The sequence below is a fragment of the Emys orbicularis genome, chromosome 11, assembly GCF_028017835.1.
Source record: "Emys orbicularis isolate rEmyOrb1 chromosome 11, rEmyOrb1.hap1, whole genome shotgun sequence".
In the NCBI taxonomy this organism is placed as follows: domain Eukaryota; kingdom Metazoa; phylum Chordata; order Testudines; family Emydidae; genus Emys; species Emys orbicularis.
In genome coordinates this window covers 81,030,794-81,174,283 of record NC_088693.1, presented here as the reverse complement: position 1 = coordinate 81,174,283, position 143,490 = coordinate 81,030,794, and the positions used below count along the sequence as shown (strand labels likewise).

The 143,490-nt window shown below is 50.0% G+C and overlaps 1 protein-coding gene across 4 annotated transcripts; it reads left to right on the top strand.

Moving 5' to 3' along the window:
- Window positions 1–67,571: 67,571 nt before the first annotated feature.
- LOC135885404 (butyrophilin subfamily 2 member A1-like) lies at window positions 67,572–110,842 on the top strand. 4 transcript variants are annotated; one of them, XM_065413088.1, is made up of 13 exons: window positions 67,572–67,700; window positions 83,019–83,262; window positions 86,012–86,079; window positions 87,002–87,158; window positions 94,773–95,035; window positions 95,708–95,989; window positions 97,671–97,787; window positions 98,910–98,942; window positions 107,420–107,452; window positions 107,550–107,582; window positions 107,908–107,928; window positions 108,028–108,054; window positions 109,555–110,842. In XM_065413088.1, the coding sequence occupies exons 4-13, from the start codon at window positions 87,034–87,036 to the stop codon at window positions 110,055–110,057; spliced, it is 1,437 nt and encodes a 478-aa protein (XP_065269160.1). In that variant the 5' UTR covers window positions 67,572–67,700; window positions 83,019–83,262; window positions 86,012–86,079; window positions 87,002–87,033; the 3' UTR covers window positions 110,058–110,842. The 4 variants fall into 4 exon arrangements, with proteins under 4 accessions (XP_065269160.1, XP_065269158.1, XP_065269159.1 ...); XM_065413086.1 differs by having other exon boundaries at window positions 94,688–95,035; XM_065413087.1 differs by lacking the exon at window positions 86,012–86,079.
- The last annotated feature ends 32,648 nt before the right edge of the window (window positions 110,843–143,490 follow it).

Sequence of the window (143,490 nt, the reverse complement as noted above, 5' to 3'; positions counted from 1 at the left end):
TCTGTCCTGCAACAATACCCACTCCCACCTGCTCCCACATTGTTTCTTGCATTTTTATCCAGCTCCCACCCGCAAAACCCTTAGATCCTGCAAATCCAGCAAGAGAGAGACATTCCCTGTGCTACTAAAAAAAACCAACCCAAAATGGGTCAGTTAATATATTATGTAACCCTTCTGCCCGTCTGAGTTGGCAGCAACAAGAGCCGGGTTCAGTATCTAGGGGTTCCATTTCAATAACACAATGCAAAACCGGCTCGAGCCCCCACCCAGTGACCTGGGACAATTACATACCACCCCCCGGGCGCCTCTGCAAGGCCATACTTCCCCTCTCGCAAGCACGGAATCTGAGTGTAGGAGGGAGGGAAACAATGCGGCATTATGTTGGGGAAACACCAGAAGCAGAATTCATAACACAAACCATGAGCAAAAGACCCACCCCTGAGTAAATTTGGCAGTGTCCTTTTCCCCTCAGGGTCTTAAGTCCAGCAACCCAAAAATCATCCCAAAGTCCAACAACCCAAAAGTCTCTGTCCCTGGTCAGTGCAGCCCCAGAGTTCAAAAGTTTATCTGCAGAGTTTTACCTCCCAGCCTGGGTGGCAATGGGGGAGGGGGCACGGGGGTGTTAAGGGGCACCTTACATGGCCCAATGCCGATTGCCCCACCTCTCCATGGGGTTCTGCTGCAGCCTTCACCACAAGCCACTCCGCCAGCCGCTCTGTTCCACACAGCCATCCCGTGAGTGGCTCCAGCCATTCTGTGAACTGCTCTGCTCTGCCAGCCGTCCCAGAAGCCATTCCAGCCATCCCACAAACTGCTCTGCAAGCCACTCACAATATATCTGCAGCCCCCCCCCCCACTACTTAACACAGCACTCAGTGAGCTCAGCTTATAGTAAGGGAGCCTCAGTGCCAGTACACCATTGGCCTAAAGTGAATTCAGCTCAGCAGCCTGTAACTAGACTCATAATAGAACCAAAATTAGCTCTGATATTCCACAGTGGATGGGGGTGTGTGTGTGCAATTTGTGTTTCTGGGGCTCAAAGGGGGCCCATACCATCAGATACCCATTCCTGTCTCCTCACACTCTCTCTCTACTCACTGGGTTTTGGAACCCATGTCCCTTGTCTAGCGAGGGCTACTTAGTTGATGGCGAGTCCCTCTGTCATAAAACAGTTCCACTGTCCTTGATTCACATAATCAGGGTAACAACACTTTATTCTTCCTGCCCCAATAACAGAGAAACTGGGGATCCCACAGCAGCAAAAGTGACCATTTGGGCTGCTGTGGGCTCATGCTAGGCGGGGTGGGTGTGCCTATGCAAACAAGATCAGCCCCTGAAGTTCTTTTCACAACTTGCCACAATTCACCACCAGATGTCAGGGTAGAGCTCATCCTGACTCTGCTTACATTATATATATATAAACAGAATTCAGAATTCAGTTTTTTCCTTTTTTAATCTTTAATTAAAGGACTGTTTAATGGTGTGTTTCACACTGTTTGCCATGATACTAAGAAGGATGAAGTCTTTGTAAACCAAACCTTGACCCTTATTTAAAACTCTTTAATGTTGGACAGTTACAGGGTCATGTTAGCACCCTTAACTCTTTGGGCCTATATATTCTATTTCAATTAATACATGCCCTGGGTCCAGCACTAATCAACATTGTCATTAGTGACATGTATGATGGAATGGAGAGTATGTATATAAACTTTGCGTAGGGTGACCAGATGTCCCGATTTTATAGGGACAGTCCCAATATTTGGGGCTTTGTCTTATATAGGGTTCTATCCCCCCGCCCCCATCCCAATTTTTCACACTTGCTGTTTGATCATCCTAACTTTGCGGATGACTTCAAGCTGAGAGGCATTGCAAGCACTTTGAAGGACAAATTTGAATTCAGAACAACCCTGACAAAATAGAAAACTGAAATCAACAAGATGAAGTTCAGTAAGGAACGGTGCAAAATACTTCTCTTAGGAAGGAAAAATCCAATGCACAGCTGCAAAATGGGGAATAACTGGCTAGACAGTAATAGTTCTGGAGCTGTAAGGACCAGCAGGTGGCCATCAGCCAGGCTGCTGGGGAAGCACTACTGCCCCCACCCCAGCCACTCCCCACCCCTCTGTATGTCTAATCACAGCCATGCCTCTGGCACTGAGCAGCTTGGGGCTGCTCCTGCCAGCACGGCTAATACTCTTGGGGCTTTGGCCCCCATTGGCCCTGCTGCCTGGGCATCCTGCTGACCATGCCCTGGCTACTTCTGCCACCCTGGACTCACACTGCAACCACTGTTCAACAGTGAGGAGCTCATCTGGAAAAGAATGAGCTGGTGTGGGGGGGTTCTGGTGGCCAGGCAGGGGGTGCAGGCTAGGATGGGCAGCAGTGTAGAGTTCAGTGGGTCAGGTGGTGGGGGGTGAGCCAGGATGGGATGAGGGGCAGAGTGCAGGAGATCGGGGGTGAGCTGGGATGAGCTGAGGGGCAGAGTACAGGGGCCAAGGTGTGTATAAAATGTTTCTCTAAAATCTTTAATGAGCTATATTCGGCACTAGGATCCTTCTTGTCAGTGGTGTGGGGTGGTCAGTGGCCAGTTTCTCTGCATTTGAGAGGTGACAGTTCTAGAGGATAGTCATGGAGGACAAGGGAGGCAAGAATTCAAGAAGAAGCTCATGGTCAATGGTGTTAAAAGCAGTTGACAGGTGAAGAAGGATGAGGATGAAGTGCTGGAGTGAAGGTTTGGCTAGGAAGAGGTCATTAGAGACTTTGGCGAGATCGGTTTCAGAAGAGTGTAAGGGGTGGAAGCCAGATTGGAGAGGGTTAGGGTGGAATCGGAGGAGAGAAACTCCAGACAGCAACCGTAAACAGCACCTGCAGTGAGCTTAGAGCTGAAAGGGAGATGGGATCTAGTTTGAAGGGGGAGGGGGCGGTATAGAGTGAGAGAGGAGGGAGGCAAAGGAGAGTGAGATGAGAAGAAGAGTAAGGGAAGCGTGGGAGTGGGTGTGAGGGAGATCCAGTGGTGATGTTGCTGAGAGAGGGAATTGTAGCTGGGTACGGGGGAAGGGAAGGCTCATAGGGGGAGTGGGAGCTAATATTGTATTTTGTTAATTTTCTGTCAGTGAGCTATTATGCAGAAAGAGAAATGGGTCAGGAGGGAGAGAGGGTTTGAGGAGGAAGCCAAATGTGGTGAAGAGGCAGCTGGGCATAGGATTCCATCAGGGTGGACAAGGAGTTGAGCTAGGAAGATGGCGGAAGGGAAAGAAGTGAGAACAAATTTATAGAGGAGGATCCTGCCAGAGAAGCCCTGCAGTGCAAGAGCAAGGGCAGAGGAAATGATTGTTGAGGGAAAGCAAGGCTGGGGGTTGGCAGAGCTAATCTGGCCATGGGAGCGAGGAGCACAGCAATCAAGGGAAGAGGAGGGTGAAGCATTAAGTGAATCAGCAACAGTGTCAATAGGAGAAAAGGAGAAGCGAGCAGAAGGAAGTCCGCTACCCTGATGTGAAAAATCATGCATTTTACTCATTCAGTGTTTTTGTTTTCCTTCCTCCCAATTCTGGACCAAGGAAGATGAAAGGCTGTTCTATCTCCTTGAGGTCAGTTAAGTTGCTACTGCTTTGTTATATCATTTTCTTCTCTACCCTACATATTGACCAGTTGGAATCAGGTAAAATTTCTTACAGTTTTAGCACTCAGGCTGCCGCTTCCCCTACCCTAATTAACCTCCCCACATGGCCAGCTTCTATTTTCGCTATTCCCCAATTCCCCCACCTGCTGTTCTGATCTGCCATCCGGTCCCTAATCATCCCCCAGAATCCACCCCGCTTCCTGCCCCATGGCTCCTTACATGTTTAATCCCACACCCAACAGCACTTTTCTTCCACCCCTCAGATGCTGTGACCTGGCCTTAGCTAACATAAATGCAGACCAGCCACAATGAATTCAAACCCACCATACAAACAATTCTCCCCCTCACGAGAGTATGAGAGAACAAATAGCACCTGACAGATACTAGTCACATTGCTCAATGCCCTACAGGGAGGCGCTCAGATACTATGTTGATGAGGGTTGTGGAATAACCTGAATAAAATAGAACAGCTGATTAGAATTGGGTCTCTGCTAATGAAAATCTTGAGCTGTCCAGGCCACTAGCAATGCTGCTAGGTGGTCCAGGATGACTGGACAGCTCTGTCTCTATAAGGCAGATTCAGTGCGACCAGCATGGTGGGATTTCCGGGTGTTTCTCCTCTAGGGTGACCATATGTCCCGATTTTATAGGAACAGGCCTGATTTTGGGGTCTTTTTCTTCTATAGTCTCCTTTTACCCCGCACCCCTGTCCTGATTTTTCACAGTTGCTGTCTGGTCACCCTATTCTCCTCTCAGGGACTCCAGAGGAAATCAGCTCATTGTAGAAGAAATTTCTTGTTCTTGTTTTATTTTCTGACCACCAGCGTCACAAAGTCCTCCGGGGGTTTGAAAGGCAAACTGTGTTCTTCCCTTTGTATGCATAATCCCCAGTAATGAAAATTCGACAATTGCAACATCATGAACCCTTTTTGGGTCACACTCTGTACTTGGGTTACATTTAAAAGGTTAATACACAATAAATGATTAATTGATTGCTATATAGACCAAGAGAAAAAGAGGGGGGAAAAAGGATAGGTCAGTGATTGGGGGACTTACATTCAATCCCCTCTCCTGCCACGGACTCCCTGTGTGAGCTGGGAAAGTAATTTAGTCTACATGGACCCCAGTTTCCCCCTCTGTAAAAAGGGGATAATAGCACTTCCCTGCCTCACAGGGGAGTTGTGAGCATAAATATATTAAAGATTGGGAAGAGGTCAGATAAGTACCTAAGACAGAAAAGAGAGGCTTCTTGTAACCATGGCTTATAACTAGAGCCTGTCAAAAATTGTCAAAAATAGAAAAAAAATTCTGTCAGAAAATGACATTTCACCAAAATTTAAACATTTCACAGGAACATGTCAATTCTGATTCAATTAATTTTGGGGGGGAAATTCAGCAAGACCAAATTGTTCTGTTTTGACCTTTTTTGGAAAAAGAATGCTTTGTTATTATTTTTCATTTTATATGTAGTATATGTTTTTAAAAGACAAAATATTTAATTTTTATTGAAACAGAATGTTCTGAATGAAACAAAATGACATTTTTCAAAATTACATTTAGGAGGAAATTTCCAAAAAAAAATTATTTTCGTCAAAACTGTGGAATGTGCCACAAAATGGAAAATTATTTTCCCCAACAACTCTATTTGCAACACAGATAGGACAAAATGTTGCTTATAGCCATGGATTAAACCATCTATAATACTGTCGACTGATGTGCTTATAACATCTAGTAAACGATGAATAACGCTTTATGAGCCATATATAAATGGAACATGAATAGAAGATGTGCCCCTTATGTTGATTGTGCACAGACTAGACTAGGCTCCAGCACCATCACCTGCTCTACCAGTGATGTCTCTGCTGGGCTAACAGGAGTAACAAGCAGAACACGCTGTTCATGGCTGTAGCTGTTTTCTATGCTTTTTTAAGACTAAGTTTGGCAATGTGAGTCTATACGTGTAGTTTCCAACTCTGCCCATTTTGGCCTGAGCAGAGGCTCAGCCCAAATGCTGATCTGAGACCTGCCAGAGGATAATTCGGCTCCTGACTGCGGGGCTATTAGATAACAAATGTTTCCTGGGACAAGCAGCATCCCATAATACTGCCTGAGGGAACAGGTGCTAGACTAGTTGCCTGCTGAAGAGGAAAGGGACTTTCTAAAACACAAGAGGGTCCCCTCTGCTGCCCCCAAGGCCTGGGGCTTTCTTAAAGACTTGTTTCATAGTGACCAGCTACATCCATGTCATCTTTGGTGCCTATCATCCCTTGTATTGTTTCCCCCTGTACTTTCTCTGCTGAGCCTTTCTTGTTCCCAGGGCATTTCTCTAAGGCCTTGGCTACACTTGGCAATTCACAGCGCTGCCACGGCAGCGCTGTGAAGCGCAAGTGTAGTCGCGCTGCCAGCGCTGCGAGAGCTCTCTCACAGCGCTGTAAGTACTCCACCTCTCCGAGGGGAGTAGCTTGCAGCGCTGCGAGCAAGCGTGCAGCGCTGCAGGCGCTGATTACACTGGCGCTTTATAGCGCTGCACTCGGGGGGTGGGCGTTTTCACACCCCTGAGAGCAGCAAGTTGCAGCGCTGTACAGCGCCAGTGTAGCCAAGGCCTAAGACACCTTGATCTGCAGATGTAGACAGTTATATTGGGTCAGTCACTGTTGGGCTATCTAAGAGAGAGGGAGCTTGAACTCTGACCTAGAGGGTGAATCTGGAGTGAGGTGACTCTTAAGGAATTAGCGAAAGGCAAAGGGAATAGTTCTACCCTGCCCCAAATGGAGCTCAGCATGGGCACTGGGAGAGGTGGATAACTGGAGGATACCAGGCAAAATTACACAGATACAATATTATCAGGTGCTAATGAACCCAGGTAATAACTAAACTAGATGCACTGGTGAAGAGGCAGGAACCATTTTCCCTTCCCTGTGTTTTGTGTGGAGCCAGCCCCCATGGCCTGCCCCCATGGTATCTCTAGCAGAGAAGCACTCACCTTTTTAAGTCCAGAGTCAGCTGCTCGATTCAGAGACATGTGACCTTTGAAACTGAACAAAAGAGTTACTCTCATCATTCCTGCACTTTCAACATCGATACAACAAACACCATGCAGAAGAGAAGGCTGACAGAATACAGGTTAAATGTTTGATAGGAGAGGGGAGAGAGGCAGGAGCAGGGGGATCTCCTCAAATAGCAGAGACTTTCCAAATAACTTTTCCTTCTCATTCTCTCCCATGAATCATCCACCCCTCCAGGGAATTAAATGACTTTAGTAAGAAGTTAAACATCACCAGGGCTATATGGACAGAGGGACAGTGCCTGGGTCTTGCCAGGACATATTTTCAAGTTACAATTATGTTGCTGAACACTTCATAGCGCAGTCAATGGAAACTCACAAACTAAGGATCTTTGCCTAAGATCCGCTACATGCGCCTAGAAGGGAAAAAGAAAGACAGCAAACATCAGATAATTTGTTGCTAAGGCTTTCTCTGTTTTCTAAGTGGAGCCCAGTTAACCTGATATCAGTTAGTAAAACTGGTACCAGTTACTGTGGACATTCTTTATGTGGTTTAAACTTCCTTTATAGAGATCAAATATGAATTGATGTGAGTGTAACCTCCTTTGACGCTTGCTAGCTCCTGCAACACTGAACTGGACCTCTAGGGATCCTACTCTCTGGACCACAGCGGCAATGGCTCTAGCCCACCTCCAAACACAATATCCCAGCCTGCGTAGGGTCCCAGCCAGGGACAGAATAGACAGGAAACTCCTACCAATGCCAATGGGGAGTTTAGGAGGGAGTAATTCATACGGACAATTTGCTGGGACAGTGAGATGCCAGGACTGCTCCGTCCGTCATTGGCAGGGGACAGGCTGCCTCAGAGGCAAAGGGATTGTTTTGGTTTCACTTTGAGGCTGTTTGAGTTTGGAGCTGGCTGGGACAGGAGCAGCACAACCTGGGGAGTCTCTAATCAGCTGCCCCTCCACACAGAGGGGGACTTTGAACTATCATGGGATTCATTGTGTGATCTGGGAGCACCAGCCCTGTGGAGACCAGTGATCAGAGTGGCAGAGCCAGCCAACACAAGGGAGCCAGGAAGGAGCCCTTCCCTACGCAGGGATGAAGACACCATAAGAGAGCCCCTTTCTTTTTGTGTAACCTAGCTGACTTTCACAGCTCCACAGCCTTTGTTTCAGGGCTTATCCTCAGTATCCCATCCTTCTAAGCCGGTGCCAGGGAGGGAGCTGGGGGTTGTGCATTGGGGAATGCAGAGAGGTGGGGAAATTTTTATATTGTTGATGTTTTAGTATTTTAGTTACATTAAAACTTTCCTTCCCTGGAGCCTTTAGTTCCTGTTCCCACTAGGCCCCCACCCCCCATTTTTTGTTATATTGTTCTCTTTCAGAGAGTCCTGTGGCACCTTTAAGACTAACAGATGTATTGGAGCATAAGCTTTCGTGGGTGAATGAAGTGGGCATTCACCAACGAAAGCTTATGCTCCAATACATCTGTTAGTCTTAAAGGTGCCACAGGACTCTCTGTTGCTTTTTACAGATCCAGACTAACACGGCTACCCCTCTGATACTTGTTCTCTTTCAGTGTGGCATTTCATTGGTTGGGACTTGTATGAGTGGACTTTCTTGTTTGTGTGCTGGGTTATATTTCTTGCGAACAGAGTAGCAACATTAGTTATGTTCCCAAAGGACAGAGCCCCTGGGACCCAGGCACAGAGAGCAGTGACCTTGGGTGGTGGCACCAGATGCTGAAATAAGAAACTCAGGAGCCATGCCATGTGAAGAGGGGGGAGAAGCCCCTCTGTTTAGCAAGCACCAGGGAAGAGGATTCAGCCAGGCCTTGGGAGAGAGGCTCCATGAACTTGTCTCCAATTGAATTCCAGCCACTTCTGTGTTTTGTGAGAGTGACAATAAATATTCCTTTCCCATTTCAAAAGTTCCAGGAAACCAGTTTTACAAGGGACAGGAGAGGAATTACAAGAATGCTGAAACTTGTCCCAGACAGAACGGTAATGAGGACTGGGGCTTTTGGCTGGTTTAGACAACAATGGGGTTAGATCTAACCTGTGCACATTGTAACAGAGAAAACATGAACATCGGTGTGCTCCCTAAGTGCATAAGCAAGTGCACAGCAGGGGACCTGCCTTCTTCCTCACTAACTCCAGGGCATTGGGCCAAGCCATCTGACTTTATGTCACTGGGCTTCCGCACAGTAGTTTGAATATTTATGCTATATAACTAGTCCCTACCTGGCTGCCCTCATCTTCCTCCACCGTTGGACTTGCAGTGGGAGGTGTCATGTCCTGGGACGTTTTGTTGATACCATGTTTGGGCGTTTGCGTCTCTTCACCAACATGACTTGAAGCCCCGTTCTGCTTCTCAGACACATTCTCTCCAGCACTTTCTCTCTCTAGGGGTAAAATGATTTCTGGTGTTATTTCCTCCATCCTCCTCTCCTCTGAGGAATTCTCTCTTTGCTGCCAGCCCCTTTCCCTGCTGCCAGATGGTACCAGCCTCTTTCAATACATGCCATTAACAGTCACTGCTGCCAAACTCACCTCTCCACCGAATTACTGAGCCCATGAGTCACATTTACCTTTTGTGGCTTCCCTAGGCCTAGTTTGACTGCCACCAAGAGCCAGTGATTTATGGATTCCAAGGTCAGAAGTGATCATCTAATCTGACCTCCTGTGATGCACAGGCTAGAGACCTTCCCCAGAATAATTCCTTTTGAATTAGAGCAGATTTTGGCGGGGGGGGGGGGGAAGTTACATCAAATCTTGTTTTGAGGACTGTGAGAATCCACCTCGAACTGTGCTAATTTGTTCCAGTGATTAGTTACCTCCCCATTAAAAATGTACACCTTATTTCCAGTTTAAATACATCTCATGTCAGCCTCTAGGATCTTCTTGTAGCTTTATCTGCTAGACTGAACTTGTCCAGGGTAAAGCAATGCCCTTCCCATAATTATCCTCTTAGCATCATCACAAGGCTCCACATTCCCCCTAATTACCCCACAGTCCTACCTCAGACAGAGATAATACAAGGCTGCCTGCTGGAGGAAAGAGCTATTTCTATGTTGTGTCCATCTGTTGCCCCAAATGGAGACATTGTGGGCATTGGCAGAGGTCGGTGACTGAACAGATAAAAGGTGTAGTTGCACAGATACATTGTTTTCATCCTCTCTAAAATCCAGATTATAAGTGAAGTACTCTCGGAGGCACAGGCAGAGGCAGGATTCCCTTTACTCACTTCTCTTTTCCTTGGAGCTGACCCGCACAATCCGTGTCTGGCCAGCATGGGATACATGCTTCCCGCTTCTCAGTCCAGAGTCAAGTGATTCTTTTGGAGACATGGAAACTTCAAATCTAAACATAACATTTACTCCCATCATCCCATGCCATGGGAGAGATGCTACATGAACTTGTCTGTAACAGAATTCCAGCCATTTCTGTGTTTTGAGAGAGTGACAAAAAATATTCCTCTCCCATTTAAAAGTTGTAGCATCTTAGTTTTTTTTATATGAGATGGAAGGTCAATTACTGGTATGCTGAAGCTTGTCCCAGGCAGGACATGATGTGATAGCTGGGGCCTTTGATTCGGTTGGAGAACAATGTCGTTAGACCTTACTTGTTAATATTGTAACAGGGAAAACATGTACATTTGAGTTCTCCCTACGTGTATAACAAGGTGCAGACCATGGGACCGGATACAGTGTCCAGACTTCCTACTGACTGACCCCAGGGCATTGCATCAAGCCATTTGACTTTATGCCAGTGGATTTCCTCATAGTAGTTTGAATATTTACACTATATAACCAGTACCTACCTGGTTGTCCTCAGCTTCTTCCACTGCTGGATTCACAGTAGGAGGTGTCAGGTCCTGGGATGTTTCGCTGATACCACATTTGTAAGTTTGCGTCTCTTCAAGAACATGACTTGAAGCCCGTTCTACTTCTCAGACACATTCTCTCCACCACTTTCTCTCTCTAGGAGCAAAATAATTTCTGGTGTTACTTACTCGATCCTACTCTCCTCTGAGGAATCCTCTCTCTCTGCTGCCAGCCCCTTTCCCTGCTGCCAAATGGTAACAGCATCTCTCAATACATGCCACCAACAGTCACTGCTGCCAAACTCACCACTCCACCAAATTACTGAGCCCACAGGTCATTTTTATTTTGATAGCTTCCCTAGGCCTAGTTTGATGGCTACCAAGAGCCAATGATTACAGATTTCAAACCCAGAAAGGATCACTGTGATCATAGAATATCAGGGTTGGAAGGGACCTCAGGAGGTATCTAGTCCAACCCCCTGCTCAAAGCAGGACCAATTCCCAACTAAATCATCCCAGCCAGGGCTTTGTCAAGCCTGACTTTAAAAACCTCTAAGGAAGGAGATTCCACCACCTCCCTAGGTAACCCATTCCAGTGCTTCACCACCCTCCTAGTGAAAAAGTTTTTCCTAATATCATCTAGCCTGACCTCCTGTGTAACACATGCCAGAGGAATTTCCCAGAATAATTTATTTGGAGTTAGAATAGATCTTTTTGATTTTTTAAAGGTATACCTTGTTTTGTAGGCTGTGAGAATCCACCTCAACCCTTGTCAATTTGTTCCAATGGTTAGTTACCATCCCCTTTAAAAATGTGTGCCTTATTTACAGTTTAAATATATCTTGCTTCAGCCTCTAGGATCTTATTGTGGCTTCATCTCTCAGACTGAACGTGTCCAGGACATGCTAAAGCAAGGCCCTTCCCATAATTATCCTTTTAGGGTCACCACGAGGCTCCACATTCCGAGAAGCGACCCCTAATTATCCCAGAGTCCTTCCTCGGAAAGAGGTGACACACAGGCTGCCTGCTAGAGAAAAGCGCATTTGCTATGTTGTGTCAGTCTGTTGTCCCTCCTGCCCAGCTCAGACCCTGTCAATAATTTGGGTCCTGATTGGAGGTCCTTCCCAAAGTGAGAAGCTAAGTTAGTGCCATTTTCTCATGCTCCCTTTCATTTTGACTTTTCACTCTGGACATTCTTTGTTAAGGAAACGTGGCTTTTACTGAAGACCCTTGCGAATCCCCACATTGGCAGTGGAGATATCTAAGCTGAGGCCAGCATTTCACATCTGCTTCTAGGGGAGAAAGAGCCCCTAAACTCTGACCAAAGATCAGGAGTCTGGAACAGGAGTTAGGGTTAGGCTCTTTTTAGCACCCAATGAATGGAAGGGGAAAGCCTCCCCCCCAAATGGAGAACATTGTGGGCACTGGCAGAGGTCGGTGACTGAATGGATAACAGGTGTAGTTACACAGATACATTGTTTTCGTCCGCTCTAAAATCCAGATTATAAGTGAAGTACTCCCGGAGGCACAGGCAGAGGCAGGATTCCCTTTACTCACTTCTCTTTTCCTTGGAGCTGACTTGCACAATCCATGTCTGGTCAGAAGAGGTTAAATGCATCCCACTTCCTAGTCCAGAGTCAAGTGATTCTTTTGAAGACATGGAAACTTCAAATCTAAACATAACATTTACTCCCATGATTCCTGCACTGTGGCATCATGAAACCAAGTCCCCAGGGAGAAAGAGCCTTTAGCGTGTAGCTCAGAATTTTAACTGGGAAGGGGAAGTAGGACCTCTCCAAATGGCAGAGGGAATTCCTAAAATGATTTTCCTTTTCATTCCCTAGCATGAATGATCCACCCCTCCTGAGGAATTAAATCACTTTAGTAAGAAGTGAAACATCCCCACGGCTATGGGGACAGAGTCTGTGACTGGCCTGGCCTTATTTTCAAGTTGCAAATATGTTGTTTGGGAGCTTGACATAGTGCAATGAAAAGCAACTCACAAACTCACCTTTGCCTAAGGCCTGCAACTTGTTGCAAAGCCTCTCTCTGTTTTCTAAGTGGAGCCCATTTAACTTAAAATCAATTAGCAAAACTGGTGCCCAACACTGTGGACGTTCTCCATTTGATTTAAAACTTCCTTTTCCATGATAAAACTTGAACTGATGTCAGTGAACCCCCCGCCCCCCCCCGTGGAGTTTGGTAGCTCCTGCAGCACTGAACTGAGTTTCCTTGGGGTCCTACTTTCTGGACTACAGCAACACTGGCTCCAGGGCCTCTGGACACCATTTCCCAGCCTACTTAGGGTCCTGGACAGAACAGACTGAAAACTAATACAAAAGCCATTGGGTTGTTTTGGAGGGCTTGATTCCTATGGACAGTTTGCTGGACCAGTAAGGTACCAGTGTGACAGATTTTCATTACCAATCTGCCTGGGGCCACAGTTGATCAGGCTGGGGCCACAGGATTTTTTTGGGGGGAGGAGATGACAAGGCACACACCAAGTGTCTAAATATTAAAGCTTTATTGATAAAATAATAAAACAGCAAAGAGTGCTGGGAATGCTCCCACGTCACTCAGGGGAAGAAAGAAAGTGTTAATGCCCCAAGCCCTAACCCACTTTCATACTCACACACGCACGACCCAGACTGGCCAAGTCTGGGTGTAACGTCAGAAGAAGGGTGTGGGGGGGAGGGAAGGTGGACGGGAGTGCTGTCCTGGACCCAGGCCGTCCAAGTATCTGCTGTGCTCTCCGAGTTTCTTCAGCTCTCAGGAGGGTTTTAAGTCCTGGGTTCCTTGGGGGGGGGGGGAGGGGTCAAGGACCTCTGCTCCTGGTGCTCTTTGTGTCAGTCCAAACCAGCTTTCTGTGGTCTCTTCAACTTTCCCCAAAACACACTGGTTTCAGGGCCATGAGACAGTTCTGTTTGTTCCTGGCTGGCCTTGCTGTCTCGCTCCTTTTCCTGGCCCCTGCATTTTGTTCAACAACTTTCCTTTCTCACAGCTGCGCGTGGGGGAGGGGGGTTGGACTTCCCCCTTTCTGTCTTGGCAGGTAGCAGCTGGCCTTGGGCTGGAGTCCGCTTCTTATCTTTGGACTGAGCTTGCTAGCTGCAGTGTTGAGTTAACCCGTTCTCTGCTTTCTTCTTTCTCCCCTCCCCCCCCCCTCGGCCTGACGTACGCCTGCAAAGGAATCTTCCACTCTCCACTCACACACCTTTAACCCTCCCCAAAATGCTTTGCAATGCTTGCAACAGTGTTAGCAATATACAATGCTGATCTACCTTCCCAGGGGACTCCCTAAGGGGAGGGGGCCATTGGGTTGTGACATTCCCCCCCTTGACCTCGAATCAACATTTTGTTGAGAGGGGTCACCACTTAGGTTTCCATCCTCTCCCTGGTATAGTGGCAAGGGTTACTATTGGCCTTCTACATAAACAACAATATACCATACATAAAATTATTAGAACAGCAACAATTGCATACTTTAGCTTCATTAGTCACATAGCATAACATCCCCCCGCTGGCATAGATGCCCCACTCGAATGGTGGTGGCAAATGCAGCTTTCTCCAAGTTAAATGTGGGTTTTAACACCATGGAGGAGGAGGCGGCATCTGTCTGGAATATGGAAAGCTGCTCTCGGGTGTGCGCCAACGGGAGAAACACATTGGGCGTTATCCATGAAAAATTAAACACAACATAGTTAGAAACATTAACAGTCTGTTGCAAACGATGGGCCAATGCACTGAAAAAATGTTGTTTGTGATCTTAACTGCAAGTAGAGAAGCACCCTGGGGTAGGTGGTCCTCCAAACACATGCAGAGATATTGGTAAACACATGAGCCTTAGTGGGGGCACATCCTGATGCCTCCCCTTCCCAGCAGATGTGTTGACCCACCTCATAAAAGCGGCCTGGTACTGCCTTTTCTTTACACATCATTTGAGGGGGCTTTATAGGCCACAGCTGCCAAGTGTTGCCCTCTGCAATCCATACGTGCTGATAGAGGATGTAGTCAGCACATACCGCTGAGCCATGTCATTGGCTGCTTTCTCTGCTTTCTTCTCCCCTCCCCCCCCCCCCGGCCTCTCGTACGCCTGCAAAAGAATCTTCCACTCTCCACTCACACACCTTTAACCCTCCCCAAAATGCTTTGCGATGCTTACAACAGCGTTAGCAATATACAATGCTGATCTACCTTCCCAGGGGACTCCCTAAGAGGAGGGGGCCATTGGGTTGTGACACTAGGACTGCTTTGTCCCTCAGTGGGAGGGGACAGGCTGCCACAGAGGCAAAGGGATTGTTTTGTTTCCACTTTTGGGCTGATTAAGTTTATAGCTGGGGTGCCTCCACTCTTCCCCCTGTCCCTGCTCCCCTTGCACCAGGGGCCATCAGGGAGGAGCAGCGCAGGCAAGGTTCCTGCCTCAGCTCTGCTGCACCACCAAACGGGAGCTGCCCCAGGTAAGCACCCCGCACCCCAACCCCCTGCCCCAGTCCCCTCCCTCACCCTAACTCCCACCCACACCAGCACCCTAACTCCCTCCCAGGCCACCTCCCACACGTCGCGATGGACCACCCAATCCCAGATAATATGTGATGTCACCTTCCTAGGATGCTAAGCCACCATTTCCCTCCCCCCGCCCCGCCAATGGATAATTGACCTTTTCTTTTACCAGGGCCAATTTTGGATACTGGTAAAATTAACAAAGGAGGCCAAAAACAATGGAGACTCGAGGATTCCCATAGAGATGTGTCATCATACATACATTGTTTTGCCTTGACAAATTTTGCAGGCCTGAAGCAGCAAGAGCAGTCTCACCACTCCTCTTTGGGGTGTTCCTGGGCTCTTGCTATTATTGCCTTATCCTGTTAACAAAGCAAGAGGGAAATAAAAACGAACAACATAAATGCACCTAATGTGGAAACTGAGGCATGGATGAAAAACTCCCTAAATCATTAGTCATCCCGTTACAGCCCTGGCTTTCGTCATGGATGTTGTTTCCCTGGTTTAGGAGGTTACAACAACAATATTATGCCCCGAGATCAGTAATTGCTATTGCTTGCCAAAGGGCTTCCCATTCCACTTCCACTCCAGGCCCCCACAGGAGGAACAGGGTTTGTCCCAATGGGATCCATGGGAGGCTTGGGGCCACCCACCAGGTATTTTGCTGTGGCCCTGCTGTATCTATCCGGACTATGCATGGTCTCCAAGGCACCTCCCCTCCAGCCTTCCACCACACGATGGCCCGAGCCCTATCAGCAGCTCGAGCCAGGGAGAGCCTTTGGAGGTATTCTTCCTTTTTAAAATTATAATTATCCAGATAATCCCATGGATAGTGTGACAAAGTTCCTCCTCTATCTTGGTGGGTCCTGCACTTATTGGCGGATTTTCTTGCCTCAGAGATTCACCATGTGGGTTGGGGAACAGCCCAGAGACCTTCCCCTCTGGAAGAACCCACAGTCCAGGTCAATTGGGAGGTTTGGGGGGAACCCGGGCCCGCCCTCTACTCCGGGTTCCAGCCCAGGGCCCTGTGGACTGCAGCTGTCTATAGTGCTTCCTGTAACAGTTGCATGACAGCTACAACTCCCTGGGCTACTTCCCCGTGGCCTCCTCCAAACACCTTCCTTAGTCTCACCACAGGACCTTCCTCCTGGTGTCTGATAACGCTTGTGCTCCTCAGTCCTCCAGCAGCACACCCTCTCACTCTCAGCTCCTTGCACCTCTTGCTCCCAGCTCCTCACACTCACACCACAAGCTGAAGTGAGCTCCTTTTTAAAGCCCAGGTGCCCTGATTAGCCTGCCTTAATTGATTCTAGCAGTTTCTTCTTAATTGGCTCCAGGTGTCCTAATTAGCCTGCCTGCCTTAACTGGTTCTAGCAGGTTCCTGATTAGTCTAGTGCAGCCCCTGCTCTGGTCACTCAGGGAACAGAAAACTACTCATCCAGTGACCAGTATATTTGCCCTCTACCAGACTCCTGTACCCCACTGGTCTGGGTCTGTCACAATAGCTAGAAACCCGGATGGTCAGGCAGGTGGCTGGTCCACAACCGAGGTCCGCGATGCCATGACCAGAAACCTAGGAAGAAACCTATGTTTTGAATTGATTGGCATATGCTCATTTTAGTTTGCCTGGTAGCTGAAGCTGGTACAATGTCGGGGGGGTGGGGGGGGAGCTGATGCGATTCACAATGGAGTACGGACCCACCCACTTAACGTCCAGGGTGTGGGCTACTTTCCCCAGTTTTTGCAACATTACCTTGTCTTCAATTTGCCATCCCCGGATGTCTTTAACGACGATCCCCTTACACTTGGCCTTTTCCTTATCTAAAGCGACCTCTACAGCTTCATGGGTTTCACATAGCTCCTTCCTCAGCTGGGCAAAGCTGAGACTTTTTGATTGTGGGAAACAATAAATGTGATTATTGGTAAACACAGTACTTGCATTACATTTACATTTGTCTACTAGTGGGTTGCTAACATTTCCATCCTCCCAAAACACCTTTTCCCAGGAATTAACACATACACATTGCCCATTATACAGTAATTAGATCTCATTATTCAATTCATCCCACATACAGGATCCTAGTGAAATGTTTTATTACAGGGCTTTGGAGCAACAGGCAAGGACAAGCACACCCACTTTTGAGGAGTCCACTCAGTACCACCTCTGGTGTCCAATCGCTTCCCTCCCTCCCCAGCCCACTGGCTCGAGGTCCGGGGTAACCAGAAGGATCCCATGTGCAATATGGGGAGTGGGCTAACTTTCCATATCTTTGCTTCCAAAGCCTATTGATGTGTGATTTTAACAACAATTTCCCCCAATTAAAAGGTCTGGCCTTACTATGCTAGAAACATACTGCATGCATTCGTACTGATAAGTATCAATCAGTGATCTTTTTCTTTGCTTTAGCAAGTGTATTAAAACCTTAGTGTTTTCTGGTATTACCCAAAACGTTTTGTGTGTTTCAAGGTGGACAAAGCAAGTATCTGCATTTCAGTACATCCCATAGCTATAGCAGTATGGTCTTTCAGTTCTATTTATTTCTGTATTAGGCTGTCCTGTAGCTGGGACAGAGAGCTTAATTTATTCTTAATTACAGTATGTATAATCTACAGTATATATAATCCCTGCTCCAAAACCAATTTCTCCCAATATGTGGTCTGCTGCCTGAGGATGTTTCCCTGCAGCATTCACTACACAACAGTGCTAGCAACAAGACAAAATTCACAAGACACAACATAGAACACAAAACACAATTTATATTGTGACAGTAGATTCATGGTATTTTGGGTTGCTTTTCAGCTGGTATCAGCTTTTCCTGTTTTTCTGAAAGACAAAAGGAACATGTTTCTACCCTTTGAGGGTGGCAGATTATTGCTTAAAATATTCCTTTCTTTACAAATACCCTTGCTGATTGCAGGCAAAACAGAGGAATTACCCCCATATTTTCCAGGGTTTGTTCTATAGGCAGGCCAGGTTTCAATGGTTTTACCTTTATCAGTTAGGTAACTTGCATTAACACAGAAGCTTTCTAGCTTGCGTTTGGATTCAAAGCTATCAGCAGCTCAGAGACTCTGTCTTACAAGGGACACAATCAACTTTTAACTCCTGCTTTCAAAACACACAGTGATTTGAAAAAGAAAACACAACCTATTGAGTTTGGCAAAGTGACAGTTTGATTACACAGAGCCGCCTTAAGGCTCAGTGTGGGGCATGGTCTTTCTCTCTTTTACTACAGCTCTTATCTGCTATTTTGTTACCAAAAACAGATTTAAAATCTTTTCCCATTCTCCTGGCTTTGACTGCCCTGCTGCAGCCACGACTTTGGTCTTTATTTAAAACAGTTTACATTTTGTAAAGCATTGAGTTACCTTAAGGGTTAAATGTGAAATACCAAAGTTAAACAACACTAGTTACCTGTGTCTGGCAAAAGTGTTTCTTGGTTTTGCAACTTTGAATGGAAGATTCAAATGGATTTTAGTGGTATTATTTAAAATAACAGCAATTCATCTTAAATCTACAAAACGCCAGGAGTGTTCTTTTAGCAAATTTGACTTACTTGTTCATAGTCAAATTATTTCACTTAGATAACCTCTTTGCCTGGATTATTTACAGACATTTCTTTGGAAGAGGGCCCATTTTTCCTTCAGAATGGCTGCAAAGAAACCAAGAATTTTCTTTTCATAACACCTTTCCTTTTTAATGTTTTTACAAAGTTTCACTGCTTAATTCCCTCCAGCCTCTTCAGAGTTAACTTCTCACTCTCTCTTTTCCAATTTCTTAAACTGTTGCCTGCCTGCTTGTCTGGGCCCGATCCTGTTTTTCTCGTTGAACCGTTTCTTTCCATGGGCACAGGCTTTGTTCCACTACCAATTCAGCAAGGAGGGTGGGCTCCTTAATTAGTTCCCACCCCTCCTGGTCCCTTTCCTTTTCATAATTACCCCACAGGGTACTCTCCTCGTAGTTGGGGGTGCCGTACATACGACCTTCTCCCCCTTCACCCGCTGGACCTCTCCTCAGTCTTAATGAGGGCCGCTATAGGGGTGCAACAAGGTTCTGCCCAAAATTGAGGATCTTCACAAAGGGAGAGATCAAAGCCCTCACGAGGGTCACCCGATTCATCCCCCATGAGGCTTGACACCTGGACCGAATGCATGGTCAACTGACGTTTTAACTGCTCAATTTCCTTTTCTTGGCAAGCACACTACCGTTGTGGCATATGCTAAGCACGGATGGTCAAGTCTTTGACAAGTCCCTGAAGGACCGGTACTTGCTTAGCCAGTGCTTCCAGGTGGGTGAGTTCTGCCTTTTCCGCCTGGAAGTCCTGTCTCAAGGCTTGCAACCTGTCCTGGGCATAGGCCTGGGTTGCTGCCTGGTTAGTGATCTGTGCTTTCAGTTGCTCAATTTCCACCAGCTGTCTGGTACACACCTCTTCCCTTCTCCCCAACTCCTCTTTCTGTCCCGACAACATCTGATACCACATGGCTGCTGCAGTCCAGATTAATCCCACAGCTGCCCCTAGGTTTTTACCCTTCTGCTTTTCATACTCAGTATATAGATCCAACAAATCCTGCCAAGAATGCACCCTTTTCTGAAGCTCCATCACAGAACCCCAGGGATTGTATCCCACCTTGGCGAGAGCCCTCTCCAGCTGGGAGAGGTCCTCACCCCTCTTTGAAAGAGGCAGCAGGGTCCTGTCCCTCTTTGCTGCCTCTCCCATGGCTCGGTCATCGGGTTCACCTGCCTCCCGTGACGCCAGCTGACTGGGCAGTCGGACTACCGTGTCTGCGCTCCCTAATGCCCGTACGTCCAGGCTTGAACCCATCGCTGATGCCATCGCCCACGACTGCGGGACTCCCGAGTCCGCAGCTATACCCTTCTGTTTCCTGAACATGTTGTCACAATCCGTTAGTACAACTCTTAAGATCTCTCAATCACTTGAGATTTCACATTGCTCACAACGACCAGCACCGGGGCTTACAAAGTTCACCCCCACTGGGCCGGAGGGAGAGACGCTAAGTCTCCCTCCATTTTACTTGGTCCAATATCATGAGGGTCCATACACCAAAACCCTTCCCGGGCACAGCGAGACACCTTACTTTCTCCTCTTATGCCCAGTCCTACTATGACTGGGGGTGTATGCACCGAAGATTATATGCGTGGAGCGAGACTCCCTGATTCCTCCCCTCCTATTACCCAGACTTCTACAACCAGGAGTATACCCACCTGCACCCTATCTCCACCAACCAGGGTGGAGAGAGGAATGCTAAACCTCTCTCCGGTTCTCAGACCTACTACGGCTGAGAATGGGCACACCTTTAATCATAAAATCCTCAACATGTAAAACCAACAGTGCCGGACAAAGCAAACAAACATGAAATACCAAAACAGTTGGTGCGCTCCACAGGGCTCCCCCACTCCGCAATTCTCCACCAAAACTGTGACAGATTTTCATTACCAATCTGCCTGGGGCCACAATTGATCAGGCTGGGGCCACAGGATCTTTTTTGGGGGGAAGGAGATGACGAGGCACACTGTCTAAATTTTAAAGTTTTATTAATAAAATAATAAAATAACAGCAGAGAGTGCTGGAAACGCTCCCACGTCACTCAGGGGAAGAAAGAAACCATTAATGCCCCAAGCCCTAACCCACTTTCATATTCACACATGCACGACCCAGACTGGCCAAGTCTGGGTGTAATGTCAGAAGGGGGGGGGGGGAGGTGGACGGGAGTGCTGTCCTGAGCCCAGGCCGGCCAAGGATCCGCTGTGCTCTCCGGGTTGCTTCAGCTCGCAGGAGCATTTTAAGTCCTGGGCTCCTTGGAGGGGAGGGTTCATTCAGGGAACTCTGCTCCTGGTGCTCTTTGTGCCAGTCCAAACCGGCTTTCTGTGGTCTCTTCAACTTTCCCCAAAACACACTGGTTTCAGGGCCATGAGATAGTTTTGTTTGTTCCTGGCTGGCCTTGCTGTCTCGCTCCTTTTCCTGGCCCCTGCATTTTGTTCAACAACTTTCCTTTCTCACAGCTGCGCGGGGGGAGGTTGGACTTCCCCCTTTCTGTCTTGGCAGGTATCAGCTGGCTTTGGGCTGGAGTCAGCTTCTTATCTTCGTACTGAGCTTGCTAGCTGCAGTGTTGAGTTAACCCATTCTCTGCTTTCTTCTCCCCCCCCTCTCGTACGCCTGCAAAAGAATCTTCCACTCTCCACTCACACACCTTTAACCCTCCCCAAAATGCTTTGCGATGCTTACAACAGCGTTAGCAATATACAATGCTGATCTACCTTCCCAGGGGACTCCCTAAGAGGAGGGGGCCATTGGGTTGTGACACTAGGACTGCTTTGTCCCTCAGTGGGAGGGGACAGGCTCCCACAGAGGCAAAGGGATTGTTTTGTTTCCACTTTTGGGCTGATTAAGTTTATAGCTGGGGTGCCTCCACTCTTCCCCCTGTCCCTGCCCCCCTTGCACCAGGGGCCATCAGGGAGGAGCAGCGCAGGCAAGGTTCCTGCCTCAGCTCTGCTGCACCACCAAACGGGAGCTGCCCCAGGTAAGCACCCCGCACCCCAACCCCCTGCCCCAGCCCCCTCCCTCACCCTAACTCCCACCCACACCAGCACCCTAACTCCCTCCCAGGCCCTGCACCTCAACCCCCTGCCCCAGCCCTGAGCCTCCTCACGCACTCGAAACCCCTTGGCCCCAGCCTGGATCCCCTTCCTGCACCCCAAACCCTCATCCCCAGCCCCTCCCCAGAGCCCGCACCCCCAGTCCGAGGCCTCATCCCCTCCTGCACCCAACCCCCTGCCTCAACCCGCAGCCCCCTCCCACACTCTGAACCCTGCATTTTTGGCCCCACAAAATCTAATAGCCCCAGGCCCCCAGAAGAGTTAATCTGGGTCTGCCGGTGGCCGTCCACACAATAGTGTGAACATTTATGAGATATAATCAGAGGCAGATTTACAGTAAAACACAGGGTGCCCTGGCACGGGGCTCCCCCAAGGACAGCGGGGCCCAGAGCCGGGCAGCTGCGAGGGCAAACGCTTGGTCCTGCTGGCTCCTGGGGCTCCTGCTGCAGGCTCTGCCCCCACCAGCAGCCAAGCTCCCCCCTCCCCCACCTCTTCTCCCGGGTGTGCTGCGTTCCCGCCCCTTCCCCTCCCCCTCCCCGCACTGTCCCTACTGTCGAACAGCTGTTTGCCGGTGCTCAGGTCGCTCCGGGAGGGAAGGGGAGGCGCAGGACCGTAGCACGCTTGGGGGGGAGGAGGCAGGGCAGGGACTGGGGAGAGGTGGAATGGGGGCGGGGCAGAGTTGGAGCAGGGGTGGGGAAGGGGCCTTGGGAAAGGGGGTGGAATCAGGGGGTGGAGCAGAGGCTGGGCCCCACAGTCCCCCTACACATACCCCCCTCCCAGCCTCCTGCCCTGAGCCGCTCAGGACACGGGGCTGGTGGGGGGGGCAGGGGGCTGGGAGCACCCTCAGCCCCCTGCCCTGACTTCTGCACCCCCCCTCACATATCCAGCCCTCCCACACCCCATGCCCTGACTCCTGCACTCCCTCACATTTCCACCTCCCACCCTGAGCACCAAACGGGAGCTCCTGCACCCCCCATTCCCACGTGCACCAAATGGGAGCTGCCCCAGGTAAGCGCTCCACACCCCACACCCTTACCCCAGCCCTGAGCCCCTCCCACATCCTAACTCCTGGCCAGACCCTGCACCCCAAACCCCAGCCCACTCCTGCACCTTAACTCCCTCCCAGACCCTGCATCCCCAGCCCTAACTTCTGCACCCCACACACACTCCCAGCCCTGACTCCTGCACCCCCCCACATCCCCACCTGCACCCTCTACACCAAACGGGAGCTGCCCCAGGTAAATGCTCCACACCCCAACCCCCTGCCCCAGCCCTGAGCCCCCTCCCATCCTAACTCCTGGCCAGACCCTGCACCCCAATGTTTTTTTTACATTTTTTTTATAGAGCGCTCTTATCCAAAGCGCTTTACAGTAGTTAGCTAACAGTACAAACAATATTTGGAAAGATCATTTCGTGGTTCGTCGAGACCCTCAACAATTTTCAAGTGGCTGTGTAAAAATAAGTTAGATTACAAAAAAACAAAACAAGCTACCTCACTTTATTTTCATTTACTTCCTATTACTTATAGGAGGAGCATGAAGAAATGGAGGGGGGGTGGGGATAAGAGAGAATGTTTTTTCTTGGCTGGGTCCCAAGGGGGGCCCCCCCAAAAAATTAAGCTGAGCATAGGGCCCCACTAACTCTAAATCCGCCACTGAACTAAGCATAAAATGTACTGGCCAGGTTCCATCCCAATACATAGAACAACTTATGCAGGGATGCAGGGTTTGTCAGGAACATAGGTGAGTAACCAAAAAGAACCACTATGGTCTTATGAGATTTCTGATCTACCAAGGCAAAAGATACCTGCGAACATTTTTTACTTTGGCAGACACTCATATCTACTCCTAGAGGGCTACTTTTTCAAATCTCTAGAAGTTGTGCATTGGTCAGACAAATCAGCACATTCTGTTATTGCTAAACTGAGAGCTCTGTTTGCAAGACATGGAATCCAAAAAGAGTTAGCGATTGACCAAATTCTGTTTTCAAGCATAGAAATGAGTAACTTGGCGAGATCTTGGGGTGTGAAACACACTCATTCAGTCCTGGATAGCCACAATCTAATGGAATGGCTGAGAACCATTCAGATGATAAAATCAGTGTTTCACAAAATGGGTGCTTCGGGTAGAGATTCCTACTTAGCTTTTCTGAAGTGTGAAACACCCCATTGAGAGGTATGAAGTACTGTCTCACTGAAGGGAAGTTGCTGAAGGGAATGACGTTAAAAACAACTTTTCCATCCTCACGTACATTGCTACAACTCAAAATACATCACACCAGATTAAAACAGCTACAGGACTCTCAGAAGAAATACTATGGGTATGTCTACACTACGAAATTAGGTTGAATTTATAGAAGTCGATTTTTTAGGAAGCGATTTTATACAGTCGATTGTGTGTGTCCCCACTAAGCGCATTAAGTCGGTGGAGTGCGTCCACAGTACCGAGGCTAGCGTCGACTTTCGGAGCGTTGCACTGTGGGTAGCTATCCCACAGTTCCTGCAGTCTCCGCTGCACATTGGAATTCTGGGTTGAGCTCCCAATGCCTGATGGGGCAAAAACATTGTTGCGGGTGGTTTGGGTACATGTCGTCAGTCACCCCTCCCTCTGTGGAAGCAACGGCAGGCAATCATTTCGTGCCTTTTTTTCCGTGTGGGCGCCATACTGCTTTCAGCAGCTGGTGCAGTAGGACTGCTAACCGTCATCATGGAATGACCGCTTCCACTGCCACTCTGATCTCCTGCTCTGGCCGCAGACAGTGCAATAGGTCAGAAAAACTGGCATTCTGACCACCGCTTCTGCTGCCACTCTGCTCTCCTGCTCTGCTTGTGGTCTCGCAGGTCCTCTATATGATCGTCGTCATCTGCCGCTTCCGCTGCAACTCTGCTCGCCTGCTCTTGTCTCGCCATACCACGGCAACCGTGCAGCCCGCTCAGCTGTTGTGTTCTGGCAGCAGACGGTGCAGTAGGTCTGCAAAACTGGTCATCCAACCACGGCTTCCCCTGCATCTCTGCTCTCCTGCAGACGCCATACCACGGCAAGCATGGAGCCTGCTCAGATCACCGTGGGAGTTATGAGCATTGTAAACACCTCGCGCATTATCATGCAGAACCAGAACCTGCAAAAGCAGGCGAGGAGGCACCAGCAGCGCGGTGATGAGAGTGATGAGGACATAGACACAGACTTCTCTCAAAGCACGGCCTCTGGCAATTTGGACATCATGGTGGTAATGGGGAAGGTTCATGCCGTGGAACATTGACTCTGGGCCCAGGAAACAAGCACAGACTGGTGGGGCCGCATAGTCTGCAGGTCTGGGATGATTCCCAGTGGCTGCGAAACTTTTGCATGTGTAAGGGAACTTTCATGGAACTTTGTGACTTGCTTTCCCCTGCCCTGAAGTGCAAGAATAACAAGATGAGAGCAGCCCTCACAGCTGAGAAGCGAGTGGCGATAGCCAGTGGTGAGCTGGAGCCGGTTTGCACCGGTTCACAGGAACCGGTTGTTAAATTTAGAAGCCCTTTTAGAACCGGTTGTCCCAGTTCTAAAAGGGCTTTTAAATTTAACAAAAGCTCCAGCAGCTCCCTGCCCTGCCCCCTGCCCCAGCTCACCTGGCTCCGGCTCCGCCTCTGCCTCCTCCCCTGAAGGCTCCCCTCCCGGCTTCCCGCGAATCAGCTGTTGGTGCAGGAAGCCCGAGAGGGCTGAGAAGGAAGCAGCAGCTTCCTGCCCTGACTCCGGCCAGCCGGGCAGTGCTACTCCGGGCCAGCCCCTGGCCCCAACTCTGGCCCGGGCCCCAACTTCGGGCCAGCCGTGGCTCCGGCCCGGCCCCTGACTCCGGCCCGGCCTGGCCCGTGGCTCCGGCCCAGCCCGTGGCTCCAGCCTGGCCCCCGGCCCTGACTCCGGCCCGGCCTGCGGCTCCGGCCCGGCCCCGACTACGGGCCGGCTCCAGCCTGGCCCCCGGCTCCTGACTCAGGCCCGGCCCCTGACTCCGGCCCCTGGCTCTGGGCTGGCCCCCGACTCCGGGCCAGTGCCCACGGCTCTCGGCCCCCAGCTCCTGACCCCGACTCCGGGCGGCATGGCCCCCACCTCCTGGCAGCGCGGTAAGGGGGGCGGAGGGTGGATTAGGGTCAGGACTCGGGGCAGTCAGAGGGCAAGGAAAAGGGGAATTGAATGGGGCAAGGGTCCTGGGGGGGCAGTCAGGAAGGAGCAGGGGTTGGATGGGGCGGTGGGGGACAGTCAGGGGCAGGGGTTCTGGGGCAGTCGGGACAGAGAGAAGGGGTGGTTGGATGGGGCAGGGGTCCCGGGGGGCCATCAGGAATGAGAGGAGGGGTTGGATGGGGCAGCAGGGGGCAGTTAGGGGACAGGGAAGGCGGGTGGATGGGGCACGGGTCCCGGGGGTGGGGTGTCAAGGAACGTGGGGGGTTGGATGGGGCAGGAGTCACGGGGGGGCATGACCCCCTCGTGGGGTGAGGAGGAGGGAACCGGTTGTTAATATTTTGGCAGCTCATCACTGGCGATAGCCCTCTGGAAGCTTGCAACGCCAGACAGCTACCGGTCAGTCGAGAATCAATTTGGAGTGGGCAAATCTACTGTGGGGGCTGCTGTAATCCAAGTAGCCAACACAATCACTGAGCTGCTGCTATCAAGGGTAGTGACTCTGGGAAATGTGCAGGTCATAGTGGATGGCTTTGCTGCAATGGGATTCCCGAACTGTGGTGGGGCGATAGACTAAACGCATATCCCTATCTTGGGACCGGACCACCAAGGCAGCCAGTACATAAACCGAAAGGGTTACTTTTCAATGGTGCTGCAAGGACTGGTAGATAACAAGGGACATTTCACCAACATCAACGTGGGATGGCCAGGAAAGGTACATGACGCTCGCATCTTCAGGAACTCTGGTCTGTCTGAACAGCTGCAGCAAGGGACTTACTTTCCAGACCAGAAAATAACTGTTGGGGATGTTGAAATGCCTATAGTTATCCTTGGGGACCCAGCCTACCCCTTAATGCCATGGCTCATGAAGCCGTACACAGGCACCCTGGACAGTAGTCAGGAGCTGTTCAACTATAGGCTGAGCAAGTGCAGAATGGTGGTAGAATGTGCATTTGGACGTTTAAAAGCTCGCTGGCACAGTTTACTGACTCGGTTAGACCTCAGCGAAACCAATATTCCCATCGTTATTAATGCTTGCTCTGTGCTCCACAATATCTGTGAGAGTAAGGGGGAGACATTTATGGTGGGGTGGGAGGTTGAGGCGAATCGCCTGGCCGCTGATTACGTGCAGCCAGACACCAGGGCGGTTAGAATAGCACAGCAGGGCGTGCTGCGCATCAGAGAAGCTTTGAAAACCAGTTTCATGACTGGCCAGGCTACGGTGTGACAGTTCTGTTTGTTTCTCCTCGATGAAAACCTGCCCCCTTGGTTCACTCTACTTCCTGTAAGCCAACTGCCCTCCCCTCCCCCTTTGATCATTGCTTGCAGAGGCAATAAAGTCATTATTGTTTCAAATTCATGCATTCTTTATTAATTCATCACACAAATAGGGGGATAATTGCCAAGGTAGCCCAGGAGGGGTGGGGGAGGAGGGAAGTACCAGGTGGGGTGGTGGAGGAGGGGAAGAGGGAAGGAGAAGGCCACACTGCACTTCAAAGCTTATTGAATGCCAGCCTTCTGTTGCTTGGGCAGTCCTCCGGGATGGAGTGGTTGGGTGCCTGGAGCACCTCCCCCCCCCCACGTTCTTGGGCATCTGGGTAAGGAGGCTATGGAACTTGGGGAGGAGGGCGGTTGGTTACGCAGGGGCTGCAGCAGCGGTCTGTGCTCCTGCTGCCTTTCCTGTACCTCAACCAGACGCCGGAGCATATCAGTTTGATCCTCCAGTAGCCTCAGCATTGCATCCTGCCTCCTCTCATCATGCTGCCACCACCTAGCCTCTTGCTCCAGCCATCTATCCTCTCATGCATCCCTCCTGTCCTCGCGTTCATTTTGTGCTTTCCTAGACTCTGACATTGTCTGCCTCCACGCATTCTGCTGGGTTCTTTCAGTGTGGGAGGACTGCATAAGCTCAGAGAGTATTTCATCGCGAGTGCGGTTTTTTTGCCTTCTTATCTGTGCTAGCCTTTGGGATGGAGATGACAGGGGGAGCGTTGAAACATTTGCAGCTGCGGGAGGAAAAAAAGGGATATTAGTATTTAAAACGACACATTTTAGAGAACAATGGGTAGACTCTTTGATGGTGAACCAAGCGGTTAACATTACATAGCACATGTGCTTTCTTTACAAGGTCGCATTTTGCCTCTTATATTGAGGGCCTGCCGGTTTGGTGTGAGAGATCACACACGCAGAGCCAGGCAACAGAATTTGGCTTGCAGGCAGCCATGGTAAGCCACAGTCTTTTGGCTTCTTTAACCTTCATAACTTGTGGGAATGGTTTCAAACAGCAGTGCCCTCATTTCCCATACCAAGCACCCGTTGGGTTGGCCATTTAAAAGGAGGGGCTGCAGTTTTCGGGTTAACGTGCAGCACAAACCCAACTAAACCCCCTCCACACCCAATTCTCTGGGATGATCGCTTCACCCCTGCCCCACCGCGTGGCTAACAGCGGGGATGATTTCTTTTCAGCCACAGGCAAACAGCCGAGCAGGAATGGCCACCTCAATAAAATTCCCCTTTTTCAACCAGGTGACCATGAATGATATCACTCTCCTGAGCATAACACAGAGAGATAAAGAACAGATGTTGCTTGAATGCCAGCAAACACCGGGACCATATACTGCCATGCTTTCTTATGCAATGATTCCAGACTACGTGCTACTGGCCTGGTGTGGTAAAGTGTCCTATGGTAAAGTGTCCTACCATGGAGGACGCAATAAGGCTGCCCTCCCCAGAAACCTTTTGCAAAGACTTTGGGAGTACCTCCAGGAAAGCTTCATTGAGATGTCCCTGGAGGATTTCCGTTCCAACCCCTGACATGTTAACAGACTTTTCCAGTAGCTGTACTTGCCACGAATGCATCCCAACTCTTCAGGGCAAATTAATCATTAAACACACTTGCTTTTAAACCATGTATTATATTTACAAAGGTACACTCACCAGGGGTGCCTTCTCCGCCTTCAAGGTCCGGGAGCCTGGATTGGGCGGGTACTGTCTCCAGGGTGATAAACAGTTCCTGGCTGTCTGGGAGAACTGTTTCTCTGCTTGTCTGGTGTGTGCTACCCTCCTCCTCCTCATCTTCCTCGTCCCCAAAATCCTCATCCCTGTTGCGTGAGACTCCCTTGCAGGAGTCCACGTACAGGGGTGGGGTAGTTGTAGGGGCACCCTCTAGAATTGCATGCAGCTCATGATAGAAGCGGCATGTCTGGGGGTCTGACCCGGAGCAGCCGTTTGCCTCTTTGGTTTTTTGGTAGGCTTGCCTGAGCTCCTTAAGTTTCACGCGGCATTGCTGCGGGTCCCTGTTATAGCCTCTGTCCTTCATGCCCTTAGAGATTTTTTCAAATATTTTGGCATTTCGTCTTTTGGAACGGAGTTCTGATAGCATGGATTCGTCTCCCCATACAGCGATCAGATCCAGTACCTCCCGTTCGGTCCATGCTGGAACTCTTTTGCGATTCTGGGACTCCATTGTCACCTGTGCTGATGAGCTCTGCATGGTCACCTGTGCTGATCAGCTCACCACGCTGGCCAAACAGCTCTGTGGGGCTCTTCCTGTCTACCTGGCCAGTGCATCTGAGTTGAGAGCGCTGTCCAGAGCGGTCACAATGGAGCACTCTGGGATAGCTCCTGGAGGCCAATACTGTCGAATTGCATCCACACTACCCCAAATTCGACCCAGCGATGTCGATTTCAGCGCTAATCCCCTCGTCGGGGAGGAGTACAGAAATCAATTTTAAGAGCCCTTTAAGTCGACAAAAATGGCTTCGTCGTGTGGACGAGTGCAGGGTTAAATTGATCTAACGCTGCTAAATTCGACCTAAACTCGTAGTGTAGACCAGGGCTACAACTGGACAGCTAAGCCACTATTTGTGCTCTACCAGTGAGCTCCACATGCATGGAAACAACACAAGGTTAGCAACCAGCATGGAAGATAACTACAGGAGCCACAGTCATATCACACTGAAACACCTACAGGAGAAAGGGACAGATGTAATAGAAGGCACCTAAGTCCTGACTGCACAATGCCTACAACAAATATGGAACAGATATATAAATCAGAAGAATGAAGGAGCAGCAAGCAGATCAGAACTGACGCCAACATCTTCTGAGACACAGATTGCATCATAACCTTCAGAAAATAAATTCACAAGAAATGGATGGCAGGCGCTCACGCCAGCGATAAAGGACTTGTGTGACAAATGTCTACAGAGACGACATGCAGACTGAGCCAGTGGTAAAGACTGAGTGCCAGCAGGTTAAGTGTTAACAATCTCAGACCCACGCAGCAATCGGTGCTGTTATTCCTTACTCATGCCTCAGGCCTGCTTGTTTGAGAAGTTCAGTTATTTATTGGGACAGGTTTAAAGAATGAAGAAAGGGCGATGCAGCAGTATATTGTGGTATTCATTGTCTTTTTAAAATTAGTTGTGTAATTACCAGAGGCCTCCCCTTATCAGGGGTCTCTCACATGAAGCAGATACACACAGGGGCTGCATGCTCAAAGTCTGTAGGAGCCAACTTGTCATGTAACTAATCACAAGAGTTCTGGTTTAAACTGTATCTCCCTGGTCCTGCTCTGTTTCCTGAAATCTGTGGCACATTCATAAGGAAGATACTCTCAGCTGTTTGACAATGCTAGAAAACAGGACATCCGTAGTGTAGACACAGTTACATTGGCAAAGCTGCTCCATTCCCCGTATAACTTGACTTGCTCTTGGTGGGTGAAATAAGCTATACTGGTACAAAGTGCCATGTTCACACTAGGAGCACTTTGCTGGTATAGTGTACTCTGGCATAGCTACTGGGAAAACACTCATAGGGTAGACCTGGGCTGTGGCATAATGGGCTGCTGCAGGTTTTAGTGACTAATTTGCTAAACAAAGATCTTAGACTATGATCTTGATTTATGAAGCCTGCATAGTCAGCATCCTCCTTTATGGCAGTGAGACATGGACCTCATATAGGAGGAAAAGAGACTCAGTGGCTTCCATCTGTGGTGTCTGAGATCCATTCTAGGCATCACCTGGCAAGATAAAATTACCAGCGTAGAAGTGCTAATGAGGGCACCAGTCTCCAGTCTGACAGCTAATATCAAGCACAAACATCTTCGTTGGTTAGGTCATGTGCATAGGATGCAAGGTGGAAGACTTCCTAAAGATATCTTATATGGTGAGTTACAGGAGGGTCAAAGACAGAGAGGATGTCCAAAACTTAGGTTTCAAGACGCCTGCAAGAGAGACCTAAAATGCTTTGGTATTGAGTCTGTGATCGGTGTCGGTCGGCCCACCAACCCGTTAGGGGGCGGTGGGGAGTTACGGCGTCACTGAGCAGCCTGGGTCACGCCTCTGCCACTGGGGAATTAGCGGCGGGGAGAGCGCCGGCCAGAGTCTGTAGCGCGCCCCCAGGCAGGGGAGCGTCAGCCAGAGTCATAGCGCGCCCCTCAGGCAGGGGAGCACCGGCAAAGGTCAGTAGCGCGCCCCTCAGGCAGGGGAGCGCTGGCAAAGGTCAGTAGCGCTGTTGGGGTTCTGGTCCCAAGGTGGGTTGGCCGGGTAGGGGAACGCAGGCCCACCCTACACCACTGCGTTCCAGCCCAGGGCCCTGACAGTGGCGGGGCGAGGATCCCGCCACTGGGTCAGCAGGGTCCTTCCGCTATATAGACTCACCGCGGTGCAGTTCTGTCCCTGGGCTACTTCCTACCCGATTGTCTGTACAAATCCCTCTGGTCCCTCCAGTTCATCCGGGTAGTCAGCTGCTGGCAGCTCCAGCTCCCCCTCTGGCTCAGGCTCCTCCAGCTCCTCCCGGTACTCGGCTGCTGGCAGCTCCAGCTCCCCCTCCGCTTCAGGCTCCTCCAATCCCTCGGGGTACTCGGCAGCAGGCAGTCCTGGTAGCCCCTGTCCTTCCTCCAGGCCAGGTTTCCACTGGTCCAGGGCCTCCCCTGGCGTGGCAGCAGGGTCTGAAGGGAGCAGCCCGCGGTTTGCGTCTGCCTCCCTCCCTGGTGCTGCCCTGACTGAGCTAAGGGCCCCACCCTTTATACTTCTTGTTCCACCCCTCCCCTTCCGGGGGGTGGAGTGAGCTTGGCTTGACCCCGCCCACTCAGGCTGAGAGAGCGGCCCTTTACCCTCAGGTTCGGAGGGAAGCCACCCTGGCTCCCTACAGAGCCACAGACTTCGGAAGCCCAAGCGAAAGATCGTTCAAGTTGGCGATCCAGTCTAGAGAAAGCCATCTGTTTGTCTAGAATTGGCTTTTATAGTCATCAAAAAAGCTGCAACACCCAACTGTGACCTCACAACCACAATACCAAATGTCTGTAAAGATGAACGGGGCCATTATACGCTAAACAAAGGGCTTGTGTACATGAGAAAGCTGCACTGGTTTAACACAAGGTGTGAGCTGAAAACCATCTAGTTAAACTGGTATAAAAAGCCCCACGGAACTGATTTTTCTGTAAAAGAGGCTTTTTTGTTTTATTGTTTAACTCAATTTGGAATAGGTTTAATTAAACCAGTGATAGCTGCCTTTAAATGGATGTAGGAGCATCCACACAGGGGTTTGCACCAGTCTAAATAAATTGGATTAAAAACCAGTTTAATTTAAATGGATACAACTTTCCCATGAAGATAAGGCCAGAGGCTCTAAGACCTGGCCTACACTTAGCTATGTCATGCAGGGGTGTGAAAAATTACAATAGAGTGCTTCTATTGACCTAGCTACTGTTGCTTGGGAAGGTTGATTACCTACAGAAATGGAAAAACCCTTCCATCGCTTTAGTCTGCATCTGCAACTAGGGGGTTACAGCAGCACAGCTAGAGTAGCCTCCATAGTGTAGGACAACCCTAAGTCACATTCTGGCAGCCTTGTTGTGTAGAGGCACCAGGAGCTGCTTGTCAGCTCTGCCTGGTGGGCTCATGGTGTATTTATTGCCTCACTGAATATTATCTCACTCTGTGGTGAGCAGTGGAAGCTGAGACCAAAAGGGTGAAATCCAACAAGGTCTATTAAGACAACAATCAAGCAACTTCAGAAACTGTTGCTGCAGCAGCCGCTGGCCCCAGCATGACACACACATACATATACATTTCCTGTTTCCTGGTGGTTTTCTAAACTCAAAGATTACAGCTCTCAGCAATCAATGCTTGATCTAGATACACCACATTTCCCTCGTCTTAGGACAAACCCAATATCACAACAATAATAATAATCCAATATCCTACTATAATAATAAACATCAATTATGTAATTAGCAACTAAATAAACAACAACTAAGAAGCAGTTATGTAACTAATTAGAATTCTAGTTATAATAGAAGACTGTTCCTTTAATAAATTAGAGAACAGTCTCTAGCTGATACAGTTGGCTGTCTGACTCTGACAGGTTTCAGAGTAGCAGCCGTGTTAGTTTGTATCCGCAAAAAGAACAGGAGTACTTGTGGCACCTTAGAGACTAACAAATTTATCTGAGCATAAGCTTTCGTGGGCTCAAACCCACTTCATCGGATGCATAGAATGGAACACACAGAAAGAAGATATTTATACATACAGAGAACATGAAAAGGTGGGAGTAGACTTACCAACTGTAAGAGGCCAATCAATTGAGATGAGCTATCATCAGCAAGAGAGAGAAAAAAACCCTTTGACTCTGACAGCACATTCGTCAGGCCCAATATCCTGTCAGTTATCCTGTACTGTCAGCAGCAAAGTAAAATAATGGGGGCTAGTTAGTCTGAAACATTGCACTTTGCTCTTAGTAATCAGGGGCAAGATGAATAGTGCTCCAGATTGACCATCTGACAGCTTTGTAAGTGTGAGGTCCCTGTGATGGGGACCCTGGGGTGCAGCCTGGACTGTGGGACCACTGAGCCCTCTATCCCTTCAACATGGGTCGCCCCTGACACTTATTTATTTAGCGTGTGCATAGTCATCTAGCCAAGCAATGGCATCTTTAATGGCATGGTGCAGTTCTTCTAGACCACCGCTGAACCGAGTCAGCAGGCATTCATCGACAATGTGAGTTGAGAATGCCCTTACACTCTGATGCTGTGTCAAGCCACAAACCCCTGGCACAGACATCCAAAGGCAGGGACACACCCAACTGAGTTACATGAATGCTTCTGTCAGCCACTCATGAACCAACAATAAGGAGGCTCCAACCAATTCCCTCCAGCTCCCCAGCCTTGCACCCCAGAGTTTACTTTACTTCCTCTCAGGGTCTGTAAGTGTTCTCAAAGCAAATGCAACAATCTCCTCCATGATGTCATCATAGATTTGAGTAAGTATTGCTCTCAGTCCATAGTCTGAGGCAGGGTGAAACAATGTAAGTGCTCGACTATTTTCAGTTAAATCTTTCACTGTTTCCAAACAACTTGTGCAACAGCCATCCAGGCCAAGGTTGAGATTCCCTGGAGTATGTTTGTAACAGTCTGACTGAAGTGTTGTTCAGAATAAATTTGGCATGCATGATGTAAAACCTAAGAAAACATCTAAGGCAGGGGTCGGCAACCTTTCAGAAGCGGTGTGCCGAGTCTTCATTTATTCACTCTGATTTAAGTTTTCACGTGCCAGTAATACATTTTAATGTTTTTAGAAGGTCTCTTTCTATAAGTCTATAATATATAACTAAACTATTGTTGTATGTAAAGTAAATAAGGTTTTTAAAATATTTAAGAAGCTTCATTTAAAATTAAATTAAAATGCAGAGGTCCCCGGGCCAGTGGCCAGGACCTGGGCAGTGTGAGTGCCACTGAAAATCAGCTCGCGTGCTGCCTTTGGCACACGAGCCATAGGTTGCCTACTCCGATCTAAGGTTTATAGGTCTCTTAGAGGTGGTGCTTTTGTAACCACCATGATGATGTGGTCCAGGTCAGGTTTCAGTCCAGTTTGCAAAATTATGTGCCCCAGAAATAACAACTCTGTCGGATTTGGCATTTGGCCAAATTCAGTTTCAGCCATGCTGTTTTGATGTGGTGTAGTACTGCATGGAAATGTTTTTCATAAAACTTCCCAAACACAATAATTTCATCCAAATAACACTGGACTCCAGGCTGATTCTTTAGAATCACTGACATCATTCTTCAGAAAGTGCTGTGTGCCGATATAAGCATGGTGCATGTTTCAAGTGGAATAGTTCCTCAAGTATAATACATGCTGTGATATCTCTCTGTCCTCCTGTAGTATCCACAGTATATGTGGAGCTGCTTCCATCCACACTCAGCGCAGTAACTTAGGCACAGTCACTGCACGTACTTGTTGATTAGGCTGGGTTGCCTCAGCATACCTTAGGAAAATGTCTGCTCTGTTTGCAGTGCACTGAGCTCCCTCTGCAAGCCTTCCTGTGTAGTCTGTAGTGTGTTGTGTACATTCTCAGTGGTGACATTCTTTTCCTTGTGTGTTTTGAGATGACTAGGCCTGTGACTTCTCATTTACATTGCCCTTGTCATTTTCCAAGTGCCTTGTTGTAGTCCACACCGCTAGGGTTACCATATGTCCGGGTTTCCCCGGACATGTCCGGCTTTTGGGTCTTTAAATAGCCCTCCGGGGGGAATTTGTAAAAAGCTAAAAATGTCTAGGATTTCCCCCCGGACGGCTATTTAAAGACCCAAAAGTGGCTGACAGGGCAGCCACGCTGGGGGAACTGCGGCAAGCCGGCGCCGCTGGCGCCGCCGGCGCCACTCACCTTTCCTCCCTAGGCCCTGGGGCAGCGCGCAGCTGAGACCTCCGGGGCCCCCCGCCCAGCCGACAGGAGCCTGCCGAGCACAGCCCTGCCCCTGCCCCCGGCACACAGAGAGGCAGCGAGGAGGTCTCACTCCCCTGTGTGCTGCAGTGGGGCGGGGCTTGTAGACTCGGGCAGAGAGACCCCCCCCGCCCCCCTCCCCTCGACCCGACCCAACCCTACGAAGGAGCCAGAGGGACCGGGAGGGACCTGCCTGCTGGATGCTTCCTGGGAGCCGCTCCAGGTAAGCACTGCTGGGCTCACCTGGCCCCCTGGCAGGTCCCTCTGGGGGGGCTCCCCTCAGACCCACTGCCCTCAGCCCCCACCCTGACCCTGTTCCCTCAGCCTCCCCCGCAGTCCCTCCCCTCCCCCAATCATCTCACCCTACCCACTGCCTTCAGCCTCCACCCTGACCCTGTTCCCTCAGCCTCCCCCGCAGTGTCCCCCTGTGTCCCCCACCCTCAATCCACTGCCCTCAGTCCCTGCCCCCATTCTAACAGCCTCCCCCACAGTCCCCGTTCCCCCCAACCCACTGCCCTCAGCCTTGCCCTACCCCAAATCTCTTCTTCAGCCTCCCCCATCATCCCACCCCCATCGCTCCCCCTGCTGTCCCACCCCCTCAACTTCCCCCCATTCCAGTCCTGCTCCCCTCTGTCTCATCCCCTCCAGACCCTGTCCCTCTCCCCAACCCCCCGACCCTCCCCAGCCCAGCCCCATTGTCTCCCCCACCCCGCCCCACCCCACTCTACACAGCTCTATCTACCCTGTCCCATTCATGCTCCCCTCAGCCCCTAACCTACTCCCCCCATCCCAGTCCTGTCCCATCCACCTTAGCCCCCCCCCAGTCCCAGTCCTGTCCCCTTCAGTTCCTCCACCCTGCTTCCCCCAGTCCATCCCCACACACCCACCGACTCCCTCGACCTCCCTCCCCCCAATTCCACTGCCTGGACCCAGCCCTGTCCCACTCAGGACATGCAGGAAAAAGAAGCAATGGGCTTAAATTGTAGCAAGGGAGATTTAGGTTAGACATTAGGAAAAACTTCCTAACTGTAAAGGTAGTTAAGCACTGGACAAATTACCTAGAGAGGTTATGGAATAGCAGTCATTGGAGTTTTTTAAGAGGTTAGACAAACACCTGTCAAGGATGGTCTAGTGTTGTTATTACTCAGTCCTGCCTCAGTGCAGGGGTTTGACTAGATGACCTGTTGATGTCCCTTCCAGTCCTACATTTCTGTGATTCACACTGAATTGCCTTGTGCCACTGTCTAGTAGTAGTGGCACACAGTTCTCTGACATGCAGGTTTATAAAATTGTAGTTAATATACAGTTTAGAGTATAGCAATTTTAAAGCTCTGCATGTTCAGACCAACTGAGCTGAAAATTGTGATCTTGTATTCAAAACTATTAAGATGTGGGCTGAAATAAAATCGGCATGAATTGCTCAACAATATCAATGGAATCAGCATTGCGCTGCTATATATTGTAAAACATTACAGTGAAATCTTGCAAGTATTACATAGCACGCCGTCTTGCCCAAGTGGTAACTAAGCATAACATCTTCCTGTTTCAACATTCTTAACTTGTATCCCTCCTAGAAGTTGTTTTTTTTCAAACACTGAATGCTGCTAAGTTATGAGTTTTAACAGGTTTTTTTTCTTTTAAACCACAGCACTGAATGTTATTCTAAAATTGTTTTCCAAATATTCTTAAACTCCCAGTTTATCCCCCGCTGATATTCATTGTGAAAAGTATTGCAGGTCTAATAATAATATTTGGCACTTTTGTAATTCACTGTCCAACCTGTGTTTTGTGCCCTCCTCTGGTGGATTTTTAGAGGATAACTATATAGCTACCAGCTAAGGGAGTTATATCTTGAACTCAAGTAGTAGAAGCTCATGCTTTTATGTCTGGATGGCTCGGGTTCAATCTTTGGTGACTAGCTATGATGGAGGTTGCTACACTTATCATCCCTTTAATCAGAGGTTCTGAATATGCTTGTTGTAGGCAGAGCTAGCCTATAGTTAAGCAACCGAAAATTTAGAATGGGAAGTGTTGAAATGTTGGGAAGCCTTATAATTTTGCCAGTCTGGAACGAACATCCCATCTGAGGGATGGGGGCGGGAAGAGAGGAGAGTGAGACAGGACCAGGAAACTGGGACAAGGAATCCAGAGAGGTAGTGGGGGGCAGTTGAAATCAGATGCGGAGCTGGGGCGGGTTAGACAGCAATAGGATAGATATAGACTGGAGGGGATGGGGAAGAAGGGTCTTTGACTACTCGAGACCACTCCGTTCTCCGAACATTTGATTCGCGGGAAGCAGGGGAGGGGGAGGAGCAGGAGGCGGAGCGTTCAGGGGAGCGGGCGGAGACTTTGGGGAAGGGGCGGGGGCGGGGAAGGGGCGGAGTTGGGGCAGGGCCGGGGCCCCTTGGAGTGTCCTCTTTTTCCAGGACTGCAATATGGTAACCCTACACACCGCAGCTATAGTGGTTGCATGGCTTGCATTGCACCTGAACTCATTATTTTCACCTCCACCATCGCTGCCTCGAAAGCAATGGTTATGGCTTTCTAATATGAGGCACAGCTGTCATTTCATCTGCCATGTTGCCAAAATCACATGTGACAATCAGTTTCCTTAAAGCAGTAATATACTGATCTGTCAATCCCCCGGGTTTCCACACTGGTGGAATTTATAGCATGCAGCTACCACATTCACTTTAGACACACACAAATTAATGCAGTGAGTGCTGTATACCATATTTATTAATTAAATATCATTATTATATTTAAATAAGTGTAAAATATACGCTGCCCTTCTGATCCAAGGTACTAGATAAGCAAAGTGCAATTTTTTGCTTCAGAGAGTTCTCTGTCATTAATTGCAAGGACATGTACTCAGACACTGTTATTCCAGCATTAAAAGCAACTGGAAGCTCTCCTAGGCTTTGAAGATAGGGTGCAGGTGGATTCAGGGCAGGTGAGCCATCCTAGTTGCCAATTTGTTGAGTAGTGGAGGCCAAGACTAAAGAGTGAAATTCAACATCAAGCAGCTCCAGAAGCAGTTGCCTCAGCACACACACTTAACCTTCCAGCTGCTAGTTTTCTAAACTCAAAGACTACAGCTCTCAGAAATCGATACATGATCTAGAAACATCACACTGCACTCTGCTTGTATTGGGGACTTCCAAGTATTCCTGGAGTGCCCCTACAAGGTATGCCACAGAGGCAATTGACCATTCATCTAATGATTAATCAAAGAATCTGCATTCCCTTTGTTGTAATAACCTGGAACCTCTGAGCCCTGAGTATTTTTCCAGGGGAAACCCAAGTGGTTTTGGATCTCAGTCAGTGTAGGTAAAAGACCAAAAAAAGAAATAAAAGATCTGGTCCTGCTGATGTAGATACTGCTCTCTCTATAGCTTCCAGCCCATTCTATGATGGACACTTCAAGACCCCAGATTTCAGAAATGAAGTTGTTCTATACTGGATGTTGTGGCTGGACAGGGTTTGCTAAGCGGAAATGAACATTAGTAATATTGACATGGCAGAAAGGAAGTGTAAGGTAAGTACCAAATCAGTGATTGCAGTTTTCATGTATTTGTATTTTCTATTTCCTTTCCTACATAGGCATGGCCTGAGTTCCTGCTTATGGCCTTAATCCTGCAGGGGGACAAAGGTGCAGAAAGTAAAAGTAAAAGTGTTGATCAGGGCATAATTGCACAACTTCTAAGGGCTTGTCTATACTTACGCGCTCGTTCGGCGGCAGGCAATCGAACTTCTGGGTTCGATTTATCGCGTCTTGTCTGGACGCGATAAATCGAACCCAGAAGTGCTCGCCGTCGACTCCGGTAATCCTGCTCGGCGCGAGGAGTACGCGGAGTCGACGGGGGAGCCTGCCTGCCGCGTCTGGACCGCGGTAAGTTCGAACTAAGGTACGTCGACTTCAGCTATGTTATTCACGTAGCTGAAGTTGCGTATCTTAGTTCGAATTGGGGGGTTAGTGTAGACCAGGCCTAAGAGTGTGAGCAGGAGTAAGAGACACATCATACTTACCACTGAGCCCCGCTCCGCTTGTGATGCACTGCACCAGGTGCCGTGGTGAGTATCAACCATCAGAAATGGATGTTTCTCGTTCTCCTGCACATGCTCTTAGAAGTTGTGTGACAAGAAACAGGAGCTGATTTTCTAGTATTTTTCTTCATTTTTATCTCCTCTTGCTGTTTTCTCCAAGATGAAGGGTCTGATAGTCTTTAGAAGGCTTTCATGGGTTCATTCAGCTATTCCAAGGCCAGAAGGGACCACTGTGATCATCTAGGCTAACATCCCGAAGAACACAGCACAGGCCAGAGACCTGCCCCCCAAATGATTCTGAGAGCGGATCTTTTAGAAAAACAGCCAATCTTGATTTTACAATTGCCAGGGATGGAGAATCCACCACAACCCTTGGTAAGTTGTTCCAATGATTAACTACTCGCACCCTTAAAGAATTGTGCCTTATTTCTAGCCTGAACTTCTCTAGCTTCAGCTTCCTGTTATTAGCTTGTATTACACTTTTCTCTGCTAGACTGAACAGCCCATTATCAAATATCTGTTCCCCGTGTAGGTACGTATAGACTCTCACAGTTCTTGCACAACAAAGTTGTGAAAAAAACACCCAGAGTGTGGAGAGACACTTGAAATTTGTCAACTTATCCCCAGGGCATAGGCACCTGAACAGCACCTGGGAAATAACTGGCAGATAGAAGGGAATTCTGGATATTGGCATGAAAATGAGACAAGTCAAGTCCCACCTCAAAATAAATTATTATTCTGCTGGGAATTCAAATTAGCAGCCAAGTTACTGACCTGTCACCTTCAGTTCCAGAATGGCTTGCCCGTAAAAGCTGGGTGATCGGAAGAAACAGTTAAACTGCCCTTGGTCAGAGGGGGTGATGTTGCATATATGCAGGGCAACTCTTCCATCCACGATACCATCCTTCAGCAGCCCTGTTCTGCCCTGGAGACCAAAGCCCTGAGGTAAGCGGGGAAGTGGGATACCGGGAGGAAGCACGAGCAGGAGAGCGCAAGAGAGGAGGACTCCTGCCTCATACTGAGAAAGCAGGACAATCAGCGAGTTATCTTAAGTGCCTATACACAAATGCAAGAAGCCTGGGGAACAAGCAGGGAGAACTGGAAGTCCTGGCACAGTCAAGGAATTATGATGTGATTGGAATAACAGAGACTTGGTGGGATAACTCACATGAGTGGAGCACTGTCATGGATGGATATAAACTGTTCAGGAAGGACAGGCAGGGCAGAAAAGGTGGGGGAGTTACATTATATGTAAGAGAGGAGTATGACTGCTCAGAGCTCCGGTATGAAAGTACAGAAAAACCTGAGCGTCTCTGGATTAAGTTTAGAAGTGTGAGCAACAAATGTGATGTCGTGGTGGGAGTCTGCTATAGACCACCAGACCAGGGGGATGAGGCTTTCTCCCAGCAACTAGCAGAAGTTACTAGATCGCAGGCCCTGGTTCTCCTGGGAGACTTCAATCACCCTGATATCTGCTGGGAGAGCAATACAGCGGAGCACAGACAATCCAGGAAGTTTTTGGAAAGTGTAGGGGACAATTTCCTGGTGCAAGTGCTGGAGGAACCAACTACGGCAGAAGTGGGCAAAGTACGGCCCACATCTGGCCCACGGGACTGTCCTGCCCAGGCCCCGAGCTCCTGGCCCGGGATGCTTGCCCCTGGCCCCTCCCCTGCTGTTCCCCCTCCCCCGCAGCCTCAGCTCGCTTGCTCCGCTGCCAGCGCAATGCTCTGGGTGTTGGGGCTGTGAGCTCCTGGGGCAGCGCAGCTGAAGAGCTGGGCCTGACCCAGTCTCTCTGCTGCGTGGTGGTGGCGGCAGCGTGGCCCAGCTCCAGCCAGGCGGCGCGGCTGTAGCGCCGCCAGCCACCGGTGTTCCAGGCAGCGCAGTAAGGTGGTAGGGGGGGTTGGATAGAGGGCAGGGGAGTTCGGGGTGGTGGTCAGGGGGCAGAGGTGTAGATAGGGGTTGGAGTGGTTGGGGGGCAACAGGGGGTTGAATGGGGCAGGGGTCCCGGGGGGGCCATCAGGAATGAGAGGATGGGTTGGATGGGGTGGCAGGGGTTCAGGGGTGGTCAGGGGACAGGGAGCGGGTGTGTGTGGATGGGCCAGAGGTCCCAGGGGGGCCATCAGGGAACAGGGGGTGGTTGGATGGGGTAGGAGTCCCCGGGGGGGGCAGATAGGAGGTGGGGGCTGGGCCACGACCCCCTCCCCTAACCGGCCCTCCATACAATTTATGAAACTCGATGCGGCCCTCAGGCCAAAAAGTTTTCCTGCCCCTGAACTAGGGGCAGAGCTCTTCTTGACCCGCTGCTCACAAACAGGGAAGAATTAGTAGGGGAAGCAAAAATGGATGGGAACCTGGGAGGTCAAGTTCAGGATCTTGACACAAGGAAGAAAGGAGAGCAGCAGAATATGGACCCTTGACTTCAGAAAAGCAGACTTTGACTCCCTCAGGGAACTGATGGGCAGGATCCCCTGAGAGAATAACATGAGGGGGAAAGGGGTTCAGGAGAGCTGGCTGTATTTTAAAGAATCCTTATTGAGGTTGCAGGAACAAACCATCCCGATGTGTAGAAAGAATAGTAAATATGGCAGGCGACCAGCTTGGCTAAACAGTGAAATCCTTGCTGATCTAAAACACCAAAAAGAAGTTGACAAGAAGTGGAAAATTGGACAAATGACATGTGGGGGAATATAAAAATATTGCTCGGGCATGCAGGAGTGAAATCAGGAAGGCCAAATCCACTTGGAGTTGCAGCTAGCAAGGGATGTTAAGAGTAACAAGAAGGGTTTCTACAAGTATGTTAGCAACAAGAAGAAGGTCAAAGAAAGTGTGGGCCTCTTACTGAATGGGGGAGGCAACTTAGTGATAGAGGATGTGGAAAAAGCTAATGTACTCAATGTATTTTTTGGCCTCTGTCTTCACAAACAAGATCAGCTCCCAGACTACTGCACTGGGTAGCACAGTATGTGGAGAAGGTGACCAGCCCTCTGTGGAGAAAGAAGTGGTTCAGGACTATTTAGAAAAGCTGGACAAGCACAAGTCCATGGGGCCGGATGCGGTGCATCCGAGGGTGGTAAAGGAGTTGGCAGATGTGATTGCAGAGCCATTGGCCATTATCTTTGAAAACTCATGGTGATCCGGGGAGGTCCCGGATGACTGGAAAAAGGCTAATGTAGTGCCCATCTTTAAAAAAGGGAAGAAGGAGGATCCGGGAAAACTACAGGCCAGTCAGCCTCATCTCAGTCCCTGGAAAAATCTTGAAGCAGGTCCTCAAGGAATCAATTTTGAAGCACTTCGAGGAGAGGAAATTGATCAGGAACAGTCAGCATGGATTCACCAAGGGGAAGTCATGCCTGACTAACCTAATTGCCGTCTATAATGAGATAACTGGCTCTGTGGATGAGGGGAAAGCAGTGGACGTGTTATTCCTTGACTTTAGCAAAGCTTTTGATACAGTGTCCCACAGTATTCTTGCCAGCAAGTTAAAGAAGTATGGGCTGGATGAATAGACTGTAAGGTGGATAGAAAGCTGGCTAGCTCATCGGGCTCAACGGGTAGTGATAAATGACTCCATGTCTAGTTGGCAGCCGGCAGTGCCATAACAAGGGTGAGGCGAGTGAGGCACTTGCCTCGGGTGCACAAAGCCGGGGGGGAGGGGGGGGCGCGCAGAAAGCGGTGAAGAGAAAAAAAAAAAGCCGCTGGCACGGAGATATTTATAACCCGGGTGATCTCCCCCTGGCCCCACCTGGCACCCCCCCGCATCTCCCCCGGCCCCAACTCGTGCTCCCCCGCCATTCCTGGCCCCGGGAGCAGAGAGTCCCTGTCTCTCCCCTGCAGCTCCATGCTGCCTCCCTGCAGCAACTGCTGCCGCAGGGTCCTAGTGCCCCCCATCTCTACTGCCAGGGCAGACTGACTCTGAGCCTGCCCTTCCCCCTCAGACCCTTTCATTTTCCAATGGGACCCTCCAGCAGCCCAGCCCCCCCCCACCCGCAGTCACCACTCCTGCCCCATGCTGGGCAAGGAGACAGCCCCATCCCTCACCCCCAGTGAGGCTACAGTCAGGGGCAACAGCAGGGGAGGAGGCGCACGCAGCCCCCCCCCCGGCACCCACCATGGGGGAAGCGAGAGAGATTCCTGGACCTGAGAGGGGCCCTAGGAGCACATGCAGTGACAGTGGTGGGGGTGAGTGTGCTGCTGGGGGGGGCAGGAAAGGGGGGCTCCTCCCCCAGAGCTTGCTGCTGCCGGCAGGGAAAGGGCTGGGGGGAGTCCTCCTCTCTGGACCCTGTCCCGGAGCAGCCTGCCTGCACCCCAAACTCATCCCCAGCCCTGCCCCACCCCAGAGCCCACACCCCCAGTCAGAGCCTTCACCCCCCCCACCACACCCTCAACCCTAGCCCTGAACCCCTGCAACACCCCAAACACCTCATCTCCAGTCCCAGCCAGAGCCCTCATCCCCCCGCACCCTGACCCTCTGTCCAAGCCCTGAGCCCCTCCAGCACCCCAAACCTCCCATTCCCAGCCCCAGACAGAGCCCTCACCTCTACTCTCATCCTGAGCACCTCCCACACTCCAAACCCCTCATCTGCAGCCACAACCCACAGCCCTAACCCCATCCCTCTGCACCCCTCCCATCCCCAAACTCCCTCCCAGAGCCTGCACCCCAATCCCCTGCCCCAGCCTAAGGCCTGCACACCAGACCTCCTCCCTCACCCAAACTCCCTCCCAGAGCCTTGGGCGGGTGGGGGGGAGAAGTTGGGTGGGGGGAGGCGGAGTTTGGGTGGGGGCGGGTTCTGGGCACCACCAAAATTTCTACAAACCTGCCACGCCTGATCCTGCCCTGCAAACCTGAACTCCCAGCATTCTCAGGACACATGCTGATCCCTAGTGGCCACTGCTGATATCCAGCACCTCCGTCCTTTCTTAACCTGTGAGTCCTTCTCTGGATTGGAACTGGACTGGAACCAAAGACCATCTTGGAAGCAACATTACCAGCCCACTCAGTCAAAAATCATGAGTTTGACCGCCCAAAATCACAGGCTCTACCGCCGCCGCTTCATTCATTCTTCGGTGGCAATTCGGCAGCAGGCCTTTCCCTCCGAGAGGGACTGTCACGGTCTCACAGAGCATGCCCACTTTTGGCCCTGTGCGGTCTGTGGGCGGTGCCCCTTTCAGTGAGACAGCCCTTCTCGGGGGTCCACTCTCTCTCGAGGTCAGGGCCCTCCACCTCCTGGAGCCGCACCTCTCTGAGCCTCAGCACACCTGTTTCTCGCCGTGGGCCCCCTCAGGGAGTCCACTCACTCTGGACCCCTGGGACCTCCACCACCCCCGAAGGGGTTGATGCAACCCTGTTCTCTAGACCAGAGTGACTCTCAGCCAGCATAAAACAGGAGGTTTTATTGAGAGTTGAACACAGCACGGGAAACTCTCAGGGCCTCAGGCCTGGCCTCCCTCAGCCCAGCACATCCCAGTTTCTCTGCCTCCAGGTGGGATCTGCCTGCTCCCCCTCTCCAGCTCACAGCCCCCCTGCTTCCCAGCTCGGCATCTGAGATCCCTGGCCCCAAGCCCCGCCTCTGTCCATTGTCTTCTCTCCAGGTAAACAGGGTCGTAAACCGGGGCCTCCTCTCCTCGCTTCTGTCCTCTGGCTGGAACTGGCTGGTTAGGTCACTGGGTCCTCTCTCTGCAGCCCATTGTCCTCCCACTGGCCAGAACCAGCTGCAACTCCTGAGCTGGGTCTCCAGGTCGCTAGGTCACCAGTCGCTGGGGTCTCCATACTCCAGGCCATTGGCTGGGGTCCCAAGTTCCCTCTCCGGTCCTCTGCAACAACAAACTCCCTCTCCCCTCACCTCGTTAAACCAGTAACCCCCAGGGAAACTAAGTCCCACCCCCTCTGCATGCAAACCATTGAAACCCCACAGAAAACAAGAAAAACCCTCACTTCGTCACAGGGACCCGCTGCCGAAGAGCTGGCCCTGGGGGATTCTTGCCTCGGCCGCAAAAATACCTAGTTACGGCTCTGGCAGCTGGTATCAAGCGGGAGTGCCCCAAAGGTCGGTCCTGGTGCCGGTTTTGTTCAATATCTTCATTAATGATGGATGGGGTGGACTGCACCCTTAGCAAGTTTGCAGATGACACTAAACTGGGAGGAGTGGTAGATACGCTGGAGGGTAGGGATAGGATACAGAGGGACCTAGACAAATTAGAGCATTGGGCCAAAAGAAACCTGATGAGGTTCAACAAGGACAAGTGCAGAGTCCTGCCTTCAGGACAGAAGAATCCCATGCACTGCTACAGACTAGGGACGAAGTGGCTAGGCAGCAGTTCTGCAGAAAAGGACCTAGGGGTTACATAAGAACATAAGAACGTCTGTACTGGGTCAGACCAAAGGTCCAGCCAGCCCAGTATCCTGTCTACTGACAGTGGCCAATGCCAGGTGCCCCAGAGGGAGTGAACCTAACAGGTAATGATCAAGTGATCTCTCTCCTGCCATCCATCACCACCCTCTGACAAACAGAGGCTAGGGACACCATTCCTTACCCATCCTGGCTAATTGCCATTAATGGACTTAACCTCCATGAATTTATTCAGTTCTCTTTTAAACCCTGTTACAGTCCTAGCCTTCACAACCTTCTCAGGCAAGGAGTTCCACAAGTTGACTGTGCGCTGTGTGAAGAACTTCCTTTTATTTGTTTTAAACCTGCTGCCCATTAATTTCATTTGGTGGCCCCTAGTTCTTATATTATGGGAACAAGTAAATAAGTTTTCCTTATTCACTTTCTCCACATCACTCATGATTTTATATACCTCTATCATATCCCCCTTTAGTTTCCTCTTTTCCAAGCTGAAAAGTCTTAGCCTCTTTAATCAGGGCCGGCCCACAACATTTTGGCACCTGAGGCGGGAGGCTCAAATGACACCCCCATGTCCCCTCTCTAGGGCCAAAATTTTGAAAGGTCTCAATTCTGCCTTCTTCCTGTTCTACTCCTCTCATGGTACTGCTCTGCTACCTACCCCAATAAAGGAGAACTAACAACTTAAAATGCCTTGTTCAAAAATTGTAAGTAACGCTTAACTTTCAAACGCCTGAACAGCAAATGTTACTTTTCTTGTCTGCATAGTAAACACTGGCATTTTTATCTGTTTGAATAATCAAAGTGGTGCTTTCTGTACCTTCTTGGTTGCAGAGATTTGAACTGGTTCCTGAAGGTCCACAGTCTGGGCACAGCTCATGCTCTATTGAGATGGTTGCAAGGCCAACCAGCCTCTCCTGCGTCATTGTGGAGTGTAGATGTGTTTTTATTAACTTCAGCTTGGAAAAGCTGCGTTCTCCACTGGCAACTGTTACAGGAAGTGTTAGAAGTATACGCAGAGCAACAAAAGCATTTGGAAAGCGAGTGGTCATCTTATTTGTGCACATATATTCCAGAACAGCCTTTGGAGTTGATCCTGCTGAAATGTATCTTGAAAGGGCTTTCAGTTCATCAACTAAATCACTTGCATCAATATCACGCATGTCATCATGTGTCAACATTGTCTCTAGTGCCCTGCATTGCTGGTGTAGGTCTTCTTCAGGTATAATGAGGAGTTTTAGAATATCATATAAAACATCCCAAATATACTGCTGTGTTCCTTGAGCTGCATGAAACGTTCTTCAACTGACTGTATTGCACAATCTAGCACCTGGTTAAAGAATTCAACTTTGAATTGTTGTTTGGAGTCTCTTATGGGATTATCCCATGCCTCATAATCAAAATGTCATCTTCTTCGGTGACTCTTGTATTCTTGAATGGGTGGGAAAATAGCTTTAGTGTGAAGTTCCACTGCCAACTTCTGTGCACTCTTCAGAACATTTTGAAATCCCTCATCTGACCGGTAAGACAGTAGGTATGACTTTGCTTTCTCCAGTTGTTCCATTGCTCCAGATATATCAAGGTCAACACCTTGGAGTTTCTTGCTTACAACATTTATTTCAAACAGTAGGTCATGCCACAACACTAAGCCACACAGAAATTTGAAGTTATGTATGTTTCTGGTGATTCCATTTCCCTCTGCCACTGTTCTCCCACAAACAGTTCCTGTCATAGCATTATCCTTCATAATGGCAACTATGGCATCATCTATCTTCCCAATTTGGTGTTTGATAGGCTTTATCGCCTCCACTCGACTTTCCCATTGTGTGGCACTCAGTGGTTTCAGTGTGTGAGGGTTTACGCCCCTGGTTACCGGGCAATGTGGCCTAGTGGCCCGAGTCCATAGAATCGCCCTTGGTTGCAGGGCAGCGCGGCCTAATGGCCAGAGTTTCTCCCACTCCACCGGGCCCTGGCCCTAACAGCGATGTAGGACCTTGCCACTGGCTCAGCGGGGGGGTCCTACCGAAACATGCTGAGGCTTACCGGGGGCAAGGTACCAGTCTGTCACCCCCCCCGGGTCGCTTCCTACCAGCTTGAGAGTTGGGGTCTCCCATGAGTCCCTAGGTTCTCTGCGGGTCTCCGGGTCCATCGCTTCCTCCTCGGGCTTCTACCGCAGTAGGGCTTCATTCCGGCCAGGAGAAGCTTCAGTTCTCGGCAACTTCAAGGGTGGTGGCTGGTCCTCTGCAGGAGCTTCCCGGTTAGGTCCTTCCCCTGCGGCCGCCAGCCCAGACTGAGCTGAGCTCCCCACTTTTATACTCCCAGAGCACTTGGCGCATGCCCAGTACGGCCGGGGCGGGACTTCTGCCGTCAGAGCTACTGGTCTGACGCTGCTGGGGCTAGTGCGGGGCGGTGCTGCCCCGTCACAGTGTCAGAGAGGATGTTCCCAGATGTTGCTTCAAAATTTGCCATCGATGAGTTGATGCAGAGAAAAATACAGAGATGCTTTGAATTACATTAAAAAATTCAGCAGCCTCACTAGAAGTTGATGCTGCCTCACTGACCATCAAGTTCAATGAATGAGAACTGCATGGGACAAAAAAAGCTCGAGGGTTTAACTCTCGGATCCATGTCTGCACTCCTCTGTTCTTTCCTCTCATATTGGCACCATTATCGTAGCCCTGACCTTTCATGTCAGCTATCGCAATTTCCATATCTTCCAGCTTTTTAAGAAGCACATTTGTCATACCAGCTCCTGTAATATCATCAATATCAATAAATTCTAGAAAATGCTCTCTGACAGTCACCATTGCAGGGACATTTTCACTAGGTTCTGTTGTTGTTGTTACAAAATGCACCATTAAAGTCATTTGTTCCATATGGCTGATGTCAGGTGTGCAGTCCAGAATAAAAGAGTAATATCTTGCTGACTTCAGATCTTCCACAATCTTCTGTTTGACTTTTGTTGCTAGTAACTGTATGATCTCATTTTGAATTGTTTTTCCAAAGTAGTGGTGTGTGTACATTTCTTGGGTGATGACTCTTCTTAGATGTTCCTGGAGTACAGCATCAAACTCAGCCACCACCTCCACAATTTTAAGGAAGTTTCCATTGTTTGGCACTGTCAAGGTTCCTTCCCCACTCTGAACTCTGGGGTACAGATGTGGGGACCCGCATGAAAGACCCCCTAAGCTTATTTTTACCAGCTTAGGTTAAAAACTTTCCCAAGGCACAAATTCCACTTTGCCTTGAACAGTATGCTGCCACCACCAAGTGATTTAGACAAAGAATCAGGGAAAGGACCACTTGGAGTCTTATTCCCCCAAAATATTCCCCCAAGCCCTGCACCCCCTTTCCTGGGGAAGGCTTGAGAATAATATCCTCACCAATTAGTACAGGTGAACACAGACCCAAACCTTTGGATCTTAAGAACAATGAAAAATCAATTGGGTTCTTAAAAGAAGAATTTTAATTAAAGAAAAGGTAAACGAATCACCTCTGTAAAATCAGGATGGTAAGTACTTTACAGAATAACAAAAGATTCAAAAACACAGAGGATTTCCCCTCTAGGCAAAACTTTAAAGTACAAAAACAAGTATAAACCCAGGGCCGGCTCCAAGCACCAGCCGTCCAAGCACATGCTTAGGGCGGCTCCTGGTAAGGGGCGGCCAATCTTGGGGTGGTGGGGGGGTGCTCAGGGTTCTTTTTGGGGGTTCAGTCAGGCGGCGCTGGGGGTGGGGTGGGTTGTTTTTGTTTCGGCAACTCGGCGCACGGGGGGCGCTGGAGGGTGGGATTCGGCAGCGGCGCTCCGCGGGGGGGGGGGGGCGGCGCGGCGCTCCACGGGGGGGGGTGTTCGGCAGCGTGGCTCGGCGGTGTTTGGTGGCGCGGTACTCGGCGGGAGGTGTGTGTGGCGGCGGGGGGGGGGTTTGGCAGCGCTTCGCTCGGCGGAGGGGTTCAGCAGCGCGGCGCTCGGCGGGGGGGGCGTGTTCGGCTGTGCTGCACAGCGCTCCGCGGAGGGCTAGGGGGTTCGGCAGCGCTCGGCGGGGGGGGGTTCGGTGGCACGGCGTTCAGCGGCGCTCCGTGGGGGGGGGGGTGTTCGGCGGCGCAGCGCTCCGCGGGGGGCTGGGGGTTCGGCGGTGCGGTGCTCCGTTGGGGGGGGGGGTGTTCGGCGGCGCAGCGCTCCGCGGGGGGCTGAGGGGTTCGGCTAGGGGGTTCAGCAGCGCGGCGCTCCGTGGGGGGGGGTTCGGCAGCACTCCGCGGGGGGCTGGGGGATTTGGCGGCGCGGCACTCCGCGGGGGACTGGGGGGGTTCGGCGGGGGGGTTCGGTGGCACAGCGCTCCGCGGGGGACTGGGGGTTCGGCGGCGCGGCTCTCCGCGGGGGGGGTGTTCGGCAGCGCAGCGCTCCGCGGGGGGCTGAGGGTTTGGAGGCGCGGCGCTCCGCGGGGGGCTGAGGGGTTCGGCTGGGGGGTTCAGCGGCGCGGCGCTCCGTGGGGGGGGTTCGGCGGCGCTCCGCGGGGAGCTGGGGGGTTCGGCGGTGCGGCGCTCCGTGGGGGGCTGCGGGATTCGGCTGGGGGGTCCAGCAGCGCAGCGCTCCGTGGGAGGGGGTTCGGCGGCGCTCCGCGGGGGGCTGGGGGGTTTGGCGGCGCGGCGCTCCGCGGGGAGGGTGGGGGCAGTGGCGTCGCGGTGCTGAGGGTGTGTGTTATGGCGGCGCTATGGAGAGCGACACTCTTTTTTTTTGCTTGGGGCGGCCAAAAAGTTAGAGCCGGCCCTGGATAAACCTCCCTCTTAGCACAGGGAAAATTCACAAGCTAAAACAAAAGATAACCTAACACATTTCTTTGCTATTACTTACTATTTCTGCAATATTAGATGCTTAGTTTAGATATGGCTTAGGGAGATGTATTTTCCCTGCCCTGGTTCCTTGTTGACTCCGGGAGACACAGACAAAAAACCTTCCCCCACAGATTTGAAAGTATCTTCTCCCCTTATTGGTCCTTTTGGTCAGATGCCACCCAGGTTATCTGAGCTTCTTAACCCTTTACAGGTAAAAGAGGAATTAACCCTTACAGGGTAAAGAGGGATTTTATGCTACCCTTAGCTGTATGTTTATGACAGGCACATACAGCTGATCTGAAGTGCCACACAGTGCTAGGTTTTTTTGGGTAGCAAGCATTCTCACAATGGCAATGAGCCTTTTCAGAACATTTTGCCAGTTAAGAGATTTTGATGCAATCTTCTCTTGATGCTGATCATCTATGGTGGCCTTTAACCTTAGTCTCGTCTCAAGCTCTCTCCACCTATGGAATGCTCTCTGGTGGTTTGCTGCCTTCTCATGGCATGCTAGATTTCTAGCCAGATTTTTCCAGTCCTTTGTTCCTGTAGAACCCAATGTGGCTGTAACATTAGACTGAAAGAGTTTGCAACAAAAACAGTATGCAGCATACTGGGTTTTTGAGTACATAAGCCATGGCCTCTCCACTTTGTTACCATTGGGGATTTCACGCCAGTAATGTGTTGGATGGAAACTTCTATTTTCATTGCCTTTGGGGAACATGAAGTTTTTCACTTGCTGTGGCCCATGCAGTACAAGGAAGTCCCTCAGGCTACTGCTCAAGTGGGTCCACAGTCCTGGATCATCTAGCCTTAAGGAACTAAACTCAGCAGCAGCTGTTTCTTGTGCCTCCACCACACTCTTCTGTGATCTACACTTTTCTTCAGGAATGTGCATGGTTACATCCATTTGAGATGGAGATATGGATGCTGCAGTAGCTGCCAGGTCACCTGCACTCTGACTAACTGGAAGATCAGGCATCTCCTCACCACTCACATCCTCACTGGGGCCGGAAGGCTCACCGTGAACATTTGTGTCTATGTATCTCAGAAGAGCTCCTTCTTGCTTAGATAGAAAAGCTTCCTTTGCTTTCTTTCTTTTTCTGAATGCTGCCCCAGAGGGGTGTTTTCTTCTTTCACTCAGGACTGCTGTTCTGTGCCAGCTATAGTGGCTCTCAACACTCAGTTGAAGGGGACAAATAAGCAGGCTGGTAGCAGGGCCTGAGTGAGGGAAGATATCAGCGTCTTAAGGGCCTAACTGCCTCCTACTACTTCAGTTGACTGCCTGTTGTCCTCAAGTGGGTTCAGGGAAGCAGCAGGAAACAGGAAGCTCCCTGAGAAGCTGGTGTGAATCAGTCCAGGCTCCTGGGGGTGCTAGGTACATAAGAGGCTCCTCCTCCGCTCTCTCCCTGCAGCTCCTGCTGCTTTCTGTTATTCCCTCTCACCTTTTCTCCTGCCTGCCTGTTATGTCTCTTGTGCCCTCCTTCCTCCAGCACAGCACTTCACCATCTCTGTGCATCTAGAGCAGAGAGAATACATCTGCACCAGCAGCAGACACAATTTTCTACACTCTGGGTCCTAGTGACACCCCCCCCACACACACACACACACAGAGTCTGGCACCTGAGGCGGCAGCCTCAGTTCGCCTCATTGTAAGGCCAGCCCTGTCTTTAATCTCTCCTCATATGGGATCCGTTCCAAACCCCTAATCATTTCAGTTGCCCTTCTCTGAACCTTTTCTAATGCCAGTATATCTTTTTTGAGATGAGGAGACCACATCTGTATGCAGTATTCAAGATGTGGGCGTACCATGGTGTTATATAAGGGCAATAACATATTCTACATCTTATTCTCTATCCCCTTTTTAATGATTTCTAACATCCTGTTTGCTTTTCTGACTGCCGCTGCACACTGCGTGGACATCTTCAGAGAACTATCTGTGATGACTGCAAGATCTTTTTCCTGATTAGTTGTAGCTAAATTAGCCCCTGTCATATTGTATGTATAGGTGGGGTTATTTTTTCCAGTGTGCATTACTTTAGATTTATCCACATTAAATTTCATTTGCCATTTTGTTGCCCAATCACTTAGTTTTGTGAGATCTTTTTGAAGTTCTTCACAGTCTGCTTTTGGTCTTAACTATCTTGAGCTGTTTAGTATCATCTGCAAACTTTGCCACCTCACTTTTTACCCCTTACTCCAGATCATTTATGAATAAGTTGAATGGGATTGGTCCTAGGACAGACCGTTGGGGAACACCACTAGTTACCCCTCTCCATTCTGAAAATTTACCATTTATTCCTACCCTTTGTTCCCTGTCTTTTAACCAGTTCTCAATCCATGAAAGGACCTTCCCTTTTATCCTATGACAACTTAATTTACATAAGAGCCTTTGGTGAGGGACCTTGTCAAAGGCTTTCTGGAAATCAAAGTACACTATGTCCACTGGATCCCCCTTGTCCACATGTTTGTTGACCCCCCTCAAAGAACTCTAATAGATTAGTAAGACATGATTTCCCTTTACAGAAACCATGTTGACTTTTGCCCAACAATTTATGTTCTTCTATGTGTCTGACAATTTTATTCTTTACGATTGTTTCAACTAATTTGCCCGGTACTGACGTTAGACTTACCGGTCTGTAATTGCCAGGATCACCTCTAGAGCCCTTTTTAAATATTGGTGTTACATTAGCTTTCTTCCAGTCATTGGGTACAGGAGCTGATTTAAAGGACAGGTTACAAACCATAGTTAGTAGTTCCGCAATTTCACATTTGAGTTCTTTCAGCACTCTTGGGTGAATGCCATCTGGTCCCGGTGACTTGTTACTGTTAAGTTTATCACTTGATTCCAAAACCTCCTGTAGTGACACTTCAATCTGTGACAATTCCTCAGATTTGTCACCTACAAAAGCCGGCTCAGGTTTGGGAATCTCCCTAACATCTTTAGCCGTGAAGACTGAAGCAAAGAATTCATTTAGTTTCTCCGCAATGATTTTATCGTCTTTAAGTGCTCCTTTTGTACAGTGGATGAGAAGCTGGATATGAGCCAACTGGAATGGGTTACCTAGGGAGGTGGTGGAATCTCCTTCCTTAGAGGTTTTTAAGGTCATGCTTGACAAAGCCCTGGCTGGGATGATTTAGTTCAAGACTGGTCCTGCTTTGAGCAGGGGGTTGGACCAGATGACCTCCTGAGGTCCCTTCCAACCCGGATATTCTATGATTCCCTCATTCAAAGTTTGCAGGGCTTTTCTGAGTTAACTCTAATTTTTTATTCAATTTCTTCCAGTGAACTACAAGCCACGAGCAGACATTCAACAGCTGTTCCCTTCACCAGTTTAGCCTCTCTTTTTTTCTGCTCTGTTTCTACAAACACCTTACTCACAAAACCCCATGGGTTACAGTGCTCAGAGATCATCTCGTTATTTTTTAGCTGTACTAAACCTCCTCCATGTTCCTGAATATATTTTTTGGCAAAGTTTTTTAAAGCCATACTGCGGGTAACTCCAACAGATTCTACTTTTGCCCTTGCTCCACTCATTTTAACACGCAACATAGAACTCATTTTAATTCAAAAACTTCACTATTGACTAGCCTATGTAATCAACTATATAATGAACACTCTGCTGTTATTTACTCTGAAACTGAAGGCGGCTCTTCACAGAAACAACAGGAAACAACACCCCAAACTGGTTTTTACACTTAGTTCAATAAGTCCCAAGTAAACGATAGAGGGGTGGGAGCGCATTCCCCTTTCTTCCCTCGATGGCTCGTAGCTGATTGAGAGGTCTCTTTTCCTCCATCAGGACCTGCCAAACAGCTGGGGGAAACTGAGGCAGACAGATCAGAAGTGCAGTCCGGGAGATTTGAGGGGACTGAAATAAGGTAGCTCAAACTGTACAAGTTCTGAGTTACTGAGGCCTCTTGGTGGCAATTAATACATAGATTTATCAACTCCCCCGCCACCACTAGTGTGGGTCATCGGGCCCAGTGCTACTGCTAATATCTTATCGGTACCATTCATTATAACTTCAACCTTCAACAAAGCCCCTTAAACGCGCGTATCACTTTAAATAATAACAACTGTTACTTTTTATCCTGCAAGATTAAATTCAAAACCTCTAAGCTAAAATTCTAAGTCAAACCACAGTACAGAACAGGAAATACTGGGAATGCTGCCAAGAAGCAGTCACGGGAAATCAGCTTCCTGTGTTCTTAAGAGTGAGTGAGTAAGACACATGATCTTGCTCTCTAACTCTAACTCTTTACTTATGCCTCAGGTGAGATTCTCAGGAGTTTAAAGATGCCTGGAAACCCTGAAAATCCCTGTCACACACTCCTTGAGTTTCATGCCTGGCTCGCCAGTCTTTTGCCTGATTTAGGAGATTAATAATATTAATTTGGATAGTATGGGTTTTAGGCTAGTTCTTGTTCCGAATCAGGCGCCACAGAATTTACAAAGGACCCCTCACCCTCCTCTGCTGTCCTTGTTCCTGCTCTTCTCAGTCCTCTCAGCCCACCCTCCCCCTGCCCCCGGCACCTGCCCCTTCCCTCACCCCCCTGTGCCCACCCCTCCTCTAGCCCCACTCTGCTCCTCTAGCTCCTGCCCTTCCCTACTCCCCTCTCCTAACACGTCCCTCTACCCACCTGCCCTGCCTCTCTCCTTGCCCCTCTCTGCCCCCTGGTGACCACCCCTCCCATCGCCCCCCACTCTTCCCCCTGGTACCAGCCCCTCCCCCCTCAGCCCTCCCTGTGTCTGCCCTTCTGCTCAACCCCTCAAGCCCCCTGGCACCTGCCCTTTCCCTTCCCCCCTGCACCCTCCTGAGGCCTGCCCTTTCCCTCTGCCCCATGCCTCCCGACACCTGCCTCTCCCCTTGCCCCCCAACATCTGCCCTTCCCTAACCCCCTTCCTGTTGCCCACCCCCTCCCCACCCTCTGCCCCCAACTCCCCTCTGCCCCCATGATTTGCCCCACCCCACCTTCCTCATGGCCACTCCTCTTTTCTCCCCCTCTGCCCTTAGCACACATGTCTCCCCTCCCCTTCCCTCCTTTTGTCTGCCCTTTCCTTTTCCCCCTTCTGTCCCCAGCACCTGCCCCTCCCCCTTCCCTTCTGGCACCCACCTCTTCCCTTGCCCTCCCACCCTCTGAGGACCACCCTTCCTTCACCCCCATGTGCCTCTCATGCCTGCCCCATCCCACACCCCACCACTGTCCTCCCAGCATTTGTCTCTCCCCCACTCTGCCCCCCAGTGCCTGCCCCTTCCCTCTCCTTCCCTGGACCCCACCTCTGCCTTCAGCACAGGCCACTTCCCTTGCCCCCCTCCCATCTTCCCCTTGTTCTCCCCCCGTCCCTCCCCTCACCCTCTGCATCCCTGACACCTGCACCCCCCAAGTCCCCTGGTGCCAGCCCCTCCCTTCACTCCTCCTCTGCCCCTCTGAGGCCCATGTCTGCCATTACCCCCATCTGCCTGCCTGGTGCAAGTCTCTTCCCTTGCCCCCTCTGCCTGCCTGGTGTCTGCCCCTTCCCCTCACCCTATCTCTGACCCATTGGTGCCCACCCCTCCCCACACCCTCTTCTAACCTCTGGGAGTCCCCCCCTCGCCCTCCCTCTCCCCCCTAGGGCCCACCCTTCTCCATACCCCACTCTCTGCCCCCCTTGTGCTCACCAGTTCCCTTGCCCCCACTCTGCCCCCTGGTGCCTGCCCCTCTCCACTCTCCCCTCCTTGCAGCTGCCCCCTCTGTTCAACCCCCCCCCCCATCCCTCCTGGTGACTACATTGCAGCCTTTCAGGAACAGTATTTATGTTGGGTTTTTAATTTTTTGTGTGTGTGCTGTGAACCTAACAATCAGGTAATGCTGGGCACACCCTAGGCTAGTTAGCAGTACAGCACTTGGAGATCTCCGATGAACACAGCCTGAAAATGCAACATTCTTGTTATTACAGGGATGAAATATTCATTCTGTATTAACAAAGTTATTCGGTAGCTAATAGTACACAATCTGAACTTCCCCCCCAAAATTAAACTGCTCTTAGCTAAGATTTTGTTTCTGAATATTTTGGGCCTGATCCTGTATTACTAGCACTCCCAATGCTCCCACCGACTTGGTTATGCAGGGAAGGCAGCATCAGGCCCATTGTGTGATTACGAAACGAAAACCCACAGCATACATTCACAGGGCGAGTGGGGTTATGCTGGCGGTGGAACTTTGCATTTATGGCCTCTGGGCAATTGAATACAAGTTACAGCCTGAGCCTCAGCTTTGACTCGGGCAGAGCTCTCATTTAAGGCGATGGGAGTTTTGCCAGAGTCTGAACTGCAGGACGGGGCCCATAGCGAGCCCTTACACTGATGTGGGAGTTTCAGGTGTCATCTAAGTAGCGATGCTCAGTCCACATCCAATAGCTCTCTTGTGCTATTCAGAAAAAAATACTTCATTATCCAAATTTTCATAAACTCTGAGCACCCAGCAGCTCTCACTGAGAACAAAGGAGAATTCCCTTCCCCCCCCCCCCCCCACCCCCTCCCGAGAACTACGATGGTCACAGCATACACAGACAAGTTAGACACAAACAGAAATACTCGAGTCTGGCTAGAAGGCTGCAGAGTAACACGACTTTATGTCTTAGAATCCAGAATCTTAACACACAAGAACCCACAGCCTCCTAAGAAGAATAGTGATTGCTGGGTACTGAGCTGTTCTGAAATTCTGGCCAATGGCTAGGGCCCTACCAAATTCATGGTCCATTTTGGTCAATTTCATGGTCATAGGATTTTAAAAATAATAAATTTAATTATTTCAGGTATTTAAATGTGAAATTTCATGGTGTTGTAATTGCAGGGGTCCTGACCCAAAAAGGAGTTGGGGGGGTTGCAAGGTTATTGTATGGGGGTTGCTGTACTGCTACCCTTACTTCTGCACTGCTGCTGGTGGCGGCGCTGCCTTCAGAGCTGGGCAGCTGCAGAGTGGTGGCTGCTGGCCAGGATCCCAGCTCTGAGGCAGAGCCACTGCCAGCAGCAGGCTAGAAGTAAGGATGGCATGGTCTGGTATTGCCATCCTTACTTCTGTGCTGTTGCCTGCATAGCTGGGCCCTAAGTCAGCAGCTGCCACCATCCAGCCGCCCAGCTCTGCAGGCAGCATTGCAGAAGTAAGGGAGGCGTGGTATCGTATTGCCATCCTTACTTCTGCGCTGCTGCTGGCGGGACGCTGCCTTCATAGTTAGGCGCCTGGCCAACAGCTGCCACTCTCCGGCCACTGAGCTCTGAAGGCAATGCAGAAGTAAGGGTGGCACTACTGTGACTCCCCCTTAAATAACTGCAGCCCTCCTGTAACTCCCTTTTGTGTCAGGACTCACAGTTTGTGAGTCCATGGGTGTGGGTTGGTCAGTTATTCTGGTCAGATTCCTATTTGATACCCAGCCAGTGAACTTGATGTTAATGTCAGGGCTTTTCTATGCACAAACTTGCTCCAGTTTAATTAAAATGATTTAGTGACTCAAGGGCAAATCCCTGTGTGGATACTTATAAATCAAGAAGGAATTGACTCAAGCTACATCAAGATAAGCCATTTCCAAACCCATGTAAGTTCCACACACAGCTTTGCACTAGTTCATTGAAACCAGTGCACATGTATGTGTAGACAAGCCTTCAATTAATTCACTAATAAACTTTGTCATAGGGGAGTTTGGGTTGCCTTGGCAGTGTTAGGATAAGGCCTTTTCCTGTAGCCATATGGTGAGGCACAAGGCATTTGTCTGCAGCCATATTAAGAGAGCAGCAGCCATTAGCTCAGAAGCAGAAAGTCACATCCTCACATTCCATCTAAATTACATTAAAACAATGCAATATTGGGCTGGTAAGAAGGAGACCCTGTCCTAATAGCACCTGCCATCACCAGATAAAGAAACAGATCTTAAGCTGGTTAAAGAAAACTTGTATTGATGCATCCTGTCTAGCAAGAAACCACTTATGAATAGTTGGGGTTGTGAAATCCTCATTTCTTGATTGTTTTGTCTTTATGGTCCCCACTTCTCTATTGTTTATCTGTATGGTCTCTGTCTGGTTCCTTAATTTTTTTTGTCTGTTACATAATTAATTTTGCGAGGTATAAATCCATTTGGGTGGTGGGGTATGATGATTGGTTAGATAATTTTGTTACAGTACGTAGGGATTTCAGTAAAAGGATTGGTTAAGGTATGGTTAAGCAGGACTCAAGTTTCACTCTATAAACTGGGGTCCAAAAGGAAGTTCTTTGGGAACCAACTGTAGGACACAGCCCCAAGCTCAGAGCTGCCAGAGCTCAACACTGCCAGGGACACTGTGCAGAAATTGGATTCCCCCAGATGACCTGATCCTGACTGGCCATCAAGAAAAATTCATCTGTCTTGTTGGGAGTGGTGAGCACTGTATGTACAGCATGTGCCTTCTGTTTTGGTGATTGTTAACAAATAGAGATTAAGCAGGATATTACTGGGTAAGGCTCTTTCACTGGTAAAAGACCCCATAAACCCACAAAAGATTAAGCCCTGAGTCCACAGGGAAAGTAAAGGGTGTTTGCTCCAAGTCCACAGAGAAAGGGTGTTTGCCCAGAGCCCACGGAGGAGTAGAGCTCGGAGTCCACAGAGGAGTAAAGTTAGGTGCCTTTTGCCTGGAGCCCTAGGAACTGGGTAAATGTGGGTGTCCCTAAAGTGTGTGAGTAACAGAGAATTTTGTGTGGTTAAAAGCAAGGCCTTGTACCCTTGCAGAATGCAGACATGGGAAGCAGAGAACCAGTACCTCCATAGGTGCTGGAACTGGAGGTGCTGGGGGCTGCTGCACCCCCTGGCTTGAAGTGGTTTCCATCACATACAGGGTTGGCAGTTTGGTTCAATAGCTCTCAGCACCCCCACTATACACATTGTTTCAGCTCCCCTGGGTACCTCTGAAAGCCAGGAAATACGCTCAGCAAAACACAAACATTAGATAACACAGAAATGCAGGGTTAAGGTCACGCTTCCCACACCAGATTGGGACGGGGGGGTATTACTGACAAGCTAGCCTGAAATAAAATTATCTTCATCAAAACAAGAGTCTTGTATCTTAACCAAAGGTGTGAAGTCAAACAGATTCCATTATTGTGGGGTCAGTGTTTCTGCAGAGAGGCCCTTAGGCGGTTTGGAAATTTCACACAGATCAGCCTAGACAAACACCCTACAAGGAGAGACAGAGAAGGGACGGGTGTCTGGAGCCTTCCCCAAGTGGGATTCTTGACCAGAAGAGCAGAGGATACAAGTCCTCTCCCAGCAGGGGTGTGACTCACAGGGCTTTGGATTTCAAGTGAGTACAAATAATGAGGCATAAAAGTCAGAAATGGTTACAAGAAAAATAAAGACAGAAAGCTTACTAGTGTCAAAGTTAACAAACTATATTAGATTCAAATCAAGTTTCTCACCTGTGCTTTCAGCAGTCTTACAGATCAAATTCTTTGAGTCAGAACCCAACAGTTACTTCCAATGCCTTTTCAGGTATAAAGAATGTGATGGGCAGAGAGAGGGGAGGGACCCTAGGGGTGTCCACCCCTCCTTTTTATAATCCTATCCTCCCTTTGAGAAGCATTTCCAGCTGGGAGCAAGGCAACAGGCAGTCTGTGTGGATGGAAACTCCCTGCTTTTTCTTTGCCAGGATGTAGTTTTTTGTCCTGCCCCCTTTCCTGCCAAAGGATGGCCACTTAGCAGGTAATGATCCATCAGCCTTGTTTTCACCTGGCTGAGGCATCAGCCTGCTCCTTGTCCCTGAGGAACCAGTTTGACCACTCCCCAGACTTACCTGGAAAACATACTTTAAGTTATGATTTTAGTTTATGTTGATAACTTCACATGTAACACTCTTATGTGCATTTTGCCATGATATTATTGATCAGCAAATTATGAGTTTTTAAATAACAGCTCAGAAGGCATGCCTCATACAAACCTTACAAAGGTGGGTAGGGTGTGACCATGGGCGTGTTTTCTGTCACTGCCTTAGCATTAACTATTTTGCCACTGTCCATTTTAGCCACTGCGATAGGGAAGGGGGTGGGTGGGAAGCTGTGGAGGTGAAATAGTGGTAGCGGAGGGGAAGGAATGCTGAGGGAAGACAGGAGGAGACACAAAAAGCCAGGAAAGAGAAAAAGAAAAAGAAAAAGGAGGATGTGGGTGGAAGAGGAACAAAGAACAGAGAGAGTGACCATTTTCCTCACTGGGTGATGCTGAGTGCGATAACAAGGCCCTGAAGAAGTAACACACAGTGATGATAATGAAAAGTATATTTACTGTATAAAGACTGTATTCTGCTCTTAATCTCCCATGGAGGTTAGTGAGGGCGCGACTTTGGAATGAGGAGAGTGGTGAGCCCTAAATGGACGCCCTGGCCCAGAGATCAAAATAAAAATGGAATTTGACCCCCTGCACAGAATGAGTTTAACACCCTAGGTTAGAGGGAGGTGTACTTGGCTGGGAGCCAGGAGACAATGTGGTCTAGTCTCACCTCTGGTGTTAATGTCCCTCTGCACTTCACAGACTTAGTATTGATGAAGGCTGCATGGGCTAGATTCACAAAGTCACTTGGGGTTGGGTTGCCAACTCTCCTGGACCGGACGCAATTGATGCAAATGGGGACACCATCGGTCCGGGAGAGTTGGCAACCCTAATTTAGGGCTGTAACACGGAGCATCACAATGCCTAACTTTCAGGGTCTAGAAAATCACAGCAACATGCTGCAATTCACAAAGCCTGAGGTAGGTTCCCAGGCGCCCTGTACAATGAATGGGGAGAGACAGGCACCTTAGAATAAAACCAGCACACTTGGCAGGGAGCTAACCAATGGGAGCAAGGCAAGAGGGGTGTGTGCTAAGCCCTGCCCCCCTCAGTGATTCCCGAGCTGAGGGAGGATAATTGTTCCTCTGCCTCACTTGGGTGTGGGGCGCAATCTGGGCCCAGAGGCTGCCTAGTGCCACACAAAACAATCGTTAGTCTGGGGGCTAGGGGTACCCACCTGGGATGTGGGAACCCCTGGTTTACATCCCCCTCCCTGCTGGAGGAAGAGCAAGGCCTGAACGTGGCTCTGCTGTCTCTCAGTAGAGTGCCCTAACCACCATAGAGTGACTGTCACACTTTCCTCTGGCCCAATTAATATTTAATTATTCAGTTATTCAATTAAAGAGGAACAACTTAAATGAGAATATCTCATAGCCTGGGGCAGTCACCTGAGACTTGGTCAAATCCCTACTCTTCCGGCAGAGGGGGATTTGAACTGGAGCTCTCCCATAGCCATGGTGTATCTCCGAACCACAGGGCTAAACATTGTGAAGTAAATCACCTTCTCTCGCTCTCACACCTGCTTTGTGTGGAGCGAGGCAGCCTCCCAGATCAGGTCCAAGACAGGCGCTAAGTGCTCCTCTGCCTGTCTTTCCCCAGGTTGTGCATTGTTTGGGGGATCAGCCAGGAGATAGGCACCCGGAAACCTAGAGGGAGGCAGCAGTGCACGTGCATGGAGCCAGAGACTTAGGCACGTAGGGAATTTGTGCTGCAGAATCGTGGGCACTGAGCAGCCAAGTGAGCTAAGGCATCTACAAGGTTGGGCAGCAGTGGTTTCATGGGTCACAGTAGTGCCTAAAAATGGGACTCAGGCACCTAAGTACCTTTGTGAATACCACCCCAGTCCTTATTCTGGATGTCAACAAGCAGGGGCGGCGAGTTGTATGAGCTGTGGTGTCCGGGTTCCAGGAATAGTCCAGGCCCAGGGACCCGTCTCCACCAAAGTTCAGGGCTGGGTCTCTTCCCCCAGCCCCGCCTGCCACCCCACGCGCCTCCCCCTACTCGTCTCTGCCTGCCCTGGGCAGAGGGCGGCTGCCCCCTGCAGCTCCGCGCTGCGCTCCCTCGCCGGCCACTGCTGCAGCCGGCTACAAGGGAGCAGTGCCAGGGACAGGCTGAGGCGGCTGCTGCGCCTGCGGAGGAAGGAGGCACATGGCAGCCCCCCCCGTCCCCTTCCTGGGCAGGCAACTCTGAGTCAACTCCGGGGACAGGTGGCCTTATCCTGGCTGGACTTCCGGCTCCAGAGCCGCAGCCTGGGGAGCTTGGGTGAGTATCGTGTGGCAGGGGAAGGGGAGGGAGAGGGGGACCCCTCCCCTGGAGCTCGCTGCTGCTGCCGGGGAGAGGGCTGGGGGTGGGTGAGTCTTCCTCTCTGGCCCCCGGGGCAGCCTACCCGCTTCACCCGAAACTCCTCATCCCCAGACCAGCTCCGTGCTCCGCAACCACTCCTGCACCCCAATCCTCTGCCCCAGTCCAGAGCCTGCGTTCAGCACCCAAACTCCCTCCCAGAGCCTGCACCCCTCCCACACCTAAAATCCCCCCCCCCCAGTTGCAGTGAAGCAATGTTGCTTATCCTGAAGGACGAGTGGGACCCCTAGAGGGTCTGGGAGACTGAAGGGGTTCCTCCTAGAGCCTGTTCCAAAGCTGGGGGTGTAGCACCGATCCTGTGGCTCCATGACAGTTGGTGACAGTGGTGGGATGCTGAATGCACCAGTAATATTTTGCAATAAATGACTTGCAGCAGTAAAACAAGGGTAGTCAAAGGAAACAGCAAGAAAATGGCATATAACCTGGGCCCTCGTTAGACCCTGGTTAGGCCACCTCCCTAAGAAGAGCATCACAAACCCTGTGCAGGGAGAGGGCTAAGTCTTCTGGAGACGGCTGGAGACAGATGAAAGGACCAAGAAACAGGTTCCAGACCCAGGTGGGTTTTCCAATGAGGCCTGAGAGCAACAGGAAGGATGGGGGGGGGGGGCTGGTAGCTGGGGGTCTCCAGGATATCATTCTGGAGAATGACTGTATCACTCTGAGACAAAATTCAGTCCCTATTTCTGTACCAGCCGAGGATTCGAACCAAGTGAGCCAGAAGGCTCAGAAAGGAGGTGTGGATGAAAATGCAAATAGCTCCGCTGGCAGGGAGAAGGAGGTGTTTTTCCCCCTTGCTTGCAATGCACAGGAAAGGCTGTTAAGCTCAGGACACCTTTCTGTCTGTAACCAGACACCTGATCTGAATGGGGCAGAGGAATGGCCCCTGCCCAGCTCCACAGGGGAAATGTGGGAGTCACACTGGCTCCAATGCTGTGACCAAGGGAGCAAGCTCACAGCCTACTCTCACTGGGGAAGTAGAGGCTGAGTGAGCACAGTGGTAGCTGAGATCCCAGCTGAGCATGGGGAGACAAGGGCCAGGAAAAATGACTGCCAGACATGTTTGCTCTCTCCAGGAGTGGGAGAAGCCCCAGAGAAGCTAAAGCAGCTGGAAGGTCACTGCTGGAAACAGAGACTATGTTGGAGAATGATTGTGGCCATGGTGGGTTCTCTTAACCAAAAGAAACTGAATCACAGTCCACCAGAGAGGGGTGGAGGGAGGGAAGCTGAGCAAAGACTCTGTCACTCCAAGAGGGGAAATGGGCTCCCTGCATACGCACAGCCCTGGGGTTGGGACACGACTCCAGAGAGGGGCTGCCAATGTGCAGGAGCACCCTGCACCCCGCCTCACCAGATCCTTGGAAACCCGGGTCAAGGGGTCACTTTCTACACCAGCTTAGGGGCCAGAGCACCCCAGGCTGCAGCCAAGATGGCTGACATATGGAGTAATCTGGGCTCACTGCCCTCCTGACTCCCTGGCAGATGAGAGGGAGGCAGGAGTGGCAGTCCAGATTGAAACCCAAAGGTTTTGGGGTGGCAAAAGGGCATGGGGCTGAATGAAAATTCCCATGTGCACCTTGCTAGTGTCATCGAGCAGACCAGACCTAAGGGAGGACGTGCCACTGCACTGAACTGTCTTGGAAACTGTGAGCTTGATTGATTAGCAACTGAGCTATAGGAATCTTGGAAGTGCCTGGGAGGTGTCAAAGTTAGACTCAGGACTCACAGTTTGTCAGACCACTCTGTTTTATTAGCACAGCGCTCTGCTAATAACACCCAGATAATGTGAGCACCCTCCAAGACCCACACTACCTTATTTTATACAGATAAAAAGGGTGCAAACTTAACAAGAGAACAAAGAAAGCAGAACTGACAAGTTTACCCGAGGCTAGACATACATATTCAATTTTCTTACTAACTTTTACAGATCTCCGGCTGATGTTTCACCATTAGCTTAAGCGGACTCATTGTTTATGCCTTAATGTTCCTTTTCCTGACACCTTTATTTCAGCATTCCTTATTTCTGCTTAAAGGTACATACAGCATTTCTTTAATCCATTCTATGTTTACAATATAATTCATTCTACTTTCACAGAGGACAGCTACCAAGGAGACTGGAAAGATGCTGTGACGTCTATGGATAACAATTGCGGTTCAAACTTCCCCAGGTCCCTGGTTAATGTGACCCTGCTCAGTTCAGTCTCAAAGGGGGAAGAGCTGTAATGAAGTGGGAATTTTTCTGTAATAATTTTATGAATTCTATGTGTGCCTCAGTTTACCCAGTATGCTGCATTGTTACCCAGTGGAGTGAAAAATGACTTTTTGCTCTCAGGACAGGCTTAAAGAAGTAAGTTTGGATGTCACCTAGCTTTCTGGGCCTTAATCCCCATACTAATGGAGCAGTTGAGAAGAAGATGGCAAACCCAATTGCCTGGACATTGACACCTAGCAACAAATGACCCAGAGGGAGATGCTGTCCTGGAGTCATTCAGCCCAGGACTGCGACTTGAACTGTGCATTTTGGGATTGTCCTGCCCAATTTGGGACAGGTGGTCACCCTGGTTTATTAGTCAATGTTCTGAATGTCATTGCAAATGCTTGGTGAGGTGCCTTAATCCCTGAAGCGTGGACAAATCTGTCTCAGTCTGGCTTAGCCTATCTCAGCTGGATTCGCTGAACAGGGCTCCTGGTGTGAAGCAGGAGTGCTGAAGGTCCAGAGGTCCAGTCACAGGAGGCAGTGAAAACGCGTGTCTTACCCTGAAGGAAGAATGAGACCTCTAGGGGGTCTGGCATATCAAAGGGCCTCCTGAGAGACTGTTCCAAAGCCAGAGTGTAGCACCAATCCTATGGATCCATGACAATAGACGAGGGGATATCAGGGCAGATCTGTGCAGTGACCCCTGCTTGCTGCAGCAGGAGGCAATCTGGGGTCTGTCCATGTAGCCCCAGCCTCTCTGCCAGGGCCCAGTTGGCCCTTTGGCTCCTCCCTCCCAAGGAGCCACTGAGATGGGTTTTTGCCATAGGTGCTGGAGACTGGGGAGGGGACCCCCACTTTTGAGACCCTGAACATGACACTCTTCAACTGCGGGTTTACAATAAAATGTTATGTAAAGCACGGAGGGAAATGTCACTCCAGATATGCTTATTTACATATGTGTTTCAATATAAAATAATGTTTAAAAAGAAAAAATCCATGTGTCAGCATGAAGGATTGAGTACCTACATGAAGGAGAGAAACTATGCAGTAATGAAGCAGTATGTTTCCCCACATTCCTTCCTGCTTTTTAAAAAACTGAACAATTTAGTTAATGAGTTCTTTAGCAAAAAGCTAGACTTCTCCACAACTTACAACTGTCATTTTTATTTCACTAGCCCTAAAACATGAATTTGGGTTATTTTACATTTAAAGGTGTGTATGTCAACTACAAAACTGGCAGGGGGGAGTTTTATGTAGGCCAAGCAAGGAGGGAGGGAAAACCTCTCTGTGCTCATACTACCCACCTGTGTGAATGCTGGGCAGAGTATGGCTCTTGTTGTTTATTCCCCACTGTGGAAGGAGAATGTGGCATCTCAGAGAGTTTGTTTTATTTTGCACCAGAAAACTTGTGAATTACCTGGAACTGCAGGGAGGCCTTTCCTGCCTTGGTCAAGGACTACTGCTGAGGTCTGATTAGTTCTTCACCCCTCTGGCACACTGCTTCAGTCAGAAAAGTATAGTGCTTGTGGGGGCAGAAAGCCTTGGCGTGTGTGTATGACAGAAATACAATTGATTGTTGTGACAGTGACTCTGAGCGAGCAGGGAAATGCCTTAAAAACTAAAGCTGTCACCACCTGTCAAGGCTCCTTCCCCACTCTGAACTTTAGGGTACAGATGTGGGGGCCTGCATGAAAACTTCTAAGCTTAATTACCAGCTTAGATCTGGTTTTGCTGCCACCACTCCCAATGGGCTAACTCCCTTCCCTGGTGAACACCGATCCAAAACCTCTTGGATCTTAAAACAAGGAAAAATCAATCAGGTTCTTAAAAAGAAGGCTTTTAATTAAAGAAAGAAAGGTAAAAATCATCTCTGTAAAATCAGGATGGAAAATAACTTTACAGGGTAATCAGATTCAAAGAGCCCAGAGGAACCCCCTCTAGCCTTAAGTTCAAAGCTACAGCAAACAGAGATAAACACTCTAGCAAAAGGTACATTTACAAGTTGAGAAAACAAAGATAAAACTAACACGCGTTGCCTGGCTGTTACTTACAAGTTTGAAATATGGGAGACTTGTTCAGAAGATTTGGAGAGCATGGATTGATGTCTGGTCCCTCTTAGTCCCAAGAGCGAACAACCCCCAAAACAAAGAGCACAAACAAAAGCCTTCCCCCCACCAAGATTTGAAAGTATCTTGTCCCCTTATTGGTCCTAAGGGTCAGGTGTCAGCCAGGTTACCTGAGCTTCTTAACCCTTTACAGGTAAAAGGATTTTGGAGTCTCTGGCCAGGAGGGATTTTATAGTATTGTACACAGGAGAACTGTTACCCTTCCCTTTATAGTTATGACACCACCCTAGGACTGTGTGTGTGTTTCTTTAAATCTTTTGTCTCTGTGTACCATAAATGAGATTCCTGTAATTTACCAGCGATGGTTTCACTTTCAGTTAGAAGCTGCTGGATGGAGAATGTTTCAGTTCAGATAAAATTGCTGTAAGTTAACCAGCAACAGCTGTATGAACAGACTAGAGTCAGACGTGCAATGCTACCGTAAATACTGAGATGTTCACTTGCAATGCAGACCTGGCAATTCTGAAGCTGGGAGCCCTTCCTCCGCCACTAGTGCCAGCCTCTGCCCTTCCCTGTAGGATCCAGCAGTCAGGTGAGTGTCAGCCCTCAACTGCTCTGGGTGAGGCTCTGTTGTTCTTCATGGGAGCTGTTCCTATGGATGGGAGTCTGTCTGGGGCTTTCACTTTTCTGCTTTAAATATTGCTGCAGAAATGTCTAAGATGCTCAGAGATCTTTGTGGTCCCTTTTCCATTACCCTGTAACACAGACTAAAATAGTGTCTATTTATTCGCTCTTCTGCATTATTTCCTGGCATTAGATTTACACTCCAGCACTCCAGCTCTGGTGACTTTCCTGTGAGCTGTCATCAGAGGAGTGTGTGCTCTCTTGTTCTCCTTCGTTGACTGTGTGTATTTGCTGTCAGCTCACTCTAGTGAAGTTCTGCTCTAAGAGACTAAAAGAAAGGAAATGTTGTGGGCCTGATTCAAAAACATTGGTGCAGGGAGGGGTTAATTTGAGCACGTTGGGCCATGAGGACCTTTCTATACCAGGGAAAGGGGAGAGTTATCCAGACATCTCCAGAGTTAAGTCTGCAACTAAGTTTTTGTTTAAAACCAACTTTTTTCATCCTCTCTAAATTCCAAAAGATAAGTCAGCTCAGGCTGATTGTCAGCGGTGAGATCAAGTTACTGGGGAAACCTGCAGTTATTTGAACAAGGCATTGCTGAGCTAGGGCACCTTGATTGTGAGCTGATTTTTTTACCTACATTGAATGAAAAACAGTTGTCCTCTAGTGGGACGCCTCTGATCCCCAAGGGAGGGAGAGCCCTTTATTCCTCCTGCCTCAGAGACTCAGTGACTCAAGCTAGGACCAATGAGCCCTGAGATCTTTGCACATGTGTCTCCCTCTGGTGTCTGGAGGCATGCTGGCCAATACTGTCTCATGTTCCCTAGGGCTCCCCCATTGGTTTAGTCTGGCAAATGGGTGACACAGTGAAGGACAGGAGAGACACAAACTGACAGCAATGGACTTCCACTGCTGAGATCTTCTGTGTGGGACCTGAACCAAGGGCCAGAATTGAAAATATGAAGCTATTAGACCTCATTTCTTGAACCACAGAATGAGAAGGCCCAGAGCTAATCCTAAATTCTGCAGAACCTCAGCTCCCCCCCCCCCCAACAATTATGTTTAAACCTGAGCATTAACTATTTCACTGCTGTCCATTTTAGTAGCTGGTCTAGGGTAGAGGGTGGGAAGGCAACCTTGCGAGTGAAGTGGGTGTAGCTGAGGGGAAGGAAATGCCAAGGGAAGACAGGAAGAGGCAGGGGAGAAAAAGGAAAGCAGGGAAAACAGGAGGATGGGAAAGGAAGAGGAACAAAGGACAGAGAGAATGGTGGTCACAGTGGTGAGCATTTTCCCCACTGAGTGATGCTGAGTGCGATAACAAGGCCCTGGAGAAGTAACATGGTGATGATAATGAACAGGGAATTTACTCTATTACTGCTCTTAATCTCCCATGGAGGTTAGTGAAGGCGCCACTTTGGAATGAGGAGAGTGGTGAGTACTAAATCGACGCCCTGGCCCAGAGATCATAATAAAATGGAATTTGGCCCCCTGCACAGAATAAGTTTAACATCCCTGGGCTAGAGGGAGGTGTACTGGGCTGGGAGCCAGGAGACCATGTGGTCTAGTCTCACCTCTTCCACTCACTGGTGTTAACAGTTCTCTGCACTTCACAGTATTATTATTGATCAAGGCATCATGTCCCTACAGGAGATCATCAAGGATCCTTGTTCCCCTTCTAACAGATGAGGTAACAGTGGACCTGAAAATGAGATATTGCACAAGCTCAGTTCTAGTAGAGTTAGGATCAGGACAGGTCTCTCCCATATGGCCACAGTGTCTCTCAGATTGACTGAGCCAAATCTGTGTGCTTAGCTCTGCCCAGCCACCTCTGCTAAGCGCTGTGAGACACACAGACCAATTTACCTAGCACATCCTATAATGTGATAGAACATCTGTGTAGGGAATGAGGAGGAGGCTGCAGGCCCTACTGTCCAGGCTGTGAGGAACTGTGGTCCAGCAGCTGTGGGGAAAGTGGTGGTTGTGGTTGTCAGCAGGGGCGGCAGGTTTGTATAATTTTTGGTGGTGCCCAGAACAGGTCCAAGTCCCCTCCCCCCCCCCCACCTGCCTTGTAAGCCAATATACAGTAACTCCTCACTTAAAGTCGTCCTGGTTAACGTTGTTTTGTTGTTATGTTGCTGATCAATTAGAGCAGTGGCTCTCAAACTTTTTTTTCCATGGACCACTTGAAAATTGCGTGAGCTTATGCTCAAATACATTTATTAGTCTCTGAGGTGCCACAAGTACTCCTGTTCTTTTTGCGGATACAGACTAACACGGCTGCTACTCTGAAACTTGAAAATTGCTGCGGGTCTCAGCGGACCACTTAATGATCTTTCCAAATGTTGTTTGTACCGTTAGCTAACTATTGTAAAGCGCTTTGGATAAAAGTGCTATATTAAAAATAACCCTTAATAATAATTAACTTTTTTTTGTTCTACACATAAAAGCACACAACTCATATTTTAATATCAGTAGTCTTAACCTTTCTAATGTGATGGATGTGCCCTCTCTCCCTCACCGCGGCAGTCCCCAAGCTGGGGCTGGGAAGGGGGGGGGTCTCTCCCTCTCTCCCCCGCCACAGCAGCCCCTGAGCTTGGGCTGGAAAGGCGTGGGGTCTCTCCCCTGCCACAGCAGCCACAGAGCTGAAGCTGGGGAGGAAGGGGGTCTCTCCCATCAGCCGCAGCCCTGGAGCCTCTTTCTTTGGCCGCCGTAGCCCTGCATGTCCCAAATTCCCCCCCATCCCCTCTTCTCACCCCATTGCCCCGTCCCACCTAGCCCCTATTCTCCCCCAAGCCACCACGTCATAGCACAGTGGTTTGAGCATCACACCCATAAGATCTTTTTGAGCTACAGCATTCTTTTTTAAAGATACTCAGTCTTGACTTAAAGACTACAAGTGATGGAGTGTCCACCATGTTCCTAGGTAATCCTTTCATTGGTCAGTTGCCCTCACGTTGGTACTTAGACAGTGACCAGGTCAGCTCGTAACCTTGCTTTGGATAAATTTAGTAGATTGAGATTCTTATGTTTCTCTTACTACTGTGACCAAGGAACCCTTCAGTGCCACCTGGCAAGGGGATGAATATCCTGATTCTGCTTCATCAAACAATGTCATGGGAGGTCTTAAATAAAAGCCAGGGCCACACTGGTCATTAATACCATAGTGAAATGTATGTGCAGATAAGAATGGCCATACTGGGTTTAGACCAGGGGTGGGCAAACTTTTTGGCCTGAGGGCCACATCGGGGTTGCACAACTGTATGGAGGGCCGGGTAGGGAAGGCTGTGCCTCCCCAAACAGCCTGTCCCTCACCCCCTATCCGCCCCCTCCCACTTCCTGCCCCCTGACTGCCCCCCTCAGGACCCCCAACCCATCAAACCCCCCCTGTTCCTTGTCCCCTGACTGCCCCCTCCCGGGACCCCCGCCCCCATCCAACCCCCCTGCTCCCTGTCCCCTGACTGCCCTGACCCCTATCCACACCCCCGCCTCCTGACAGCCCCCCCGGGACTCCCACCCCCTATCCAACCACCCTCTGCTCCTCGTCCCCTGACCACCCGCTCCTGGGACCCCCTACCCTTAACTGTCCCCCGGGATCCCACCCCCTTATCCAACCCTTCCTGTCCCCTGACTGCCCTCCTGACCTTTATCCACATCCCTGCCCCGTGACAGGCCCCCCGGGACTCCCACTCCCAACACTCCCTGTCCCCCATCCCCTGACTGCCCCCCCCAGAACCTCCGCCCCATCCAACCACCCCCTCCTCCATGACTGCCCCCCAGAACCTCCCGCTCCCTTACCCAACCTCCCTGCTCCCCGCCCCCTTACCAGCAGCAGGAGCTCACAGCCGTGACACCCGGCCAGAGCCAGCTGCGCTCCCCACGCTGCCCAGTGGGAGCGGCGGGCCAGAATGCGGCCCGCACGGCGGCGTGGCTGCGGGGGAGGGAGGACAGCAGGGGAGGGGCCGAGGACTAGGGTCCCCAGCCGGGAGCTCAGGGCCCGGGCAGGACAGTCCCTCAGGCCATAGTTTGCCCATGTCTGGTTTAGACCAATGGTCCTTCTAGCCCAGTATTCTGGCTTCTGACAGGGACTGAGCAGAACAGGGAATCATCAAGTGATCCATCCTCTGTTGCCCATTCCCAGCTTCTGGTAGTCAGAGGCTAGGGACACCCAACCATGGAATTGCATCCCTGACCATCTTGGCCAATAGCCATTGATGGGCCTAGCCTTCTTTTTTGAACCCAGTTATACTTTTGGCCATCACAATATCCCCTGGCGACTAGTTCCACTAGGGTGATCAGACGTCCTGATATTATCGGGACAGTCCCGATTTTAGGGGACTTGTCCCACGTCCCGACCTTACATTGGTCGGGACGTCTGGTCACCCTATATGAGGGGGACAACGGCAAGCCGGCGCCACTCACCTTTCCTCCCTGGGCCCTGGGGCAGTGCGCAGCTGAGAGCTCCCGGCGTGGTGGTGTCAGCCCACGGGGCCCCCCGCCCGGCCGGCAGGAGCCTGCAGAGCGCAGCCCTGCCCCTGCCCGGCACACAGAGCGGCAGCGAGGAGGTCTTGCTCCCCTGCGTGCTGCAGCAGGGCGGGGCTTGTAGACTCCGGCAGCGGGCAGTTGGCGCCGGGCAGAGAGCCCCCCCCGCCCCTGCCCCCCTCCCCTCGACCCGACCCGACCCTAGGAAGGAGCCAGAGGGACTGGGAGGGACCTGCCTGCTGGATGCTTCCTGGGAGCTGCTCCAGGTAAGCACTGCTGGGCTCACCTGGCCCCCTGGCAGGTCCCTCTGGGGGGCTCCCCTCAGACCCACTGCCTTCAACCCCCACCCTGACCCTGTTCCCTCAGCCTCCCCCGCAGTCCCTCCCCTCCCCCCGATCATCTCACCCGACCCACTGCCCTCAGCCCCCACCCTGACCCTGTTCCCTCAGCCTCCCCCGCAGTGTCCCCTGTCCCCCCCACCCTCAATCCACTGCCCTCAGCCCCCCTGACCCTGTTCCCTCAGCCTCCCCCACAGTCCCTCCCCTCTCCCCCGCATCATCTCACCCTGCATGGATGTGGAAATCTGTCCCGGATTCCAGGCTGTCGTTAGCCCCTGGGGCAAAAGATCAGAGGTTTCCAAAGGGAAGTTTGTAGCCTTTGCTCAGACCCAAACATTTTCACTTAAAAAAAAAAAAAAACCCAAACCCATCCTGATACCCATCTGCTCTGTCCAGATTTGCTGTTATCCCTGTTGAGGCCAAAGTGGTTTGAAAAATTAAAAATCCATGACACTATTGTGTTGCTTCCCCCTGGGTTGCTCGTTAATCTGATGGACCTGCGGATAATGAATAAAGATGAATGCCCTGGGAGCAATGTGTCAGGCAGACAGTTTGTCAAGTAGGAATGTGAATGCTGAAGCCCTCACAAAATGCAGAGGCTTTTCTTAACCTGAGAACTGAAAAAGAGCCAGATACCCTGCATGGGTTTGAAAGTGACAAGAGCCTAGCGACTGACCAGAGCAGCGCCAGGTTTGAAGTGACGAGGAGGGTCTGTGTCATGAAGTCTGCATTTCCACTGAGGACTCTTCCATCGCCAGGGTAGCGCTGGTGCAGATCTGCCGCATGGCACAGCAACGCTGAGAGGTGCCAGTGTAGACCCAATGCACTGCCCTTGTAGAACTGATGAATGAAATTGTTTTTAATTGTTCACTTTATTAATGTAACTTCATAAGTAAAGTTTTATGAATGAAACAATATTCATTCATAAAACCGGTTACCCCAATAACTGGCTAATTAACAATTAAGATGCTTGTTAAGAGCCATAGCTGTTCAGTCAGCTGCCTTTGTAAGTTTCACTATCAATCCAATTCCTGCTTAAATCACTGAGACTTGCACTGTTTCAGTATTGTAATTCCTGTTCACCATTTATTACACTTGTCTGTATTGTAACTTCTGTTCACTGTTTGCCATATTGTAATTCAAACCCCATTTTAAAACGCTTACTCCATTTTGTAAGGGCTTGCTGCAACCTTCATTTTTGCAAACCCTGCTGTAATCTTATTAGTTTAGTTTAGATGTGTGAATGAGGTATGTATGGATGATGGAATCAACCTCCAGCCCCAGCCTGTCCTGATTAAATAGAGTTCAAACACCAACGGCTGAAGATGCAGACAAGAGCCCTAACAAAGTAAGAAAAATCCACCCTAAAAAGAAAAGGTACAATAAAAGGAAGATCAAAGCCCAGTCTGAGTCTGAAAGTCATGTCTGCAATTAATATATGGAGATATCCCTATCTCATAGAACTGGAAGGGACCCTGAAAGGTCATCAAGTCCAGCCCCCCTGCCTTCACTAGCAGGACCAAGTACTGATTTTTGCCCCAGATCCCTAAGTGGCCCCCTCAAGGATTGAACTCACAATCCTGGGTTTAGCAGGCCAATGCTCAGACCACTGAGCTATCCCTCCCCCTGGGTGATCAATCACCAAACCTGAAGGCAGCGTGACACAGCAAGACCTATAGACTCTAGATTAAAACTAAAGCCTACAAAAAGGATGGGTGAGATGGAAAACTTTGGAGGAGGGTAACATTCTGCTGCCAACATGGAAGGCTATCGGTGTATGCCCAGCAGAGACCCAGCTCATCCTTGTGCCCGGCTTTCCTGGCCAGTTAGCCGCCACAAGCTACGAACCCAAGCTGCAAACTCAAGCCACAGACTCAAGCAGGACTGGTAACTATGCAGCAGCTGCAGAACATCTAATGGATGTGTGTGTGTGTGAATGTGTGTGTGTATAGGTATTAGGTATAATGTGTGTGTATAAGGATTAAGATATTAGTTATTGGTCATAAATCAAATTGTTATAATAAATGTGGCATCTTTATCTTGTCCCCTTTAATAAGATCCTGCTAGTTTTTATTGGTATAACACCCTCAGCCCCCACCCTGACCCTGTTCCCTCAGCCTCCCCCGCAGTCCCCCCTGTACCTCCCACCCCGAACCCACTGCCCTCAGTCCCTGCCCCCATTCCAACAGCCTCCCCCACAGTCCCCCTGCTCCCCCCAACCCACTGCCCTCAGCCTTGCCCTACCCCAAATCTCTTCTTCAGCCTCCCCCGTCATCCCACCCCCATCGCTCCCCCTGCTGTCCCACCCCCTCAACTTCCCCCCATTCCAGTCCTGCTCCCCTCTGTCTCATCCCCTCCAGACCCTGTCCCTCTCCCCAACCCCCCGACCCTCCCCAGCCCAGCCCCATTGTCTCCCCCGCCCCGCCCCACTCTACACAGCTCTCTCTACCCTGTCCCATTCATGCTCCCCTCAGACCCTACCCTACTCCCCCCATCCCAGTCCTGTCCCATCCCCCTCAGCCCCCACCCCCCCGACTCCCCCAGTCCCAGTCGTGTCCCCCTCAGTTCCTCCACCCTGCTTCCCCCGGTCCATCCCCACACACCCACCGACTCCCTTGACCTCCCTCCCCCCAATCCCACTGCCTGGACCCACCCCCGTCCCACTCAGGTCATGCAGGAAAAAGAAGCAATAGGCTTAAATTGTAGCAAGGGAGATTTAGGTTAGACATTAGGAAAAACTTCCAAACTGTAAAGGTAGTTAAGCACTGGACAAATTACCTAGAGAGGTTATGGAATAGCAGTCATTGGAGTTTTTTAAGAGGTTAGACCAGGGGTAGGCAACCTATGGCACGTGTGCCGAAGGCGGCACGCGAGCTGATTTTCAGTGGCACTCACACTGCCCGGGTCCTGGCCACTGGTCCGGGGGGGCTCCACATTTTAATTTAATTTTAAATGAAGCTTCTTAAACATTTTTAAAACCTTATTTACTTTACATACAACAATAGTTTAGTTATATATTATAGACTGATAGAAAGAGACCTTCTAAAAATGTTAAAATGTATTACTGGCACGCAAAACCTTAAATTAGAGTGAATGAATGAAGAATCGGCACACCACTTCTGAAAGATTGCCGACCCCTGGGTTAGACAAACACCTGTCAAGGATGGTCTAGTTGTTATTACTCAGTCCTGCCTCAGTGCAGGGGTTTGACTAGATGACCTGTTGATGTCCCTTCCAGTCCTACATTTCTGTGATTCACACTGAATTGCCTTGTGCCATTGTCTAGTAGTAGTGGCACACAGTTCTCTGACATGCAGGTTTATAAAATTGTAGTTAATATACAGTTTGGAGCATAGCAATTTTAAAGCTCTGCATGTTCAGACCAACTGAGCTGAAAATTGTGATCTAGAGTATTCAAAACTATTAAGATGTGGGCTGAAATAAAATCAGCATGAATTGCTCAACAATATCAATGGAATCAGCATTGCGCTGCTATATATTGTAAAACATTACAGTGAAATCTTGCAAGTATTACATAGCACGCCGCCTTGCCCAAGTGGTAACTAAGTATAACATCTTCCTGTTTCAACATTCTTAACTTGTATCCCATAGCTCCTAGAAGTTGTTTTTTTTTCAAACACTGAATGCTGCTAAGTTATGAGTTTTAACAGGTTTTTTTTCTTTTAAACCACAGCACTGAATGTTATTCTAAAATTGTTTTCCAAATATTCTTAAACTCCCAGTTTATCCCCCGCTGTTGTTCATTGTGAAAAGTATTGCAGGTCTAATAATAATATTTGGCACTTTTGTAATTCACTGTCCAACATGTGTTTTGTGCCCTCCTCTGGTGGATTTTTAGAGGATAACTGTATAGCTACCAGCTAAGGGAGTTATAGCTTGAACTCAAGTAGTAGAAGCTCATGCTTTTAAGTCTGGATGGCTCGGGTTCAATCTTTGGTGACTAGCTATGATGGAGGTTGCTACACTTATCATCCCTTTAATCAGAGGTTCTGAATATGCTTGTTGTAGGCAGAGCTAGCCTATAGTTAAGCAACCGAAAATTTAGAATGGGAAGTGTTGAAATGTTGGGAAGCCTTATAATTTTGCCAGTCTGGAACGAACATCCCATCTGAGGGATGGGGGCGGGGAGAGAGGAGAGTGAGACAGGACCAGGAAACTGGGACAAGGAATCCAGAGCGGTAGTGGGGGGCAGTTGAAATCAGATGAGGAGCTGGGGCGGGTTAGACAGCAATAGGATAGATATAGACTGGAGGGGATGGGGAAGAAGGGTCTTTGACTACTAGAGACCACTCCGTTCAGGAGCCTGGAATAGACCCAGGATTCCTGAGTTTCACAGTTCCTCTTCTGTCAGCAGATATCTGTGAAACCCAGTGGCAAAAAAAGTGTCTCATCCCCCTATAGAGCTGATCTATCACATATAGGATGACAACCTGTCTGCCTCTGCCATCACTTACTCCATTAGCTCAAATGGCAGAAGTCTGTGCAGTGGATCTAAAGGTTCATCGGCAGGGTTGTAGCCATGCGAGTTTCATGATGATTCCACATGACACAATTTCTGGGGCAGTTCAGTTTGGGGAAATGCATACAGAAATAGGGTGACCAGATGCCTAAATAGGGGAATCTCAAGCAAGAGTAGAGAGGTTATTTTATCTCTGTATTTGGCACTGGTGCAACCACTGCTGGAATACGGTGTCCAGTTCTGGGGTGCACAATTGAAGAAGGATATTGATAAATTGGAGAGTGTTCAGAGAAGAGTCACAAGACTGATTAAAGGATTATAAAACATGCCTTATAGTGCTCGACTCAAGGACCTCAATCTATTTAGCTTAACAAAAAGAAGGTTAAGAAGTGACTTGGTTATAGACTGTAAGTATCTACATGGGGAACAAATAGTTAATAATGGGCACTTCAGTCTAGCAGAGAAAGGTAGAGCATGATCCAATGGTTGGAAGTTGCAGCTAGACAAATTCAGACTGGATATAAGGCATACCTTTTCAATGGTGAGAGTAATTAATGATTAACAATATACTAAGGGGTCATGGTGTTTTTCTAAAAGCTTTTTCTAAAAGCTATCCTCTAGGAATTATTTTGGGAAAGTTCTATGTCTGTGCTATACAGGCGGTGAGACCAGGTGATCACCCGATCCCTTCTGGCTTTATAATCTCAGAACTAGGTACATCAATTCACATGCAAAATTCTCATTGAATTCAATAGGTGTCCTTGCCCTGTGGCTTGTGGTGCGGGATGCAGCAGGGGTCGTACAACCCCTCTCGCAGCTTCCTAGGGCCTCCTCTCGCAGCTTCCTAGAGCCCCCTCTCGCAGCTTCCTAGGGCCCCCTCTCATGGCTCTGTGCACCTGTGTCTGTCATTGTCGTCCTCTCCCCTCCCCCCGCCCTGCTCGCCCAATGTGTCCTGATATTTCACTCTTGCGATCTGGTCACCCTAAGTTCCACAGGTTCACTGTGCGTTCTGTGAAGAAGTATTGCCTTTTGTTAGTTTTCCAACCTACTGCCTATTAATTTCAATGGGTGACCCTTGGTTCTTGTGTTATGTGAATGAATAAATAACACTTCCTTATTCACTTTCTCCATGCCAGTCATGATTTTATAGATCTCTATCATACCCCCCTTAGTCATCTCTTTTCCAAGCTGAAAAGTCCCAGTCTTTTTAATCTCTCCTCATATACGGAAGCTGTTCCATTCCCCTAATCATTTTTGTTGCACTTCTCTGTACCTTTTCCAATTCTAATACATCTTTCTTGAGATCAGGCGACCAGATCTGTATGCAGTATTCAAGGTGTGGGTGTACCATGGATATATATAGCAGCATTATGATATTTTCTGTCTTATTATCTTTTCCTTTCCTAATGATTCCTAACATTTTGTTAGTGTTTTTGCCTGTTAACAGATACATAACTCCATACCCAGTATCTATCTATGCATATTGGGAATATGTTTTAAAGTCTGTATCAAGGCAGAGTTGAATAGGGTGACCAGACAGCAAGTGTGAAAAATCGGGACAGGGAGTGGGGGGTAATAGGAGCCTATATAAGAAAAAGACCCAAAAATCAGGACTGTCCCTATAAAAGTGGGACATCTGGTCACCCTAGAGTTGAAAAACAGGTTTTCTGTCAGCCTGTCTCTTGGGCACGTAAATTTAGCATTGTAAGTTAACACAATTGTTAGTCTGTTAAGTGTAGTCTCTAGAGAGCATGTTCTGTTGTAACCCTGATAGGCAAAGTAAGGGCTGGGCTAGTCCCGAGGAGAGAGCTTGGGTGGCTAACGGGCTGTAGGTGTCAGGAAGCTGGCACCCGGAGAAGCACAAGCCAGGCTCCCTCTCCCTTGAGGTGGGAGTGGGGAACGAGGTGACTCTCAGACCTGGGCATCCAAGAGCCGTTGCAGCTACCTTCTGCGATATGTGTCAGAATCAAACACCTGGTAGCTATAGCCTTCACCACGATACAGGCATTTCATGTAGTCTCATATGGCATAACTGAATCCAGGATGGAAGTAATGAAGATAAAAGGACATCCACGTTGAGGATGTGGGGGCTAGAGCCCTATAAATGGAGTGGAGATGGCATCTGAGATCCAATGGCTTGTCTCCATGGCCCCGCAGGTCGTGCTGTGGGGGTGTGAGTTGCAGATTGCACTAGCGTGCTACATTGTAAGTCCCCTGTGTGGATGCTGCAGGCATAAACTAAAAGGTACCTGGTTCACATTAACTTATTTGCTCAAAGGGGACTTCATTTATGAGCACTAGGTACCTTTTGGTTCACACCCTACAGCATCCACATGGCAGAGTTACAGTGCAGTGTGCTAGTGTGTGCTTGTAGCTCTAACTGCAGGGCAGTGTAGGCGTGGCCTGTGGCAGTAATACATACAGGCCCTGTGCAACAGAAACTATGCAACTATTTGAACAAGTTAAAAATTACTAAACAGATGATCAGCTTTCCTAGGCTTAGCAGGTAGACTAAGGAATAGAGACTGGCTCACATCCAAACACCCGTTGGACACTGGGCAGGCTCAGATCCAGGTCTGAGCTGTGTGACTCAGGCCCGTCTTCAGTAGAAACTTACCAAAAAGATGTTCTGCCATGTTCCTGCTCCTTTCCATGGGTGTGTGTGTTTCATATGTATAATAAATACACATGCACATACATACACATGCCTTCTCTTCACAGCAACCCCTGCGTCAGACTCTGGACGCTTTTCCAGTCTCATTTGGAAAGGAGAAAGGTATTGAATCTAATGTAACCTTTGGCAGGTAAGCAGAGAAACTAGGGATGAGCTGGCTACAAATTGTCCAAATGCTGTCAGGCACCCACCTAAAATATATGCTAGACCGTATATATGATATTACCCATACTTCATGGATGCCTTCAGCCTTCACAGTGGCCACTGAAATGAAATGCCAGTTATAGATCTCCAGAGACAGACAATTATTCTCCTATGAGGGCCAGGATGTGCTATTTTAAGTCCTGGAGCAATTCCAAAATAGCATTGTGACATCTGGGGCCAAGGACTGTTTTAATCCTGGGTATCTCAGAAACTGTCAGGGCTATATCTGACTCTCTGGCATTGGCAAGCTGAGAACTCCACTTTTTCATATGGCTTTGAGCATTTGGTATTAGCCACGGGGATGTGTGAGATACAGGGTAGTTGGTGGTTCTTTCATCAACAGACAATGAATCCATGGAACTCATTGGTGCATGATATTGAGGCAAATAGCTTGGTACATGAAAAGAAAGGGATTAGATGTTTGTATGAATACAGAGAGCCTTCTGAGTTGGACTAACAAGGACAAATACAAGAGCTATCCATTTTTCTTTTTGAACAGGAAACTTTACTTCATAGTATGATATCACATAGCTATGTATATTACAGGGTTTTTAGCCTCCCTCTGATGGTGCAATTAGTCCTAGGTATGAACAGGATACTGGTCTGGGTGAATCATTGGTCTGTGCCAGGTGGCCGTTCCCATGCTGATGCATGTGCGTGTGGGAGAGAATTGCTTGCCATGCGAGGAGCAATGGCCCCACTTCTTTCTAAACATTTAGTTGATTTAGTTGGGGATTGGTCTTGCTTTGAGCAAGGGGTTTGACTAGATGACCTCCTGAGGTCCCTTCCAACCCTGATATTCTATGTGCATCTTCTCCAGGGTCCAGGCACCTAATTAGTGGAGCCACGCCTGTGAGGCTTCACTAATTAGATGGGTGGCCCTTCATTCTCTCATGTGGGGCCACCCAGGTGTGCACCTTAGAGGGAACTATCCGCGGACCACTTGAATGGACCACAGTTTGAGAACCTCTGAATTAGAGAACATGCTCATTTAAAGTTGCACTATGCGTTGTTTGGCAGCCACCTGCTTTGTCCACTGCTTGCAGAAAGAGCAGCCCATTGGAGCTAGCTGGTGGGGGCTTGGAACCAGGGTGGGCCGACAGCTCTCCTAAGTTCCCTGTTCAGCTGCCACTCAGCAAACTATTAATTGCCGGCAGTTCAAATGTCCCTCTCCCCACTGCCGTGTGCTGCTCCTGCTCTCTGCCTTGGAGCTGCTCCCGTGAACCTCTTGCTGTGGGGTGGGGGGAGAAGAGGGGTGCTGTTGTCAGGGTGTCCCCCTCCCCCCATTCCTGCCCCCCATCTCCACAGAGCAGGGGAGGACATGACAGGGCTCAGAATGGAGGGAGCTTCTTGGCAGCAGCTCTCTCAAAGTCTCTCTCTCTCTCACACAGGGTGTGTGTCTCTGTCTCTCTACCATGCTGTCTTCCCGCCCCCTCCCCCCCCCCTTCGTGCTGCCTTATAGAGTGTGAGGCTGCATTAACAACAATGTGTTAACCCTTGAGGGCTCAGCCGAGTGCTAGTTCATCATTTAGCAGTAAGGCATTCCCTGGGAAATATCCCACCCTCTTCCACCCTCTGACTTCACCACCTCAACCAAGCTTCACAATTATCATTGCGTGTACAGTATTCAATTGTTTGTTTAAATCTTATACTGTGTATATATATATATTATATAGTCTTTTGTCTGGCAAAAAAAATAATCCCTGGAAACTAACCCCCCTATTCATCATAGAATCTCAGGGTTGGAAGGGACCTCAGGAGGTCTCTCGTCCAACCCCCTGCTCAAAGCAGGACCAATTCCCAGACAGATTTTTGCCTCTGATCCTTAAATGGCCCCCTCAAGGAGTGAACTCACAACCCTGGGTTTAGCAGGCCAATGCTCAAACCACTGAGCTATCCCTCCCCCGTTCCCAATTTCTTATGGGGAAATTGGATTCGCTTAACATTGTTTCCCTTAAAGTAGCATTTTTCAGGAATATAACTACAACGTTAAGCGAGGAGTTACTGTATATTTTTTAAAATAATGTAAAAATGTGAGGGCTCTGGGGTGCAGACAGGCTGTCCCAGGACAAGGGCTAGAGAGGAGGATTCCCCCCAGCCCTCTGCCCACAGGCAGCAGTGAGCTCTGGGGGAGGGCCCCCACCCACTTCCCCCTGCACCACACTCACCTCGCACCACTGTCACTGCATGTGCTCCTAGGGCCCCTCTCAGGTCCAGGAAGCCCCCTTGTCTCCCCAGTGGTGGGTGCCGGGGAGGCTGCCATCACATGTGCACCTCCTCCCCTGCTGCTGCAGCCCCTCACTGTAGCCTCATTGGGGGTGCGGGGTATACCTATCTCATAGAGCTGGAAGGGACCCTGAAAGGTCATTGAGTCTAGCCCCCTGCCTTCACTAGCAGGACCAGGTATTGATTTTTTGCCCCAGATCCCTAAGTGGCCCCCTGAAGGACTGAACTCACAACGCTTGGTTTAGCAGGCCAATGCTCAAACCACTGAGCTATCCCTCCCCCCCTTGTCCAGTGTGGGGCAGGAACGGTGACTGCGGGCGGTGGGGCCCTGTGCTGGTGGAGGCAGGGCCAGCTTCAGGCACCAGCTTAACAAGCAGGTGCTTGGGGCGGCCAAGGGAGAGGGGCAGCACCTGCGGCAATTCGGGGGCGGCAGGTCCCTCACTCCCTCTAGGAGCGAAGGACCTGCTGCTGAACTGCCGCCGCTGATCGCGGCTTTTTTTTTTTTGCTTGGGGCGGCAGAAATGCTGGAGCCGGCCCTGGGTGGAGGGTCCCATTGGAAAATGAAAGGCTCTGAGGGGGAAGGGCAGGCTCAGGGTCAGTCTGCCCTGGCAGTAGTGGATGGGGGGCGCTAGGACCCTGCGGCGGCAGTTGATGCAGGGAGGCAGCATAGAGCTGCAGGGGAGAGACAGTGCTCCGGGGAAGCAGGAAGGGGCGGCAAGTAGGGCTGGGCTCCTGGGCCCTGAATATTGCTGGAGCCCAGGCACCACCGGCCAATACAGCTCGCCGCCCCTGGTTGTCAGTTTTGGTAAAAAGCAGAAAAAAATGATTTTTTGACCCCTGGCAAACCCCCTTGTTCTGCTTTACTCTTTCACTTTCTCTTTTAGCCTTCCTACGTGCTGGAGAAAAGAACAAATTCTGCAGCCATTGAAGAAGCATCAACAGAAAATTGCATGAGACCAGACTGATACCCAGCTGATTCTCTTTTCCAAAATGATTTTGCTTCATAGCCTCACTTTAATTCGTTAATTGTGAGGCACCTCCTGGACTAGGGGTCCGTGTAACTGACTGTAGAGAAGCGGGAGGACAGCAATTCTGTAACTGCTGAGAAGTTTCTCCCCGTTTCATAAGGTAGGTGGCAGGAAGTTTTCATCCTTTACTTTGTTTTTAAATCCCATGTCCTGTGTCAGCAGGGGAAGGGCAGGGCAGGGCAGCCCTATGAAGGGGTGCAGCAGCTGGCATGCTCCCACTGCATGTGCTCTAGACCAACCAATATCCTCCTCCTGCCCCCAGAGCTCCTTGGCCTGGCTTCTAATCAGAGAGACCCTGTCTGGCTCCAGGATACATCACAAGGGACCTGCCCCTTCACCGGAGCCTAACCGTCCCTTCTGTACTGGATAGAGTTATGGGAGAGGGTTGAGGGTTGTTCCTGGGTGGCTAATGGGGCTGTTTTGCAGCTTTGATTTGTTGGCTGGCTGAGTTCATTCGTTCTGTGTGTGGGATCATGTTTTCCTGCTGGGTGGGCACCAGCCATTTTGACTCTAATAAATTGTTCAGGCATCCGGAGCATTTTGCAGGGGTATTTTGACTGGTATTTCACTCTACAGAAAGGCTAATAATAAATAACAGAACTGGTCTTGCATGTTTTCTTCTAGGGGAGGTGTCAGAGTTGCCTGGGGACACCAGTTATTTTAACTCCTGCCTCATCCCCCCTCAGCAGCAGTGTCCCATGACTCAGCCAGTCTGCCCTGGAGACGGGGCTTCCCTATGGAGCATCCCTGCTCATGCTCACCCTGCGCTGTCTGCCTTTAATCTGCAAACATTCCATGCAAGCTGCTGCTGAAGGCTGGAGAGAGCAGGGAGAATTGGTAGCTGCAGGGTGATGAGCTCCGATTTCCATGCGGCCTCCGACTGCCCCCACCCACCTTCTTTGGCATGTGACTACACAAATAACGATGCCGCACAAAGCAAAGTGTGCCCAGTCTCCAAGTCCCCAGGGATGGCACAGAAAGAGCCTGATTGGCTTAGTTCCCAGTGGAACACCAATGGACAACTTGCCCTAAATTCTCAATTACTGAGGGACAATTTTCACTCATTGATTGATATATTTGCTTTCCACAACCAACTCTCTGTACAACTTTTCATGAGTGATGTACCTGAGTATTTGGATTCTAATATCTAAACTATTGTTAAATTTAATCCCCTAAATTTGGGTTATTGCTGATTATGTACTTCATGTATTTTGACTTGCTGGATAATCTAAGCCAGAGGTGGGCAAACTACGGCCCACGGGCCATATCCGGCCCGTGGGACTGTCCTGCCTGACCCCCAAGCTCCTGGCCTGGGAGGCTAGCTCCTGGCCCCTCCCCTGCTGTCCCCCCACCCCCGCAACCTCAGCTTGCTCGCTCCACCACCAGCACAATGCTCTGGGCGGCGGGGCTGTGAGCTCCTGGGAGACCGGCCTGACCCGGTCTCTGTGCTGCGCGCTGGCGGCAGTGTGGCCTGGCTCCAGGTGGGTAGCGCGGCTGCAGTGCCACCAGCCACCGGTGCTCCAGGCAGCGCGGTAAGGGGGCACAGAGCAGGGTGTTTGGATAGAGGGCAGGGGAGTTCGGGGTGGTGGTCAGGGGGTGGGGGTGTGGATAGGGGTTGGGGCAGTCAGGGGGGACAGGAGGTTGAATGGGGGCAGGGATCCTGGGGGGGCAGTCAGGAAGGAGAGGAGGGATTGGAAGGGGTGATGGGAGGCAGTCAGGGGCAGAGGTTCAGGGGGCGGTCAGGGAGCAGGGGGGTGGATGGGGCAGGGGTCCCGGGGCGGGGGCATCAGAAATGAGGGGTTGGATGAGGCGGCGGGTGTCTGGGGGCGGTCAGGGGACAGGGAGCGGGGGGGTGTGGATGGGACAGGAGTCCCGGGGGGCAGTCAGGGAACAGGGGGGGTTAGATGGGGCAGGAGTCCTGGGGCGGGGCAGATAGGAGCTGGAGGCTGGGCCATGACCCCCTCCCCTAACCGGCTCTCCATACAATTTACGAAACCCGATGCGGCCCTCAGGCCAAAAAATTTGCCCACCCCTTATCTAAGCACTATACCTAGATGTACAGACACTCTTTTCTTAACCTGTGTAAATATAATGTAAATTTTTTTTTACATTAGCTTTATTAAGCAACAGCTGGAAATCCAGGGCTAAGGGTCCTTCCAGCCTCTCCCCTTCCCAGGCCCACCCAATAAAGGAGGAACCCCGGGCTTCCTGCAGTGCCGCTGGTAAAAGCCCCTCCCCCCACAAAGCAATGTTTTGTTAGCTTTCTTGGCCTGCAGCTGTTCACTGAGGAGAGGTCTCCATTGAGCAGACTGCTGTGATGGCCAGGTCCTCTCCTGAGTTGGTACAGTCCATCTGGATTAGGCGTTCAGACTTCCCCCTCTGGTGTACAGTACTTTGCATTTATCAACACTGGATTTCATTTGCTCTCCTGTTGTCCATTCCCCGGGTTGTTCAGGTCTCTCTGAAGTTCCTCACAGCCCTCTCACGGCCTGACTAACCTCAATATCTTTGTGTCACCTTCATCTATCACTCCCTCCCCACCCATCCCACCCCCGTTCCAGCTCATGAATAAGTCTATGAAAGAACACAGGACCTAGTACAGAACCTTGAGGCCCCGCTGTTAATCTTTGGCCAAGATGAAAACTGACCATTTATTCCCACTGTTGCCAAGCCAGTTTCTGATCCATGACAATATTTAGCCTCTCACCCATGACCTGATTTCTTTTGTAGCCCCTTGAGAGGGACTGCGCCAAAGGCCTTTAGAAAGTCCAAGTAAATTATATCTACTATGCCTTTTGGCACGTTCAAAGAATTCTAACCGATTAATGAGGTATGAATTTTCTTTGCAGAAAAGCCATGACTCAGTTTCCCCAGTTGACTGATGTTGCTGATGCCCCTGTGGATAATCCTTTGAGAGGTGCAGCTGTGCTCTGTTCTATTACTGAGATAATTCCCCAGGGCTCTGCTAGGTTGTTTGATCTTGTTGGTGCCAGAAACCTGATTCCCCAGAGTGGGCTTTCTCTGCCTGAGGCTTTTGCTGAGTCCTGTTGGATCACAGTCCTGCTTCAGGGTGCTGCCTGAGGCTCTCAGCCAGCTGTACAGCCGGTGTGCACTGACTCCAGCTGGGCCCGCCCTGGGATGCCACCCTTGTGGGCTGGATTGTGACAAACCAGGGCCCCAGTTATACAGCACTCCCTGGGCCCTGCCCCACACTGCGCCCCACACACACATTTTCAGTGGCTGCATCAGAGACAACCCACACAAGAACTGTGTGCTGGACTGGCAAGGGCTGTGAAGACTCCCCTTTTGGCAGGCTGGAGTCTCCTTCCCAGATGGGCAGGGGTGGAGGCTGGCAGACCTCCTCCTCCCCCTGTGAGCTGCAGCTGGGTGGCAGCAGGGCCCCCTTCCCTGCGGAGTGGCAGAGGGGGCTGCCCTGTGTGTGGTTTAAGAAAGATACCCCACAAGCCCTCTTTGTAGCACAGGGCTGCAGTTTCGAACCAGCACGGAGTTCCCTGGGCTGAGGACACATGCAGGCCGGAGGTCAGCAGCTTTTGGCCGATAGTTCTGGAACTTACCTAGAAATCATTCCTGTAAGAGTGGGTTTATTCCTGTGCCAGTGCTGGAGCTGGCCTGGGTTTGGGCCTGACTGTCAGCAGAACTCAGCACTTACTGTGAACCCAACGCTTTGAGCCCTTTGGAAAATCTGGCCTCAGCTGCAGGTGCTGGGCACCTCTGAAAGGTCTGGCCAGAATGTGGGGTTGTCGCACTCCAGTACCCAGTGGAGTCAGCGTAGTCGCACCAGCTCTGCCTATTTACCACTCTCATGTCCTGGATTGCAGGTCACGCTCACTGACTCACTCACCCAGGGCTTATGTGGTCGTCTGGACATCAGGGAGATGGAAGATTCCTCGATGTTCTCCGGCTCCATGAGGTCACTGCCGCTGCTTGGCTTCACCATTTTCCTCATTTCTCTTCACATTCACCGGCTGGACTCAGGTAGGATTCCTGGGGCTTTAGGGTCCAGTCTCTCTCCCACAGAAGCCAGCGGCTTTGCTGGGGAAGGCTGGGCCCTCAGCCTGAGCTCTGTCTGAGGGAACTCGGGGATGATGAGCAGAGCAGCAAAGGTGGCAGCTGGTGGGCAGAGGAGCCAGGGAGTTGGGCAATAACTGTGTCTTGTGGACTACAAGAGGCCCCCACAGCAAGTCCCCAGCTGGCAGCATGTGGCAGCTGTGCCCAAAAATGTCCCCATGAGGCTGATTGATTTCTGGTTCTGTGGGACGTGTCCTGCCCCTAGGGGCAGTGGGGATGTATAGCTGGGTCCTGCTTGCAGGGACAGTCAGTTCCGTAGAATGGCCCCAACAACTAGAAACTGCCCATAGCCTGGTCCTGCCCTTAGCAACTGGAAACCTCTGTCCAGAAACGCAATGGAGAGTTTCGGGGGCTGGGGATGCATCTGAGGGCTTGGCTACACTTGCGAGTTACAGCGCAATAAAGCAACCCGGGCGCACTAGCTCACTCCCCGTCCACACTGGCATGGCACGTAGAGCGCTCTGACTCCGCGGCTACAGCGCTGCTGGTATTCCACCTCGGCGAGAGGAATAACGTTTGCTGCACCTTGGCTACAACGCCCGGGCGTCAGTGTGAACGAGGTGTTGCGTTACTGCGCTCTGATTGGCCTCCGGAGACGTCCCGTAACCCCTGAAGTCAAGTGGCCACTCTTGTCATTGTTTTGAACTCCTGTAGGAATGCGGAAATGCCCTTTCAAACTCCGTTTCTGTGGAATGCGCTGTGTGTGTGAGAGAGAGAGAGGCGGGGGGAGAGAGGGGATCTGCTGCTGTCTGAACTTACAAGACCGCATGCTGACATGCTCTCAGCCCCCAAAACCCACTCTCTCTCCACCCACATACACACAACACACTCCACCCCCTGCATTTGAAAAGCACTTTGCAGTCACTTGCATGCTGGGATAGCTGCCCATAATGCACCACTCCCAATGCCGCTGCAAGTGCCGCAAATGTGACAGCTGACAGCGCTGTCAGCTGTCAGTGTGGACAGACTGCAGTGCTTTCCCTACTGCGCTCTATGAAGGCTGGATTAACTCACAGCGCTCTACATCTGCAAGTGTAGCCATGCCCTGAGTGTTCACAACGCGGGGGAGAGCTGGGTAGTGGAGATACTGGGTAACACCTGGTAATAATCTTCCCACTGGTGCCAGTGGGGCCAGGATTTCAGCTCTGGTGCCGAGAAGAAAAGGTCAGACTGGCTTGCGGGGAGCGTGGGGGCTAGGTGGGGAGGGTGGGAAAACAAGGAGTAGCTGCCAGGCACAGCAGGGCTTTGATCACACTCTTCCAAACTCTGGGAGAATTTACGTAAAGTTACAAACATGATTTTCAAACGGCAAAAATTTTAAAAGGGGAAACCTGGCTGAATCAGGTTTGATTAGAAGTGGTTTGAAAAGGCCAATTATTGTTGGTGGGAAATTGTTTTTAAACTGCTCTTCAAAATTTCCTACCAATTGTTTTTAGTTTGTTTGTTTTGTCCAAAAACTGGGAAGTAAACCAGAAATACTTACTGAGAATGTATTTTTTAATGAAAATTTTTCAATTTTCAGACAAAAATTTTTATTTATGGTTTTTCAACAAGAAGGGAAATTTTTGACTGAAATTGAAAATTTTCATTTAGCTCAAAAAGCCACATTTGGTCAAAAAAAGTTCTGATGAAAAAATTTCAACCAGCAGTAATTTTGATAAAGTGATCAGTTACAATCCCTGTGAGTGTTTTGCCTAACTCTGAGACATGGCTGAAAGCAGGTTGAATGTAAAGCACAATAATGATATATACTTTATACGTTATAGGAAGCCAGAAAGAAATGACGAGAAAAGAGGAGTTGATTTCTAGGAGAAGGAGCATTTTAAAATGTTTCCCTAAGAGTGTAGTAAAGGTCTCAGTAAGAAGATCACCTAGGAGATGTAATTAGCCCTTAAGGAGATATTGTGCCAAATCTAAAGATGAAATTCTGCCTCTCAGGACGTGCAGCCCAGGACAGAGCCTGGCTTTTAGTCACCTTTGCATCTCCTGGATCCTGGGCTGTTCCGGGGACTGCAACAGCCCCCAGTGTCAATTAGGGTTGCCCTAGCTTGCAGCAGCCTCCACAGCTGCTCTGCAGGTTGGTATTGGCAGAACGCCAAGTGCTCCAGCCACACCATGTGACACACTTTGGTGCTCTGAGGATACGGTCAAGTATGCCAGCCCTGAGCCACTCCTGTGGGGGGGGGAGGGGATTGCCCAACCCCCTTTACTCTGTCAGAGGACTGTGAAAAGGCCAGAATCCATCTGTATATGACGGGCCAAGGCCACTCAGGGTATGTCTACACTACGGGATTATTCCGATTTTACAGAAACCGGTTTTTGGCAACAGATTGTATAAAGTCGAATGTATGCGGCCACACTAAGCACATTAATTCGGCGGTGTGCGTCCATGTACCGGGGCTAGTGTCGATTTCCGGAGCGTTGCACTGTCGGTAGCTATCCCATAGCTATCCCATAGTTCCCGCAGTCTCCTCCACCCATTGGAATTCTGGGTTGAGATCCCAATGCCTGATGGAGCCAAAAACATTGTCGCGGGTGGTTCTGGGTACATCCTCCCCCTCCCTCCGGGAAAGCAACGGTAGACAACCGTTTCGCGCCTTTTTCCTGGGTAAACAGTGCAGACGCCATACCGCGGCAAGCATGGAGCCCGCTCAGCTCAAGACAGCAGTCATGAACATTGTAAACACCTCGCGCGTTATCGTGCAGTTTATGCTGAACCAGAACCTGCAAAACCAGGCGACGACGAGTAGGCTACGGCAGCACGGCGGCGAGAGTGATGAGGACATGGACATGGAATTCTATCAAACCGTGGGCCCCAGCGCTTTGGAGATCATGTTGTTAATGGGGCAGGTTCTATCCATGGAACGCCGATTCTGGGCCCGGGAAACAAACACAGACTGGTGGGACCGCATAGTGTTGCAGGTGTGGGACGATTCCCAGTGGCTGCGAAACTTTCGCATGCGTAAGGGCACTTTCATAGAACTTTGTGACTTGCTGTCCCCTGCCCTGGAGCGCCAGAATACCAAGATGAGAGCAGCCCTCACAGTTGAGAAGCGAGTGGCGATAGCCCTGTGGAAGCTTGCAACGCCAGACAGCTACCGGTCAGTCGGAATCAATTTGGAGTGGGCAAATCTACTGTGGGGGCTGCTGTGATGCAAGTAGCCAAAGCAATCCCTGAGCTGCTGCTACCAAAGGTAGTGACTCTGGGAAACGTGCAGGTCATAGTGGATGGCTTTGCTGCAATGGGATTCCCTAACTGTGGTGGGGCGATAGATGGAACCCATATCCCTATCTTGGCACCGGAGCACCAAGCCACCAAGTACATAAACCGAAAAGGGTACTTTTCAGTGGTGCTGCAAGCACTGGTGGATCACAAGGGACGTTTCACCAACATCAACTTGGGATGGCTGGGAAGGGTTCATGACGCTTGCGTCTTCAGGAACACTACTCTGTTTAAACAGCTGCAGCAAGGGACTTACTTCCCAGACCAGAAAATAACAGTTGGGGATGTTGAAATGCCTTGGGGACCCAGCCTACCCCTTAATGCTATGGCTCATGAAGCTGTACACAGGCAGCCTGGACAGTAGTCAGGAGCTGTTCAACTACAGGCTGAGCAAGTGCAGAATGGTGGTAGAATGTGCATTTGGATGTTTAAAAGGTCGCTGGCGCACTTTACTGACTCGCTCAGACCTCAGCCAAACCAATATTCCCATTGTTATTGCTGCTTGCTGTGTGCTCCACAATCTCTGTGAGAATAAGGGGGAGACCTGTATGGCGGTGTGGGAGGCTGAGGCAAATCGCCTGGCCACTGATTACGCACAGCCAGACACCAGGGCGATTAGAAGAGCACACCAGGAAGCGCTGCGCATCAGAGAAGCTTTGAAAACCAGTTTCATGACTGGCCAGGCTACCGTGTGAAAGTTCTGTTTGTTTCTCCTTGATGAAAACCCACCCCCTTGATTGACTTGTTCTCTGTAAGCAACCCACCCTCCCCCTTCGATCCCAGCTTGCTTTCAAAGGAAATAAAGTCACTATCATTTAAAAATCATGCATTCTTTATTAATTGATTATAAAAAGAGGGAAAGAACTGACAAGGTAGCCCGGGTTGGGTTTGGGAGGAGGATAGAAGGGAAGGAAAAGGCACTAAAAAAGTTCAATGTAATGACAGCCTTTTGGTTGGGCTGTCCACTGGGGTGGAGTGGGAGGGTGCACGGAGCCTCCCCCCCCCCCCCCCGTGTTCTTGCACGTCTGGGTGAGGAGGCTATGGAACATGGTGAGGGGGGAGGGAGGTTATACAGCGTCTGCAGCGGCACTCTGTGCTCCTGCTGCCGTTCCTGAAGTTCCACCAGACGCCGGAGCATGTCCGTTTGATCACGCAGCAGCCCCAGCATTGCAGCCTGCCACCTCTCATCTCGAGCGTCCCTCATGGCCTCATGTTCACTGGCATCTTTCCTGTACTTTGCTACCATGTCCTTCCACTCATTCAGATGAGCTCTTTCATTACGGGTGGATTCCATGATTTCCGAGAACATTTCGTCTCGCGTCCTCTTTTTTCGACGCCTTATCTGAGATAGCCTTCAGGACGGAGGAGGGAGTCTTGAAAAATTTGCAGCTGCGGGAGGGAGGGGAAAAAGGGAGAGAAGTATTTAAAAAGATACATTTTACAGAACAATGCTTATACTCTTTCACGGTGAACAACACTATTCACATTACATAGCACATATGATTTCGGTACAAGGTCGCATTTTGCATCTTAATATTGAGTGCCTGCGGCTTTGGTGTTAGAGAGCACAGACGCAGGTCCGGGCAACAGAATTTGGCTTGCATGCGGCCATGGTAAGCCATTGTCTTTCGGCTTCTGCAGCTTTCCTACAAGCAGCGCCATCCTTTCCCACATACCAAGCAAAGCCCGTTGAGTGCTGCAGTTTTCCTGTTAATGTGCAGCAGCAGAAACCAAACTAACCCCCCCCCCCCCATCCAATTCTCTAGAATGATCACTTTATCCTTCCCCCCCCACCGCGTGGCTGGTATCAGGGAAGATCCCTGCAGAAACCAAACTAAACCCCCCCCATCCAATTCTCTGGGATGATTGCTTTATCCCTCCCCCCATCGCTTGGCTAACTGCAGGGAAGGATTTCTTTTCAGCCACAGGCAAACAGCCCAGTAGGAACGGCCACCTCTGTCCCCTTAATTAAATTCCCGTATTTCAACCAGGTTACCGTGAACGATATCACTCTCCTGAGGATAACACAGTGAGATAAAGAACGGATGTTGCTTGAATGCCAGCAAACACCGGGACCATACGCTGCCAGGCTTTGTCATGCAATGATACCAGATTACTTGCTACTAGCATGGCGTGGTCAAGTGTCCTACCATGGAGGACGGAATAAGGCTTGTGTAAAGGCTTTTGGAGTACCTCCAGGAGAGCTTCATGGAGATGTCCCTGGAGGATTTCCGCTCCATCCCCAGACACGTTAACAGACTTTTCCAGTAGCTGCACTGGCCACGAATGCATCCCAAGTCCTCAGGGCAAATTAATCATTAAAAAACGCTTGCTTTTAAACCATGTTTTGTATTTACAAAGGTACACTCACCGGAGGTCCCTTCCATGGCCTCATTGTCTGGGGGTTGGGAGGGTGCTTCAGTCAGGCTGAGAAAAAGATCCTGGCTGTTGGGGAGAACGGAGTGCTGTGTGCTCTCCGCAAGCTCGTCGTCATCCTCCTCCTCCTCCTCTTCCCCATCCGCAGAATCCTCAGGCATGGCTGAGATTACCCCCGCCTCAGAATCCACGGTCAGAGGTGAGGTAGTGGTGGCGGCCCCCCCTAGAATTGCATTCAGCTCAGCGTAGAAGCGACGTGTCTGCGGCTCTGACCCGGGGCGACCATTTGCCTCCTTTGTTTTTTGATAGGCTTGTCTGAGCTCCTTAACTTTCAAGCGGCACTGTAGTGAGTCCCTATTGTGGCCTCTCTCCATCATGCCCTTGGAGATTTTTTCAAAAGTTTTGGCATTTCGTCTTTTGGAACGTAGTTCTGCTAGCACTGAATCCTCTCCCCATATAGCGATCAGATCCAGTACCTCCCGTACGGTCCATGCTGGTGCTCTTTTTCGATTCTCGGACTGCATGGTTACCTCTGCTGATGAGCTCTGCATGGTCACCTGTGCTCTGCACGCTGGGCAAACAGGAAATGTAATTCAAAAGTTCGCGGGGCTTTTCCTGTTTACCTGGCCAGTGCATCCGAGTTCAGATTGCTGTCCAGAGAGGTCACAATGGTGCACTCTGGGATAGCTCCCAGAGGCCAATACCGTCGAATTGCGGCCACACTAACCCTAATCTGAAATGGCAATACCGATTTCAGCGCTACTCCCCTCGTCGGGGAGGAGTACAGATATCGATATTAAGAGCCCTTTATATCGAAGTAAAGGGCTTCATTGTGTGGACGGGTGCAGGGTTAGTTCGGTTTAACGCTGCTAAATTCGAGATAAACTCCTAGTGTAGACACGGCCTCAGAGTCAGTGGCAGAGCTGGGAACAGGATGCAGGTGTTCATGGCTTCTAGTCCCACGCTCAGTCCCCCAGCCTCTCAGGGCTCACAGCATCACATTGCTTCCATTTATATGACTGTCACTGTGTCTGTGCTCTGCCCTGCCTTTAAAAAGTCTCTTGGAAATAACTCCTTCAGCATGCCAGACCCTCAAGGGGTCACATTTTCCAAGAGGGTAGCCACCTGGCCTCAGTGGCTCTGAGACCGGCCTCTGGGCTCTAGCTCTCCTGTTTCTCATGGTGAGCACTGCCCAATGACTACAGGCTAGGGTTTATTAGTTTATTACTCAACTGGAATACGGAGTTGGGAAATCCTTAGGTTAGCACAGAGGGGCAGAGGTTAAAACACAGCTCATAGTGGCTGAAGCCAGGGTTCCACTGAGCCAAGCTGCTGTAGGATCCCTCTGGACTCTCTCTCTCTCTCTCTGTCCCTTTGCCTCTGAGTCCAGAATGAAAGGCCCTGTGTGGCTGTGAATGCTGTTTTTAACCCAGGCTCCCTGACACCCCTCATCCCCTGTTCTCCTGCTGCCAAACCATGCTGAGTTCATATATCCAACCTGCACTGGCTCCCCAGCCATTAAGTGATAATGTCCCAGTCCCGGCTCTTCCTTTTTCTCTTCCAGACTGGATCCTGCATTCACAGGTGCAGGTTGTATCCAGTTCACTTTAATTATTCCGGTATGGAACCAGGAGACAACATATTTCAGACACCTCATGCCTTCTGTCTGTCTGGAGAGGCATTTTAACCCTTGTGCATTCAGGGGGTAACAATACAGAGTCTGACGGGGAGACCCATTGCTGATAAAAATATTACAGTAAATTCCCATTTCCATCGCCATGACATATTCCTAGTTCCACTTTAGCTACAGTTTAATTTGTCCTGGTTCCTTCTACAGTGAGTTTCAAGGTGATGGGACCCGATGGCCCCATCAGGGCACTTGTGGGAGAAGATGCTCTGTTACCCTGTCACCTCTCCCCCAGGATGAGCGCTGAGAGCATGGAGGTGCGCTGGTTCCGATCCACATTCTCTGCAATTGTCCATCTCTATCGGGATGGGAGAGATCAGGTTGGCCAGCAGATCGCAGCGTATCGAAGCAGGACGAAGCTACTGAAGGACAGTATTGCTAATGGGACTGTCTCCTTGAGGATACACGACATCACCCCCTCTGATGAAGGGACTTACGGCTGCCTCTTCCAATCACCCACCTTTTACGAAGAAGCTGTGTTGGAACTGGAGGTGGCTGGTCAGTAGCATGGGCTGTTGTTTACCCTTCCCAGCACCAGTGAGCACTGGTCAATGGTGTGTCTCACCCCCATCCCCACAGTTCTGGTCTGCTCAGACTAGTCACCTCTCACAGGAAAGGCACCGGAGCGCTAGGGAACGAGGTCGGCTGTTAATGGGATTGATGCACCCGCCTGCCGACTCCTCACACCCCCCGGAGTAACCAGCTCCGTGTCCAGCTCCTCCACCCCCCAGCTGCTGGGGCATCTGTCTGAGCAAGGAACAGGGCCCACCTGTTTCCCCAACCTCCACTCTGGGGATATGCCCCAGACACAGCTGCTCATCCCAGGGAGTGTGACCCCTTCTGCCACAATTTCCTTGGGCACTGAGAAAGTTTGTGGAAATCTCCCAGAAGCCTCTGCTTCCAGGAGCTGATAGAAGACCTCTAGGTAGCGCGGTGTGTCTGTGAACTCTGGGATAGATCCCCTGAGGTCCATGCAGCCACAGGGGGTGACTGGAGCTTTGTGTGTGGACTGGTGGTAGATCTGTATGTGTAACATCATGGCGAGTGAGGACAACGCTACACCGCTGGGGCTCACACTGCCACAGCCCCAGCACTCCAGTCTGCACCAGTGCAGTTCTCTAGTGAGCCCAGGGTGTAGCAGTGACACAGGTTCACTCCATACCCCTCCAGGTCTGGGCTCCACCCCTCACCTTTCTGTCGATGGCTACCAGGATGGAGGGATCCACGTGGTGTGTGAATCGGCTGGATGGTATCCGGAGCCCCAAGTGCTGTGGAGAGACCTCAGTGGGCAGCGACTAGCACCAGTGATGGAGAAAATATCCCAGCAGGCTGACAGGCTGTTTGATATTCACATTGCTGCTGTTATAACAGATGCTTCGAAACAGAACCTGTCCTGCTCTGTCCTCAACCCCCGTCTCGGCCAAGAGAAAACAGCGAAGCTGCACATAGCAGGTCCAGGGCCGGCCTTTGGGAAAATGGCACCCTGGGTGACTTTGTATTTTGGCACCCTGGCCCCTATGGATGCAGTACCCCCCTATTGCCCTGACCTCTGTGGGTGCCCTCCCATTGCCCCTGGCCTCCACGGGCTCCACCGGCTCCCCACAGCCCCAGGGTCCCACTGCCTCTTCCCAAGAATAGAGTAAGGGAAGGAGAGAACCAGGCAGGCGGGGGGAGAGATGGACCCATCTTGTGCTAGTGCAGAGAAGCTGAGAAGTGGTACTCACTGATAAAACTAAGTGGGATTTCACACTTCTAATCTGAGACGTATGTGTGAAACTATTTGTAAAAGACACAACAACAATAATAATGAAAAACCCCTTCTCCCCTAACCCCTCCTGCTCCCCCTTCTCCCCAGCCCCTTGCGCCCCTTCTCCCCTAAAGCTTTCTGCACCCCCTTCTCTTCTAACCCCTGCACTCCCATCCTGTGCCTCAATCCCTGCCCTTCCCCCTTTCCCCAACCTCTGAACCCATCCTGTGCCCCAACCCCTGCAGCCCTTCTGCCCAACTCCCTTCTGCACCCCTTCTTTCCTAGCCCCTGTACTCCCCTCCTGCACCCCAACCCCTGCACTGTGCTGCCTTCTCCACTAACTCTCTTGCGCCCCTCGTCCCCAACCACCTTCTGCACTCCCTTCTCCTCTCCTATTCCCCATCCCCCCTAAACCTTTCTGCACCCCCTTCGCAACTAAGCCCTGCACTCCCATCCTGTGCCCCAGCCCCTGCACTGCACCCCCTTCACCCCTAACCTCAGCAACACTCCTGTGCTCCACCCCTTTTCCCCAACCCCCTTTGCACCCCTTCTTTCTTAGCCCCCGCTCTCCCTTCCTGCACCCAGATGGGGAAAGTGACCTGGATGCTAGGGGCAGCTGGCATTACTGCTTGCTCCCCCCCTCCAACTACTCGCTCGCATTGCTCCTCGTTCCCCTCCTTCCTCCGTGCCCCCTAGGGGGCTGTGAGGGGGGAGCGAGGAGCAGCATCATGGCTCCCTGCATCCAGGTCACTTTCCTCCCCTGGGCTGGGGAAGGGGAAGGCAGAGAGCAGCAGCTCCTGATGCCTCACGCACACCCAGATGGGGAAAGTGACCTGGATGCAGGGAGCCCTGGCATTGTTCCTTGCTCTGCCCCCTCCCACACAGCCCCCTAGGGGGCGTGGAAGAACAATGGGGGGACAAGCAGTATCTGTGCATCGCGGTTCCCCACCACATTCCTTCGCCAGGAGAAAGCAGGAGAAATCTGGGTGCCCCCTCACACGGTGCCTCTGGGAGTTTGCTGCACTCCCGTGCTGGCTGGCAGCAAGCTCCTCTGACAGTGCCCTGGGCAGTCTCCCAGGTGCCCCACCCCTAAGGCCAGACATGAGCAGGTCAGGCCAGAGTGCTCGGCACCAGCAGAACAAACGCTCTCACAACAGACGGCCTATCCGCAATGTAGCCAGGGCCTAGTCAAGTTCAGTGACCAGGCTAAAGCTTGGACTCCCGTCAGCCTCATGGAAGGAGCCACTTCTGATCTCTCAAAAACCAGACCAAACATGCCTGTGAGATCCTCCCAGATCACTGCAGGATGCTGCAGGCTCCCCTCACTCCTGCTGCTGCCACATCAATTCTGTCTGGGTTTCAAATCAATGCAACTTTGCCTTGCAGATGTGTTCCTCCCAAGGACCTCTCCCTGCCAGGTGGCTCTGTCGGTGACCCTGGCTGGTGTGTTTTTTCTCATCCTCTTGGCCAGTTACTGCTTCTGGAAGCAGCACAGAGCAAAAGGTAGGGTGACAGAGGGGAAGGAATGCTGTGGGACCGGAGAGAGGGTCTCCTGAATTCAGAGAAGGTTGTCAGGGGGCTTCGGGCCCGTGCCATGAAGAGAGATTTGAGTGAAGTCAGGGAGAGGGAATGAGCAATGGAAGAGAGGAGCTGAACTCACCCTGGGGGCAGGGAGGTGTCCTGGATGAGCCACAACTCTGTGTGTGAACTGAGACGTGCCCAAAGTCACCCCTTTGGGTTGCATTGTAGAATAGAATGTACCTGACCCTAGGTGCTCAGTGGGTGTCGGAGTTGCTCAGACTGAAGCAGGAATGAGACCGGGAAAACTGGGCATGGATCTGTATGGTCACTTGTGTCACACTAGCACCTGTGAGCACCACACACACCTACTGGGAGACAGTCCTGGCCCCAATGAGTTTATAATCTAATTAGGGCAGGGCGGGCACATGAAGGGAAGGAGGGGAAACTGAGGCACAAAGCAGGAAAGGACTTGCCCAAGGATACCCTGCAAGTCAGCGGCAGAGCTGGGGATAGAGCCCAAGTCTCCTGAGATCCACTGCCCAAGCTACCTGCTAACTTCCGTGTATTGAACAGGCCAGCTTGCAGGCAACGAGGAGCAGGAGCTATTCATCAAGGTCCCTCCCACATCCAGCAAGACTTATGAGGCTCCCTGGTGGTTAGTGAGGCTAGTTAGACCCAAAGGGCATTGACAGCATGTAGGCCTATGGGGGATGGCACCGTCCACCCCCTTACTCTTAGTCCTTGTCTACATCCAAACACTGTGTCGCTGTAACCCTACCAGGATATGGAAAGCAGCACAGGTGGCTGGTGCGGATGCAGTTATATCGGGATGAAGGCACTTACCCCAGTAGAGCTATTGCCATTGGGGAAGGGGGAAAAGCTATAATGCTATGAGGCACCTTTGTCCCAGTGTAATTGCATCCACACTAGGGGTTGTACCACTATAACTATTTGGGTAAAACATCACACCCCTAACTACCATAGCTACAAATGCTCTCTGTGCACCGGGCCTTAGTCATTACAGCCCAGTGACATTCATTAACAGGAGTGATATCACGGTAAACGTGACACTGCAATCTTACATGTCATCTTCTCCCCCTCCAGACGCTCAGCAAGCTGAACTGAAGAAAGAGATACGTGAGTGTCTATTATTACTACTACTATTGTTATTAATAATAATAAATTAAAAACAGGCTTGTGGATGTGACCCACTGTGAGTGTGTGTTACAGGCCCCCTGTGAGCCAATTCACAGAGCCAGGCTCTCTGGCTGGGGCTGTAACAGCTCCTCTCCTCTGTGGAATGGGACAGGGGGAACCTGTGACCCATGCACCAGTGGATTATGTACTTTCTCTGTCCCAATCAATGTGAACACTCGATAAGCCCCCATGAATGTGAAAACTGCCCTTTTGGCCAACACACTGGGGACTGAAGTGGGAACTTCCATGTCTGAGTTCTTGCTGATGAGTGTTACGCTCCCAGCACATACACAGAGACGTTAGATGCACGCTTCCAGCAAGTGAATCTATGCTTTTAACGTAACAGGACATAATTGCATGGAATCCAGAACCCCAACACTGCTGTAGTAATTTAGATGGAATAAACAGTTAAAGATGACAACACAACCATGTCACTGTCCAACATTAAACAGAGTTAAACACCTTTGGGGTTTGGTATCCAGAGACCTCAGCCTGCTTTGTACCATGGCAAACACACCATTAAAAATACAGAAAAGAAGGATTCAGAGTAGCAGCCGTGTTAGTCTGTATCCGCAAAAATAACAGGAGTACTTGTGGCACCTTAGAGACTTAGTTAGTCTCTAAGGTGCCACAAGTACTCCTGTTATTTTTGCGGATACAGACTAACACGGCTGCTACTCTGAAACCTGTCGGTTAGTCTCTAAGGTGCCACAAGTACTCCTGTTATTTTTGCGGATACAGACTAACACGGCTGCTACTCTGAAACCTGTCATTATGCAAGGCACTGCATTTAGCCGTATTGAGTGGAAGTTAGTCTCTAAGGTGCCACAAGTACTCCTGTTATTTTTGAGAAAAGAAGGAAAAACAGGTAAAGCGTTTGAAATGTAAAGTATTACATAAAACTTTTGTTTTAATGACATTCCCTGTTCCCTTTGCCTTTAGTGAAAGACTTTAGAAGGACCCCTCCTCCCCCCCATGGCTGACAGTCTCTTAGATGGTGTTAAAGATGGGAATAAGTGTCCTTTTTTGAGAAAAGAGGAGATGTTAGTAGACACAGGCTTGAACTGTGCAATGACCCATGTCTTGGCTAGGCTATGCCTACCGTGAGGAGAGGTGGAGGCAAACCATCACCATGGAGTTAACCTTACATTTTAAACTTAATAAAGGAAACCCCCCAGAAATTTGGCAGGAACAATACTATAATAGAAAGTATGGAATAATGATAGAATAGAAAGTAACATCAAATACTCACTTAGGAAAATATTAAACTGTATATCATCATTCACAATAAAAGAAGTTTTTCGACAATATGCTGTGTGACCCCAGGAGGGAGTCCGTTCCTCCTCTCCCTGGCTGCAGAATCGAGAGTGACCCCAGTTGTCCCATCTTTGCCTCTGTCCAGTGTGTGATGCTCCTTTCCTTTGATGCCTGAACCTCTTTCCAACAGAGAGAGAGAAGAGTAGCAAAGAGAGAAAATGCAGCTTCCGTTCTGGTGCTGACTCTCGCTGGCAGCCTCACTGCGGAGAAACAAAACCCAGCCCACAATCTGATCGGCCACTCTGGAAAAATCACACCAGCATCGGGCTGTTTGGGGCATAGCTTTTATTTGCCTCTCTGGTCACAGGATCACAGCAGTGCTGCAAAATATGCATTCTTGGCCAGCTAAGCCAGAGAGACAGGAAAGAGAAGAAATAATATAGAGAAGGAAAAGGACACATTGGTGGGGGCAGACATCACCTTGCAGGTGGTATTCAGGAGCCAGCCAGAGCTGGTGGACGTGGCATTGCCTTCTGGGTCCCTCTCTCTGGCCTGGTCTGGTCAGGGCGTCTCTCAGGATTAGGATGAAGAAGGCCTGGGGTTCCAGGGGAGGGAGGAGTGGCAGCCATGACGGCGAAGCTCACTCCTTCCCCTTCTTTCAGCCAGCCAGAATAGCAGTACCCTGCATCTGTTCAAATGTATTCCCGCCAAAATCTTTTTTTAAGAACCCTGAAATGGAGTGAGGGGTGGAATAGCTCGTCCGCTCATTATTTTGTCCACCAATTAGGCCTAATTTCTGACTAATTTTGTTGCACTGATTTCTGATCCCACACTTCTCTTGTTTACCAGGCATGATCTTAACACAGTCTTTGAGTTATATCAGGAGGCATTTTTGTTTGGACTAATTCAGTCTATCTTTTCCCCTCCACATTCATTGTTGTAGGTTATTGTGACATTTTTTGAGCTTTCACTCCTGTCTCACTGTTGAGCTCATAATTAGGGTAAATTGGCAGGCCCAATTACTACACCACCACCCAAAAACCAAAAACAGAGACACACCATATTTGGGGTCAGGAAGGACTTTTCCCCTGGGTCAGATTGGCAGATTGTTTTGTTTTGTTGGTGTTTTTTTTTTTGCTTTCCTCTGCAGCATGGGTCATGGATCCTTTGCAGGTTTAAACTAGTGTAAATGGTGGAATCTCTGTGACCTGAAATCTTTAAAATCATGATTTGAGGGCTTCAGTAACTCAGCCAGAGTTTCTGGGTCTATTACAGGTGGCTGAGGTTCTTTGGCCTGCAATGTGCAGGAGGTCAGACTAGATGATCATGATGGTCCTTTCAGGCCTTAAAGTCTGTGAGTTTAAGGCAGAGCAGCACAACTCTTCCCCTCCTTCTCTAGGGCCTGGTCTACACTACGACTTTAATTCGGATTTAGCTGCTTTAATTCGAATTAACGCTTGACCCGTCCACACAACGAAGCCATTTAATTCGAATTAAAGGGCTCTTTAATTCGATTTCTGTACTCCTCCTCGACGAGAGGAGTAGCGTCAAAATCGGTATTGTTAATCCGAATTAAGGTTAGTGTGGCCGCAAATCGATGTTATTGGCAATTAGATGTTATTGGCTACCCACAATGCAACGCTCTGGAAATCGATGCTACTACGGTAGCTTGGACGCACACCACCGAATTAATGGTGCCTAGTGTGGCCGAATACATTCGAATTTATAAAATCGGTTTCCTAAATTCGAATTATATAAATTCGGATTAATCCTGTAGTGTAGACATACCCTAGGCTGGCTCTTTGCACACCGGCTCCTGGAGACGTGGTAAACAGTGAAAAGACAAAGTTTGCAGATGATACAAAATTACTCGAGAGTTAAGTCCAAAGCTCCCTGCAAGGAATTACAAAGAGATCTCACAAAATGGGCTGACTTGGCAACAAAATGTCTGATGAAATTCAGTGTTGATAAATGCAAAGTAATGCACATTGGAAAATATAATCCTAACTACATACAAAATAATGGAGTTTGTATTTAGCTGTTACCACTCAAGAAAGAGATCTTGGAGTCATTATGGATAGTTCTCTGAAAACATCCACTCAATGTGCAGAAGCAGTCAAAAAAGCGAACAGAATGTTAGGAACCATTAGGAAAGGGGTAGGTAATAAGAGAGAAAATATTATACTGCCACTATATAAATCTCTGGTATGCCCACATCTTGAATACTGTGTGCAGTTCTGGTCATCCCATCTCAAAAAATATGTTAGATTGGAAAAAAATACAGAAAAGGACAACAAAAATGATTAAGGGTATGGAACAGCTTTCATATGAGGAGAGATTAAAAAAACGGACTGTTCAGTTTAGAAAAGAGACAAGTAAGGGGGGATATGATAGAATTCTATAAAATCATGAGTGGTTTAGAGACAGTGATTAGGAAAATGTTATTTACCCTTTCACACAACACAAGAACCAGGGGTTACCAGGTAAAATTATTAGGCAGCAGGTTTAACCCAAACAAAAGGAAGTACTTCTTCGAACAATACAGAGTCAACCTGTGGAACTTGTTGCCATGGGATGTTGTGAAGACCAAAAATATAACTGGGTTCAAAAAAGAATTAGATAAGTTCCTGGAGGATAGGTTCATCAATGGCCAAGATTGTCAGGGATTCAACTCCTTGTTCTGGGTGTCCCTAAACCTCTGACTGCCAGAAGCTGGAACTGGACAGGGGATGGATCACTTGATAATTGACCTGTTCTGTTCATTCCCTCTAAAGCCTCTGACACTGACCACCGTTGGAAGACAGGACACTGGACTAGCTGGACCACTGGTCTGGCCATTCCTATGTTCTTAAGCCCCAGATCACACACTGACACTTCCCTACAGAGCCCCCTAGCCTTCAAGCAGGACCAGGAGCCCCGTCGCACTTAAGACAATAGCTTGTCATCTTAACACGGTCTCCAATATCCCACAGTCAGCACTGCGTGACATGAGCCTATGCGTAATAACAACTGGTTCCAACTGGCTCAGGCCAGATCCTCTGAAAGGTGCAGTTCGTCACTGCTAGGGGCTGCAACAACTTGTATTCTCTGTTAATTGACCCACAGGGGTACTTTTAACTAACATCGTCAGTGGGTTACACATCCAGTTGCAGAGAATCAAATCTATTTCAACATGTTCAGTGGCCATACTGGGACCCATGGGTGGCCTATAGACTCCAGTTCTTGAGGGCCACTACTGTTACTCATCAGGATAGAAGGAAATCTTCTACTGCTTCTCTGTCTAGATCTCCTGATCCACAGGAGAAGAACAGGCAGTGAAATTAGACAAAGGGATTACTCCACTGACTAACATCTCTTCATCCTCTCCTGATGAAGCTGTTATGCCTCCCCCACCAACTTTGGCAAATGACTTCAAACCATTTCAAGAGTTCATCAAGAAAGAAGTGGATTCTATACAAATTCCACTGGAAGAAGTCAAGGTGTTGCAATACAAGTTGCTCAACATCCTACATACTTCATCATCAGCCTGCATTGCACTCACTATTAACGAGGCATTGCTGGACCCAACAAAGACTATGTGGCAGAGTACATCCCACATGCAAGAGAGCAGATAAAAATATTATGTTCCCTCTAAAGACTCGGATTTTTATTTTCACACCAATTCCCAAACTCCCTTGTCATCGATGCTGTAAATGAACGTGGCAGACAGCATCATGCTAAATCTACACCCTCTGACAAGAACTTAAAAAAATTTACAGACTAACAGATTTATTTGGGCATAAGCTTTCATGGGTAAAAAACCTCACTTCTTCAGATGCATGGAGTGAAAGGAGCAGAACTAGGAGCACCTCTTGTTTCTGGCTGTGGTGAATAAGTCTATCTTTGGGACTCCCCAACGTAGAAATATGCTGTGGAGAAAGACTTTTCCATTCTCATTTGTGATCCTGGGAAAAGTTCCTGCTGAGAGGGTCCGCAGGAGTGTTCTGTTTGCCCGAGAGGTGAGCTGCTGAGATGTTGATGTGAACATAAGAATGGCTATACTGGGTCAGACCAAAGGTCCATCAAGCCCAGTATCCTGTCCTCCGACAGTGGCCAATGGCAGGTGCCCCAAAGGGAATGAATAGACAGGTTATCATCAAGCGATCCATGTCCTGTCACCCAATCCCAGCTTCTGGCAAACAGGCTAGGGACACCATTCCTGCCCATTCTGGCTAATAGCCATTGATGGACCTATCTTCCATGAATCTATCTAGCTCCCTTTTGAACCCCATTATAGTATTGGCCTTCACAACACCCTCTGGCAAGGAGTTCCAGAGGTTGACAGCGTGTTGCGTGAAAAAATACTTTCTTGTGTTTGTTTAAACCTGCTAGCTATTCATTTCATTTGGTGGCCCCTTCTTCTTGTATTATGAGAAGGAGTAAACAACACTTCCTTATTTACTTTCTCTATACCACTCATGATTTGACAGACCTCTATCATATCCCCCCTTAGTCACCTCTTTTCCAAGCTGAAAAGTTCCAGTCTTATTAATCTCTCCTCATATGGAAGCCATTCTATACCCCCAATAATTTTTGTTGCCCTTTTCTGAACCTTTTCCAATTCCGATATATCTTTTTTGAGATGGGGCAACCACATCTGCATGCAGTATTCAAGGTGTGGGCGTACCATGGATTTACATAGAGGCAAGATGATATTTTCTGTCTTATTATCTATCCCTTTCTTGATTATTCCCAGAATTCTGTTCGCTTTTTTGACTGCTGCTGCACATTGAGTGGATGATTTCAGAGAACTATCCACAATGACTCCAAGATCTCTTTCTTGAGTGGTAACAGCTAATTTAGACCCTATCGTTTTATATGTATAGTTGGGATTATGTTTTCCAATGTGCATTACTTTGCATTTATCAACATTAAATTTCATCTGCCATTTTGTTGCCCAGTCACCCAGTTTTGTGAGATCCTTTTGTAGCTCTTCACAGTCTTCGCAATCAGATGTTCTACACTGTCATGGGACCTCAACCATGTCCTTAGGTTTCTTACAAGCATTCCCTTTGAACCCTTGGCCTCCTGCTTTCTTCTACACCTCTCTATGAAAACTACAATCCTAGTGGCCATTATGTCTGCATGGAGTGTGGGAGAGATAGGGGCTCTATTGGTATACCCCCCCATTTACAATCGTTTTCAAAGATAAGGTTACATTATGACTGTACCCCACATTCCTACTGAAAATATCTTCACACTTCCACATAAACCGGTTTATCCATCTTCCCACTTTCTTTCCAAAACCACACCAGGATAAAAGGGAAGTGACACTACACACTCTCAATGTCAGGAGAGTCCTTTTATTTGGTGAGGACTAAGCCCTTCAGGAAATCTCGCAGACTACTTCTCTCCATTGCAGACAGATCTAAGGGATCCTCAATCTCTAAACAAAGACTCTCTAGATGGATATCAGACTGCATTACCCATTGCTATCGCACTTATGGCATTCAACCTTCCCGTACGGTTCAGACTCACTCCAGGAGATCTCTCTCCACGTCCACAGCCTTACTCAAGAATGTTCCAGTCACAGAAACGTGCAGAGCAGAAACTTGGACATCTGCTCACACATTTGCTGATCATGCAGGCACCCACAACTCAGCAGAAGCACCTTAAAAGTGTGTGGGGGGACCCACAGGCACCTGAACTGTGGCTCCACCCCACGTGCCATGCCGCTCCCTGAGGCCCCGCCCCTTCCACTTCTCCCTGTGCTCATGTCACCCATTCCCCCCAAGGCCCTGTCCTCACACTACCTCTTCTCCCCAAGCCCCTGACCTTGCACCAACCCTTCCCCCAAAACCCCAAATCGACCCCCCTTCCCCACAAGACTCACTCACTCCTCTCCCCGCCCCCAATCACTTGATCTTACAGCTGGTAAAAAGTGGGGGGCGGGCCTGACCCCTTGATCTCCCGTCCCGGTACCCCTGCATCTGTTGCTATATTTTATTCCAGTGTCTTATGCTCAGTACTAGACTTGACTCTGAAACCCCACCCCTCCATTAAGGGTACTGCTGCAGTCGCCGAGAGAGGAGCAGCCATAGAGACACCACTGAAAGAAGAAGAAAGGGTTACTCACCTTGTGCCGTAACTGTGGTTCTTTGAGATATGTGTCCCTGTGGGTGCTCCACTACTTGCCTCCTTCCCCTCGGTTTTGGAGCTCTTACCTATGAGCTCTGTGGTAGAAAAGGAACTGGGGGCAGTTTGTCTGCACAGCGCTATATTGACCTAATGCAGAGCACGAGATGGGGAGAGCGTATGTGTGGGCCGAACAGAAACTGCTACCTAAAATCTCCGATGTGAGGCACAGCAGGTGTGAATACACATAGAGTGGAGCACACAGAGGGACACATCTCGAAGAACTGCAGTTACTGCACAAGGTGAGTAACCCTTTCTTATCCCCATTTTACACTCAGGGAACTGAGGCCCAGAGACATCAGGGCCCCAATTCAGCTAGATACAGGCTTAACTTTAAGTGTGCGAATAATCCCATTAGTATAAGTCAGTCTCTCACTGTCAGGCATTTCCAGCCCTCAAATAATTTTGTGGCTCTTTTCTGCATCCTTTCCAGTTTTTCAACGTCTTTTTCCAAATGAGGTCAGCCAGTTGTTCAGGCAGCCCGGCAGCCAGCTGCTCCGGCTGCCAGCCACTGCTGGAGTGGCACAGGGCAGCTGGCCCCAGGGACCACCTGACCAGCAGCCGATGGGGCTGGCCCCAGAGACTGCCTGAGCAGTGGTCCCTCAGGCGGCCGGAGCAACTGCTGCTCAGTGAGCCCTGGCAGCTGGGCCTGTTCCCCCTCCAACAGCGCCCCCCCTAAGATTTACTTGGGGTACTTATAGTACAAGTCATGAACTGGTCACAGGTGGTGAATTTTTTTGTTTATTGCCCATGACCTGTACACAACTTTCTCTAAAAATACCCGTGACTAAATCGTAACCTTAGGCCTGATACAGGGGTGACTGAGTGAGGGTCTAAGGTCTGTGATGTACTGGAGGTCAGACTACGACCCTTCTGGCCTTAAACTCTGTGAATCTATGATTTTCTGTAAAATAGCAGCTCTTTGCTAGTATTAGAGGGGACCATCGCCCCCCAGAATCTCACCTTTTTCACTCTTCTTTCTTTAGAAAATCTGCAATCTGAACTGGAGAAAGAGAGAGGTAAGTTCCTGGGACATGTTCCCTGAAATAACAGTAGGAATAACCCAGTTAATGTAACATCATGAAACCTCACCTCTTTCTTCCTTTTCTCTTCCAGAGATTCTGCGCTCTGAGCTGGAGAACGAGAGAGGTAAATGTCTGGGCTCACTGGAGGCTTGAATGATTTTCTATCACTGTACATAGTCAGACAGACTTTGGCTTCTGTCTCTGGACACTACACCACAGATGAGCCCGGCTAGGGCAGGGCCATGGGAGCCCAGCAAGGGTCAGATGCCAAGAAGGAGGGTGTGATCCATGGAGAGATCTATGAGGATGGAGCTCAGGCCAGGAGATCTGGGCAGAAAGAGGCCAGCAGAGAGCACAATGGGGAGGGCAAAGTGGTCCTTTAAAGGCACATTCCTTAACCCTGGAGCTGTTGTAGAACTGACTGCATACCCATGTCTCTCTGTTTGCAGGGAAATCCCTGGCTGAACTTGGTAAGTGCCATGTGTCCCCTTTCCCCCATATGACATTGTGTCCTACACCAGCAGTCCATGCTCAAGGGAGTGCTCACCTCTTGGTGTGTTTGATTTTAGGCTGGAGTAAAGTCAGCAAAAATGCAGGTACGTGAAGCTGGTATTTTAATGTCAGACCCTCCCTCCCTACCCCCTGCACCACTCTGCTGCCCACAGATGCACACATGCCAGAACTCACAGGGAAAGTGGGTGGGTGGGTCAGCTTTTGTGGCCTGCATCATGCGGGAGGTCAGACTAGATGACCATAATGGTCCCTTCTGACCTTAAAGTCTATGAGTCTATGAGGAAAGAGCAGTATGGTCAATGAAAATGCCAGATTCGTCCCCAGTTTCCTTGCATGAAACAAATGCTCACACTTAACTATGGAGTCACGAGTGCTCCAGTGTAACTGCAATACCTCAGAGTGCTCCTGAGGCCAGGAACTTACCCGCTGTCAGTTCAGGGGGGAGGTGCTCACAGAAGTTGGTAATTATGGTTCTGAGTTGGCATTTTACTGGACACATATGGTGAATTCTCATGTGTTGTTATTAATTGATTTCATGACTTGGAAGGATACTAGGAAACTGTAAATTACCTTAACTGCTGCGGGTAACTGTCTTAATACTTATTGGACTCTGGTGAAATCTCTGTTTTTACGGAGTTGTCAATCAGTAGCCCTTTGGCCAATTAAGTTCAAATTTGGTAGAAAAATTCTACCTCAGACCCAGGCCAAATCTATCAAATTTGAGTCTGATACGACTCTGTGGGTGTTAGAATAGAGGGCTCCCAACACAGGCATAGATTGGAGACTCAGTTGCTGTCTTAGCTGTGGAGACGTGGGTCCAGCCCCACAGCACAGATTTTGTGGTAGGTGACTACTGAGTTCTTTTAATGGTTGAAATGACGTCCGTGTGTGTAACACCTGAGCTCGCTCCTCACAGGGGCTTCTGTAGAGGTTACAGACAGGCCCAATGGGAGCTAGAGGCATCTCCAGATCTTTCAGGGGAGCTATTTACCCCTAGTGCCTGGGAGGAGAGCTGCAGTGAAATGCAGAGACGCAGGTCCCCGGGAGGTAGAGCCAGGAAATCAGAGAGTGTCCTAGCTAAGACAGCGCTGTGGGGAGGATGGGAAACATCCCCGATGGGCATAGGCGCCAACTTCTACTGGCATCGGTGGGTGCTTGACCCCCCCCTGCCCCCAGCCCCACCCTGACTCCACCCCTGCCCCACCCCCATTCCAACCCCTTCCCCAAAGTGCCCACTCCAACTCTGCCCCCTCCTTGCCCCTATTGGACTCCTTCCCCAAATCTCTGCCCTGGCCCCGCCTCTTCCCCGAGTGCACCGCGTTCCCCCTCCTCCCCGAGCTTGTTACGCAACACAACAGCTGTTTTGCAGCGGCAAGCACTGGGACCTAGGGGGAGAAGCGGGGATGCAGCGCGCTCAAGGGAGGAGGTGGAGTGGAGGCGAGCTGGGGCGGGGAGCTTGGTGGTGGGTGCAGAGCACCCACTAATTTTTCCCTGTGGGTGCCCCAGCCCCGGAACACCCACGGAGTCAGTGCCTATGCCGATAGGTTGGTCTCTGCCCCTGATGCTCTGCCCCATCTCTGCAGCAATGGTGATTCTGGATCCGGACACAGCTCATCCCAGCCTCCTGGTCTCTGAGAATCAGCGATCTGTGAAATGGAGGGGCCTGCAGCAGGACATGCCTGACAACCCCGAGAGATTTGACAGTGAAACCTGTGTGCTGGGCTCGGAAGGGTTCGCCTCAGGGAGACACTACTGGGAGGTAGAGGTCGGGGGTGGTAGGACCTGGGCTGTGGGGGTGGCCAGAGAGTCTGTCAGGAGGAAAGGCTGGATCAGCTTTTCTCCTGAGGAGAGCATCTGGGCCGTGGATCAGTGTGGGAGCCATTACCGGGCTCGCACCTCCCCAGAGACCCTCCTGCCCCTGACTGCAAGCCCTGGGAGGATCGGGGTGTATCTGGACTATGAGCGGGGCCTGGTGTCATTTTATCATCCTGGTGTGGAGGCCCCGATCTACACTTTCGCCTCCTCTTTCACTGGGCAGCTCCGCCCTTTCTTCTGGGTCTACTCCCCAATCACGCTGTGTCCCTGAGATATGGCATGGGGGGGATAGCACCTCTCACTGGTCAAAGACTGTTTTGTTCTGTTGTTTTTCTGAAATGGACTAATTTTTCCTTTTTAAATATTTTCATTAAACATAAGAACGTCCGTACCGGGTCAGACCAAAGGTCCATCTAGCCCAGTATCCTGTCTACCGACAGTGGCCAATGCCAGGTGCCCCGGAGGAAGTGAACCTAACAGGCAATAATCAAGTGATCTCTCTCTTGCCATCCATCTCCACCCTCTGACAAACAGAGGCTAGGGACACCATTCCTTACCCATCCTGGCTAATAGCCATTAATGGACTTAACCTCCATGAATTTATCCAGTTCTCTTTTAAACGCTGTTATAGTCCTAGCCTTCACAACCTCCTCAGGCAAGCAATTCCACAGGTTGACTGTGCGCTGTGTGAAGAAGAACTTCCTTTTATTTGTTTTAAACCTGCTGCCTATTAATTTCACTTGGTGGCCCCTAGTTCTTATATTATGGGAACAAGTAAATAACTTTTCCTTATTCACTTTCTCCACACCACTCTTGATTACGTTTTCCCAATGTGTATAACAGTACTTTGCATTTATCAGCACTGAATTTCATCTGCCATTTTGTTACCCAGTCACCCACTTTTGTGAAATCTCTTTGTAACTCTTTCCAGTGTTCTTTGTACTTCACTATCTTGAGTAATTTCTCATCTGCAAATTTTGACACCTCACTGTTTATCCCTTTTTCCAGATCATATATGAATTAGGGCTGTCAAGCAATTAAAAAAATTAATTGTGATTAATCGCACTGTTAAATAATAACAGAATACCATTTATTTAAATGTTTTTTGATGTTTTCTATATTTTCAAATATATTGATTTCAATTACAACAGAATATAAAGTGTACAGTGCTCACTTTATATTTATTTTTGATTACAAGTATTTGCACTGCAAAAAAACAAAAGAAACAGTACTTCCCAACTCACCCAATACAAGTACTGCAGTGCAATCTCCCTATCATGAAAGTTGAATCCACAAATGTAGAATTATGTACAAAAAAACCTGCATTCAAAACCAATGCAAAACCACAGAGCCCGCAAGTCCACTCAGTGCTACCTCCTGCCCAGCCAATCGCCCAGACAAACAAGCCCGGCCACACCTGCAGGAGACAATGCTGCCCACCTCTTGTTCACAATGTCACCTGAAAGTGAGAAAAGGCGTTCCCATGGCACCGTTGCAGCCAACGTCGCAAGGTACCCATGTGTCAGATGCGTCAAAGACTCACATGTCCCCTCGTGCCTCAACCACCACACCAGGGGACATGCGTCCATGCTGATAACAGTTCGGCTCGATAACAATCCAAAGTAGTGTTAACTGATACATGTTCATTTTCATTATCTGAGTCAGACGCCACCAGCAGAAGGTTGATTTTCTTTTTTGGTGGTTTGGGTTCTGTAATTTCCGCATCGGAGCATTACTCTTTTGCCCTGCTACCGGCTGGGAACCAACTGACTAAGCGGCAGTTCCGCAGAACAGGACCTGGGGATTACAGTGGACGAGAAGCTGGATATGAGTCAACAGTGCGCCCTTGTTGCCAAGAAGGCTAACAGCATATTGGGCTGAAATAGTAGGAGCATTGCCAGCAGATTGAGGGAAGTGATTATTCCTCTCTATTCAGCACTGGTGAGGCCACATCTGGAGTATTGCATCCAGTTTTGGGTCCCCCACTACAGAAAGGATGTGGACAAATTGGAGATAATCATTTTTGTTCCCCTCCGTTGGACTAAGGGGCTGGGGCACATGACTTATGAGGAGAGGCTGAGGGATCTGGGCTTATTTAGTTTGCAGAAGAGAAGAGTGAGGAGGGATTTGATAGCAGCCTTCAGCTACCTGAAGGGGGGGTTCCAAAGAGGATGGAGCTCGGCTGTTCTCAGTGGTAGCAGATGACAGAACAAGAAGTAATGATCTCAAGTTGCAGTGGGGGAGGTCTAGGTTGGATATTAGGAAAAACTTTTTCACTAGGAGGGTGGTGAAGCACTGGAATGGGTTCCCTAGGGAGATGGTGAAATCTCCATTCTTAGAGGTTTTTAAGGCCCAGCTTCACAAAGCCCTGGCTGTGCTGATTTAGTTGGGGTTGGTCCCGCTTTGAGCAGAGGGTTGGACTAGATACCTCCTGAGGTCTCTTCCAACCCTAATCTTCTATGATTCTTGTAAGACTTCTGAAAGCATGCTCCACACCTCATCCCTCTCAGATTTTGGAAGGCACTTCAGCTTCTTAGACATTGGGTTGAGTGCTGTTGCTATCTTTAGAAATCTCACATTAGTACCTTCTTTGCATTTTGTCAAATCTGCTGTGAAAGTGTTCTTAAAATGAACAACATGTGCTGGGTCATCATCTGATACTATTGTAACATGAAATATATTAACGCAGGCCTGCACAACATGCGGCCCGCGTCGGCTCACTGTGCAGCCTGCGGGCAAGCGGCGGCAGGAGCTGCCGGGTTCGCCCCCTGCCCGGGGGCAGAGCCGACCTCACAGCCCCGCCCACGCGTGCCACGCCCCCACCGGTCAGAAGTGCGGCTGCCGGGTTCGCCCCCTGTCGGGGGGGGGGGGGGGAGGAGCGACCTCACAGCCCTGGCCGGTCAGAAGCAGCTGCCGGGTTCGCCTCCTGCCGGGGGGGCTGACCCCACAGCCCCGTGCACCGCGCTCCAACCGCCCGGACGGCCAGAAGCGGGGCACACGCGCGCACGTGTCTCCGTCTCCCGCTCCCCCCGCCTGGTGTACAGGGGGTGCGTCACTTCCAGAGTCTGCTGGGCACGAGGCAGAGCCGGAGGGGCGCCCGGCCTGGGCTCGAGCCGCAGCTGGGGCCAAGACCCCCCCCCAAACCCCGCTCTTCGGTTGGGGGCGGGGTGGCTACTGCGCTGGTTGCTCCCAGGGCAGCCTCCATAGTGATGGGGGGGGGGGGGGGTTGAACTGTCTGTGGGCAGCCGGGAAATCCCGAGGGAGGGGGGGAAGAGAGAGAGAGAGCGAGCGCGCGCGCGCGCAGGGCCGGCTTTAAGCCAATTCAAACAAGTCCCCTTAATCGGGCCCCACGCCCAAGCCCCAGTACGGCATACCGGGGTGGCCCGGCTTCCCCAGGGAGCAATTTAAAGGGCCTGGGGCTCCCAGCATGGGCTGGAGCCCCAGGCCCTTTAAATAGCCCCCAGAGCCCTGCCTCTACTGCACCCCCTGCCCTGCCTGCAGCCAGCCCGTCTCCAGCCAGCCCTGCACCCCCTGCTCACGGCCAGCCCCTGCCGCACCCCCTGCCCTGTCTCCAGCCAACCCCTGCCGCATCCCCCTGCGGCCCTGCCCGAAGCCAGCCAACCCCACACACACCCCTGCCCTGCCCACAGCCAGCCCGTCTCTAGCCAGCCCCGTACCCCCTGCCCGCAGCCAGCTGTTGTCAGATACTACCGGTGTGGTGCTCTGGTTGCTCCTATGTTGATATCACTCGGCTGCGTGCGTGTGTTCCCTCTGTGTGCGGTCCCAGCTCTGCAGATAGCTGACACCACAAACCCGACGAGAACCCCCAATAACCACAGAGTCTAGTAAGGTACGAAGGCACCTCAGCCAGGTTTATTGCGACCCTGACACAATTGCAGTTCCCTGTAGGTTTCTTAGCCTAATTCAGGGCATACTACGAGAAAGTGCCGCTCAGCAATGGACTCAGCTCAGTCAGTGGCGGGACTTTCCACTGCCCCCTCGGCTGGACAAAGACACCCACTCAGGGATGCATACTTATACACAGATACAAACAAGTTACATATCACTCCTGACGTATTGAGGTGCAACCCCTCTACGCAGCAAGGTACAACCCCTCTACGTAGTAAGGTGCTGCCTCTCACCTTGTACATGTTGGTTCGATCAAAACAACTCTATCCATCATTTTACCCTTTTGCCCCTGTCATTGGGATGGGTCGGCCTGTTCCTTGTTGTGTGTGGAATGTACAAGTATGCGAATGTTCTGATATCTGGTGTCCAGTACCTTTTAGGTATGTCTGTTTTTGCTTCTGTGAGCAGGGCCTGCCTCTGGCTCACAGCTTAACTTTGCTTTATGTTAGCAAAGTCTTGACCATTACTTTAGTTCAGGCCTTAGGCCTCATACCAGGCCTCTGATACCAAGGTTTATATCTCAGGGCCTCCTCTTACTACACCAGCCTCTGCTGCACCCCCTGCCCTGCCTCCAGCCCCGCACCCCCTGCCCTGCCCACACCAGCCCGTCTCCAGCCAGCCCCGCACCCCCTGCCCGCAGGCAGCCCCTGCCGCACCCCCTGCCCTGTCTCCAGCCAACCCCTGCCACACACCCCTGCGGCCCTGCCCACACCAGCCCTGCACCCCCTGCCCTGTCTCCAGCCAACCCCTGCCACACACCCCTGCAGCCCTGCCCGAAACCAGCCAGCCCCACACCCCCTGCCCTGTCTCCAGCCAACCCCTGCCACACCCCCTTGCCTGAAGCCAGCCAGTCCCACACTCCTCTGTCTCCAGCCCTGCCAACCCCTGCCGCACCCCCCTGTGGCCCTGCCCGAAGCCAGCCAGCCCGCCCCATACCCCCGTCTCCAGCCAGCCCCGCACCCCTTGCCCTGCCTGCAGCTAGACCCTACCTCCAGCCAGCCCCTGCCCTGCCTCCAGCCAGCCCCATGTCCACTGGTGCCCTGCAGTTCCCAGGGTAGTAACCCTGCACACCTGCTTCCATGAGGGGGGCAGGGAGCAGCTGGGACCCACACATGTGCACACCACTAGGGTGACCAGACAGCAAGTGTGAAAAATTGGGACGGGGTGGGGGGCGGGGGGGTAATAGGAGCCTATATAAGAAAAAGACCCAAAAATCGGGACTGTCCCTATAAAATCGGAACATCTGGTCACCCTAGCACACCCCCGGGGAGTGGCAGGGACCCACACATGTAAAATGGAGCTCATTAATAACCGATCAACAGCATATATAACACAATGTACATAATATATAATTTTATTATTTATATAGTTATGGAAAGTAAATAATACATGGAAGAAATTAAAGCCTTTTTTTTTTTTACATTTTTTTTTTTTTTAGTCATCCCTGCTGGGGCCCCGCCGAAAATGTTCAAATTGGGCCCCACACTTCCTAAAGCCGGCCGTGTGTGTGATTTGCACCTGCCCTGCCCCGACTGCTGCCCCCTTCCCTGGTCCAGGGACCTTATCCCTCCCCGGCCCCTATCACACTGCCCCCCCCCCACCCAGGGCTCCCTGCTGCCCCTGTGTTTGTGTGTTGGACAGTCACATCCAATCCCTTCACACTGCCCCTTTCCCCTCCCTGGCTTAGTTCATAGCCCCAGAAAATCCCTTCAAACTGTCCCCCTTTTCCCCTCCCCTTATTTCGGGGGGGGGGGATGACAAACCGAGCGGGCGGGTGGGCAGGTAGTGGCGGTGAGGCTTTATACTTGGGGGGGGGGTGAGGAGGCGAGCGGCGAGTTGGTGGCAGGCATCCATTTTCAATATTTTAATTTTTGGTACTGCTGTGTGCAGTAATATAGTGACCCCTGGGGGATTGAAGAGGGGTGTAATGGTGGAGCTGAGCAGGGAAGGGGCGGGTCCTGTTTTACTGCTGTGATCTGGTTACGCCGTTTCTTTCCCCCTCTACAGGCTTCCACACACTGTCAGTGCCTTGCTAGTGTGCCACGTGCCGTGAGATATCTCTTCTCTTTGTGTGTGACTGTGAGTGTTTCCCTTGTGTGTGAAACAAAATCTTGAGCTTCATAATGGCTACCATGAGTGAAAAGAAAGATAGAATCAGAGCACAGAGTTTTCAACACTGAATGGACAAATAAATACTTATGTACTGTTTCCAAAGACAAAATACCGTGCCATTCCGAAAGAATACAACCTGCGGCGGCACTTTGAAACTAAACATCCCAATCTCGCCAAATTGAACCCAAATGAAAAAATAATTAAAGCAGCCAGTTTAGCAAAAAACCTTAGTGGAGAACAGCAAATTTTCAAGAAAGATGCTCCATTTAATGAATACAAGAGACAAGCCAAGAAGCGCCGAGTAGACACTGAATAGGACTAAACTATGTACAGAATAGTTTTTTGCCTTTTGTTTCATAATAAATTTTATTTATATAACCCTTTTGCTGATTTTTAAAGTGTTACATAAACAGGACAGGTGAAATATTATCATGTAAAGCAACCATAAACACATGAAAAGACCTAGGTTTACAATTTATGATTAAAACTCTACTATCTACACAATATACATAGACATAAAATGTAAAAACTTAAATATCTTAGAAACAGTAGCCAATCAGTTGTTTTAATTGTCATATTTGAATTCAGCACATCAAAATACATAATAAATAGCACATTTTATCTCTGAAGCAGACGACTTCTCAAAAATTGTAGACCAGTGTAATCTGTGGCTGTCAGTATATACTGGTATCCATCCTTTGTTACTTTGTTAATTCATCCTTTGTTAATAATGGTCCTATTAAATCCAGTCCCACCAATTCCCAGATCCGAGTGACCTATATGCAAGGGTACCAGTTACAGTCATACTTCACATGTCTCTTACTAAATGTTCTCAATAAACCCATATGTCATAAGCAGAGTACACCATGTAATATGGTTACAACAGCCACACAATCAGAAGGTAATGCCCACTTTTAAAAAAGAAGAAATAGAAAGATAGAAAAACAAACAAACACAAAGAAGTACAGGAGTGGATTAGGACAAACAATACACGAGGAAAGCTGAAGAAATATGCCCAGCCAGTGCAAAGGAGCAATAGAGGTCATTGCTGCACTATGCTGTGCCACTTCTATGCATTGCACTCATTGTATAGCAGTAATAACAACGCATAATGATTAAAACATTTTATTTGATTCTATCTTTAAAAGATTTTACTTTTGTGGAAATGAATAAGACTATCATATGTATGCTGTATGCACTACAAATACTAAGAATACATTGACAACTGAAAGGATGATTAAGAAATTTCTGAGGAAACTTAGAAGGTGTGTCTGATTCCCAAATTCACCTTTATGCTTTTCAAGGTGGTCTCCAGATTGAATTCCCTTCCCTCTTTCTGCAGACATCGCACAACCTAGTTTGCATGGAACAATATGATATTAACATCTCGTTATGGAAATAGTATTGCAAGGGAACAGAGTTCAGATTTGCACATCAAATATATTTTTATATTTCTTTTGTAAATTTCTAATTTGTATTTCAATTGTAAAAATGAAGGGCTGAAGAATGAAATCGCCCTTTCAATGAATTATATCTACCGATATGCCTCTGTATACCTGTTATGAAATTGAACCAATCTTTGTGAATGAGATTTTATAAATGAAACTGTGTTAACCACCTTTGGATAAATTGTGTGCTAGTAGCTTGTAAAGAATCTGTTACTGTAGTTACAATGTATTAAAAAGGAGATAAAGTGCCTCCATATTGTAACTGGAACCCCATTTTAAACTTTGTACTGCCTTAACTCTGTTTAAATTTAGAGGATGTGTGTGTGTGTGTTTCCTTTAAAAGTGTGAATGTGGGTGTGTGTATAATGGGATCAGTCCCTGATGCCAGCACATCTCAATGACCAGCTCCCAGCACCACCCTGATGGCCGAAGAACAATATGGGCGAGACCTGCAACGGAACCCACCTGAGAGAGAGAGAAACAAAAGCCTCATCAAGAAAAAGATCAAAGTCACATCTGCGGTTAACTGCTGACTCATGGTCATACAGTGCCCAGGGGCAATGGGACAGGACAGGATCTATGGACAAAACCATATACAAAGATGGGTGCAAAACCATAGGGTTGCGTTTTTCTTCCAGTTCTATGACCATCCTCCAGGAGTATCGGTGTGCACCAACACGACTTGGCTCCCCTCCTCGTGTCTAGAACACCTGGCCAGCAGACTAGCACGAGCAACTGAGGCTGGTAATTATATTTCATCCATAGAGCTGTGTGTGTGTGCGTGTGTGTGTATGCATGGTGGATAATTTTAGCTAGGGATAGGAACTGAATTACTTAAAGTTACTTGTCTTTTACTGCTATTAAGGATTTTCTGTGTTCACAATAAACATGGCATATTGCCTTATCCCTCAAACAAATAAAAAATATATGGAGATATACCTATCTCATAGAACTGGAAGGGACCCTCAAAGGTCATCAAGTCCAGCCCCCTCCTTCACTAGCAGGACCAAGTACTGATTTTGCCCGAGATTCCTAAGTGGCCCCCTCAAGGATTGAACTCGCAACCCTGGGTTTAGCAGGCCAATGCTAAGATTGTGCTAGTTCTATTTTTAGAGGTGCAACAAATAGCATTCTTCAGGATTTAGTTTCATTACTTTACATACCCACTCGGCAATGTCTTTTGTCATCCCTGGCCAATAGTACTTTGATGTCAGTGGAGTTCTCGTTTTGAATATTCCTTGATGTCCACCATGTGGACTGTCGTGATACATTTCAAAGAGTTGCAGGGCTTGTTTCACGGTATACACAACAACAATCTTTCTTCCTTTTAAGAAGTGACTACATTTTTTGTAAAGATCTATGATTATTCAGGGACTTATCCAGGAAGACCCTCAGTATTTGGTACATAAGACTTGTACGGAAGGGTGCACAGTGCTAAAGTATTTTTGGCCATAGCAGGTTACTTGTCCCAAGAATGAAGCCAATCCCACTTCAAAACAAGCCCAAAATGAGCTGTTACCAGATTTGCCTGTTACTTTGGGGTCTGCTCATTTATTAGGGTTACTCTTCTGGGGGGGGGGGGGGGGTCCTGTAATTCTATCAGTGTCCTGCTTGTCACTTCTGTTCGCATATGGAGCTCTACTTCTCCCTTCTGCAAGTCCCCTCCCAATGGAGCTATCCCGCAGGACCTAGGTTCCCCAGGGCTGGGTTCCTCCAGCCCCCAAATCTGATGAACACACACACACACACACACACACACACACACACACACATACACACACACATTAACAGAGCATGTCTGAGAGGACTGGGTAATCAGCACTCACAAGCTGACCCCTTGTATGTCCTTGGACTCAGCGAGCTGGGCTAAGCAACACCTTAAGCTGCCACCCTCATATGCCCCCAGGTTCAGCACGTCCCTATCCCCACCTTCACACCACAACCATTCTGCTAGTAACCCATTTGATGAGCAAACCCCACAGGATTTTTGGGTGCTGCAGGGATCTTTAGCTTAGGTACAAGGAGCGTTGCTGCAGAGTGAATGGAGAAGCTAAAAACACCCATGGGGGGGGGGGGAGGCAACCAGCTTAACCATGAAAGTTATTTATTTCCAGGTAGTAACCATACCAGGGGAGCCAAACAAAGAAAACAGTTACAATATTAAATCTAACTTACATTTGATTACAAAAGTTAGGGCTAGCAAACCATAACTGATCACACAAGGCAGGGTCAGGAGGCTACACCTAGAGAGAGACAGAAAGAGAGAGAGATGGATCTTACCACTCCGTGAAGCTGGAATCAATCAGGGTTCCCAGGTGGCATTAGTAGCTGAGGGACTGGAGTGCTGGAGCCAGGCAGAGCCCCCAGCAAAATCAGTCAGGAAAAGATAACGAGGAGTCCTTGTGGCACCTTAGAGACTAACAAATTTATTTGGGCATAAGCTTTCGTGAGCTAAAACTTTATCAGATGCATGGAGTGGAAAATACACTAGGCAGAATATATATACACAGTACATGAAAAGATGGGAATTGCCTTATTAAGTATGGGGGGGTCAGTTCTAATGAGACAATTCAATTAAAGTGGAAGTGAGCTATTAGGAATTATTATTATCAGGAAAAGATGAAGTTCCCATGGAACTGATGCAGAATTTGGATCCAGGCATCAGAACACTTACTTGAGCGTGCGTAGGGGTTTTTCTAGGGGAAAAACAATGGTTCAAGGGAGAACACTAGGTTTGTTTATGATGCTTTAAGGGAGTATCCCAAAGTTGTTTTGTTTTGTTCAGGCTAGACAATAGGAACTGATCATTCCTAGCTATATGCAGTGTTCCTTCAAGGGAACTCATAATGCAATTAGGCAGCTTCAGTATTTTGGATACCAATAGAGGATTTATTACTAGAATTGGTCTGATAATTACTGGGCTGGGTGCATGCAGGTGTGGGTTCATTAGCATCTGGAACAGAGATCCCCCATCATGCAGTGCTTCCCTGCTTTTCTAGTCCCAGAGTTCAGGCGGTTCTTGCCTTGGAATTTCTGTTCTCCATTCTGTATGCTAATGGAGATGCCTCCCTGTCCCATCTTCGATGCAAATGAGGCTAGGGGAGTTTCCTCAATCCTGTCACCCTTGTCCAGAGGGGTTTAGGTGTGTCTCCCACGGCCTTTTCATTGCTTTTTGTCAGTCTTTCTTCTGAGCAGTTTTTGTTCCAGCAGAAGCTGGGGATGGGGTGTCAGATTGGCTGGATACTATGCCCTGGTTCCCCAAGAACACAGAGCTGGTATGTTACAGAGCCCTGTCCATTTTCACTCAGTGACACCTGGTGACAAACAAGCCCCAAACAAGCCAATTCCCTTTTTGGGTGGCACTGCCCACCCCCGACAAATAAGCCCCAAACAAGCCACACTTCAAAAGTCATGATTTTTTAAAAATTCCAGACACAGAGCCGCAAGCAAACACAGTCCCTTCCAAACCAACCCCCCCCCCCCCGTACCCACCAACCCAACAAGCTACCCCCCCCTCAGGGGGACAAACACACCAGGCCAGCACCACATGGTAGGCAGGCAGGCAAACAGCACCCCCCCAACCCAAAGCCCCCCTGTGCCCACCAAACCAATAAGAAACCCCCAACCACACACACAAGAGAATGCATGCAGGCACTAGCACAATGCTCACTGCTCACAGATGAAGCTTTCCTGATGCCCCGTCAGAATCAGGTCTTAGGGAGGACCAGGGCCGGCTCCAGGCACCAGCTTACCAAGCAGGTGCTTGGGGCGGCCACTTCGGAGAGGGGCAGCACGTCCAGCTGTTTGGCGGCAATTCGGCGGACGGTCCCTCACTCCTGCTCGGAGCGAAGGACCTCCCGCCGAATTGCTGCCGCAGATCGCGATCGCGGCTTTTTGTTGTTGTTTTTTTTGTTTTTTGTTTTTGTTTTTTTGGCTGCTTGGGGCGGCCAAAACCCTGGAGCCGGCCCTGGGGAGGACTCCAGTTTTTGCATGGTGATTGGAAGGGTGTTGAGGTCTAGCAGCTCTGGGGGCTGTGTCCTGAATTTAGCTCGAAAGAACTAACTTTTGCACCAATCATTGTACTAAAATATCACTAAGCAATGATGAGATACTGTAAAAAAATGTTAACCAATCATGCCCTACCCCCTCAATTTTCACAAGTAGTAAAAATAATTATTTAACAAAATCACAGACCATAAGGAAGACACCAACTCATGCAAAGAACCCCGTGACTTCTGCCCCCCGCCACCTCTCTTAGCGGAGTCCCCCTGCAGCTCCCAGCCGCTGTGGGCCGGGGGGACCCCTCAGTTCCCCATCACTGTGCCGGTGGCTGAGGGGACTGGAGAGCTCCTTGACACTGGGGGTGGTGGGAGGGCACCCAGAATGGCAAGGGGTGATCTTCGGAGCTACCAGCCATGGGTGGAGGTGGACCCTGGACCTCCAAGCCCCCAACAGGTGGTGTGGGACCCAGAGCCAGCTGCCAAATGCCTCCACATTTTGTCATGATATTTTTAGTACAAGTCAGGGACAGGACATGGGTTTCTGTTTTCTTTATTGCCTGTGACCTGTCCCTGACTTGTACTAAACTAAATATCTGTGACAAAACTTAGCCTTACTCCTAATCCATTGGTGGATCAAATGCAAATGAATTGTTGAAAACAGGACAGGAAATCAGTCCTACTGGAAGTCACATGAGCCAACAAAATAAACTTGTGCTAGAAAAAGAAAAAGAAAAAGAAAAAAAAGTAGAATTAAAAACTCCAAATTACAAATCAAAGTACAAACACCATAGAAAGTGCTATAATTGAAACACAGATGGAATTGCTAAAACCAATAACTATTTACTAAAGTTATTTTTGATGAACATTAGCTATTAAAATAAAAAATAAATAGCGCAATGACATGCATTGCACAATGATAATACAGATAAATACCAGGGTTCAGAGTAATGAGAGTAATAGAAATACCATTGTGAAAGGAGCAAAGCTTTCATTAAAATGGCTCTCAAGGAAGGGAGCGCAGTTCAGGGAATCACAGCAGCAGGTAACACAAATTTGTGAACTGTTAGGAGACTCCATGTAGACCTATAAACAGAGAAGAGCCTCTTTTAAATACTTAAAATGTGTGACACAGAGCTGGAGGGAATGTAGGTAAAATATTTCACTGAAGCAAGTCTCCTGTAGCAGTAAAGTAGCACCAGAGGCAGCAGGTTTGTATATTTTTTTGGTGGTGTCCAGAACGGGTCCAAGGGAGTTTTGGTGCTAGAGGGGGTTTGGGGTGCAGGCTCTGGGAGGGAGTTTGAGTGCTCAGTGTGGGCTCTGGGCTGGGGCAGGGGGTGTGGCCTCTGGGTGGGAGTTTGGGTGTGGGGGGCAGGCTCTGGGCTGAGGCATGGGGTTGGGGTGCAGGGGGGCTCTGTGAGGGAGTTTGGGTGTGGGAGGGGGTTTGGGATGCAAGCTCTGGGTGGGAATTTTGGTGCTGGGTGCGGGCTCTGGCATGGGGCAGGGGGTTGGGGTGCAGGAGGTGTGTGGGCTCTGGGAGGGAGTTTGGGTCCATGGGGCAGGCTCTGGGAGGGAGTTTGGGTGTGGGGTGCAGGCTCTGGGAGGGAGTTTGGGTGCAGGAGGAGTGCAGGCTCTGGGAGGGAGTTTTGGTGCTGGGTGCAGGCTCTGGGCTGGGGCAGGGGTTTGGGGTGCAGGAGGGGGTGCAGGCTCTGGGAGGGAGTTTGGGTGCAGGGTGGGGGCTCTGGGAGGGAGTTTGAGTGTGGGAGGGGTGCAGGCTCTGGGAGGGAGTTTAGCACCTCAGCAATATGTAAGAGAGAGAGAGAGGAGCTGCAGTGACTTCATGTAGACATATAAACTAATAAGAGACTCTTGAGGGCGGGCGTGTAGGTACAATATTCCACAGCATTAAGTCTCCTGTAGCAGTAACGTGGCACCCCAGCCCGTTACACAAGACAGAGGCGCTGCGCTGTCTAGGCAGGGACAGGCTGGGAATGGGGTAGGTGACCAGATAGCAAGTGTAAAAAATTGGGACGGGGGTGGGGGGTAATAAATGCCTATATAAGAAAAAGCCCCCCAAATCGGGACTTTCCCTATGAAATCGGGACATCTGGTCACCTTAGAATGGGGACGCCGGTGCCTTTAAGACCCCAGCCCCGGGGAGCCACAGCGCTGACATGCAGCATCCTGGAAGGGGAAATAACCCTCCCGCCCCATCTTTGCAAACGCGGCAGGTGGCTCGTCCCACCGGGGTAAGCGTCACCCCCTCTGCCCCGCCCGGCAGCGTCTCCCCCCTGGGCTTAAGAGCAGTCCCTCTTCTGCTGCTCCCTACAGCTGCTTGATCCCCCGGGCCAGTGAGTTTCTGCCCCCTGCTCAGCCCCCGCAACCCCGCCAGTGACCTGCCCCTTGAGCCCCTACAAAGACCAGGGAGCAGAGTCTGACACCAAGTGAGGGCAGAGTGAGGGCAGCGGCCCGGGCAGATGTTACTGCGCATGCTCAGTGCACCCTCAGACGGGCATTCGGAGAGGGGGCGCTTTCTCTTCCCAGCCCCTGCCCCAGGGCGGCCCCGCTCGGGGGGAAGGGGAGAGACCCCCCAGGTGCCCTGGGCTGCGGGGGGTGGGTTTGGCCCCAGGCTGCTCCCAGCGGAGCTGGCTGCAATCCCCTGCCCTGGGCCCGGGAAAGCTGCCGCCAGCCCCAGGGGGGAGGGGGGGAGGGGGGAGAGCCCGGGCCGGGGGGAGGCCGGGACGGCGACAGACGGGGGGTGATGGGAGCTAGGAGGGGGCAGGAGGGGGGAACAGGGAGGTGGGAGGGGGAAGGGAGATGGGGGAGAGGGCAGGACGGGGCCATGGAGAGGTGGGAGGGGGCAGGCTGATGGGGAAGGGGGGATGCACGGGGCGGGAGGGGCCCATGGGGATGTGTTAGGGGGAGGAGGGGGTGAATGGGGATGTGGGAGGGGGCAGGAGGGAGGAACAGGGATGCAGGGGGCGGGAGGGGGCCAGGGGGATGTGGGGCTGCTGGAGGGAGGCTGGGGGAACACACAGGTATCGGGGCAGGGGGAGAATTCTGGGGGGCAGGGAGAGAATTCTGGGGCTCAGGGGAGCAGAGTTGGACTAGAGGGAAACTCTGAGTGTCAGATAAAGGGAAGGAAAGGGGGGGATGTGGGGGAGGGGCTGTGGGGGGGCTGGAGGGAGAATATGGAGCAAGCAGAGACTGGCTGGGGAGGGCAGAGCCAGAGGGCAGGAGGAGGGAGGGGGATGGGCAGAGATACAATGGCAGCTCCCCCCGCCCATGGGGTAGGAGGGGGGAGGGGCTGCCTCCCCCCCAGCTGACACAGGCAAGGCTCCCTGGCACGGAGGCAGGTGGAAGCCGGGTGAACCCCAGACCTGGGTGCGCTGAGCAGCCTCCCAGCACCTCTCCCTGCCTGCGAAGGCACCGCTGGGAACCCCTCTGCCCGAGCCAGGCGGCTCAGGTACCTGCGCTCATGTGAGAATGGGTCAGGCAGACGTCAAGCTGCACAGAAAACGGCCAGTGGAGGGGAGTGTGGGGCGATCCCGTCATTAAGCATGTAGCCCAGGGGTCACAGCAGCCACCCGGATGTGGGAGGCCCAGGCTCAGTACCCCCCTGTGGCGGATGGGGAGAAAGGATTTGAACAGGAGGGCTCCCAGTGCTCTCACCCAGGGGTGAAAGTAACTTACACGACTTACCGGTACTGCCGGAGCCCTGGGGGCGTGGCCTCAACCAGAAGAGGCGGGGCCTCTCAAGATTTAAAGGCCCTGGGGCACTAGCTGTGGCTGGGAGCCCCAGGGTCTTTAAATCAACCCGGGGCTCCCAGGTGCAGAGGTGGCTGGGAGCCTCAGGGGCAAATTAAAGAGCTGCGGTGGGGATTTAAAGGGCCCGGAGCTCCCCGCGGCTGCGGGGAGCTCTGAGCCCTTTAAATCCTGGGCCTGGCCTCAGCCCAGCTGCTGGAGCTGCAGGGGGGATTTAAAGGGCTCTGGGCTCCCTGCAGCAGCGGGGAGCTCCAGGCCCTTTAAATCCCCACCGCAGCTCTGGCAGCTGGAGCTGCGGTGGGGATTTAAAGGGCTCAGGGCTCCCGCGGCTGCGGGGAGCCCCGAGCCTTGCCAGGCTGGGGCCAGGATTTAAAGGGCCCGGAGCTCCCGCGGCTGCGGGGAGCTCTGAGCCCTTTAAATCCTGGGCTCGGCCTCAGCCCGGCTGCCGAAGCTGCGGGGGGCAATTTAAAGGGCTCTGGGCTCCCCGCAGCAGCGGGGAGCTCAGAGTCCTTTAAATCCCCGCCACGGAAGCCGGTGCGGTCCGGCACGGCGTACTGGCTCTTACTGGTACGCCGTACCGGACCGCACCGGCTTACTTTCACCTCTGCTGTCACTCCTGGGCCATGGGCTCTCCTGATGTGGGGCTTAGACCCGTCTAGACACAACAGCAATTGAATAACTCCCCTGCAGGACCCAGCCCCGGACAGGTCAAGTGCAGTGAGGGCTGGATTAAGGCAGAGGCAACCTAAGCTTATGCCTAGAGCCCAGTTAGTGTATGTGGAGCCTGCCCCATGGCAGGGCCGGATTAACTTTTTGTGGGCCCGGCGCCAAACATATTTGCGGGCCCCCATTGGGGAAATAGGGCATGTGATGGGGGGTGGTCCGCAGAGCGAGGGGCCGGTTGGGGGCAATGAGATGCAGCGCAGCAGGAGTGGCCCCACTCAGCCCAGCACAAGGGCACTATTTACACACCCCAAACTGCTAGACGCACATTGGCCCGCCCAGCCCCTTCCACACTGGCCCCTGCCCAGTGCCCTGCTCTTATGCCAGTCCCCCCTCACCCACAGACTTCCCCCACAGATCCCTATGCCCAGCACCCCCTGCCTAGAGACCCCTCCCGCTGACATCCCACCACAACTACACAGCACCCTGCACACCATACCCCCTGCCCAGCTCCCCCACCCACAGATCCCCCACTGTCCAGCACCCCCTTCACAGTCCCACCATCACAACTGTACAGCGCCCCATATTCCTGAGGGAATTCTGCATCAAATTCTGTGCATAATATTTTAAAATTCTGATTTTTTTTTAAATAATAAATGTGGAAGCTCCACCATGGCAGTGGGGAGCACAGGCCACTGGCTGCATGGAGGTGGGAGATCACCCTGCAGCCTTCCCCCTCCCCTGGGATAGGGACTTGGCAGTGAGACTGAACCTGACCCTGACACAGCACAAGGGCCAGGCCTGCCACAGAAACACCCTGGGGCCCTGCCCCTTTTGTGACAGGCACACCAGATGTGGGCAGGGAGGCTCAGCCCGGCAGCAGGATCCAAGTGCAGAGGGACTTAGTGTGGGGGATCCAGATGTGGGTAAGAGGGTTCTGTGGGGGGGGGGGGTAAGAGGGTTCTGTGGGGGGCAGTCTGGGTGCAGGCAGCTCAGTGGGGGATCTGGATGTACAGGGAGGTGCCAGGTGCAGGGGCAATGGGAGTCTGCAGGGGGGACCAAGTGAAAGTGGTTGGAGCTCAGCGGGGGGGTGGGGGGGAGTCTGGGTGCAGGGGAGGTGGGGTTGTTGTACTTAAAGTACTGCACAGGATCTTTTCAGGGGGAATAAGGCAAACACCACTGTGAAGGGTTGGATCACAGAAACCCCCTTGGGAGCTGCCACCTAATGTGCAAAGACTACCCCTGCTTCTGTTTTCCCTGCCAGCTCAGGACTCCAGCACCCTGTCTTGCTGAGCCAGCCACTCCTGTCTGGCTCCAACACAGACCCAGGGTCTGAATCACTTGTCCCAAAGCTGCAAGTTTACCTGAAAACAGCTCATAGAAGTGTGCTTGTCTTTAGCACTCAGATGCCCAACTCCCAATGGGGTCTAAACCCAGATAAATCCGTTTTACCCTGCATAAAGCTTATGCAGGGCAAACTCATAAATTGTTCACCCTCTATAACACTGATAGAGAGATATGCACAGTTGTTTGCTCCCTCAGGTATTAATACATACTCTGAGTAAATTACTAAATAAAAAGTGATTTTATTAAATATAGACAGTAGGATTTAAGTGGTTCAAAGTAGTAACAGACAGAACAAAGTAAGTCACCAAGCAAAATAAAATAAAATGCGCAAATCTATGTCTAATCAAACTAAATACAGATGATTTCCTCACCAGTTCCAGAGCACTCCCTTTTACAGGCTAATCTCCTTTTAGCCTGGGTCCAGCAATCACTCACACCCCCTGTAGTTACTGTCCTTTGTTTCAGTCTCCTTCAAGTATCCTGGGGGGGGGGGGGTGGAGAGGCTCCTTCTTTAGCCAGCTGAAGACAAAATGGAGGGATCTCCCCCAGGTTTAAATAGACTCTCTCTTGTGGGTGGAGACCCCCCCTCCTCCCTCCTATGCAAAGTCCAGCTCCAAGATGGAGTTCTGGAGTCCACCTGGGCAAGTCACATGTCCCTGCATGACTCAGTCTTTACAGGCTGAAGCCATTGTCCACATGGTATCTTGCATGTCTCCAGGAAGACTTCTTATGTGGATTGGAGCATTCCAAGATGCATTGTTCCCCAAGTGTTTCCTGATCAGGTACTTAACCTGGCGAATTCCTTCCTAAAGAAGCTGACCAAATGCCTCACAAAGCTTACTTAGAAACCAGGCCAGCATACAGCCCATATTCTTAACCTCAAGTAGAAAATGATATACATGTACAAATAGGATGAATAGATATAGTAGACCATAACCTTTACGGAGATATATTACATAATAATAATAATAATTAATGGAGATATCCCATCTCCTAGAACTGGAAGGGACCATGAAAGGTCATCGAGTCCAGCCCCCTGCCTTCGCTAGCAGGACCAAGTATTAATTTTGCCCCAGATCCCCAAGTGGCCCCCTCAAGGATTGAACTCACAACCCTGGGTTTAGTAGGCCAATGCTCAAACCACTGAGCTATCCCTGTACATGGCACAGGCAGCACAAAACATATTCCGGTTATGTCATACATACATTTATAAGTATCAGAGGGGTAGCCGTGTTAGTCTGAATCTGTAAAAAGCAACAGAGGGTCCTGTGGCACCTTTAAGACTAACAGAAGTATTGGGAGCATAAGCTTTCGTGGGTAAGAACCTCACTTCTTCAGATGCAAGTAATGGAAATCTCCAGAGGCAGGTATAAATCAGTGTGGAGATAACGAGGTTAGTTCAATCAGGGAGGGTGAGGTGCTCTGCTAGCAGTAGAGGTGTGAACACCAAGGGAGGAGAAACTGCTTCTGTAGTTGGATAGCCATTCACAGTCTTTGTTTAATCCTGATCTGATGGTGTCAAATTTGCAAATGAACTGGAGCTCAGCAGTTTCTCTTTGGAGTCTGGTCCTGAAGTTTTTTTGCTGTAAAATGGCTACCTTAACATCTGCTATTGTGTGGCCAGGGAGGTTAAAGTGTTCTCCTACAGGTTTTTGTATATTGCCATTCCTGATATCTGACTTGTGTCCATTTATCCTCTTGCGTAGTGACTGTCCAGTTTGGCCAATGTACATAGCAGAGGGGCATTGCTGGCACATGATGGCATATATAACATTGGTGGACGTGCAGGTGAATGAGCCGGTGATGTTGTAGCTGATCTGGTTAGGTCCTGTGATAGTGCTGCTGGTGTAGATATGTGGGCAGAGTTGGCATCGAGGTTTGTTGCATGGGTTGGTTCCTGAGTTAGAGTTGTTATGGTGCGGTGCGTGGTTGCTGGTGAGAATATGCTTAAGGTTGGCAGGTTGTCTGTGGGCGAGGACAGGCCTGCCTCCCAAGGTCTGTGAAAGTGAGGGGTCATTGTCCAGGATGGGTTGTAGATCACTGATGATGCGTTGGAGAGGTTTAAGCTGAGGGCTGTAGGTGATGGCCAGTGGAGTTCTGTTGGTTTCTTTTTTGGGCCTGTCTTGTAGCAGGAGGCTTCTGGGTACACGTCTGGCTCTGTTGATTTGTTCCTTTATTTCCTTGTGTGGGTATCGTAGTTTTGAGAATGCTTGGTGAAGATCTTGTAGGTGTTGGTCTCTGTCTGAGGGGTTGGAGCAGATGCGGTTGTACCTCAGTGCTTGGCTGTAAACGATGGATCGTGTGGTGTGTCCGGGGTGGAAGCTGGAGGCATGAAGGTAGGCATAGCGGTCGGTGGGTTTTCGGTATAGGGTGGTGTTAACGTGGCCATTGCTTATTTGTACTGTGGTGTCCAGGAAGTGGACCTCCCGTGTAGATTGGTCCAGGCTGAGGTTGATGGTGGGGTGGAAGCTGTTGAAATCATGGTGGAATTCTTCCAGGGTCTCCTTCCCATGGGTCCAGATGATGAAGATGTCATCAATGTAGCGTAGGTAGAGAAGGGGCGTGAGTGGACGAGAGCTGAGGAAGCGTTGTTCCAGGTCAGCCATAAAGATGTTGGCATATTGTGGGGCCATGCGGGTGCCCATAGCGGTGCCACTGGTCTGGAGGTATATATTGTCACCAAATTTGAAATAATTGTGCGTGAGGATAAAGTCACAGAGCTCGGCAATAAGTTGTGCTGTGTCATCATCAGGGATACTGTTCCTGACAGCTTGTATTCCATCTGTGTGTGGGATGTTTGTGTAGAGAGCCTCTACATCCATGGTGGCTAGGATGGTGTTTTCTGGGAGGTCACCAATGCATTGTAGTTTTCTCAGGAAATCTGTGGTGTCACGGAGATAGCTGGGAGTGCTGGTGGCGTAGGGTCTGAGTAGGGAGTCCACATATCCAGACAGTCCTTCAGTGAGAGTGCCAATGCCCGAGATGATGGGGCGTCCAGGATTTCCAGGTTTGTGGATCTTGGGTAGTAGATAGAATAACCCCGGTCGGGGCTCTAAGGGTATGTTGATTTGTTCCTGTGTTAGTGTAGGGAGTGTCCTGAGTAGATGGTGCAGTTTCTTAGTGTATTCCTCAGTGGGATCTGAGGAAAGTGGCCTGTAGAATTTGGTATTGGAGAGTTGTCTGGCGGCCTCCTTCTGGTAGTCAGACCTGTTCATGATGACAACAGCACCTCCTTTATCAGCCTCTTTGATGATAATGTCAGGGTGGTTTCTGAGGCTGTGGATGGCATTGCGTTCTGCACGACTTAGGTTATGAGGCAAGCGATGTTGTTTTTCCACAATTTCTGCCTGTGCACGTCGGCGGAAGCATTCTATGTAGAGCTCTCCAACCTGGAGACTTTCATAAATAACCAACCCTCCACACAAATGGACTTTACTAAAATAAGACAGGAGATCTACATTACACACTTCACCTCTCTACAAAGGAAAAAGGACCGTAAGCTGTCTAAAATCCTACCTGGCACATGGGGCCACAACAGGGGTACCCCTAACTCACCCAGCAATATCGTCAATTTATCCAGCTACACACTCAACCCAGCAGAGGAGTCTGTCCTATCTCGGGGACTCTCTTTTTGCCCCAGCACCCCCACGAACATGATACAGTTCTGCGGTGATCTGGAAGCCTACTTTCGCCGACTCCGACTCAGAGAATACTTTCAAGATAACACTGAACAGCGCACTGATACACAGATACCCTCCCACCAACAACACAGGAAGAAGAACTCCACATGGACTCCTCCTGAGGGTCGAAATGACAGTCTGGACCTATACATAGAATGCTTCCGCCGACGTGCACCCCCCCATAAAGCCTTATGGGGTACACTGTCACAACCACATTCATTGGTAATACATGAATCAACCAACACTGTATCATATGCATATGATCTATATTACACTCATGCACTCACACACAAACACACTCCGTCTTGTTGTTACCAACTAGTTGCTCCCCTTAACTTCTCTGGCCAGGTGAGTTAGATAGGGGAGGGGTGGAGCTGGGCTTCTGCCAATCTGGATCAATGCTCCCATGTTGACAAGACCCAGGGTCCTCTGCAAGACACCTCACATTTATAGCAGCTTCCCTCTCATGCAAATCTGTACCAGATTCAAAATCTGTGTCCGTTGGTCCTTTGTGCTGCTTCCTTTTGGGTGTTGTCCCAATACTGTTCAAAGAGGATGTTTCCAAAAGAAGGTGCTTGATTCGAACCCCCACCCCGAGGCCGTCAATATGTCTGCTCTTCTTTAGTGAGCCCACTTGACAAGTTTGATTGTCCTTGGATCTGGCTTCCATCCCCTCTCCAACTAGCTGTCTGGAGGTGCTTGCCTTCCACGCCTTGCTCATTCACACCTCATTCATTCAACATGCCAATTGATTAAGGGAGTGTGGGGAGGGGAATCTTATTCTACTCCTAGCAAAAAGACATTTTTCTTCTACTTTAACTATCCTTAGGGGCTATAACATTATACCAAGGTTTAACACAAAGTTTTCTATAAGTTTTTTTTACATAGTGTGGAAGCAGAAAAAGAACTGTCAGAAAAGAACTGCAATGCATGACAGTTTGTTAGCAAGAGTCAGGCTAACTGTAGCCCTGATAACGCGAGATTTGTAGAAGCGAGGATTGTGTGAGGCGGGTGAGAAAGTACTGTGTGAGAAGTTATTGTGACCTTGTATAGATAAGGTGTAGAAGACCTTGTGTAGATAAGGTATAGGAAATATTGTATGTTGGCAAGAGTCAAAACAATTAAGAAATAAGATATCAAGATGGCTTATGTATAACAAAATGCAGCTGTCCCTCATTATTGAAAGGTATAAATGCTTGTTGTAATTAGGTATCAGTGAGAGAGACCTGCTTGGCTCTCTCCCTCTGCACAATTGTGAGAGTGAATAAAGCTTCTGACTTGCTGTACCCAAACAAAAGAGTGAGAACTCAGTTTTTCTCCGACAATTTGGGGGCTCGTCCGGGATGGCAACGCCCTCAGAGGCACCGGCAGTTACTACGGATCGTTCCCCTTCGAACCCCATGGCGCCACAATAGAGGTAGGAGACCTTTTGAAATCTCTATTGGGGTGTCGGAGGAGGACTGTCCGTGGGGCCGTCTGTCCCTGTTGGGCTCACGCCATCCGAACTTATTGACTGTGCAGCAAGGTCAGATGCTGAGCGGCGTAGGGGAATTGTTTGCCGCCCCCTGTATGCATATGCGAGGTGCATAGGATTGCACCTGTGTTGAGGGGTTGTTACCGCCTCAGCAGGAGGGGTTTTTACCGCCTCATAGTCCGGACAGAGGGGTTGTTTACCGCCTCAAGAGGGGTTTTTACCGCCTCGAGTGATGCATCGAGGTACTTGGGAATAGTACCTGAGGTACTTGGGAATAGTACCTGGAGTAAGGCCTTGGTGTGTGTGTGTACACCAGTGTGAATTGAGTGTTACCGGAAGACGCCCAGAGTACTCTGCGAAGTCTTTTGGCTCGTGACCAGAACTACTCTAACGCAAGCCCGGTAACTAGAGGATCTTTTAGGAGATCCGACCCACGGTACGCTAACTCAGCCTGGCATCGTCCGGCGAGGAGGCTGCCTGGGTCTAGGAGTGTGTGAACCTATCTTCCCTCCCCTTTTCCTCTCCGTGTGAGCCACTGACAGTCGGACCATCTCACTGGATGCAACAGAGTAAGCGGCGCCGTCTCTCTGAGATTAGCCGACGCTCTTTGCTGAAGGGAGGTGTAGGAGGTCATGGCTATCCTCGTTAGTCTCTCCTGTGTGAGTACCCTGTAGGGAGAGATCCTTAGTTTATATGCCGCTAGCGCGGACAGGGCATCCTCCTCCCTGTGTGTGTGATTGGAAAATGGGTGGGGGACAGTCTAAGGATTCCCTCTCACCCCCTAAGGGTACCCCAGCTTATTTTATGTACGTACATTATGGTCCATCAACCTGCAGGTATTTAGAGAATTGGAATCATTACACGCGTGAAAATTCATCTAAACAATGCCCACTAGAAGGTACCTTCAATCTAGATAAGATCATACATCTCAGAGGAGCTTTTAATCACCAAAAAAGAAAGCCTCTGACACACAATGGGAGCAATTTGTCTATTGAGGAAAGGAACGGGTTAATTTGAAATTCAGCTTGGTCCAGAGATAAAGAGAAAGTTAATCTGCGTTCAAGGTCAAGAATCAATGCAGACCAGGCTAAGTACAAAGAAAAACTGCTTTCGGCCCCAGCTGGCTGTGAAAAAATATAGACATAGTCAAACCAAAGGCAATACAAGTTACAGTGCTGAGATTACATTTGCAAAGCTTAACTGTCCAGTGAGATCCAACAGTCTGCCTTTGCGACCCTGGAGCCGGCGTGGTTTGGGGACGCTGAAGAAGCCACAGGCAGCCGGCCTGGACTGGAATCACTGAAAAGACGCCCCAGGAGACTTCAGGGTGTAAAAGAACTGCCCTCCCAAGAGAGGAAGCAAGTTGGAGATTGCACAGCACCTTCTCTCAACGTTATACACAGACGTGGCCAGTCTGGACATACGTGTGTGAGTATGAAAGTGTGCCTACTCTCAGCCGCAGTAAATCTGAGAACCGGAGAGGGATTTAGCATTCCTCTCTCCACCCCGGTTGACCGGGAAGGGTGTCAGGTGGATCTACCCCAGTCGTAGCAGGACTGGGCAATAGAGAAGTTGGAGTAATAGGAAGAGTTGTGTACTTGATAACTAGAATTGAGCAATTAAGAGCATAGATCATGAACCAGGCAGCAACTCAAACCTATGCCCAGGGCAAGTTGCAAGCCTTGAGACAGGACTTCCAGGCAGAAAAGGAAGCACTGGCTAAGCAAGTACCGGTCCTTCAGGGACTTGTCAGAATTTAACCATTTGTGTTTGCATATGCTGTAACAGCAGTGTGTTTGCCACAAGAGAAAATTGAATAGTTAAACGCCAATGGGCCATGCGTTTTGCCCAAGTGGCAAGCCTCACGAGGGAGGACTCGGGTAGCCTTGTGAGTAAGAATGTTTAAGAGAAGAGACCAGGAAGGGTGGGGGCTAGTTGAGAAGCCCACCCTCCTATCTAAATTGGTAGTGAAAAAGCCGGTGCCCATGGAAGGGACGGTTCAGCGAGAAAAGCAGGATTGGGCCCAAGCGGGCAGGCAATAGATAGAGAGATTGGAAAACAGGTTGGAAACTTTGAGGGCATAGTGGAAGGAAAGGAGTAAGTAATTATAAGCATGGGGATTTCAAATCCCCAGGATAATAATTGGAATGGTAAAATCTGAGTTGAGTTGGGTGTCGTTTTGGGAGACAAGCAAGTGATTTAAGAAAAGAGAGTGAAAAGTTAACTCTGTAGTTGCTAGAGGGAATCAAGCAGTGAAACTTGGTAAGAATGTCTGTAAGTAATTCAGGCAAGAGGTTATTTAAGTGGAATTATTCGACTATGAATAAGTTAGTCAAATGTGCTGAAAAACACTCCTGCTGTGTACAATCTGTGTTTTATAAGTTTGAGATGAATTGGTATTGTTTTAAAGTTGCAAAAACCGAAAATACTTTTGCCAGACACAGGAAACTAGTGTTGTTTAATATGGTGTTTAGCATTTAATCCTTAAGGTGACTTAATGCTTTACAAGATTTAAAATGTTTTAACTAAAGACCAAAGGTTGTGGCTGCAGCAGGGTAGTCAAAGCCAGGAGAATAAAAGATTTGAATTTGTTTTTGGGTAACAAAATAGCAGATAAAAAAATCTGGTAAAAAGATAGAGAAGGACAGTGCCCCTGGCTCTGTGTGGTCGAGCTGTCACTTTACTAGGGGTGCATGGAGATTTTGTAAGCACAAAAGAAACAGTTACACCTTGTGTAGAAATTGATGTGGCTAGTGTTATGGAAATTGAATTGTGGAGAGGATGTGCATTTTCCCCAGAACATGTGCAGTGTATATTGTAGCAGAGGTAAAAGAAATGCAAACCTACCAATATAGGTTGTGTTGTCTTTTTCAGATCACTGGGTGTTTGAAAGCAGGAGCTAGAAGTAAAAGGCAATCAAAAGTCTGGGAAAGTTAATTGTGTCCCTTTTAAAGTAAGAATCTTTAAGCTGTGGATAGCTTTGGATCTGGAAGCAAGCCAGAAAGCATCTGTATTAATGCAATTTTCTAACTAATAAGGTAGAAGCCACTGAAACCTGGGCTGCCTATGAAACAAATACAAGGAAATATGGGGTAATTCCTCTGTTTTGTCTAAAATCAACAAGAGTATGTGTATATAAAGGAAATATTTTAAGCAATGACTGACTACCCAGAAGGGGTAGACCTCTGTTCTTTTGTCTTTCAGATCATCAGAGAAAACGGATGCCAGCTGAACAGCATTCAATGTACCATGCATTTACTGGTACAATAGGAATTATTTTTGTGTTCTTTGTCCCGTCTTGTGGTGTTTGTCTTGTGGCCAGAATTGTTGGGTTTAATAATTTCATAAGACAGTCTAGTTCAAAATTAAATAGAAGGGTTAAATCAAAAAGCAGATACTTGTTTTATTCAACTTGGAATACAAAAAGTGTTTGGATAAATCAGGAAAATGTGATATACTAAAGTCTAATATATTTGCTTAAGTAAGAAAAAGAAACTTCATTGGCCAGATTTTTAATTGAAAAAAATGGTTGTTAAAATTTGCATACCAACAGTCTTTGGAAGCAAGGACATGGAAGGTTAACCCACTCCCCATATTGCCCATGGGATCCTTCTGGCTACCTCAGATTTCTAGCCAGAGGGCTGGGGAGGGAGGAAAGCTATTGGACACCTGAGGTTGTACCGAGTGAACTCCTCAAAAGTGGGAGTGCTTGTCCTGGTTTGTTGCTCCAAAGCTCTGTAATAAAGTTATTTTACTGGAAGGGTGTACATGGCATACATTGAATAATAAGACTAATGTACTGTATAATGGCAATGTGTATGTGTTCATTGTTGGGAAAAGGTGTATGAGTGAAGAGTGGAAGTTTCCTTTGTAGGTTAAAAGAAGCCAAGAAGGGGAGAAGGAAAAAGAACAGAATGAGTTAACTGAGGAAAAAATAGCTAGCAAGCTCAGTCCAAAGATAAGACGTTGGCCCCATCCAAGGATACTACCCACAGCTAAGACTTGGCTGACAGCCAAGAAAAGGGGGGGCCTGAATGTGCCCAACAACTATGATATCTGCAAAACACTGCCAGGCATTAATGAAATGTGTTAGGTTTCTTTTCTCACAGATAAAAGAAGTGCTACCCAAAGACCCTAGCAGCCCTGCCATTCATTGAAACAAGGAGACTGAGTCTATGTAAAGTCCATCAACGAAAGACTGCTTTGGCTCCATGCTGGAAAGGCCCTTTCCAAGTCCTGTTAACCACCAACACCGCTGTAAAGTGCCAAGGACTGCCCACCTGGAACCATGCTTCTTACTGCAAAAAGACCCCTCCACCTGGAGAGGATTCTCCAGCTGCTGATCAGCCTATTTCTCCTGCTAGCTCTGCTGTGCCTCCTGGACAGCAGGGAAGGAGGACAAGGTGAAGTGCTAGTAACCTCTCCTTTGTCCACTGACAGATCTACAATGCCTTTGAATTCTTTTACAGGAATCACACCAGTACAGGGTGAAGTGCTAGTAACCTCTCCCCTGCACTATGGTGAATCACAACTGCTTTTGAAGAAGAAAAGAAGAAACACTCGCTCTGCTGAAACCACCAAAGTCCAGGAATTCCTGACTACAAAAGACATTAAGAACTGGCCCTGGTGGAGAAGACGGAGCATCGTTTATTGGCAAGGAGGGAACTGTGGGGACCGTTCCTGGGAATGCGGGGTCCAGTGGTGGGGTGGATTCTTTCCAGGATCAGGACTTTGTGCTTATGGACAGGTACCTTCAGGGTGCACTGCCCTTCCTAATTGGCTTTCAGAAGATGAATATCAAAACCGCCTTGCCACCACTAGGACTACACCCACTAGTCCCTTGACCCCTGCCACCACCACTGTAACTTACCCAGATACAAACCGTACTGTATATTCCAATGAAACCCATTGGCCAAGGCTTTCACATCTTAGTGATTTACTGAAATTTTGTTCAGAGAAATTATTCTTTAAAGTTCAGGATAATGTATATGAGCAAACAATTGAATGGAAAACAAATGGATCAGTAGAGATAGAAATACATGATATCACTACCAGCGAACCCCAAGAATTAATAATTGCAATTGATGGGTTCTATAGTGAAGTAGATATGATGGTTGTTCCTGGAACTTGTACTGTGTTAAATGAGAGAGGCCCTTATTGTTATTTGGTCACCCAATTAGTGAATAATCAGACAAATACCCAAATTGTTCACAGGGGGCTGCCATTAGATTAGCACAACAGAGGGCTTGGGTTATTTCCTCTAGAAAGAAGAGAGACTTGACCGGATCCCTGTGGGATGGGGCCAATAGTGCAGCAGCAGTGTGGAATATTTTTAAGAACCAGGAACATGATGAGAAATTGGGCCAACTAGAGAAGGCCATTGGCCTTGTTTCTGGAGCACAACTAACCCAGGTACAGGCTGGAGTTGGTGAGTTACATGTTATTTCCGCCCTTAGTTCTATGACCCAGAAGTTGCTGACAGAGATGGTATTGAATATCACTGAGGCTGGGAAGGCATTGCAGTGGGATCTAGCATGTTCAGAGACTCAGGATTTCCTGAATGACCAGCTGATGTCCATTCGGAATGATCTAGAACATCAGGCTTGGCCCACTGCCCTTACAGACACATCAGGAGTACCATCTGATCTGTGGCCATGGAGACTTACTTGGAAACTTTCTGGATGGAAGTGCGGACGTTCTCAGTGCTCCTTCCAAGCATATGGACCGGTAAAGGGGGTGTGGGCTCCCACATACTGTATCCTGCCGGGTCCATGGGGAGGATGCATGTGGGATTGGATAATTCACCGAGACATCTGGGAAATTAGACCACCTGATATGCCCAATCGATTTTTAGTCAGTGCTCCTGGGATTACACCTCACATTTGGATGGGGTTAGGAAGTCAGTGGACATTTTGGCCATTAGAACCCCACAGCTTCAGTGTAACCGTAAACTGGAGCCAGGAGAAGTTGTCACTGTTTATGACTACGTTTGCTGGGAGGGTAGGGGACAAGGAACTACCCTGACAAGACACTTACTTTTTCAAGCTAACGATAGCTGTGTGTATGTTAATGACACCACATTACAAGACATACATTTTAATCTCACTACCACTGCAGGCAATCATATTATTTACTGGCCTGCAGATAGAGCTTTCCAAGTAGCCCTTAGGTTCCAGATACCCTTTAATTGGACTAGTTTAGTACCTGATAGATTTCAGAATTTGTTTTCACTGTTACCAGAGATTCAGAAAATCTCTGAAGTACAAGGGCAAATTCACATGCTTCAAAACATATATCAAGTTGAAAAGTATGCCTTTCAGACTGCTTATAGAGTATCCACTTTATGTACTAAGTATGATGTATTGTGCTTTGTAACTAAGGCTGTACAACAACCCCATTATAGTTTTGCTATGGGAATGTTATTGCTTGTATTGTTATTAGTTAGCTTAGGATTATGTTATTGTTGTTGTAAAAGACGTAATAATAGTAATACCTTTCATGTTCATGCTAATCATGCATTGTCATTACATCCAATCAGAACCGCTAAAATTGAAACATCTGATATAGAATCTGAAGTCCAGGACTTGATGCAAATAGAGGTTTGAGAATGTTTGTTGTACTAGAAGTACAAAAGGGGGGGTTGTGGAAGCAGAAAAAGAACTGTCAGAAAAGAACTGCAATGCATGACAGTTTGTTAGCAAGAGTCAGGCTAACTGTAGCCCTGATAACGCGAGATTTGTAGAAGCGAGGATTGTGTGAGGCGGGTGAGAAAGTACTGTGTGAGAAGTTATTGTGACCTTGTATAGATAAGGTGTAGAAGACCTTGTGTAGATAAGGTATAGGAAATATTGTATGTTGGCAAGAGTCAAAACAATTAAGAAATAAGATATCAAGATGGCTTATGTATAACAAAATGCAGCTGTCCCTCATTATTGAAAGGTATAAATGCTTGTTGTAATTAGGTATCAGTGAGAGAGACCTGCTTGGCTCTCTCCCTCTGCACAATTGTGAGAGTGAATAAAGCTTCTGACTTGCTGTACCCAAACAAAAGAGTGAGAACTCAGTTTTTCTCCGACAATTGGGATCTGATACAAAGTTCCTATATCAAAGGACTTGATACAAAGTTGTATGAAAATAGCTTAATACAGGGTTATATGAAGAGGCATAATACAAAGTCATATGAAAGTTATGTGAAGATGCTTAATACAGAGATTTATCTACAGGGTTCATTTGAGTGGGGGTGTAGGTGGTTGGGGCTCAGTGGGGAGGGTGTCTGGGGGGGCTCAGTGGGGTGGTACAGATGCAGGGGAGGTGGGGCTTGTCAGGGTGAGGGTTTGATGGGCCTGCTTAACAGGGGAGCCCCAGCTGCTGCCAAGGGGATCCGCATGCTGGGCCCCCATTTCCCCTATCCCAGGGATCGGTAACCTTCAGCACATGGCCCACCAGGGTAAGCCCCTGGTGGGCCGGGCCAGTTTGTTTACTTGCTGCATCCACCGGTTTGGCCAACTGCGGCTCCCACTGGCCGTGGTTTGCTGCTCTAGGCCAATAGGGGCTGCGAGAAGCCATGGCCAGCACATCCCTCGTCCTGCAGCCCCCCATTGGCCTGGAGCCACGATCGGCCGAACCTGCGGACGTGGCAGGTAAAGAAACTGGCCCGGCCCACCAGGGGGCTTACCCTGGCGGGCCGAGAGCCGAAGGTTGCCGATCCCTGCCCTATCCCCTTCTTTTCCCCATTCCATGCCCCTTCCTTCCCCACTGCCTCTGTCCCCCTGCCCTGCCTGCCCCACCATGGGCACTCACTGTTGTACAAGATGAAGGATGGCTCCCAGCACACAGAAGGGAGCTCAACCAGCACTAGGACCCAGAAGGCGGTGTCCAGCTGGAAAGTCCGGGGAGCTGAGCAGCACCTTCTTTTTTCAGCCTGGCTGTGCAGCTCTGTAGTCAGAGTAGGTCTGCTCCTTCCACCCCCCTCCCCAAGACCCCAGCCCCGCCTCTTCTCTGCCTCCTCTCCCCAGGTGAGCATGCTGCAGCTGTGCTCCTCCCCCAGCCTCCTGCCGGCAAACAGCTGATCGGCGGCAGGGAGGGGAGGGTGGGAAGGGAGCAAGCTGTGAGAAGAGGCAGGGGAGGGGGAGCTTGGCTGCCCTACTGCAGCAGGAGCCTCAGTGCCAGGAGCACCAAGCTTCTGCCCCCCGCAGGAGAGAGCGGGGGGGGGGGGCGGAGAAGAGTGGGCCTGGTCGGGGCCCCCCTGGAGTGTGGGCCCGGCTCCATGGAGTGAGTGGCTCCATGGTAAATCTGCTACTGCCCCATGGCACCGGCAAGAAGGAGGAGTGCTGGCTGCCCCACTGCAGTTTGTCCCAGGCCTGCACCCATTTTGGGGGGGGCTGAGGGCAAAATTGAGCGAGTGGCAAGGTGACTCCCGTGCACCAGGTCACAGCACAGCTCACTCCATTTGTCCCCCACACCACTGCCCCTTGTCATATGGGGGGTCAATGGGGCCAAACCTGAGTGGCCAGAGCACCAGCCCCTGACCCAGATTCGCTAGAGCTTCAGGGGCCATGGCTGGTACGCAGGCAGGGAGCTGTGGTCAGTGCCCGGCAGGGAGCCAGCCAGGAGGGGGCAGAGGGGATCCCTGAGGGGGCATGAAGGGGGTTTACCTAGAGCACAGGGATAGGTTCATCCAGTTGCAAAACGGGAGGGTTGCTATAAGTGTCATCACACCTGCCCCACAAGTTACTCCAGGAACCTGGCGGCAAAGCACCGACAGCTCCCTGGAATGAGGGGAGCGGAGCTGGTGGCTCCGGCCCAGGGCTGGTAGCCAGAGGGGGGGAGGTGTGCAGACAAGAGACCTCCCCGAGCCGGTCTGTTCCCGGAGCGGGTCACACCCAGAGTCCATGTCACCTGGCCACGACTCGCCTGCAGCTCTCGCTCTGCGCTGCCTCTCTAGGACCAGGGACTCCATCGCCCTGGGACAATCCCCAGACTCCATAGACACCCCCCTTCCCCGGGACTGTCTCTTCTTCGCCCAGGGACACGGCTGGGAGCAGCTGCCCGAGCCCGGGGACGTGGGGCTGGGGCAGGGCTGCGCTGAATCCCTTGGGCGCTAGGACCCAGGAGCCGCTGGGAGGCGGCGCTGGGAGGGTCGCCGGGCTCAGTCCGGCAGCGGGAAGCGACTCGCAGCCGCTGCGGTGACTCCGGGTCCCGGCTCCTGGCGCGATCCCCGAGCCCGGCGGCTGCTGCGGGGAGCGGGGACTCTCCAGCCGGGCCCTTCCCGCTGCTCCCCGGGAGCCGCCCCAGGGCAGAGCCCCCGGCCCGGCCCCGCTCGGGGGGAAGGTGAGAGACCCCCCCGGGAGCGGGGCCCCCGGGGCCCCGGGCTGCAGGGGGCGGGTCTGGCCCCAGGCTGCTCCCCGCGGAGCTGGCTGCGATCCCCGGGCCCGGGAAAGCTGCCGCCAGCCCCAGGGGTGTGCGGGGGGGCCGGGACAGGGAGAGCTGGGGGGGGGGGGGGGTGAACAGCGATGGGGGGCTGGAGGGGGGAGAACGGAGATGTGGGAGGGGGCAGGAATTGGGGAACAGGGATGTGGGAGGGGAGTGAGCTGGGCTGTAGGAGGGGGCGGGAGGGGGGTGACCGGGGATGTGGGAGGGGGCAGGGGCAGGAATTGGGGAACAGGGATGCAGGGGGCGGGAGGGGGCCGGGGGATGTGGGGCGCTGGAGGGAGGCTGGGGGAACACACAGGTATCGGGGCAGGGGGAGAATTCTGGGGCTCAGGGGAGCAGAGCTGGACTAGAGGGAAACTCTGAGTGTCCGATAAAGGGAAGAAAAGGGGGGATGTGGGGGAGGGGCTGTGGGGGGGCTGGAGGGAGAATATGGAGCAAGCGGAGACTGGCTGGGGAGGGCAGAGCCAGAGGGCAGGAGGAGGGTGGGGGATGGAGAGAGATACAATGGCAATTGGCAGCTCCCGCAGCCCATGGAGTGGGGGAGGGGCTCCCCCACCCAGCAGCCAGTGGGGAATTTTTCCCCCTAGACATGGGGGTGGGTAAGCAGGGGACTTCCCCTGAAGGGCTCATAATTTACATGGCAAATATCTCCTCTCTGTCACAGCCTGTTTACAATTGAGGTTGAGAGATAGTTCAGTGGTTTGAGCATTGGCCTGCTAAACCCAGGGTTGTGAGTTCAATCCTTGAGGGGCCACTTAGGGATCTTGGGGCAAAAGTCAGTACTTGGTCCTGCTAGTGAAGGCAGGGGGCTGGACTGGACTTGCTGACCTTTCAGGGTCCCTTCCAGTTCTATGAGAGAGGTATATCTCCATATATTATATTTAAAATTTAGTCTTTGTATGTATGATTACCTGCCCTATGGGCGGACAGCGTATGTGTCCATGTGGTGCAAGGAGCTCCTGGCCCTCAGAGACTGTGTATGGACTTTGGAGACCAAGGTGGCCAAGCTGAGGGAGACAGAGATGTACATAGAGGGATACAGTAGAATGGTCCCCGGTCTGACGGCCTCTGTGCTGTTGAGGAGGATGAAAGTTCCAGGGAAGGAGAACATCCAACTGGAGCAGAGGGAAATGATCCTATAGTTGGGACCCTCCTTCCAGATGATGTTGTGGTTTCCTCTCGCACTGAGGATACCTCTCTGGGGAGGGAGCTCTAGCTATTAGGAAGAGAAAGGTATTTAGTAATGGACGATTCAATCATTAGAAACATAGAGAGCTGGGTTTGCGACGACTGGGAGAACCACACGGAGACTTGCCTGCCTGGTGTGGAGGTTGCAGATTTCTCGAGACATCTAGATAGACTTATATGTAGTGCTGGGGAGGAGTCAGTGGTCGTGATACATGTAAGTACCAATGACATAGGGAAGGAAAGGGTAGGGGAGAGGTCCTGGAGGCCAAATTTAGGCTGCTAGGTAAGAGATTGACTTTAGGACTCCATGGTCGCATTCTCTGAGATGCTCCCAGTACCACACACAGGGCCAGTTAGACGGGCAGAGCTGCAGGGTCTCAATGCGTGGATGAGACGATGGTGTAGAGAGGAGGGGTTTAGATTTATTAGGAACTGGGGAAACTTTTGGGAAAGGGGGAGTCTATACAGGAAAGATGGGCTCCACCTAAATCAAAATGGAACCAAATTGCTGGCACTTAACATTAAAAAGGTCGTAGAACAGTTTTTAAACTAGGGCTGGGGGAAAGCCGACAGGTGTGGAGGAGCACATGGTTCGGACATCCCTTAGGGGAGGATCTATTCATAGAGAATCTCTATGTCCTAGTGAGGACAAGAGAATGGAAAATGATAAAATACGGGCAGGGTCTGA

Bases quoted from the DNA above. Each gene is read 5' to 3' on its own strand.
- LOC135885404 (XM_065413085.1), top strand. From the start codon at position 87,059: ATGGAAGATTCCTCGATGTTCTCCGGCTCCATGAGGTCACTGCCGCTG. The intron at 97,788-98,909 runs GTAGGGTGACAG...CTCCCCCTCCAG, and splicing joins GAAGCAGCACAGAGCAAAAG to ACGCTCAGCAAGCTGAACTG. The intron at 108,055-109,554 runs GTACGTGAAGCT...CCATCTCTGCAG, and splicing joins TAAAGTCAGCAAAAATGCAG to CAATGGTGATTCTGGATCCG.